This window comes from Fistularia commersonii, chromosome 35 (assembly GCF_037954325.1).
Source record: "Fistularia commersonii isolate RoL2024-O1a breed Wild chromosome 35, RoL_Fcom_v1.0, whole genome shotgun sequence".
NCBI classification, from domain to species: Eukaryota; Metazoa; Chordata; class Actinopteri; order Syngnathiformes; family Fistulariidae; genus Fistularia; species Fistularia commersonii.
The window spans coordinates 4503966-4645961 of record NC_141318.1 but is presented as its reverse complement, the minus strand read 5'-3'; the positions used below and the strand labels follow the sequence as shown (position 1 = coordinate 4645961).

The 141996-nt window shown below is 48.1% G+C and overlaps 6 protein-coding genes across 7 annotated transcripts; 2 read left to right on the top strand and 4 right to left on the bottom strand.

Moving 5' to 3' along the window:
* Nucleotides 1–38294: 38294 nt before the first annotated feature.
* On the bottom strand, nt 38295–50721 carry nomo (nodal modulator). The gene is made up of 31 exons (XM_086142384.1): nt 50529–50721; nt 49970–50059; nt 49836–49881; nt 49493–49593; nt 48907–49013; nt 48725–48797; nt 47744–47896; nt 47451–47588; nt 47265–47354; nt 47080–47185; nt 46856–47006; nt 46590–46767; nt 46330–46471; nt 46090–46221; nt 45312–45448; nt 45131–45218; nt 44882–44945; nt 44693–44788; nt 44361–44582; nt 44008–44090; nt 43589–43748; nt 43381–43507; nt 41698–41811; nt 41419–41546; nt 41194–41335; nt 40772–40855; nt 40055–40165; nt 39885–39986; nt 39681–39800; nt 39473–39565; nt 38295–39387 (listed from the first exon to the last, which is right to left on the bottom strand). The coding sequence occupies exons 1-31, from the start codon at nt 50682–50684 to the stop codon at nt 39256–39258; spliced, it is 3666 nt and encodes a 1221-aa protein (XP_085998510.1). The 5' UTR covers nt 50685–50721; the 3' UTR covers nt 38295–39255.
* Nucleotides 50722–50855: 134 nt separating this feature from the next.
* Nucleotides 50856–58403, bottom strand: tmc7 (transmembrane channel like 7). Its single transcript, XM_086142385.1, has 16 exons — nt 58268–58403; nt 56714–56972; nt 56472–56620; nt 56216–56371; nt 56055–56140; nt 55318–55463; nt 55081–55228; nt 54786–54968; nt 53735–53880; nt 53350–53464; nt 53160–53257; nt 52502–52685; nt 52286–52416; nt 51918–52073; nt 51724–51802; nt 50856–51622 (listed from the first exon to the last, which is right to left on the bottom strand). Exons 1-16 carry the CDS (start codon nt 58281–58283, stop codon nt 51434–51436), a joined length of 2241 nt encoding a protein of 746 aa, XP_085998511.1. The 5' UTR covers nt 58284–58403; the 3' UTR covers nt 50856–51433.
* A 584-nt stretch (nt 58404–58987) lies between these two features.
* tmc5 (transmembrane channel like 5) lies at nt 58988–70731 on the top strand. Of its 2 annotated transcripts, XM_086142785.1 has the most exons (21): nt 58988–59172; nt 59541–59670; nt 60144–60346; nt 61056–61124; nt 61991–62107; nt 62209–62311; nt 62657–62738; nt 62898–63158; nt 63334–63476; nt 63550–63694; nt 64597–64749; nt 65295–65461; nt 65553–65628; nt 65728–65825; nt 65920–66015; nt 68135–68210; nt 68740–68873; nt 69071–69244; nt 69395–69473; nt 69558–69650; nt 69733–70731. In XM_086142785.1, the coding sequence occupies exons 2-21, from the start codon at nt 59600–59602 to the stop codon at nt 70249–70251; spliced, it is 2859 nt and encodes a 952-aa protein (XP_085998911.1). In that variant the 5' UTR covers nt 58988–59172; nt 59541–59599; the 3' UTR covers nt 70252–70731. The 2 variants fall into 2 exon arrangements, with proteins under 2 accessions (XP_085998911.1, XP_085998909.1); XM_086142783.1 differs by lacking the exon at nt 58988–59172 and having other exon boundaries at nt 59183–59670.
* Nucleotides 70732–70938: 207 nt separating this feature from the next.
* LOC147213940 (germ cell-specific gene 1-like protein) lies at nt 70939–78555 on the bottom strand. Its single transcript, XM_086142786.1, has 6 exons — nt 78436–78555; nt 75161–75604; nt 73310–73357; nt 72773–72925; nt 72341–72452; nt 70939–71633 (listed from the first exon to the last, which is right to left on the bottom strand). Exons 2-6 carry the CDS (start codon nt 75573–75575, stop codon nt 71339–71341), a joined length of 1023 nt encoding a protein of 340 aa, XP_085998912.1. The 5' UTR covers nt 75576–75604; nt 78436–78555; the 3' UTR covers nt 70939–71338.
* A 511-nt stretch (nt 78556–79066) lies between these two features.
* sec23b (SEC23 homolog B, coat complex II component) lies at nt 79067–87996 on the bottom strand. Its single transcript, XM_086142338.1, has 19 exons — nt 87849–87996; nt 85777–86004; nt 85462–85519; nt 85028–85114; nt 84469–84705; nt 84146–84228; nt 83892–84036; nt 82722–82880; nt 82514–82629; nt 82304–82427; nt 82110–82190; nt 81941–82030; nt 81738–81844; nt 81458–81611; nt 81303–81380; nt 80959–81120; nt 80772–80858; nt 80314–80535; nt 79067–79815 (listed from the first exon to the last, which is right to left on the bottom strand). Exons 2-19 carry the CDS (start codon nt 85995–85997, stop codon nt 79726–79728), a joined length of 2301 nt encoding a protein of 766 aa, XP_085998464.1. The 5' UTR covers nt 85998–86004; nt 87849–87996; the 3' UTR covers nt 79067–79725.
* Nucleotides 87997–90668: 2672 nt separating this feature from the next.
* On the top strand, nt 90669–109593 carry ccdc85al (coiled-coil domain containing 85A, like). Its single transcript, XM_086142382.1, has 4 exons — nt 90669–91354; nt 92804–93896; nt 108369–108426; nt 108879–109593. The coding sequence occupies exons 1-4, from the start codon at nt 91076–91078 to the stop codon at nt 108895–108897; spliced, it is 1449 nt and encodes a 482-aa protein (XP_085998508.1). The 5' UTR covers nt 90669–91075; the 3' UTR covers nt 108898–109593.
* The last annotated feature ends 32403 nt before the right edge of the window (nt 109594–141996 follow it).

Genomic DNA, 141996 nt, shown 5'->3' with positions numbered 1-141996 from the left:
GCTGACGGACATTCTGCCAAAGCTAACACCAAGGCTTACTTGGTTAGCTTACTCGCTAACGTGCAAACATGTAGAATCAAAATACAGTTTGTTTTTTTTCCTGTCACAATTCAGTTTGATTGCATCCATCCAGTTCAAACCATCATTTCATTTCTATCAGCAGGAAGTACCGGCAAATCACAATGGAGTTCAATGGCAGGAAGCTTGCGTACATGAAATATTAAAGTGTTGTCGGCTAATTTTGGAAAGACTGATAGCTGGATGGAACTCCCGCGCTGCAAGGATCAATGCGAGGAAGAGGAAGACTGGATCGGGATATTGGGAATCTGACACGGCTTCAGCGACTGTGGCATTAAGATGGCAAGATATTAGCCGATGGGCAGCTGGGTCAAGAAGGGGACTGACGATGCGGCCGTGAAAGTTTGTGCTTATATTTATCACATGAGTAGAACACAACACGAACAAGGACGTAGACAATTGCAGAGGACGCTAGGAGGACCAGTGGTCTGCAGCATCGGCAGAGAACCGAGGAAGAACTACGCCCTGCTGCATAAACCACCCGGCATGCAGGGTACGGACAAGCACGGCACGCAAGACGCCCCGACATCCCGGCCCTATTCTTTTCCCCTTCTCCTAACCCGATGTTGACGTGCTCAAGAGGGGAAACCCTGAGAGGGAACTAGGGAGCAGGGACTAGCATGTCAAATGGGTACTATTCTAGACCGCCGTAGGAAATGGAGAGTAGGGTTTGAAATAGGGACTAGAGTGCGAAATGGGAACTTTTCCAGACTACCATGTGGAGCGGGGACCGTTCTAGACTACCCTGTGAAATAGGGACTCATCTTTGAAATAGGGACTATCCTAGACAAGTGTATCAAAGAGTGTGTGAAATGGGGACCAGAGAAATTCAAGACCAGAGAAATGTTTAAAGGCAACTAGCATGTGGAGTTGGGACTATTCCAGACAAGCATGCTAAAAAGGGACCATTCAAGACTAGCATATAAAATAAGGAATAGCATGTGAAATAGGGACGAGTGCAAGACATAGGGACTATCGTAGACTAGCATGTGGAAAAGGAACTAGTTTTGACCATTGCGTAAAATGGGACCTAGAGTGTGAAATAGGGACTCGTGTGTTGAACGAGGACTTGTATGCTGAATGGGGACGAGTGCGTGAATTGGAGACTAGTTTGTGAAATGGTGACTATCGTTTGAAATAGAGATGCGTGTCTGTAATGGGGACTAGTGTGTAAAATGTGAAGCTATTCCACACGTTCTGGAGATTGTGATGTTGCGAGGCCTCGGTCAGCGTGCGCTGCCTGCCGGAGAGCCACTGATCACATGTTACTGAACGCCAGGTGTTGTTTACCTCGGCGGGTGTTCGGCCAGAGGGGCTTCGAAAGGAGGAAGCATCCGGCCCGGGTTTTTGCTAAACAACGAGGCCCGAGCTGAACGCGGAGGCGCGGGTGTGTTTAGCCCCGGCGAGTGTGTCTTAGCAGCAGGGCGCCACCGATTTCCATTTCCTGCCACGGGTACCAGGAGACATTTCCGGCAAACCTCGAGCCTGCGGAGACGGCTTCGGTCGCTGCCTCCAGAGGGGCCGCGGATGAAAGCGAGAGAAATGGCGAACGAGGCGGAAACGTCGGGGGAGGAGGGAGGGGGGAGGAGGGCTGCGAACGATGCACATCTGAGAAAACAGGGAAACGCAAAGAGGAGACGGGGGAAAACATCAGCAGGAGCACCGGGCCGTCTCTGACAACCACCGGGAGCGACGCCACACAGAATGCAGTGTATTGTTGTCTCTTCCCTTTGATTTTCTGCCCTCGGCAATATCCCCACTATACACACACACACACACACACACACACACACTTCCCGGTCGGTCCGAGGCCGGAGGAGAAACGCACGCCCGCTCCCTCTTGCTCCTGTCGCATTTATTTTCCGTGGATGAAATGAACGGCTGTCAGATACATCTGTCATCCGTAACAACTGGACTAATCATGTGATCCAGGCACCCACACCTTTATTTATTCATTTGTGTATTTGTCTTTTAAATCGCTCTCATTCTTTTTCTCTTGGGTTTAAAATTTGGCTCAGCTGTTTTACCCATGATGTAATCTAAAGCTCAAATCTCAAATCTTTTATCATTATAATTATTACTATCACTAATAATATGATAATCAATATTGTTGTCGATCAATAACATCATTATTTTTATGACTATCATTACTATTATTTTCATTATTTTCATCATTATTATTTGTTTTGGGTGTTAAGAGTCCAGTCTTGCTTGCCACTTCCTTTTTTTTAAGATACTGTAAACTTCCTTTACTGTAATCTGAAGCTCAAATTTCAAACCTTTTATCATATTTTTTTAATAATTATTGTCATCATTATCATCATTATTTAATGATATAATGATAATAATACATATCACCAGACTGATTTATCATTATTATTATTTAATCATTATTATTTTTCATTATCATCATAATTTGTTTTAAGTATTTATTTATTTTTCATTTTTTAATTTATTTATTTGTTTGAGTTTTGGGTGTTAAAAATGCTGTCGGTGGTAAAATTGCTTGCCACATCCTGCTTGTTAAGATAATCGAGTTCCTTTCCTCTGTATAATTCAAGAGTCTGAACGGAAGCAGTCCAACTGTAGAATGTTGGCAGATCACAACAATATCCACCTTGAACTTTCACTTTCTGCTCTGATTCTTCTTCTATTAACTTACAACGTGCACACCTGCCACGCCGGGGCCGTGCAAAGCCCCCTAATCTGGAAAATGATTTTCTTACCTTTCACCAACGCTGGCCTCAAATCAACTCTCCCTACCCCTGGACTTGATGTCACCGATCACGACATCCATCTTGAAACCAGAGTGGCGGTGGGGACGAGGGGGGGCGGGGCTACAGCCTGCCCGCGGCGTTCCTCGTTCCTGCCCTCCATCTTAGTGATTATAAAACCGGTTCCAATGGTCTCACAATGGAGATGCGGAGGTTTCTGTTAGCTGTTAGCGGGCTAGCGCTAGCAAGCAAGTTAGCAAGGGGAGTAAGGGGACGGCCCCCACCTCCAGAGTGACCCCGGACCCGATAGAGGGTTAAGGTCATTGCCCATGTTGGTACACACCCTCTGCACGCCACCTAGCCAAAATGAACCACATTGCCTGAGGACTTTGTGCTATGCTAATCAGCCACTGATTAAATGTCTTTGCAAAGAGATGCCACGGATTTTCATTTTAAAGATGCCATGGACGTGTTAGCAGCGGGGGTGCCAGCATGATGTCGACAGGTCTATACTTGCATCCTCCTGTGGTTGGCGTGCGGTTGCATGGCTCCTGTCAACACGTTTTTTTAAAAAAAAACAAACAATGAGAATCCAATGTCAAATTCCAGGGCCTCAAACCGCAAGCGGCGGGGAACCAGACGCTAAAAACCCATCCAAATGAGGAATCAGCGATTCCGAGCGCAGCCCGGAGGGTTTCCTGAGAGCTGCGAGCCGCAAGTCAACCGATAATCGTTTTACGGGATTTAAAGTTAGATCAGGAATGCTGCGGAAAGTGGCGGAAAACCACCTTTAATTATTTGTAAGGGCCCGTGGTCACGACTGCAGAGCCGAAGACTATTTTCATCTGCCACTAAAACTTAATCTGTGGCACTCTTCATTTGTCACCATGATTTAGTGACTTTACTTTAAATAACTTTGACCTCACCCTTGGCTTTGTTTGCCTGGATACAGGTGCATTAGCATGCATTAGCAAGCGTTAGCTCTCAATTTAAATCATCTTCCTTTTTTTTTTTTTTGCACGGCAATAAATAACCTAACATGTTGGTGTTTTAACAACATTTTTTAACAACTGTCTGAACAGTTTGTAGGATGACATCTTGAAATGCATGAAAAATCTAAGCGCTTTTTCACAGCGAATGCAAAAACCAACTTTAATGGCGACGACCAGCTGATTGCAAGAGTGCCCTTAAAGTGAGTGGGAGCCTCTTCACCTCACCTTGCATCCCAAGCAATGTCACTGTGAAGACACAGGAAGAGTATACGGGTCCGCGTGGGAACAATTAAACCGGAGACCGAGGGCCTATTGGGTGGAGCATTGTTTATTTTTCCAATTTTTTTTTTCCATCAGGGGTCCTGGTCCTGTCAGTCACTGTCGGTGATCAAGCCTCGGGGAAGTCAAGCTATGCTAATTAAACAGAAGCAGGTGTCAGATTTAACAACTGAAAAGGCGAAATAAATGGCGGCATCTCACTCGAGCTCTTTCTAAAACTTAACGTGAAAATGCTAAACATCCGGACATAAATTCATCCTGTAGCGACTATTGATTACATCATTTGCGATCTAAAATTTGGTCAAACGTCCAAAAATGGCCGCAGCATCAGACTTCCTGTAAACAACGAACCCTGTAAACAACAAACCCATTTCTAACAACAGAACAACATCTCAAGCATTAACGAGGCTACTAGCGCTTATGCCAACACGAGCATCCTTGCTAATGTTAGCTAATGGACATCAGATTCTTAATAACATCTAGCTATATTCCAAAAATATGTGTTGGTATAGTTGTGTGTGAGAGGGGCAGGCAAATCTTGTGAGGCAAGCTCATGGCACAACGGGTTGAACTCCACAGGTCCGAAGTGCAACACCTGCAAACACACCCAATCGGGAGGCAGGAAACGAGCACTACGCGGTGAAAAACCAACAGGGAGTTGCGTCACGTGATGCTTCAATCGGTCGATCCGACATGGCCCGACGCAGGTGCCGGAGTATTCGATGCCGGGCGTCAAGCGGCGAGCTGTGCTTCTGAATACCAATCGGGATCTCTGAAGACTACCTCACCCCCACCACCACCACATAGGATCTCCTCTTCTGTTCTTGTCAGGCGGAAGCCAAGGCTCAGGGCTACGTGTCTTAAACAGATGTTTGGGAATTGGAGAGAACATCAAGGTTAAGAGGGAAGGTGAGCAGAAAACCCCGGGCAGCTCCGCTACCTGAGTAAGAATTTATGCGGCGGGGACTCGGAGGAGGAGGAGGATTTGCATACAAAAGGTTCCCACGAACGGAAAGACGACGACAGGTATTCCTTCTGGCGCGCCGCTCTTTTCGAAGGCGCAGTTTATCCGGGTGTATACGATCCTTTTATTCCCTGGCGAGTTTTCTTGATTTGGGTTGCTGGCAGCCGATGCCCCCACTGTACCTTCACTGGTTTTTTGTTTGCTAGCTGTGGTCGATTTTTTTTTTCCCATAGATGTCAGCCAGTTGGGGAATAAGTGGCACTTTATGCCCATTATGCCCATGGGCATTGTTTATACCCATTATCTGATTGCAGGTGAAAGGTTAAGCGTGGCGCTTAGCGCTTGCTCTTCACTGAGAGTGAATGGTTTTATGCTAAGTGTGAATGAGCGAGTGCTGTTTTTTAGGGGTCACCTGACTGACCTCTGTGCCCCCCACCTCCCCACCTGAAGGGGATGCCAACTGTTGCCGTGCTACTTCGCTTCTTATCTCCGTTACTGTGCCGCTGCCAGACTGCGGCGCTTACCCGAGCTCCTTCTATAATTACTCACTTTCCAATTTTAGTCGCACATTCACCATCCTCCCCTCTCACACACTCACACACACACATACACGTTTTTCATGTTTCAGCTGTTTTTGTTCCCACCTCGCCGTCTGCAGGTATTTGGATTTTGTTTATCTTCCTAAGCCGGCTCCCATTGATTTCTCCCTGCGCCCGGTTCTGCAACAAAGCCTTTGGCCTTTTTACCCCAAACCGGCGAGTTCCCCGGTCTCTGTTCCGCGGGGGGGGGGGGGGGGATGTTCCCCGCTTCTCTCGGCGTCCGAGCAGCGGCTGGCGGCAAAGCATTAACCGCGGTCGTGATAATCAAATTTTTTTTTTTGTCGTGCGCGCCGGCCCTTTTTAATCCCCGCTTGTGCACTTTGAACACAATCAACCCGAAGAACGAATCCTTTACGTGCATGTGCGCGCTTGTCTCCGACGTTGGGTGTGAAACTCCACGCCGTGTCCCCCCCCCGTGATAACAAACCAGACGCTTTCACGGGGCGGCGTTTCTCCCCGGCGCCATCCGGGCCTCGACCTGTCAGAGGGATCACGAATAAAAAAAGCGCAGTGAGCCCCGCCCGGCGACCGCCGCCTCTTCATCTCCGTTTCATGAGGGTGATGATATGATGATACAACAACCAAGTTTCGGGTCAAATAATTAATACCGGCTTCAACCCCCCCAACCCTCCTGTGGGGAGAAACCTTTTGAAGTGCCGCCATGTGTGTGCGTGGGGTTGGCGCGCCTGCAAGATCCCCTCCCCACCCCGCCGGTGCGCCTTTTGTAGTCGTACTTCAACGCGCGTGCTTTCACACTAATTTCAAATTAGCCTTCGGTCGTTTCCGGGGTTAATCCGTCTGTTTGGGGGTTCCTCGTCAAAAGTAATAGAGTACGTTCAAAAATCAACCGCCACGCGGATGATTCAAGACCCGGCGTCGGAATTCGTGAAATATTTACAAAACTGAAAAAGCAAAAGATGGCAGTTTTCTAATGAAAACATAAATATTGATATAAATCCCATCAGCGGCGGTCCAGGCTGATCATCAGGACCGACCGGGTTCAAGGAGGCTGCACTTAATGAGCTCACAGTATTAGGGGATATGGAAGGTGTGTGTGTGTGTGTGTGTGTGTGTGTGTGTGTGTGTGTGTTGGGTGGGGGGGATTGGATATCCAACACACACACACACAGTTATATAAATGCATGTTATTCTCTCATTGATTGTGCATTTCCTTCCTCACCATGAAATGCAAATGTGGAAACGTCATTCATTCATTATCCAGAGCAAAGATGTCAAACATCAGCATAATGGTTGCCCTCAAAGGGCCACATGTAATGGTAACGGTATAAATGTAACTTCATATAACCAAATGTAATGTGAAATAAATGTAACTACTCCGTCAAGTTAAATAAACGAGAATTTATTGGTCATTCAAATCCAAAATGTTACATATGCATTCCTATCTTTTTTGAAACAGCCTTCCATCTGCATCAACGTTTCTTTTACTGTACATTTATGGATCGTTTGTATTTCTCAATTCCACGTTCTATGTTTTCTTTCGCACTTTTTCTTGCTTCCTCAAGACAAGGGCTCGAATGGTTTCTTGATATTATTATTAGTCGATTGGTTTATTATTGCTCTTTTATTTTTACATTTATTATTAGCCTGTGGAAAAAAGTTACTGTTGAAATTGAATTCAGAAGGCTGCAAATAGAACTATGATTTTTACCGAATTTCTATTCAAGAAATAAATGTCATTAATGTGTTTTTTTTTTTATTTGAATTTTGATTTTGCATGTGTGCAATATTAAGTTATATATTGGAAATATAGCTCGCGCTCATCCTGCACTCGGGGTCGTGGGGAAGCTCATCACCTTCCCCCAAAAATCCACCCCCCTTTTTCAAGCGGCGACACATTGCTTCGGGTTTCCCCCCGAATGATGATCTATTTATTCTTAATATGACAGACGGGAGGGGGTTGAGGAGGTCACAGCGGCTTCAGAGGTGAGGATGCCCGGGGAAGAGCACCACTTCCTCTTTACAGGAAGTCTGAGGGTTCTGGACGGAGAACAGAAGCGGCTTTTTCCGGTACGCTGCGATTCCCCCCCCCCCCCGCTGTGCCTGCATCAGATTTTGACGACTGGCCGCCTCCGATTAGATAAGCAGCTGTTTGCTTCGGCGTGGAAACACAAGCGCTCAAGGTGCGCGTTTCTCCAAATCGGTGGTGAAAACTCAGCCGAAGCACCGGCCACCCGGGTCGACCGATGATCAAATCGAGAGTAAGGGAGGGTCGGCCGCCAAGACCGCGTTTCAAGTGTTAGCGACATCGCTACATCACTACCTGGGCACATGTTCCGATCTCGTCGCGCTTTCCCCATGATAAAGTCAATTTGAATTGCTTATGCGTTAGCGACTTTTAGCGGTTAGCTCGTTGCCACTGACTCGCTCCCTCTACCGTAATTTCCAAGCTATAAGCTGCTACTCTTTTCACCCGCTTTCAACACAGTGGCTTAAACAACAATATGGCTAATGTATTATTTTTTTTTGTGTGTGTGGGGGGGGGCTAAGGGGCTTAATGCCGCCAAAACTTTTAGCCTCGTAACATCGGACTCATGAAATTACTGTGAAATTCTGGGGCCATTCGATTCCGACACTGTAGAAGACAAGTTTAAAGGTTTAAGATAGGGATCAGCTGGAGCAGGACAAAGCAGGGATAGAAAATGGATGGATGGACTTTGTTATTTATTATTAATCTTTCAACAGCCGTGTTACAGCGCTGTTTGGACAAAAAAAAAAAAAATCCATTATGTATTTTTGGATGTTACTGGTATGCATTGAATTAAAAGTTGAAAAATATTTCTGTGTAACATCTTTCCGTATAAAAATACCATGTTATGATGTGGACACCTATGGCCTATATATGTACACTTATATGTATTTAGTTCTTTTTAGCCGGTGTGGCTTATATTCAAGTGCGCTCAATGGTCCGGAAATGATGGTAGTTTAAGTATGCTCGTCCTGCACGATGTACTTCAAAATTTGAAAGATTTACTTTTAAGCAAAAATAATGCGTCCGGGACAAGGCCGGGTCTTTTTGGGGCGGGTCCGCGCTACATCGAGCTAAGATGCCGCGCATTTAGCAAACAAGCTAACCGGTCACGCCAGCTCATCAGCGGAGGACCAAAGTGCCATTAGCCAAACGCGATATCCGGCGTATCCTGAGTCACATGACCCGAGAGGGGGCAAACTTTTAAAGATAGAAGAAGAAGAAGACGGAAACAGGAAGTGACTCCAGCTGTCTTTCCTGCAGAGGTGCTACAACTGCTGCTGTGTTTGTTTGCGTGCCAAAAGGTGAGATCCTGTGTGTGTGTTTGTGTGTGTGTGCATGAATATGTGTATGTGAGTGTGTGTGTGTGTGTGTGTCAGGAGACGGAGGAGAGCGTGCCCCCCCCGCACCCTCCACCCGCAGGCTGTCTCATTACTCCACCCCTTCAGTTCTCTGGAAAAGTTCAATCTTTGCATTTTCATTGTTGTTGCCCGCATACACACATCCCGCCACAGCTCATGAAACTTTCATCTCACACACTGACACACACACACGCGCATCCACACAGGCCTGGAGCTGCTTTCCGGGATGGGTGGGTCGGAAAGGGGGGACCCGCCTGTCGCGCATCGCAGCTCAGGTTCGCACCGAGAAGAAGCTAACGCTGGCGTACGCCGGACCGCGGCTCAGCGAGAACATCTTCATCCAAGACATCCCTCTTTCTTTCTCTCTCTCTCTCTCTCTCTCTCACCCTCCTCCGCTCGCCCGCCGGCAGCCCGTTGCCCCCGGAGACCAGCGGCGAAGCAACACCTCCCCGGGGAAATCTTATTGCGGCCCGTTGTTTATCGGCCGATCCGTCGAGGTTAATTAGCCGCAAATGAGGCGCGGTGTTAAAAAGCAGATCAGGGGTCAGGATTTAGAAATTGGGAGATATGAGGTGCAGTAACACACACACACACACACACACACACACACACACACTTGTAAACAAAACAAGCACATTTGACCCTGCGGCGCAAACTCTCTGCTGTAATGAGCATTAAACCCCCACCCCTGACCAGGCAGACATTTTTTATTGGAATTAAAAGGGAAATTAAAACTCCTACAAAAACAAAACTGCTAATAATACGGCAGATAACAACAACTATTTGAAAAACACGATTTGCTGAGTATGCTAAGCTACGGCTAATCTTCCAGTGACAGTAATAGAAAGGCATTGTTTCAACACGAGCCCAGTGTTTTTGCGTGTGTGTATTTTTTTTTTTCACTCACACCAGCCGAATGCATGAACGTGAAACGGCCGAACACTCACACACACACACACACACAAGTGCCACGTGCACAATCATAACATTTATGCAGGCTCGCTTTATCACAAAGCAAACAGTCTGCGGAACAGATATTCAGAGAAAGTCGCAGAGAAGCCTCAGCGGCAGGAAACGCGGCTGACGGGAAGCTATTACACAGTTATTACAATGTAAGCATAGTAATAACATGGTAATGAAACAATTATTGATTTCTGTCGCAAATGCTGGGCCGAGCTGGTACATCAGAGTGACCGTTTGCTTGTCTGGTGTTCGGACGATCAAAATGCGGATTCCGTTCGCGGCGTTCTCCACTTGCACGCCAAATTCAAGCTCTCGAACCGATCGACGACCGATAACCGATCGCCTTTGTTTGTCGGTTTGTTTGTTTATTTGTTTGTTTGTTCGCTTCCCGACGACCCGGGAGCCGAGACACGGAGATGCCGCTGCCGGAGCGGAGGAAACACGTGTTTTCACGGAGGAGATAAGATTAATCCGTCTCCGCGACGAGCTGCGATCATCTTCGCTGAGAAATATCAGGCTCATATCTCTGCGAGGCGGCGCCGCTCCCGGACGAACAAACACTTCAAACCCCCAAAACTTCCATCTTTAACTTCCTGGGACCGGAAGAGCCTCCGTTAAAGGGAAGATAAGCTCGGCTCTTCCTCACGCCGCGGCCTCTCTGGATTCACCGGGAAAAAAAAAAAAAAAACCCCGTCGGTCAGTTAATGCACCGAATCTCTCTCTGTCTTTTCCGGTTACCGCGGCAACCACCAGCAGCCAATTTATCGCTTGGTATTACTCGGCTGAGCGTGCGCCGTTAAACTGCGCGGTCAGGCTTATTGTGTAATAAGGGTGTTGTAATAATGATATTACATTAGTAAACACGTGGAATAATAGCCTGGTCAGTAAATATCCCCTTGTAATGTCCATCAGCCTGCAGATATTGCTTTTTCCGCGCGTCGTACGGCGAGAGATGCGCAAATACTCTTTTTAAAGACGTTTTCATAACGCGGAGTATCCGGGGTCATCTGCAAGACTCGCTGTGGTGCGTTCCGTGCTCGCGTTTGGGAGCGTTTTTTGCAAATGACGTCAGCAAATCTTTTGGATTTCCAGAGTTGCCGGGGGCAACCGGCCCCAGGGAAGAACATTTCAAAGGAAACCTCGCGAGCCGAGGCCTCGGGATCCGACGTCCGGGCAGACGTTACGATTGGGACGAAATTCTCGGATTAATAAAAAATGAAACCCGAGCCGGACGGGAGCGTTTCTTTTGTCGTCAGAACCGGCAAAAAAAAAAAAAAAAAAAAATGCTTTCTAGCAGGTTTTCCCGTCGCAACATCTCGCTGTTAATCAGCGTAAAGCTGCGTTCAGTGACGCCTACGGATATTAGGCGTCGCCGTCCACCGGCTCCTTAACAACACAAAACCGTTATCGGTCACCGTGGACGTTTTGACGCCTCGGTTCCTACGATATAAAACACATCCATGCATGTGAAGTATTCGTTTTTCCCGATGACCCTGAAGTGCACGCGGCGAAACCCCCGAGAAGGAGAGGCCGCAGAGAAGCCCCATATGTCTTGTTGTTGTGCGCGAGCGCCGCCGCCTTGACGCGTGTTTTAAGGTGCGGGGGTGCAGGGGGGGGGCAGGATGTCTATAATTACATATTGATTTCTCCGGAGCCGGCGGTGTTCGGCCAGCGCTGCAAAAGTGCGGAATAAATCACTCGGCCTCGATGATAGCTAAGTATTTATTCTTTTTAATTCTGTTTATCGCCATCTTGATTCATGGCGCCCTGCCGTCGCGGTCGCGCCCGGCCGCCGCCGACCCCGGGGCCGTGTGCCGGAGCGCCGTCGGCGTTTTTTTCTTTTTTTTTTTTTTTTTTTACCGGATGACGTGGAAAGGTTGAAAAACTAAAATCCCGCTCACCCGGACGCCGCTCACGTCGTGCACACGCCGTGCACGTCCCCCCCCCCCCCCCCTACGGTAACCGGACCGCGCCGCACTTTGACCCCGTCTGTAATCAATTGTTATTAGTTATTACACAGATATTACAGGCCTTGACAGAAAGCGAGCGCTTCTTCGCCATTACTCTTCACTTCCGGCCAACTTTTTAAAGTTTTTCCGGCAATAAGTTGATTTACACACGCCGTCGCGGTTGCCCCGGCAACAGAGCATTCAATAGTCATGGCCAACGCAACCCTGGATGCTAACACGCGGGCCGGAGGCCGATCGACAAGGGCGTGCGGAGGCAGACGGCGGCCGGGGAAGGGAATCACACACACACACACACTCAGGCATCTTCAGGGCCTTTCCTGCAAGAGCCACCGGGGGGGCGAAAGGATGACGGAATGGGGTGTTTTAGCAAACACGCCGTCCCTCCGGCCTCGGCTCTCGGGGTCACCGCCTTCCCACCGCCGTCCAATCCAGACTTTGCGTGCGGCTGATTGGCCCCGCCTCCCTGACACCCCTCACCTGCCTGATGTAATTAACTCCGACCGCGGCTCTTTCTGCTCCGCCGCCGCCGCCGTTCCTCTCCGCGGCGAGCGCGGCGGACGGGCGGAGGGGACGGCGACGGGTAATTACTTCCGTCAGATTTACACGGGCGGTCAGGCTGAACGGCGGGCGAGCGTCTGCGAGCGCGGGATTCAGGAGGGTTAATTGGAGGAGATGCTCGGGGTCGGACCTCCATCGCAAGGGTGACGGGTCAGATGAAGTCACCTGATGGAGGAGAGGAGGAAGGGGAGAGTGGAGGAAAGGAGGAGAGGATGGAGAGGAAATCAGGAGAGCGTTGGTGGAAAGGAAGAGAGAAGGAGAGGAAAAGAAAGGAGAGGAGGAGCAGAGGAGAAGATGGAAAGAGGAGAGGAAGAGATGGTGGAGAAGTGGATGCAATCCTGCTTTCGTTCAAATGAATCCTCCCTCTCCATCCACACGTTCCGCTCCGTCCATCCTACACCTGCACACACACCTGCACTCCACACCCGCCATCTTTGACAGCTGTTTTCCCCTCAACACCCCTTCTAGACTTCAGGACCATCATCTCGTGCGTTATTGTCGCCCTTCTTCCTGCTCTTCCGTCTCCGACGTCCTCGAAGGAGAAACGATGAGGAAGCTCGTATTCGTCACTGGGCCGAGGCATCGATCCCTGGGACGGACGGCCCATCAGGCGTCCTCCACGTGACCCCGCGTGACCCCGCGCGTCCTCGCCGCTTTGCCGATCAGGACTCATTACCGCGGATGATCGGCGGCGGCGGCGGCGGAACCCCCCCCCCGTATCCCGGCTCCAACCACCGCCGCCTCCTCCCGCCCCTGTTTTCTCGGTGGCTAATGACAGCCGGGGATGAAATGTGGAACAAACCGTCGGGGGGGGGGAGCGGGCGGGCGCCCATTGTCTCGCCGCCGCATCCGGCTTATCGGCCGCGGCGGCGGCACAAGAAAGAGCGTCCACGTCAATCCTCATTAATTCTCCCTGTGAATTAGAGGCAAAGTAGATGATGGGAAATTAATGTCTGCAAGGAGATACTTAAATTATTCAACGGTAACAGGATTAGGATGAAAGATCTCTCTCTCGCTCTCCTTCCTTCCTCCGGTGCAGAGGTATCAAACGTGCACTCAGGTCTCGCCCCCATTGTTGGTAACGGCGGGAAAGCGGCGTGGATCTCGCCGCGCGCCGTCCGCCAGAAAAAAAAAAAAAACGACCCTTTCCCGAGAAAAATCCGACAAAAAGGCGGTTTATTGTCGGGCTTCCTTTGCAAAAATAAAAGCGTATTGTTTTTCTTCTGTGACTCGCTACATGCTAACTAGCATCCCCGCCCCATGACGCCCCCCCCCCCCCCTTTGCGTCCTTAAACGCACCGCCGCCGCTTTCACAAGTGTGAGAACTAGCGGTTAGCTTCCTCCCGTCCTGAGACAGCGCTTTGGGATGTCCGGAGGGCGGCGGCAGGAGTTATGGGATGTAGAACGAGCGACCGGCAATCGACGGTCACTTAATTATTCACCTCCCGGCGACGTGGCGTCCATACAGAGCGGGTTTCCTCCTCTCTTCTTGATAATGAGCGGCGCTGACATCGGATTTCTGTCCACCGATGCCGCCAACTGTTGATAAAACACTTCTTTTTTGGAGTAATAACACCTGAGAGAACGGGGAAGGACGGGTATTTTTCTGTGTTTCTCCTGAGAGCCGGGAAATGACACAAATGGGCAGGGGAGAAGCCGGACGCCAGCGGGGAGGATTTTATCCTTTCGACACTTCCATTTTGGTAATGGCGCCGGTCGGGCGTCCCGTCGATGCGGGGATCGTTGGCGACGCTGATGGAATCAGGGTCGGAACGGAATAAATAAATCATAAAGCTGCACATATTTTCCTCCCGTACCTTTGAATGTTTTTAATACACAGGCGTCTATTACACGTTTATAGACATGTAATAACACTAAAATCAGCGAAAACAGTAATAACACAAAAACCTTTCTGTAGTATCTGAAATAACAAACATGAACTCCTCCGGTGGAGCCGCTCGCCCGAAGACAAAACGATGAAATCCATTTTCCAAACGGGGCCAAGTTCTTCGGGGCCGGGCTAAGTCCTGGACTCCGTTCACCCCGAACCTCTCAAAACAAACGCCGCCTTCGACCCGGAAGCCTGGAATATCTCGATGTTGTTGCTCCAGGCTCTCTCAACCGTCACGGGGAGCCAACTGATGAGACACACACACAAACAAACACACACACACACTCCGCTGCTAACAGGCTAACAGCGTTTGAGTAGTTTTTCAATCCCCTGGATTGATGCGGACATGTCCTGCATGTGTTTCCACGCTCCCTCGGCCGCCGAGGCAGGTATCCCCCCCCCCCCCCAACCCCACCCCCGCCCCCCCCGACGGTGCCGAAGGCCGCTCCGAGTATCTTCCTTGTTTTTTTTTTTTTTCCCCCTCGCCGCCGCAGCAGATTGAGCCAGCCAGATGTCAGGTGTGTTTTCATATTAGTCACGCCTCGCTTGCAAAAAGGGGGGCAAAGTCGGGCTGCGTTCGACGGGCGAACAGCCAGGTCGCCCAGGCGTAACCATAGCAACCCCCCCCCCCACCTCCACCCTTACCCCCGCCTCCCATCCACCATCAACAGAAATGACAAATCTATCGTCGGCGGGCGAGATAACGCGATGCAATTCATTGACGTTGCATTTTCTTGGCGAGCCGTTGGAAACGCCATCTACATAAGACGGAGCGAACAGACGCTCCGGGCGGAATATTTAGCCGAGCAGAAACCAGACGCCGGGCAGACTGACGCTCAGCTGCTTGCTTCAGCAACAGCTTTGCATTTATTTATCTGTGTGTGTGTGTGTGTGTGTGTGAAGAGGTCTCCGTGAGCAGGATGCCATCGCTTTGACTTTCCGCCATTACAATCATACGTTCTTCATCTTCATCATCATCCCTGTTATTGCTATTACTATCAACGACAACCATGACAGCTAGCGTATTGCGCTCGCGCATTTGAACCAAATCTGACGTGACGCGGACACTTTTTATATAATTTAGAAATTATATCTATTTCATAAAATATTCATTGCTCCTGAATTTTGAGAACTACCTGTGATACGTTTTAATCTATAATCTGGATCTTTAGTGGGATTATACTGTAATGTTTTCAATAAAAATATAAAACTTTGTGTAATTAGCATTAATTAAGTGATAATATGTCTCTGAGGATGCTTTAAAAATAACCAAACATTATTATCCTGTTAACATGCATGGTTTTTTCTTAGTTACGGTACATCTTTTGAATTGAGTTTATCGATTTTTTTTTTCTTTGTATTTCTATAGATCGTCATGCCGCTTCTGTTAGCATTTGTTAGCACATATAAAACACAGCGGTTTCGGATTAGCATCGGGGCGTAGCATAGCTTTCCCTGAGGCGTTCCTCAAGGCTCGATTCTTGACCCTCAGCCATTGAAAAAATGAAAAAATGACAAATAATATTTTACACACGGGTCTGTTTTAAATTTTCAACTTTAAATCACAGAAGAAACGCAGATAACGAAGCAGGAGATGATGAGAGGAACCTGCCGCCATAGTATTGCTGGATTTCCAAACAAGATGGCGGGACGGTAATAACAGTGGTTTCATGCTGTGATTATTACGTCAGAGCTGTTACTCTGCGTCAGCATTATTTCTTTCACCCGCCGCGCGATTAAGAGCGTCGTCGTGCCTCCCTCACGCCGAAAATAAGGAAAACGAGTGTATGGGCAGCGTTTAGTGGAAAGGAGGAAGAGTAAATCTCACGTGGGCTGATGCTCTCGCCATCAATCTGGTATTTTAGGGTTCAGGGTTTTTCCTGAAGGACCTCCATCCATTCTGGTCCGCGACCTTCCTCGTATTGACTTTTAAAGCACTTCAGATCCGGCAAAGAATTATTAAAAATCCTAAAGACATGCAGGTGAGTAACGTCTTTTTATAAAGATTTAAGAATAATGGTGTATTAATAATAATATAATACTATATAATATTATTAATATTATACAATAATATATAATATTATATAATAGTATAACAATAATATTATATTTCATAAATATAATCATAATAATAGTTATATATAGTCATTTAGTTTATCATTTAATTACATTTTTTTCTGCCGTTAACCTGATTTTTAACCATAATCATTTTTTTTGTTTGTTTTGATAACTTTATATTTTGCAATCATTTGTATATATTGCACACCTTATTTGTATATTCTTTTTATTTTTACCATTTGCACATTTGTCTACCATGTAAATTGAATTTTGACGTTTAGATGGAAGAAAATAAAGGGTTAAAATGTGAATTATGAAATGTTTGACAATTAAATAGAGCTTTTATTTTGCTGCTTTTTTAAAGGGAATAATTCAGAGGTGTCCGGGGTTGAAGGTCGGCCGGGCAGTTGACGATGTCGCCGGAGGGGGCGGGGCTTAAATATGCAGCCCATCCGCCGCTGCCGTCGCAACCTACAACCCCGGTTTCTTAGCTCTTTTTTTCGGCTGCCGGCCCTTCTCATGCCCCTGAATGCTGATGATGCTGGACTGACATGAATAAGTGAAGATGTCAGGCTGTGATGCAAACAGTGAACATCTTGGCATAAGCGTTGAAAACACACACACACACACACACATACACACACCTACAAATTCAATGATTTATTGCCCAGGTGTTGCCTTATCTCCATATCCATGACACCGGTCCAGCCCGCTGTAAATAACCTTCTGTCACCCTCATTAGTAGGACAGCCATGCCCCCCCCACCGCCACCCTACCCTCCACCCCAGGCCTCAGTGGTACAGTCCAACATGCAACCACACACACACACACACACACATACACACACCTGCAAGAGCAGGCGAACGGTCATCATCATAAATCCACCGCTTACGGCGGCTCTCAGCTGTTTATCCAGGCGAGCAGCGCCGGACAATGAGGTGACCCCGAAACCGAGAGGCGGAGCGGTGCATTCTGGGGCGCGGAGGCGGTGGCGGCGCGGCTAATTAATCACAAAATGGTCGCGAAAAGTCGCAAACGGATGTTGACCGTGGCTAAAAGGACAAGAGTGACAGAGAGTGGAGGAACACATTCATTCATTCATTCATCGATGCGGGTTGAACGCCCAATCGGCATTTTGGTCTCCTTCCGGCCGACCAATCACAGCAATTCAGGAAATGATTCAGGAATGATAAGAAAAGCGTAATTTCACGAGTCGGCGAGCCAATCGCCTGGTCGGGGATCCCGCCCTTGAGAGCCAGAGACGCAAAACCAATCAGGAAGTGGCGTGACGCCACCCCTCCTCCATCTTCCCCCCACTCCCACCCGCGGTCACGCTCCAGTGGGTCGCCGGGGGGGCGGGCGGGGGGGCTCAACCACCGCGGCTTTGGCTGTCATCGCCGCCACGCCGCTCAGGAATGATCTGACGGCGTCGTAGACAGGAAAAGACAACCTGCTGTGCTGTGAGGTGCATGGAATTGAGGTAAGCGTGACTGTGTGTGTGTGTGTGTGTGTGTGCATGCACAGCTGATGCAACACGAGTGGGCCGTGTGAAGTCCCAGCATGCACACAGAGGGGGGGAACCGAATTGGTGAGGGGTGAAACGACGGAGCTGCATAAAAAGTGTGGTGTGTGTGTGTGTGTGTGTGTGTGTGTGTGTGCACATGTGATTTGAATCTAAACCCTTTTACATCAAATCAAACAATTTTAACCCCTGCATCTGGAAACGCGTCACACACCCAGAGCTAAACACACATCGGCTAATATCTCGCGCTGCTTTCAGAAACAATTAAAAAAAAAAAAGGAGAGGCGAATTTTCTCAGTCAAGCCAAGATTTGTCACGTAAGGGTTTCATGGAAATGTGTCATTTCTTGCATTATTGAGCCGTAAACATAAAACGTGCATCCATTATGATCACCTATAATTACTGCAAACACACATATACACACACACACACACACACACACACACACACACACACACACACACACACACTGTAGGCAGAATAACGTTGGGTTGGTTTGATCGTTCTAATCCAAGAAACATTGAAACAGCGGGGATGAATCAGCCTGTGTGTGTGTGTGTGTGTGTGTGTGTGTGTGTGTGTGTGTGTGTGTGTGTGTAAACATCGCTCACACAAAAACAATGCTTGACTTCCAGGTGTGAGCAGAGTCAGCGCCCCCTGGTGGTCACCAATGGAATGACAGTTTGGGGATTCCTCTTTCAGGTAGCATGTTGGGAGGTTCATCGTTGGTGTGTGTGTGTGTGTGTGTGTGTGTGTGTGTGTGTGTGTGTGTGAGGGGGACACTCACTGTTTCGAAGATCCCTGGCCGTGCCTCTGGACGTCCAACGGTCAGAAGAATCTGCGGCGACACTCAACCAAGAAGCTGCACGGGAAAACAAGGAAGTACATTTAGGGTTTTTTTATTTCTATGAATTCAGGCCCGATCGATGTTTTTTCTAATTTTTTTGGATTATTTTTAAACCTCCATCAAGCAAACTGACAGATGAATAAAGTTGTCCAGAGAATGTGAAGAAGTTGATCTCAGTGGATGGAAACACCATACGCTCCTTTATCTTTAAAACAACAATTCCCACTCATCCGGAGTCGCGTTTTGGTGACGCCGCGCCCCAAATTCAGCGACACCCCGACCCCCGAACCCCTGCACCAATCAGGAAGCCCGGCTCGTTACCCAAACAATTAGCCAACGGGGCGAGTGTCGCCTGTTGTTATTCACAGCCGGTCAGATGACGGCGCCTTGTCGGCTCAGGGAGCGTGTCACTCAGGAAGGAAGACGCCTCAAACACACACACACACACACACACACAGTGTGTTTGCGTGCACAGTGCATTCACAAGTCAGGCCGACAGCAAACATACGGGAGCCACCAACCAACCAGGGGGGTAAAACAAGTAAAGAAAATAAAAGATGTGTGTGTGTGTGTGCTGTCAGGCTCCGCACGATTCCCGCAGCCGGTGTGTCGAACACCAGGCAGCAGGCTGAACACACACCGGCACAAACACACACGGAGATTAAACTGTGTGCATGACTAATCCACTCTCTGCTGTGACTGCACCGTGAAGTAACCATGTGTGTGTGCGTGTGTGTGAGTGTGTGTGTGTGAGAGTGCACGCAGCCTGCGGCCCGGCCCCTATCATCCCATGCTGGTCCAAATGTAACTGGTTTGAGGGTGCGATGTGGGCAAACAGGAAGTGTGAATTTGCTCCCGTGTGAAATATGAATCATCGGCGGCGTCGAGAAAAAAAAAAACAAACCGGACGATTTCGATTTATTTTTAACTCCCGGCGCCGTTTGGTCTCCCCCCTCCAGTTGCGGGCGGAAGCTGCAGGACTTGCAGGTGATCTGGAAGTTGTTTTCCAACTCAAACGGGCGCTTTTGTTTCTTTTTTTTTTTTAAAAAGTAAGGGCTAAAGATTTGGTGTGTTGGTGCACAGCAGCAGCAGCAGCAGCAGCAGGAGGAGGAGGAGGAGGAACGGGAGTATTTCATAATGGCCGCCCCGGTGGGCGGGAAAGGGGGGGCTGGAGGGTCTGCCAGGATTTATAAGCAAGGTGAATATATTAGACGGCCCCGTTTCCCATTAAGCATGTTGCACCAAATTGTTTATCGACCCGTATCTCTGCCGACGCCGCCCCCCCGTCCCTGATTAATGGCGTTATTAAAGAGGGAGGAGCCGACGGGGGGGCGACCCGGAAGAGCCTAGATAGAGAGGGAGAGTTCAGGGGGAACTGTCCTGCTGAATGAGGTCAAAGGTCAGCGTGATCACTCACCTTTGGTTGGTGCCGCTGCTCCACGGCTGCAGGAGAACTTGGAGGAGAGTGTTTTCCTCCCACCTGTTTGTCTCATGGCCGCCGCCATTTTGGAAGATCCCCCGTCTGGTTCTCCAGACGCTGCCCTCTAGTGGCCGGCTGTCTGCGCCGCACGCTCCGCACCTGTCAATCACAGGGGCCTGTCAATCACTTGCGGACACGACTTGACTCAAATCCACCTGCGTGTGTGCGTTCGTATCCGAGTCAAACGGCGTGTGAGTGTTAGCGCCGGCTAGCTTTAGCGCCTCGGCTAAAACTACCGCGCCTGCAGAAAACTGACAGCATCTGCTATAAATTAAAGAAAAAAAAGTTGCTGCTGAGTTTGGATTTCTCCGTCTCTCCCCCCCCCCACCCTCCTCCCCGCCCTCCACACCAAATGTGAAAGTTCCCGTTATGGGATGGCGATCACCGTCCTGTAACTCACGCTCACGCATAAAGCGTTGACGGCTCAACCCCCTCCACCCCACCGGCCACCGCCCATCGATCCACCGCTCATAATAATGAAAGATTCAATATGGTTTAAATCTCTTCCTTTACACACACACACACACACACACATGCACGCACACACACACAGCAGCGGCTGATAGGCAGACCTATGTGACCCATGAGCTGCGAGTCGCCCTGACACCTGCCTGTGGAAGCACGGGCCGTCGGCTTCACGGGCATGTGTGTGTGTGTGTGTGTGTGTGTGTGTGTGTGTGTGTGTGTGTGAGAGATTGAAGGGGGGGGGCGTCCGTGCCTCGCTACACATGTGACGGATCAGTCGTGAGGAGAAAAATGAACTAATCAGCTTCTCCAGTGGTGGAATCTCACCCAATTTATTTCCAGGCTAACAGGCGTTGGTTAATGAGCTGAAGCAAAGCATCCTCTCCTCCTCTTCCTCCTCCTCTTCCTCCTCCTCTTCCTCCTCCTCTCATTTTTTTCAGCTGGTGATTTCCGTCAACTGAACCAATTACTTCTGGGCGCATCCATTCGCAGCACCGCGTCCGGTTACGCTCATCCACTGTCCGGCTAAAAAAGAAAGAAGTACATTTTTTTTTTTTTAACCCGCTATAAATAGCTAATGTCATCACACACACACACACACACACACGGACACACACTCTTTCACAGCAAATCCCCAGAGTGTGGGTGTGGGCTGAAGGCCCGGCTTGTAAGACCGCTCTGGAGGTCATGTGACCAGCCTCCGGGAGAAATGATGGCTTATAGACACTGTGAGAAGAAGGAGAAGAAGAAGAAGAAGAAGAAGAAGAAGAAGAAGAAGATAGAGTGGCGTTGGATGTTCTCGGAGAATCTGGCGTGTGTGTGCTTTGCAGAAAGGCAGAAAGCGCGAGGAGGGAGGAGCGCAGAGCACCGCCACGGCCAATTTGGATTTTTTTTTTTTCTTTTTGGCGACGCTAAATGTCACATGGATTCTGGGTCTTATCTCGCACTCGGCCTGCTGGTGTTTTGTGAATCCTGCCGGATGGAAGGGGAACGCGGAGGAAACATCCCAGCAGTTATCAGCTTAGTAGAAGTTCTACCGCTGCTTTTATTAATTTTTTTTTTTTTTTTTGAAATGGTGGCAGTTTAACTCTGTAGATACGCAGGCGCCGCTTTCGGGACATATCGGGAACGCCGTAGCTTTGAGGAGGACGCCGAGAGAAGGACGCTATTTGTGCCGTGACCTGGTGATCACCTTGCATGGCAGCCATCAGAGTGTGTGCATGTGTGTGTGTGTGTGAATATGCAATCCAGTGCACAGCCTACACAAATTGAAACCATTAACAATCCTATCCGTCTTCCGCACAGCTAGCGGCTAATCCTGTTAGCCTGTTGGTGGTTTGATCGCTTGGCTCCTGCTGGCTATGTGCTAAAGTGCCCTTGAGCAAGACATTGTCACCGCCCTCCACCGGTGTGTGTGTGTGTGTGTGTGTGTGTGTGTGTGTGTGTGTGTGTGTGTGTGATTCAATGTAAGACACAGTGTAATGGATTAGACACAAGTCGAGAACAGCTGCTAGCTTGTTAGCAATCAAATCACCTGGTTCCTCCCTTCTTCCTAGTTAGCATGCAGCTGTGTGTGTGTGAGTATGTGTGTGTGTGTGTGTGTGTGTGTGTGCTATCCAGTGAAATGCTTTGAAACTGCCAGGTGTAAAAGTGCGATATAATCTAGCATTTAACAGGGGTTGTTGCCATGGCGAGGAGCGGCGTCCCCTTCACGTATTTACCCGGCGATGGAGGCTCATTGACTACAATCCTATCAGCGGCTCGCCGCAGCCCCAAGGGGGCGGTAAACCGCCGGCGGAAACTCTGGAAGTCGTACGGCGGAACGCTCGACGGTGCCGATGACCTTTTCGAGGAAAATGCCGGCGGGAGATTCCGGCAGGAAACATTTCCCCGGAACGGCGGCGTTGACATTATGGAGGGGATTTGGAAAATCTGAGACGGCGGTCTGGTTTCCCGGGTCGGGAATCACGGGGGGATTAGAACCCCCTGCACCCGGAGGGGGTGGCAAAGCGGCGGGGAAGGTTGAAAACACCCCAAAGTTGGATTTTCTCCTCCGAAGCACGATTCCGTCGACCCGCGTCCGTCCGTCATCAAACGGGAATAATTGAATTAGCGTCAGTCTGCACTTTAAAAAAAGAAGACAGAGAAATGGTGGCAGGCGATAAATCCTGGATATTAAAGAAGAAAAAAATGTACTGCATTTCAATTAAATGTTGAGCTGCGGACTGATAAATGGGCGAGTTTAATTAAAGCAGACGGAGTTTGAAAGCGAGAGAAGAGGAAGTTGTCCAAATTCACATCTGACAGGCGGCGGCGGCGGCGGCGGCGGCGTGGACGGAGGCTGCGTCAACTCCCATAAACCATGTCCGGCCCAATCAGGTTTCAGCCATTTGACCCGATGGGCTACCCATGGCGGCCCCGCGTGATGTAACGATGACATCATTCATTCATTCATCCATCAAAGGATATAGCGCGGGGGGCGGAGCCAAGCCCAGCTGACATCTGGAGGAGGCGGGGTTTAACATGTCAATCATCGACGTTCACCTTCTCATTCACGGCTACCGAAGGGTAAGTTGTTACCGGACGTTCTGAGGGCAAAGGTGACAACGCTGCAACAACTGCTGAGATGCTTTCATTCACACACACACAAACACACACACACCTGCGACCGGGAAAGAGTCCGGCTCCTTCCATTCGTCCCCTGCTCCTCCACGCCTCCGCCGGCGCAGAATCTCTTTCATTATCCCGCCGTCTGCGGCGGTGGGAGGAGGGATCAATAGAGGTGCCGCATCCATCTGTATTCTGCCGTGTGAATCAAATGCTTTCCTATACGGGGGAGGAAGCCGGTGCCGGCGAGGTCAAGGAGCGCTAAAGTTTCCCTCGCGCTCAAAAAGGGGTCGTCGACACATCAGGTTGGATCCGCTCAGGCGGGGATTTGGACGCCCGTGACGTTCAGGAACAGGGAAAGGAATAAAGATCCCCCACCTGGATTCAAAACAAAGACAGAGAAAGGATGAAAGGGTCGGCGGCGAGGCCGGGTGATTAGCACTTAGCTTCAAGTGAAAAAGCATTTGCTAATGACGCGCACGCTCCACCTCCGGGGATATCCGTGCACGTACGACCGCGCGCTACGTAACATTGACATCACCTGTCACTGGGAGCCTCATTAAGCTGACAGGCCCTGGACTCCCGGGGCAAAGCGCCCAATCCTCCCTGTCACGCCGTGACGGATCTCTCTCCGGCCCCGGGGTCGGCCTCTCCCCGGGCTGGCGGGCGGGGAGGCGTCCGACCGGCGTGCGGAAACATTCCGGCCGTCGCCGTGCACGTTTCAGATCCGACAGCAATTACTCGCCGTTGTGTTTGGACGTCACGGCGGCGTGGAGAGATCCGCTGCCCGTCGACCTCTGCAGACAGAAAGGGCAAAAATACAATTAAATGTACAGACGCCTGGTGGACAAAGACTTTTATACATATAAACATACAATATATATATATATATATATATATATATACACAGTTTTATCTGCTCCCTAATGAGGGCAGTCGCAATAATAATTCCAATACTACTAAGAATGATTATAATAATAATGAAAATAATCATCATGCTGATATTAAAAATAGCAATAATAGAAATAATAATCATATGATCAAGAACAATAGTGATAATAAATGATAATTATAATAATAATAATCTAAGAAAAATCTAAAAGTTTGTAAGACGAACATTTGAAAGAGCAGAGCGCTTAAATCAGCTTTAGAAATCTAAAAACAATGGAATTTACGTGTGATTATTATTCATTGTCTTTCCTAATTAGACTGCACACAGGGTTGCAGGGGCCTCCAGCCAGCTGTCAATCACAGGGTCATCCGTCAATCACAGGGTGGCCTGTCAATCAAAAGGTCAAATTCAAAGACATCCGGCCATGGAGGACGACTAGAGCGGGAACACGCCGTTAGACTATCATTCGGAGACGGGGATCCGAGTCTCTGGTGTGAAAATAAAAGCTCACGAATGTTTACTTTTCTTAAAACCGAAGAAAATGGCCCAGATTGTTTTTTTCCCCCTTACGGTCGGAGAAACATCAAGTGTGCGGTTAAACGCCGCCCAGGTGCTCCCCTTCCGCTCCGGCAGGTGTTTGAACGTCTACGCCTGGAGGCTGAATCTGACTTTATGTCGGCATTAAACGCCGCTAATCTGAGACCGCCATGAAGGCTGAAGTGAAAACGGCGGCCGTTCCCGCTGTGAGTGCCACCCGCGCACGTCCTTAGAAGTGGGATTTAATATACCGGCTGCAGGCCTCGGCACAGCCCGGCCCCGCTTTTCTCCATCGAAACGAGGTGCTTTCCCCAAAACGGCCACAAATGTATGACTTTGAAACACACACACACACACACATAGAAAAGTGTTGCGCTGACCTGCATTGATGATGAACAACAGAAGCCAAAGCCAAACGCCAACCTTGAAGGAGAGGTTTTTCCACATTAGGGACGTGAAAGGCAAAAAGACGTCACCAAAGGTCTAGCAGTGTTTATCTATAAATATAAAATACATAAATAAATGTATACGAACAGCCCAGACACACACACACACAATTAGTCACGGCTTTACTTGCAACACGCAGTGGTTTCATATCAGAGACAAAATTATTGATGAAATCCAGATGATTGACAGGACTGGTGTCGGAAAATTAGGCTAGCAGCTAATGGCTAAGCTAATAAAGCTCCACCCATGATTTTTCTCGCAGATACAGCGTCAGCTTCTTTTTCTCTCTTTTTATACGCCATACGCCGTCTCCTCTGCTCTGTTCGTGACGGATTCCGACAGGAAACATGCAGCGAGTTAGCGGCGAGTTAGCATGCTAGCATGTTAGCATGTGTGGTTTGGTTCGTTTTTTTTCAGTTGTGGTTGAAAACTGAAGCAAAAAGGTATTTCATTTTTTATTGAAATATATGCTAAATACAACAGAACCTCAACTTACCAGTTACATTTCTAAATTTTGCAACTAATTCAATTTCCCCATTGAAATGCATTTAAAATGCTATAAATCCATTCCGGCCCGTGTTTCTTTTTCTTCGTTTCTAAATAAGAAATATTTACTTTGTAATAACAAATGATGTGAAAGAAATAATACATAAAAAAGAGAATGTAAAGAATGATTTATTTAAAGTATTGACCTTGAAGATTGTACGAGGATATTGGCGGCGGCGGCGGAGTTTTTCATTTGGTGCTCTGTCTCACACACACAACTCACACAATGAGTTGCTAAATGTAACTTGCACTTTTTGCTGGGTTTTATGGCTAATCTTCATTTATCGACGGAGTGAACGCCGCTCCTCTATTTAAAACAATCAAACCGTCCCCCGACCGGCGTCGACTGACTCTTCCGAGGCTCCGTCCGTTGACGTTCCCGTCGTCCGCCGCACCAAATCCCCGCAAACGTCTCCTGCCGTCTCACAGACGATGCTCCCCGTCACGGTATCTCACCCACAACAACTTCACCATCTCTTCAATCCACAACGCGCACACACCTCGTCTTTTTCCATGATTCGCGCTGAGCTGCCTCGTGGTGGACGGCACGTCCGACTGTTTTTAACAGCACGTCACGGACAGCAGCGCCCGCGTCGGTGTCAAATCCCATCCCGCTCGCTCCTAACGCAGATTTCGGCTTGTGAAATAAAACATAAAAAAAGAGTAAAAAAAATGAATCGACTGAGAGATACTAGTAAGTCAAGGTTCTTTTGAATATGCGAAATTTAAGAAAATTGCAAATTGCATTGAAATACTCAAGGAAAAGGCAGAATGCAAAAAATGCCAATGGCTAACTTTGCTAAATTGCTAAATCTTAAAATGGACAAATTAAATGCAGACGCTTGCTTACATCGCGGAGGACAAACATCATGCATTCGAGATCGGACGCGTCCGACGTTCTTCTGCGTGCATTTCTGCCCAAAGCCAGCAGGGGGAGGGCGGCCGAGGACCACGGCGACCAAGACTTCTGTCAAGTCCTGAAATGTTAACTTCCTGTTCCCCCGACACACACACACACACACGCTTCTCGGAAGAGTTTAGGCGCTCGGTGCGAAAAAACCCACACCATCACTCTGCGGTAATTGCAGTGTGGGTAGTGGGCTGTAATCTGAAGTGCCATTGGAAATTAATTTTCAGCAACTCCACCGTCACATAAAAGATATAAACATGGCTCTCCGGGGATCCCTCTCTATCTGCCTGCAGTTTCAAGTGCCAGACCTTAACTGGGCACACGGGGACCGGTGCTTCCTCTGTAAAATTCAGATTTACGACGGTCCCGTGGTTCCCCCCGTTATCGTTTTATTTTTGTAATTTTTAGAGCGGCTGCCGAGCTTCGTTTCTTCAGCGCCCCCCGACCCCAACCCCCCAACACCGCCGCCTCTCCGGAAAAAGATCCCTTTTTTTTTTTTTATTGGTTTTATGAGGCTTTATCTATATTTCACTCTTGGTTCGATTAGACGGCGGCGCTGGGAAGGAAGGAAGGAAGCTGAACTCTGAAAGAAATAAAAGAAAAATAATCTCCACGGACTCATCCATTCATTATCTTTACCTGTGAAAAGGTTTGTGGGGCTGCCGGGGTCGAGAGGCGGGCCTTAAACAAGACCTGTCAATCATGTGCATCCCGCGCTCGGGCCGCAGCCAATCACAGCTGTCAATCACAAGGTCGGCATAAAGACCAAAAGGATCTCTGTCATCATCGCCATGGCAACAGTGCACGAGTCTCATGAAAACACAATTCATTCATTTATTTTCTATTATGCATGACATCAGCACAAGAGGCGGAGTTTAATTTGAGTCAGCCAATCAAAAGGTGGAATAGGTGGAATATAACATTTATGAATATAACATCTTCTAGAATGTAATTCCACCTACATGAGGAGTTCCTGGTTCTGAGGTCATGTGACCATGTGACCGTGTGCAACCTCAGGAGAGGATTGTAAACGGTGAACCGGGAAGTTGTTAAAACTTTCTTTTCCGAATGTTCCCCACCGACGGATCGCCGCGGGCAGATTCGCCGCTAACAATCCCGCACGCCAGAATCCCTCTTTCCGAGCCATCAAAGAGCAGCTGCCGGTTTTCGTGTCATTTTTCGACGCCGACCCGAGAACCCCCCGGCCCACTTCGGCCAATTTAAGTCCCGGCGGCGCCCCTGTTGCTGGAGTGCTAAAGAGCAGGGGGGGCGGCGGCCGCTAATAGCCCGCCTGACGCGGGTAATGAGGTTAGCAATCGGTAGAGCTGCTCTCATTTGTCGGCCTCCGGAGGTCAGGCGTCTGAAGGAGGAGAGGCGAGGTGTGAAAAGCGACCCGGGAACACCGTGTTCCTCGGCACGGCTGCGTCGTAAAATTTGCCGTGGAGGAAAAAAAAAAAAAAAAAAAGTGTCTCCGCTCACGGACCGCTGTGACCCGCCATTCTCGGCGGCGGCGGCGGCGCGTAGGCTCGCTCAGTATTCCCGTCAGCCGCGCGCCAGACGGAGCGAGCGTGAGGGTTCCCGTAGGTGAGCAGACAAGAGAGCAGAGATCTCATCCCCCCCCTCCATCAGCGGGGAGCCTCCGGGGCCACGTTAGTCACTTACTCCGGCAGGAGGCCACGCTGCATGGAGGACGAGCGGGGAGGAAGAGCGAGGGACGGGTGGCTCCGGCGGCGGCGGTGTGTGAACCCGACCACCTGGAGGAAGCTGCAGAAAAAAAAAAATCAAGATCTGCGCCATTAGCATCTAGCCGCTAGCCTTATAATTATAATTTATATAATTTGATGACTAACGCAATTTTTCTGAATTATTACTAAAAGGAATATAGCAATATAAAGTAGAACATTGGCTTACAAATTGAATTCATTCTTTGATTCTGTTCTGTCAGAATATTCCGTTATAATACCTTGTGTTTGCACGCATTTGTTGTATTTACTTATTTTTTGTAGTCCTTGTGTGACGTGGGGACGCTCACGTCAAGAGAGGGACTTGCAAAATCTCCTACGTCAAATTATAGAATCTCCAACCTCACATCATTATTTCGCTATCAATTGCAAAGACTGTAAAATGTAACTGTGAGACCCCATCATGTAAGGTGAAGGAATGCGCTACCCTGCTGTTCCAATGACACCCCCCGGGGATAATCGACTAGAGCCAGGGGTCGGAGGAAGTCATTATCAGGACTTCTTCCGAACCGCGACTTCGATCAAAGCACGGTTTTACACAACCCAGGTGCTCACAGTCCAAGAGAGCGTAAACCAGGGGTCGGAGGAAGTTTATCAAAACTTCCTCCGACCAACAGCTCTGATCGAAGCGCAGTTTACGATGCCCGCACCCCAGATGGCCGCACTCCTAGAGAGCGTAAAACCGGGGGGGGTCGGGGAAGCCATTGTCAGGACTCCCTCCGACCCTTTTGGCCAAAAGGTATAAAATGAGCCTGATCCTTTGGATCGGGGCCAGAACTTCTTCATCTACACATTCGACTGGACGCGTCTCAGCGGGTGTCTAGAGGAGCCGAACGATCCTCGCGGGGTGACATTCATTCTGGCCCGGGATATCTCGTAAGTGTATTTTCCTGACTTTGAATAAACCATTCTTGCTTGATTAGTTCCTGGCCGTTGTGACGTTTTTCCCTGAATGATAATCTGAACACACCGGGACAACAAAGTCCGGTCCCGTGGCAGGAGCCACAAAAACGGACAAATTGGTGACCCCGACGTGATTATCAAATGTGATTGTCAACTGGTGTGGTCTTCCCGACGTGATTTCTCAGCGGGAAAAAAGCAGGCTCGAAGGTATTCGAGGATGGAAACTGTCGATTCCAAACAGCGCGCGCAACTAAAGGTAAGCAGTTTCCTTTTCCAAAAACTGTGATTGGATATTATAAATTACTGGAATCAACGGATGACCGTAATCTGATACAGAGTAGAGCCTGGAATTGGGAAAAAACTAAAAACCGAAATTTGAAAATAAATCGGGAAAACAAGAGACGGAGAGGAACTAATCGATCAAAGTGGGGAGTCAGAGGGTTATTGTGTGGGATCCGAAGTAAAGTGAAGTTGAGGTTGAGAGAGAACCTCCGGAGGAGTCGAGGACTCCTGGAGAACGGTGATCAATCCATAACCAGTCGAGGTTAGGAAAACCTCTGAGACACTGTGAAAGAAGACAGTGGGAGCCGGAAACTCCACCTAGTGGATCAGCGGAACTGATCGCGCCGTGTGGATCGCTAGTGTTCAAAATACCGTTCCCATTATGTATTTTATTTTTTTTTTGTTTTGGTAACCAAAAAGAATTAAATAATATAGAAAATTTATGGTGGCTGAGTCTGAGACCAGTCGAGATTAAGGAAATCTCTGAGACACTGGCAATAAAGCGCAGTGGGGGTTTTACGACCCCACCTAACAGGGCAATCGGGAGTTATCACTCCGTGCTGACTGTTAGTGTTCAAAAAGCCAAAGAAAGACAAAAAACAATGGAATATTAGGAAGACAAAAAACAATAGAACATCAGGAAGACAAAAAACAATAGAACATCAGGAAAAAAAAAAGGGGGGGGGGGATAAGGATAAGGGTTATAATATACGTATATTGAATTCTGTGTGTGAATGCTGTGCCGGATCGCTGAAGCAGCAGTGTCAGTGGAAACCTAACGGTGCAAACGTAAACTGGCAGCCTGTTGAAGTAGGCGTGAAAGTGCAGATTGCTGTGTGAATGACAAAGAAAACTGATCGTAAGATGGTGCTGGCGGAGGAGGGTAAAGGTGGTTCCCCCACCTTCGCCGATAGATGGAATATGATTGTAGAAACGCTCACGTCTGGGGTGTACACCACCACCCCCCAGATGATGACCGTAAAACTTAAACAATTTGAAAAACAAGAGAAAAAGCGAACTTATTGGCCAAAACCAGATTACACCGGACCTTTAACAAGAATGTTTAAGACACAGTTATTAAGCGGAAAAATGGAAATATCTTATTGTAAAGCCAGGTGGGAGGAAGAATGTAGCGTGCCTAAATGGAGGCGCAACACTGGGAAGTGGGCCAAGAAAGGTGATATTGTCTCAGAACGAGTAAGTATGTTATCACATATTGCAAACCTTGTGGCAAAAATGGAGGGACAAACAGAGGGCTGCACTAAAGCCGCAGCTGTCACCACCACCCCGACCGCATGTTCAGGAAAGGCAAAACATCAAACTCAGATGAGACGGCAACTCCACCCCAGCCTGCCTCCTCCTTACTCCACCCCCAGCGACTCCCCCGCAGCTCCCTCAACTAGTCTCCTCCCCATGTTTGAAATTACCGGGACAGTAAAGGGGAGGGGACAACTCCTCCCAACAGACGATGAAGACACTGATAATGAGGGGCCGGACGTGAAGAACAGAGCAAGAGAGATAGTCATGCCGTCTGCCCCTCCTTCAGAACCAAGTAGCACTACCCAAAAGGAGCAAGACGAAGTGAATGCAGGCCTGGACCAGACAACGAAAAACCGGACCGAAACGACGAGGCTCTCGACTGGGTGTATGTGAAGAGGTTCAAGAGCAGCTGGTGGACGCCAAGGTGGTACGGCCCCCTCAGAGTGCAACAGCGGACATCGCACAGCCTACAGGTAGAGGGCCATAAGACGTGGTTCCACCTCAACCACTGCGCCAAGGCAGTTCCCCCTCCTCGGAACATCGCGTTACCAGCAGAAGACTGGACCTCCAAGCAAAAGCAAAGACGAAGAATAAAGAGTCGAAAGGGGCGGTCGTAGACACACCTCCGGCTGTCTGAAGAAAAACACTTTTAGAAAAAAGTCGGTGAGGCACGTGTGCACCTCTGCACTCACTGCAACACGATCCTGACGCACAACACGAAGAAGGCACCTGACAGAGGACCAAACATACAGAAAGATCGCAAAGCTAAAACAATCACACAATTAAGAACACTAGAATGATGAAGTCTACACCCTGGCATACTGTACTAGGCCATTCTCAGGAGTTGTGGTGTGACAAAGTCACACCAAGAGAGGGATTGTCAGAATATTCCGTTATAATACCTTGTGTTTGCACGCATTTGTTGTATTTACTTATTTTTTGTAGTCCTTGTGTGACGTGGGGACGCTCACGTCAAGAGAGGGACTTGCAAAATCTCCTACGTCAAATTATAGAATCTCCAACCTCACATCATTATTTCGCTATCAATTGCAAAGACTGTAAAATGTAACTGTGAGACCCCATCATGTAAGGTGAAGGAATGCGCTACCCTGCTGTTCCAATGACACCCCCCGGGGATAATCGACTAGAGCCAGGGGTCGGAGGAAGTCATTATCAGGACTTCTTCCGAACCGCGACTTCGATCAAAGCACGGTTTTACACAACCCAGGTGCTCACAGTCCAAGAGAGCGTAAACCAGGGGTCGGAGGAAGTTTATCAAAACTTCCTCCGACCAACAGCTCTGATCGAAGCGCAGTTTACGATGCCCGCACCCCAGATGGCCGCACTCCTAGAGAGCGTAAAACCGGGGGGGGTCGGGGAAGCCATTGTCAGGACTCCCTCCGACCCTTTTGGCCAAAAGGTATAAAATGAGCCTGATCCTTTGGATCGGGGCCAGAACTTCTTCATCTACACATTCGACTGGACGCGTCTCAGCGGGTGTCTAGAGGAGCCGAACGATCCTCGCGGGGTGACATTCATTCTGGCCCGGGATATCTCGTAAGTGTATTTTCCTGACTTTGAATAAACCATTCTTGCTTGATTAGTTCCTGGCCGTTGTGACGTTTTTCCCTGAATGATAATCTGAACACACCGGGACAACAAAGTCCGGTCCCGTGGCAGGAGCCACAAAAACGGACAGTTCACGAACAAAATGTATTTTTCCTGTTGAAAACAGTGTAAATCCCTCTGATCCGTTTGCCAGCTCCTGAAAACAAACTGTACTCTTTGGAAACTTTTTTTTACGGGTTGTTTTGTGGCAAAAATAAAGAAAGGAATTAAAGATAAACCTAATTATGGATGTGTTTCAGGTGTTTTTTCTCCTCTTGCCAGCACTTGCACTCCGCGTTTCCTTCACTAAAATCAGCAAAAGTAAAGCCTTCTCGCAGACGCTATCTCTGGCAAGCTGTCTTTCTTTCATCCAAGCTAACAATCACTTTTCTTCTTCTTCTTTAAAGACTGGAGACCTTTGCTTGGTTAATGTAGTCACCCCTTTAGCCACATTGCCCATCTTTAGCACATCTGCAGTACAGATTGTGCTTGGCAAGATGTGTAACACCAACACCACTCCAACGTTTAGCTTTTATTTCCTTCTGACGGACTGTAATTCCTAATTTCCTCTTAAAACCGCTATCATTTGTACTTTTAACATTTTTGGGAACCATCATGAGGGCTGACTTGTTGGGGAAAAAAAAAGGCACAAAAAAGTGTTACAGCAGGAGAAAATAACGATGAATGATGTAAACAACGCGGAGTAGCACGCACGGCTACCGCTACGCTACAATGCTACAACCCAACAACGCAGGAAGCCTGTGAGTTTGTTTGTGTGTTTGTGGACCGTTATCACACGTCCTTTTTGGGAACCATCATGAGAGGTGACTTGTTGAAAAAAAGCACAAAAAAGCGTTATAGCAGGAGAAAATAACAATGAACCATCGAAACAATGCGGAGTAGCACACACAACAACCGCTACGCTACAATGCTACAACGCAACAACGCGACAATGCAGAAAGCCCGTGAGTTTGTTTGTGTGTTCGTGGACCGAGGCTTGTTTGCAGGTCAAAATTTGATCGAAAACCGATTGTGATTAGGGTTTACTGATTTTTATCCAGACTAACATCTGGGTTTCCGGTTTTTCAGACGCTTCTGTTGGGATTAAACGCCAATCCGCTTCAATTTACCTGGAAACTCGTTCGGCTGCTAGCTCGGCCATCAAAACCTCCTGTTTCCCGCGTCGGCTGAAAGCCCTGGCAGCAGTGACGCTCCGGAAACAAAAAGAAGAAACTTCCCTCTTCCCCCATTATCCTCAATCACTGCCGGCTCCCATTCCAGACTGCCTGGTTTTTTTTTTCGTTTTGTTTTTAATCCAGCGTTGACGGCTGCTTTCATTTTTATTTTTGGGTTAATGTGTGTCGTCGCTGCGCAGCCAAGATAACTAATGAAAGAAGAAAAAAAAAAAAAAAGGAAACCTCATTAGCGTTTTTTTTTTTTTGGATACTGACGGATTTGGTGAACATCCTGCAGAAGAAGAGCGCGGGATGAGACGAACGCCATAACGGCGTCCATCTTTTATCTTCTTTTTTTTTTTTGTTATTGACAGACAGGGTTGGAATACAAACAACAATATATTGCTCTCCGCGAAAACGCAGAGAGGTCACTCTTCATCTGGGCGGCGGCCGCGATCGATCCGGAGACTTCCATCGATTAAAAGTGAGGGAGAGGAATAACACTAATACTTTGGCTTTATTGCACTGCAACAGTGCAACTGTCATGAATTAAATATATATAAAAAAATAAGTTTAATTTCTGTCTTTTCTGCATTCATTCATTTTCTATTACATGTAATAGAAAGAGGCGGGGCTTAATTTGAGCGTGTCATCTGTCAATCACAGTGTCCCCACGTGGAGACATCCAAACGTTCACATTTAAAAGTCTTCCATGAACTTCCTGACGGGTTCTGGATGGTGGGATGAAGACCGGAGAACGCGGAGAACGGTGTTGGAATCGAACCGGCAACCTTGTTGCCGTGGCGATGCCCCCGAACTTCATATCGTTTCAATCATTGAGAAGAAGAAAAGGACTCAAATTAAAAAAATGATGATTCAAACCTCCCTGGGTTTGAGCGAAGTCGAGCTCACACCGTGTGTGTGTGTGTGTGTGTGTGTGTGGTGAGGGAGGGGCTGGGGGGGGGGGGGGGGGTGTTAATGACTGGCCGGGCACGAATCGATGGTGGCAGCGCCGCAAGCTGATGTTAAAATATTAACATTCAACGTTCATCCGGCTGATGTTCCAAAAGAAAAGGTCTCCGCGAGCGGAAGCCTTTTAGGGGGAGTGGCGGGGGAATCTGCCCTCCTCCACCACCTCCTCCCTCGACTTTGCTCAAGGACTTCTGCAACTCTAAAGTGATCGACTGCTCGGCTCTCTTCACTCACCAGACACGGCCTCCGCCTCCTCTTCCTCCCATTTTGTCAGGCTCCGTTGACCATACAGATGACAGTATAGACTCCGGCACCGGTGTATCGGAACCAGGGGCTCGGAGAGGAGACGAGCGGCATGATGGATGGATGGATGGATGGATAGAGTGAGAGGGAGGAGGGGAGGGGAGGGGAACCTGTCAGATTTTTTCTTTTTTTAATTTTCATGGGTGCGATGGAGGGAGGAGGTCATCACGGGGATGGGACGATGAGGGCACCAACGTGTAGCTCCCTCCCTTCTCCGACCAGGAGACCGAACGAAGCATAAATTCCACGCGCGCTGCATTTCACAGGAAGCAAAGATTTTCAAAATAAAACTAAATATGTTTTTGTTTAATCCGAGATCAAACTGGAATTGGGGTTCATCTTTAAACACAAAGGGGATTTTGGTGCATTTCTCATTTCGGCCACAAGGGGCGCTAGTGAGGCACAGAGCGGAGTGACGACGGCTTTTTTTGTGGGTGCAGGGGATTTTTCCAGCAATCCAAGGCGACCACATCAGCTTGCGCTTCAGTTTTTATAAGACACCCATCCTGCAGTCATTTTCCAGGGCTGGTATCTGCCACCGCTGCCCCGAGGAACGGGAGGGGGAGGGAAGGATCTCCCGGACCATCGCCATGGCTGGCGGGAAGTAACAGGACTCAGGTGTATTCATGCTGAAAACTCATAACAAACGGCGTCTGAGTAGAAGCTCCGGTCGCCGGGGCTTTGGAGGGAAATTCATTGTTTCGGGCGGAGGTTTTTTTTTTTTCCCTGATCACATCACTCAAGCAGAAATTGGGTTTTTCGGGAAGGACAAGACCTTCTCGCCCGAGGCATTCTGACTGGAAGGGGCGACGAGAGATGACTTCACCGCTCTTCCTCCTCACGCATTCACACTCAGGGGGAACAGAAGGATTTGAGGGGAAAGCTCTGATGAGACTCCTAATTCTACACATTATCTTGTTTTAAAAGCTTACGCTAATCCTTTATTTGCCGGGGACCTCTTATAAACCCTCAGCGATCCCCAAAGCCCCCCAGTGGAAGAAAATAAAAACAATTTGGGAACCGCTAACAGATGCGCAGGTAGGGAGAGAGAACAGCTGCTAACTTTAAAACAATGCTGGTATAATGAGCCGAGCGGAAAGAAGCCGCGCGTCGACGAGCAGCTGCACGGCGGCGCGTCACGGAGACGAGACGATCACGCCGATCGGCTGAAGGTAAAAATAGCGGCAAATGAGCCCCACCTGTGGAAAAGGCGTCGACCTTGAGCGATGCGACAGAGACAATAGCATCCATTGTTCCTTCCAAAGGAAGACGAAGAGACGAGAGCCAACGGTGGCTCCACGAGAAGAAAAACTATTTCCGATCCCCAAAATAGTATATACTATTATACAAATTACGTCATGATAAACAGTATTCCTGTTTGCAGCATCTACGTAACCTATCGAAGAAAGTATATCTTGGCTAACATGAAGTAAAATACTGCAGTAATATCTTAAATCACCCTCAGCCTCCCCGGTAAGGTCTGTGGTTTTCGTCCTGGTCGTGGAACAGTGGACCAGCTCTACATCCTCTGCAGGCTCCTGGAGGAGGCACTGGAGTTTGTCCGACCAGTCTACGTGTTTTGTGGACCTGGAGAAAGCATTCGACCGTGTATAGAGGGAAATCCTGTGGGGGGGGGGGGTCCGGGAGTACGGGGTATCGAAACCCGCCGTACTTTTATGGACAGAATTTCTAGGCGCAGCCAGGGTGTCGTGGGGATCCGGTTTGGTGGCTGCGGGATCGAATCTCTGCTTTTGGCAGATGATGCGGTTCTGTTGGCTTCCAGCTCTCACTGGAACGGTTCGCAGCAGAATGTGAAGCGGCCGGGATGAGGATCAGCGCTTCCAAAATCCGAGACCATGGTGCTCAACCGGAAACAGTTGGAACGCCCACTCCGGGTTGGGGAAGAGGTCCTACCCCAAAGAGGTCCTACCCCAAGTGAAGGAGTTCAAGTATCTCTGGGTCTCGTTCAAGAGTGAAGGAAGGATGGAGCGGGACATTGACGGGCGGATCGGAGCGGCGTCTGCAGCGATGCGATCTCTGTACCGGTCTGTCGTGGTGAAGAGGTCAATTTACCGGTCGATCTACATCCCCACCCTCACCTATGGTCACGAGCTCCGGGTGGTGACCAAAAGAATGGGAATGCGGATACAAGCGGCTAAAATGAGTCGCCTCGGCAGGGTGGCCGGACTCTCCCTTCGAGATGGGGTGAGAAGTTCGGTCATCCGGGAGGAGCTTGGCAAAGAGCCGCTGCTCCTCCACAGAGAGAGGAGCCAGATGAGGGGGCTCGGGGATCTGGTCAGGATGCTTCCTGGACGCCTCCTGGGAGGAGACCGCGGGGAAGACCCGCTGGAGAGACTATGTCTCCAGGCTGGCCTGGGAATGTCTTGGGGTCCCCCCAGAGGACCTGGACCATGTGGCGGGGAAGAGGGAGATCTGGGCCTCACTGCTCCCGCTGCTGCCGCCGCAACCCAACTCCAGATAAGCCGAGGAAGATGGATGGATGGATGGATGGATGGATGGATGGATGGATGGACGGACGGACGGACGGACGGATGGATGGATGCTCAACTGAGTGACAGTTATCAATAACTGGATCTTGGATGTTAAGATGTAGCACAAGTGAGCTACTGCATGTTGCTATGGGCGGTTCTGTAATCCATCAAATTAGTCACATGAGAGTTAGCAGTTCAAGGTGTTTCGGCACCCGGGCTGCAGTAATAAATGTACTTTCGGACCTTTTATGCAGTGTTCATAGCCTTGTGATTGCAGTTTGCTTTCGTTTTGGGAGGCAGCGAAACCGACGGCTGGATATATCACCACGGCTACCATCTCTCCCTTTCCGCCTCCCATCGACGGTTGTAGCTCCCCGTGACGCTAGCTGTGACTCTTGAACCGGCCCTGGAACACCTAAGACGAGGGGTCGCGCTCAGGTTGGTTTGCCCAGGAAACAAAGATGGAGGCTGGTTCAACAGTCACGTCACTTCCCTCCACCTGAATTTCGCCGGACTGAGATGTAATTTGCCCGGTAACCGCGGAGCCTGGTCTGATTAGCCGACATGCTCAAGTTCCAGGAAGTGAAAATACTTTGGTTTCTGTAAAGCCCTGACACTGGCCTGGATTGCGAAGCGCCTGAGTGCTTTCTGTGGTCTTCCTGCCCATGTCTACCAATACGCCGTGTTGTTGAGCTGACCGAACAGCGTCGGAGGAGTACGTGGTTGGTTTTCTGGGAAGAGCCCATTTTCATTAAATGCCAACGGAGCGGCGTGAGCTTCGTCCCTGGGAGGACGAGGAGGAGCCCGTTTGTGTCGTTTCCGTGGAGACGTTCACGTCTGATATCACACTGTCCCCTAGAGGAGACGCAACAAAACACACGGAAATTGAGTTTCCTTCCAGTCACAACTTTTATGATCGGAACACAGTTCAGACCAAACGGTCTGGAAAGCCAACCAATCAGCTCTCCCGAAAGAGAAATAACGGGAGTCCATGTCAGCGGGTAGATAACCAGCGCGGGCCGATCACACCAAGTTCAGGGCGGAGACGCGGAAATATCCCCCTATTTATTTTTTCACCTTGGCTGATGTCAGATCGCGGATAACAGGAAGTCAAACACAAACACATTTCCCATAAACACTCTCACCGGATTAGGTAATAAATTAATCTTCTTGGCTCCCCAACCTCACCCAGCCCCTCAAAAACAAACACAAATAAAAACAAAAAACTAATAATATCTCATCCAGAAAGTATTCCAAGTCCAAACCTTCTTAAACACCACCGGCGACGGGATCGGAGGGGAGTCATGGCCACGGCTCGTCGCGGCCACGTGTTTTCCGTCGCTCGAGGAATCATGGCCGTCAACGCGGTTAGGAGTTTGATTAGCTTCGATCTCAAGTCTAAATAGCCTACAATTGAAAAAAAAAAAAAAACAATAAATTAAAAAAAACAAAGAAACAAAAAACAAACAGCTGCTCGATTAATACTAATTTGGAGTGTTTCGGCGTGTAGGGCCTCCAGCAGGGCTCCTCAGAGTAAAAGGCCGCCTGTCGGCTGCTACTCGAGGGGTTAGAACCCGAGAGTCCGTTCCGGGATCCAGGAACGCGGAGGCCGAGGTGACTGTCCGGTCAGTGCCTTCAAAACACCATCAAAAACAGCTGACTTATTCAAATCACAAAGGTTGATGTATATTAAAAAAAAAAAAAAAAAAAAAATTGGCTCATCAATCACAAACATTGACAGTCTTTTGGAAAATGACTGACAAACAAAAAAACAAAATGGCCGATCAGGGCGCGGTCATGAAAGTCAAGTGGTTGGTGCCCAAAGACTTTGGCGGGCCCCCCGGTCGGAGCTCATGTGCGCCTGGCCTTCTGCCTCTTGGCCTGGCGTTTGGCCTCGTCCAGGGAGGCGCCGTCCCCGCCGGCCTGCGCCATGCTCCGCACGCCCTGGATGCGGTTGACCACCTGGAGGAGGACGGGGATGACCTGGAGGCAAAGCAAACGCCGGACGGGTTAAACGCGTCCGTAAAAAACAAAGCTCTGCGTTTCCTGGATTAAAGCGGACGCTTACTTTCTCGTGGTTGTACGCTGCCAGCAGGAGCAGCAGGGTGAGGGGCAGGGCGATGTAGGAGCCCTGGGCCACGTCCTGGTCAGGCACTTTACGCTGTGGGATGAAACGACAAGGCACCGAGAGCGACCATCATGTCAACACTTGTGCGCGCTGTAAAGAATCAAACGGGGTGGGGGTAATAGCCACGGGATGGACGGCTTCTCCTTACGGTGGGGTCAAAGGTGAGGGTCACATGCTTGTGGTAGCCCGTGGAGGAGAAGGACACCTGCGGGAGGGTGAAGTCGAACTGCGAGCGGGACAGCGTGGAGTAGAGCGACAGCACGTAGGTCTGGGAGAGAAATTGAACAAAAATGTTTGAGATGTTCAGCGCACGGGTCGAACCCGTTGGCGAAGGCTTGGGAAGGGTGAATACCTCTCCGTCCCTGTCCAGTGGAGGGAAGTGGAAGAAGAGGGACTGTCCCAAAGAGACGCTGTTGATGGGGTTGTCCAGATTGTCGCTCTTGTAGAGCTTCACCTGCAGAGGCGAACCGGTTATTACAGGTTTGAGCGCGTAGATGAGGGCCAGGAAGTTGACAAACCTACCGACAGCGTTGCCAGGTGCTCGGGGGACGTGATGACGTTTCCGCTCAGGTCGAACTGATTTATCTGTCTGAAGGCGATGATGTTGACCCCCTCAATGTCGCTGCCGCCGACCTGAGCGGAGGGGGGAGAGAGAGAGAAGCGTCGCGGCGCTCAGCGTGAAGATATGACCGGAGAAAAATGAGGTGAACGGGAGATAAAAAAAAAAAAAGCCTTGCGCACGTCACATGGTGTGATAATAACAGAGAATTAAGTGGAATTAAGGCGTTTCCTGCGCTTGCCGGAGAGATTAGGGGGCCTGAACTTTCCAGATGGGGCGGTGGGAGGAAGGGGGGGGGGGTGAACCGAGAGTTTGGAGGGGAACGGGAGGGGAAAAAAAAAAGGAAGGAAAGAAAGTTGCTCTGGGATTATCTGTGCTTTTGTTGAGAGCAAAGAACGGACCCCCTCCCCAACCCCCCGTGATTAGGACTTATCGGCAGATAAGTCCTAATCACGGGGTTCCCACACTTATTACAACATTTCAATTACGAAAGCATCCCGTTATGGGGGAGGGGAGGGGCTGCGTGGTGGGACGCGCCGAGGCTTCAGTGCTGTGACATTCAAAAGTTCCTCGGTGTTGGCGGCGGGGTTTGGGAACCATTTTTCACCTTCACGATGAAGGACACTTCATTTTATTATATTTCTCATCGACATTTCGGGATGCGGGATGGGCGGGCTCACCTGGATGGCTCTGTGTTGGGGTAGAGCCCGCTCGATGTGGTCGTTGCCTTCGGCTCTCAGCTGGATCAGGTACTTGCAGCCCGGCTGTGGGGAAGGGATTAGAGGAGGGGGTTTTAAACACCGCAACTCCAAAAAGAATTCACAACAGTGGGCTAGCTTCTAGCTGCTATCAAATATCCTATCTGAGTTGATATTGCACGTCTTGAGATCCTTCACATATTGTGAAATTTAACATTTTAAAATGTTCAGAGGACCAAATTGGGTAAATGTAAAAATGCCGTCCGGACCGCGGTATTCACCGGCCGCTACTTGTCGGGATGGCCAGTGACCGGAGGCGCGGTTTGTCCCCGTTCTTCCGACCTGCGTCCGCCTTGCAGCGGTGTCCATCCCTCGGCCTGACTAACTCCGTTTGGCGCGCTCACCAGCAAACCCCGGAGGCGGAATCGTCCCTCCTCGTCGGTGACCGTGTCCTCGCTGTAGAGGCTGCACTCCCCCTGGCCCACCGCTTCCACGGAGACGTCCCGTTCAGCGTCGCCGCTCAGAGACTGCACCGCCCCGTAGCAGCTGAGGACCAAAGGAGCGGAGGGGAGAAACCGAATAAAAACCCGGGTGACACTTCTGACAGTGGGGCCGGTGCGTTGCGGTACCTGTATGCGGTTTTGATGCCGGTAATATCGATACTGAGGTTCTGACCCTCCTCCACCGTGATCATCTGAGACGCCGGCTCGAAGCGGAACTCCTTCATCATGGGCTTGAAGTAGTACTGGCCGGGACTCTGGAGAGAGACACGGAATAAAATTGTGCTTACGTAGAACAGAAAAACATGTTTCATCTCAGGGCAGATTAACATAATCACCATCCAATGTCCGGGACTGAAGGACGCGCGGCGCGGTGGAATACAAGATAAGAGCAGATCGGCTTCCTACCAGGTTGCTGAAGGTCAGGAGACCGGTGTCCTGAGTCAACAGGTTGGAGCGAAACTGTCCTCCACTCAGAGACAGAAGGACGCCGGACAGGGGAAGGCCATCCTCGGACCTGATCTGCAGGCCACACACACACACACACACACACACACACACAATACTTTTCAGAGAGAGAGCATGGTAAAGAAATCAGGTGCAAAGATGCATCTTTGCATCGGCCAACATTTGGATGAGCAATACGGTAAGTTACGACAACACACACAAGCACCTGAGGTGGAATATGGATTGGAAAGGCAGCGCTAAACTCGTGTGTAGCTGAGGTCAAGACACACACACACACACGCACACTATCTTTATTATTATTTTCCCCACTTTAATAACGTTCAGCGACAATGTGAGGTTTCCACATCCCCCTGAACGCAGAAGCTTTTTTTTTTTCCCCCATAATAGTTTTCAATAACTCAGTTTGGGCATTTAGTGTAAATGCGCGCAACATTGCTTGGCGCTGACCTACTTACTGCAACAATAAACTCCATCCATTACACAGGGGTGTACTGCAGCCGCTGCGCTCCCCTTCCTACCCGCATATTTCTTTACTTTCTCTGGTGTCGCGGGGGTCTCCCGGCTGTGACATTTACTGTTTGCAGCGTTGTGGGTTTAATATCTCTTAACATTTCGAGTGTGTGAGTGATTATATTTAAGAAGTTAGCATTAGAAACAGGATACCGGTATATAAGTAGAAACCGTGGCGAGCGCTGACGGGCGGCGCCCTTGCAGATCTACGCCGTGGGGTCTTCTGGCGAGCCCGCCGAAGATATTTAAAGAGAACGTGTGGCGAATAAAGCATCCTCTCTCACACTTGGGATCAATTTTTCCGGCAGCGTCGCGGCGTCGGCGTATTTCACCGCTCTCTCTCGCTCTCTGGCAGGGCGAGCGGGAAAATCATGCCCGACGACAAGAGATGCATCAGACGGCCTGCTTGTCTCTCGCACACGCACACACATACACACATACGAGTGTTTCATTTGGCCTTTAAAACAACCTCTCTGTCATTTGTGACTGGGGTGCAGTGGAGGAGGGGGGGTTCATTATGGATGTGAAGCCATCAACGCGGCGCGGAGCGCTTGAATTTAACGCACACGGGGGGACAGAGCTCAGACACTGCTGGGACTATTTTGTCTGCGGCGTATTAATAACTCTTGTTATAAGGTGTATTAGCCGGGGGGGATTGATTCTGTCCTGTTGAAGCTAAATTCACTTTTCTATCTGATTTTAAATGGCAATAAATACCGCTGTGCTGCGGGGAGGGGTTGAGGGGTTCAAACAGGCCCGCGGCTTGAGTTTGCCTGGTGGCCACAGCTCTGCTGTGGTTTCTTTTCAGGCGGAAGAAAAAACATTAGTTCAAATATTCCGTCTTTATTTTTTTCCTCCTCTGTGTGAGTGACTTTTTTCCCCCGAGGAACGCCGATTACAGGCGGTAATGAGGCAAAATATTACATCAAGAGAAGAAGTCTTGATGTAAAACAAAGAAATATCTCGTTCCTTGAACCGGGGTTCGGTTTTTGCTCCGATTTCTTTGACGGGGGAACGTTCTGCCAGAAGCTTCTTGCGGTTAACGGCGTGTGTAGAACACACACACGGGGGGAAAATATCTACTGAGTGGCCCGATCTGACGGTCACGTGTACCTTGAAGGTGACACTGGCCAGGGCAAAGGCCTTGAAGTCCCCGCGGCTTCCCTCCACGGGACTCAGGACGAAGCCCTCTTTGCTGGCGCTGATGTCGTACTGCCGGTCGCTGTGGAGCGGGCCCACGCTGCGGGAGGGGGGTGGAAGGTTAAGCGGGGCTCTAAAACGACCGTCGACGTTGTCTTTCCAGAGAATCGTGCCCTCGCACCTGTAGGCGCCCATCTCGTTGGTGGCCACGGTGAGGAGTGGCACGGCCGCTCCCCTCTCAGTGATGGAGATCTCCGCCCCCTGGAGCTCCGGGGACACCTTGCCCTCCAGGAAGAGGCCGGCGCGACCGGCGATGTCGACCAGGCGGCCCGGGCAGGACTCTGTCCGGGGAGGAAGGGAGGCGGGATTCCTCAGTAATGTTGAACTAAAGGTTCAAGGCGTTTATTATCACAGGTACAGTGTAGAAACGAGTTTCCCTGTACAGTGAAATTCCTACTTTGCTGTCCGCAGTGCATTTGGATATGTTCTAGATATATCCAATAGAACAGTGGCAGTGCAACAAGATGTTTGAGTGCAGCTTGGTGTGCAACTCACAAAGTGCAGGTGCAAGGATCGGTGCGATTGCATGTGTGCGTGTACCTCCGGTGATAGTCGCCTCCACTTCAGGCGGGTAGAACAGCAGCTCCTTCGACGAGGGAGTTACCGTTATCTTCTCTCCTGCCCTGTGGAACCATAAAAAAAAATTATGAAACTGTGGTGTTGTTATGAAGTTCTAAGTTAACTGGGCCATCGTTTTGAAGAGAAGTTAATAAGGCGGTCATGATATGGTTGAAAATGTATTTCAAGCCCCCGAGGATTCGCTATGAAAAAAAAAAAAAATTAAGGAGGGTTTCATCCAAAGAGAAGTTGGGTATCTAATCTACCATGAAAATATAAATAACTTGCAAATGCTCAAGTGCGGAACCCGGTGCGGTGTGTGTTCTGTCACTCACCGGGCCCAGTAGGAGAATTCGTAATGGAAGGGGCCCGTCAGATCGTCGGCCTTCTCCTGAATGGGCGGGCTGTCGTCCCTGGCGGCGCCGTCGTCTTCCGCGGCGCGGCGCTCCCGCTCCTGCCGCCGCAGCTGGATCTCCTGCAGCTGCTGCTCCTGCCTCTGCTCCTCCTGGCTGCGCAGGGGGCCGAGCACCAGCGCCGGCTCGCTCTCGATGGACGACCTGCGCCAGCAGTGGGAGGGCTTTAATACCGGGTTTCGGCCTTTAATACAAACGCCGGAGAGGGAGGGAAGGGTTAAAAGGCCGCGCGGAAGCTCTGCGGCGGGCCGTACTTGATGGTGACGGTGACGTCGAGGATCTTGTCGGTGGTGATGAGGCCGGTCATGTGATGCCGCACCGCGGTCAGGGTCAGGATGCTTGGGGCCGAGCTGGCGGACAGTTTGAGAACCGTAACCTGACAGAACTAGGCGAGCAGAACGGCGGCGTCGCACCCACGGCCGGTGTAATGAGTTCACACTTACGTATCGTAGGTGTAGAAGTCCTGCTCGAACTGGTGGCAGGAGCGGGGGGTGACTTTGTAAACACCTGCACAGGCCCATTTTTTCGTTGATTAATTACCCTGCTCCACTTCTACATGTAGCTAAGTCTGACACGAGCCCTTTGGCTACCGTTCCGCAGGGGAGCAGTTGGTGCTCCGGTGTTACTCGCGGAGCAGATATGCTAATTCACGCTATGTTTAGCTAATGAGAGGTCGGGGACGGAAACCTCACCGGGCTTGGAGAGGCAGAAGCGGTTAACTCCCTTGGAGAGGTTGTAGACGCCCACGTTCTCGGGTTTGCTGCCATCTTGGAAGAATTCCTGCACGAACGTAGGAATCAAAGTGTAAAATGAGCGTTCTTTTAAGTGCAATGCGTCGTGCTTGTGAGGGAGGGGGGCTCACGAGGTACCGACCAGGGTGATGGCGTGGGACAGCGAGCAGCGCAGGATGTAGCCGATCTGCCGGAACTCGACTCCCAGGACGTCAGAGTCCAGAACCTCCACTTCGGTGGATTTGTGCTTCCAGCACCACTCCTCGTGGGATATACTCACTGACAGTTGTCACAGGAACGAGAGCATTACGTTATTACAAGATGAGCGCATCAGAATCAATGTCCCAATTCAGTGCTCAATAATTCACTTTGATGGATGCAAATGCAAAATATAGATGTATATAGCGTCATGACATCCTCAACCTATGCCGTTTCTTGGTAACATGGCCATCTCCCATTCTTTTCTTACAAAAGCCTTATTCCGTCAATCGCGACATTGAAACTAATTCTGCGTGGTGTTATACAAGGAAGACGACTTTGTTTACATTCACCGGTTGTACACCATACTGGAGTGTGCCTCATTTCTTTTATTTGGTTTAGGTAATTTTTTTGAAAACTTTTGCCCTAATGTGAATTCCGACATACAGTAAAATTCACATCACATTGTGCTGTAGGATAAAATTCTGAAATAAATTTGTTATTTTGAAATACCTATTGTGAGTCCTTGTCACTATTTGATAAGCAAAGGGGATATTTTATTTTTATCAGTACAAACAAACCAGTCCAACTCTCTGTTTTAGGATTTGGAGAGTTGAAATAAAAGTGTCTGATGCTGTGAGATGAGTACTTATCGTCTTAGAACAGAAAACGACTTAATCGGCTGAATCACACACGCATACACACACACACGCGCTGCTGACCTTTGTATCTCCCGGGAAGAACATTGTCGAAGGAAAAGCTGAGGATGTCGCTGCTGCCGGACAGCGCCACGTTCCTCCTCTCTCCTTGGCGACTGACTGGCTGGAGCATCACCGACAGGTCATCGCAGGACGCTAAAGGTCAAACAACGCCTTTGGGTCAAAAATGCATTAAAAAAAACAAAACAAAAAAAAAAAACACAACAATCCCGCACACTGATTTTTTTAAATGTGTAACGTTACCGAGGCAGTAGACCTTTCCGGACACAGAGGCCATGAACTGGGTGAAGAGCAGGTCTGTGAGGGGACGGTCCACCAGGGAGACCTCCAGGACCTGAGGCTGGAGGGCCAGGCCTGCTTTGACGTACGCCTCGGGCAGAGACACCTGGGCACGGGACGTGACGCGACATGACACGCTCACATTTCAACATTTCTGAAGCGCAATGAAGCCAAATAAATCGAAAAAAAAAAAAAATGACAGCTTTTTGAAGGACGGTTCTCACCTGGACATTGTAGTCCCCGGGCTTGGCCTGGAAGCAGAAGCCTCCGAGGCTGTCCGAGTCGATGCTCCGGCCCAAGGCCTTGTCTTGGCCTTGGTGCGTGAGCGTGACCTTGTAACGACCTTGCTGCTTCATGCCCTCGGGTAGGCGGCTGACGGCGATCTGGCCACAAACGCTGAACCTGCGCGGGGGCCGACACACCGACACGCCGTCAACGTTAATCTCGCCGCGGCGGCGATCTACGCTCCCTTGCACCTCGGGCCACGTACCCGGCCGTGACGATGTCTGGGAGCTGGGGCGTGTTGGGGGCGATCTTCACGGTCACCGCCTCGAAGAACATCAGCTCCTTGCTGACGCGGATGGTGTAGGTACCGGTCGTCATGTTCTCCAGGCGGAAAGAGCCGTCTTCCCTGCTGACGACTGGGGGGGGAGACGACAATCAGAAACACTGCATTCAGCGGCTCCTCCGCTCCTGGACGATCACGCGGCTTACCTTTGATTTGGTTATTGAGGGAAACCGCCGCGTCCGGCACGCCCTCCCCGCCGGCGCTGTTGAGGACTCGGCCCGTCACGGAGAAGCCCATGACGCGGAAAATGGGCTGCGGGTGGAGCAACGGGCACGCGTAAGAAGCGAGGGGTCTTGCGTGGCACGAGTAAAGGCGGACAACGTGACTTTACCTCCAGCGTCAAGCTGTTGTGCTCCACCTTGAAATTCATCCTGGAGGGGGCCACGTCGAAAGTGATCCTCTCGCCTCGGTAGGAAGGCACCTGGGGTCGGGAGCAACGAGCTGCGTCTGACCGCTACTTAGGAAGCGGGGAAACTGACTTGCAAGCGACATCGCGGCTGCTCTGCTGGAGGCTTACCACTGTGTACTCGCCGCTAGCGAGGGCGGGAAAAAGGAAGGTGCCGTCTTCCCTGGACAAGGCGCTGCACAGGTAGGCCAGGGCGCTGTCCCCGGAGTCTGCGCCCTCCACGGGGGACGGGTTGCAACCACTGACATCCTGGGAAAGAAGAAAGAAACATTCTCGGTGTCACCGCCGCCACTTGCGGTTGTGATCTCTCTGGAAATAACAGCGCCTCAGGTAACGTGACCGCTGGGACTTAATAATCACAGCGCTTGAGTGGAGGCCCCAGCGTCCGCACAGACGGGGCTCACCTCTCTCTTGACACTGGCTGAGTACAGCAGGAAGGTGACCTCCTTCATGGGCTCCCCGTCGCTGCGGACCTCCCCGGAGACGTCGTAGCCCCCGACCACCAGATGGTCAGCGGCCGGGGCGTTGGCATTGGACACGTGCACCGATGTAGCGCTCTGCAGGGGGGGATGGGGAGGAAAAAGGTCGCCAACGAGGAGTCAGAACCATTAGTTATACATTTGCCGACCGAGATGCTTATTAGCGAAGCGGATCTGTGATTTATGGCGTTTGTTTATGCTGGAGTGGGAACGAATAACAGTCTTTACGACAGGAGGTGACTTTATCCACATTAGGGGCAAAAAAAAAAGAGGTAAGACCAGCACGAGTCCTGATTAAGTCATACTTTAAACCATCAGACAAATGTTTCCAGACTTTTTTGAAAGAAGTCTATTAGTCATTTTGACCTGAGGATAAATAAGGATTACATCAGAGTCTTGCAAAGCCATTAGCTCTTCAAATAGAGTGGGTTATATTGGCCAAAAAAAAAAAAAAAGAATAATAATAATAATCCGAATGTGTCTCCTGCGTCCTTAGACATGACATTTAATTTACTGAAAAGTCTGTAAAAGCAGCAATAGATTCCTTTCCAGCCTGCAGATATGCCGTTTGCAATGTATTTAAAAAAAAACAAAATAAGAACTAATTCCAAGGCAATTATTTTGTTCCTAACTGCTTACACATTCCTAGTACTTTCTAGTTATTTGTTGCAAATTGCTATCTCTAAATCTTAATCGTGAAAACGAATGGTATTTTTAATTTCCAACAGAGGATTCTTTGAAAGTAACCAGTGCAAAGTGTTGATTAACTGTAATATATCACCAGAGGACTGAACCTTAGATCTTTACATAGTACAATGTAAACATATAAATATAAATTAGCCGGAGAAATGACCGAAGCGTGTGATATTATTGGGCTACCGATGAAGAGGGAACGGTGCTACCCACCTGCTCCAGGGTCCAGGAGGGGTGAGAGGCTGCGATATCATAATGTCCAGGCAGCACTTTGAGGAAAGTGTACCTGCAGTTTCAAGGGGAAGAGAAAGGGGGCGTTTACATCACCAGTGATCCCGAAAAACATGCAACAGTATCGATCGCATCAGTATCTGTGCAACGCCTGGGCCACTGACTTTCCACCGGGCTGCGTGACAACAGTCTGGGTTTTCTCCTCTGCCCCCACGCGACTCAGTTTGACCTCCACTCCTGCGGGGCCGAGAAGGTGGCCTTTACTCAGCACCTGTGCAGCACAAACAACAGCATCACCTTAGACCAGGGGTGTCAAACTCAAACACACAGTGCGCCAAGTTGAGGGCTGGGCTGGTTCAATGTTTAGTGAAAACTCATCTTGAAATGACCTTAAACTTGGAACTAACAACAACTTAAAGTTATTGCCTATAAAACAATTTAATCATTCATAAACGAATGGAATAGAAAATTAGAAGGTGCTGCTGATGAACGACTGAGGCGTGCACTCGCACTGGCTAGCTGTGTTTGATGCGCCAACGCACTGGAAGTGCAATGTGTGTAGTGTCATGGCAGGCCAGCTCTAATAGTAATTAGATAATATCATGCATGCCGAAGATAATTCATTCACAGGCCGATGTGGCTCTCAGGTCTTGAGTTTGGCACACATGCCTCAGGCGGAGGGATGTTGGGAAATTGACTTTTCTTGGATCAGACAAGGTTTTTAGAAATGACTTCTTGAGGAAACATTACCGTTCCAAACACCGAGAAGCCGGTAAAGACAAAGTTGATGTCTTCTTCCTTTGTGCAGATGTCACTGACTCCGTCCACATGGAGGTCAACGCTGGTGGGCTCTGGTGGGGATTGTTGCACAAGAGGGGAAGGAGGGGGAAAAAAAAGGAGTTTGTTAACTCAGTGTCTGAAATTGCAGGAAAAACATCTGATTAAGACTGCTACGACTTCACCAGCATGCACAGTTTACAGGGATTTGCATGTGGAAACAGCACAACATTACAAATGCAGTTCCTTTCTACTATATCAAAGTGTTTGACTTAAAATTTGAATAACTGCAGCTATGCGTCAGAGAAAACCTTACCGAAGCTCCAGCCCAGGGGAGGCTCAATCTTCAAAACAAAGTCCCCCTGTTCAAATTAATACAAAAAAGAAAAAGGAAATGTATCAAATCATCATCAAGGAATAAAAGAAGGGAGTATTCTCTGTTGCATGTACCTTGTCATAGAGAGGTATCATGAAGTATCCATTGATGGGAGCACAGTCAGTCTGGTACTTCAAGGAGCCTTGTTTCGTGTACAGTTTAATCTGAACATAAGAGGAGAAAACAAGTGGCAAAGAGGCGAAAGCTGGGTGGATAACGCCTGTCACCGGCGAACAAGAGCACTCCACCAGGGATTTAGTTAATGTCACTAATTGAACCAAAGGGCTAATCCCGGGGAGCCCGTCAATGAACGGGGATTAAGGAATAGTGTCTAGCACCTCACATCTTGAATGCTAAAGCTAGAGGGGGAGAAACTACTTTAGCTAGCATCCGAACGTTCCAACGGGAATTAGCCTCTCACAAGCTAGCCAACACAACGAGTTAGCATAAAGTTAAATTGAGAAGCGGGTAGAGTCAGACATTGCAAAACTCAACGAGAGTACAAATAAAAAGCTGTTCGGGTTATAATTTCATTCAAATAAATCACCCCTTTCCTTCTTAGCTTGCTGAGATTAACGCGCTAACTGTTAGCTAGCGGCTAACAAGCTACGGGGGTCGAGCTCCCGCACTCACCTCGATCAGAGAGTAGTTGATTTCTACGTCGGATTTCACGAATCCTCCACATGCGACGACGATGTCGTCGGAAGACGCGGTCAGGAAGTGGGAATAAATAATCCAAAAGAAGATCAAGACAGTCCCCGTGTCCGCCCGTATGGTAACTTTCAACATTTTGACAGCCTCGTCGGATCCCCCCCCTCTGAGCCGAGCCACCGCACGCTGCCTCCGGTTCCGCACCAGCTGAAGCGTCCGTCAATGACAGCCGAGAGCAGCGCCCCCTGGCGGCCGGGAGGTGCTTCTGCCCGGGGAATCACACAACCAACTATTTTTCCACAAGCAGTTTTATTTTTCTTTAAATGGTACTCACGACAGTCGTGTAGAAAAAGGCAACAAGAGAAGAACAAAGAGCATATGCTTTAAAGTCTAATCTACTCTGTATAATTTACCAAAACCCAAATGTTACAAGTGGTACAAAAACTAGTGGTTAAAGTTCAAAGATGTGTACAGTAATGTGTTAACTAAGTTCTAACTCCCTTGGAGTTATTCCTTAGGGTATTGAAAAGGCAGACAAATAACATGATGGCTAATAACACTGCTAATATTAAAGTCAGAACACTTTTGTGTTAGCACGTTTAAAGTGCATAAATACTCAGAAAAGTTGTGGAAAATTCCTTCTCAGAAGGAAAAGATAACAGGCCAAAAAAAAGACATTTTTAATCACGAAGCACTGTTTTGGTCCTACTACACCTGGACATTGGGGCTTGTTAAAAATTGACAATATCTAAATCGCCACTGGGAAAAAGCAAATACACTGGAAAGGCAAGACATAACCATGACACGTTCAAAATTACAGATTGCTAGTGAGTTTGGTTCTGTTCGGCGGCGGTCCTTTAGCGCGGCCCGTCCACGGCCCTGTATTTTCACACGTGCGTGGAGGATACTGGTGGTGGGTGTGCCAGGAACACCGCCTCGTTGAAATTGTTGGAGAAACTGGTGTGATAGCTGGGGCTGCTCCTGCGGGGCTGAGGTTTGGACACAGGGGACTGGACTTGTGGCAGTTTTTGGGCCTGGCACAACTTCTGGATAAGAAAGTGCTTGTCTCTTCCCTCCTGAGCGCACACAATCACACACCAAAGCCACAGATTAGCCAAATGAACAGGTCAATAGTCTTGGGAAATAATTGCTGTGGTCACATTACGCAGTAACCCACCATAGCAAGCTGCTCCCGTAATTGGTTAATGACCCTCTTATGCGCTCCGGCTAATGCAATCACATAAAACATTGCCAGACTGCAGGGGGAAACAGAAATAAGAATCAAATCGCTGCTGTGATGGAGACAAAAGCTGGAGTCAGACCAACAAATCAATCACGGCTGCGTGCGCGGTCGTTTCAAGACTCCCTTACCATGTGATGACAAAGAAGGATACGGCAAAGGCCTCTGACGACAGACCGTACAGGAGGGTTTGGACGCCATTGGGTAATTGTGAGACGGCGGTCGGCACGGCTTCCCAGGAGGTGGTGTAATTGACAAAAGGTCCGCATGCCTGAGAACAATTGATTCTGCACAGAGATTAATTAATGAGAAGGTGAGCGACAAGGGAGCGTCTCGGCTCCTGCTGTGTTTTGCGCATAATCGCTCAGTCACACAGACATGTTCAGTGTTTCGGTGGTGAATTTGCCGTCCCGCCGGGGGGGCCTCTTCCTCCGCTCGCCGACCAGGGGGAGCTGGCGTTGACGTTTAAAGCCACTTCTATCCACAATAAAGCACTTACTGTGCGACGCTTATGATGACGGGCACGCAGGCCAGAGCCAGGCCGATTAGCAGCACGCCCAGGAAGAAGAAGTTGGAGCTCGAGGCTCTGAATGGACGCGTGGCGGGGCGGCAGTTGTTTATCAGTGACATCTTGGAAACAATGAAAACAAAAGACAGGAATCATCCAACTTCAATGAAACTTCCATATTGTGATTAACAAAACAAGAGAAATCACCTTTTTGATGTAGAAGATGAAGAAATATTTGATGGTGCAGATGGCGGGCAGTATCGGGGAATAGAAGGTGCCGATCCAGCAGATGGTCTGACCGTAGATGATAACCAGAACATTCTGAGGAATAGCAAACTCCTGCTGGCCCCACCATTTGGCAAGGCCACAGTCACAGTGCATCACGATCAGCCTGACACACACACACACACAAACACAGGTGTTAGTGTCAACGTTAGCATAGTGTTAGCATAGATGGCAAGTCCTCCACAGTTCAGCCACAACATGGAATGACATCTGAAGTAAACGCGTCTTTGAACGGTAATGGGTAATGTCTTACAGAACTTTTAAAATGAAGCTTGGCGCATTGGTCCTGAACTCTACTCAGAAAACCTGTCTTGTTTCATAAAGATGAGAAAAGAGAAGGCTACCGATACCATAGACAACCATCCATTTAGCTAAGCTAACTAAAGGCGGGAAGTTCAGAGAAATCCACTGATCTTCTTGTAGAAATGTAGGTACCATGGCACATTTCCCCAAAGATTTGGATGTTCCTTTCAGGGAACACAGGAATAATAGCCTAAGGGTTTTGTCAAAGGACTGCAATCAAAGGATGAATTTTCTAAATTGCTTCTTTGTATTTTATTTGAGTTTACAGAGGTCTTACTTTCTGGGAAACTCCACAAAGATGGTGACTGCCACAATGATGATGAAGTCAAAGATGGTGAGTTTGTACATTTCCTGGCCGACACGGGTCTCCCAGCACTGCAGGGGCAGAGGACTAGTGCTCAGGCAGGGGTTCGAACGGCATGAATCTCTACAGCGCTGCCGCCGTGCGCGACATCGAGAGCACTTACCGAGTATAGCAAATGATTGGCACCACATAAGCAGGGCTCCTTTTTGCATTTTGTGATCTGTGACCACAGAGAGAAGAGCAAAACCCCAATACTGGTCAATCGCATGAAAACACACCTGTGGGGAGACAGAGAGAGAGAGGAGAGAGGAAAAGGACAGGGAGGAGGATGAGGAATAAATAAACGGAACAGACAGACAAAGTGCCCGCAGACTCAAGCAAATCATTCTCTATTCCAAAGTAAGTGGTTGCATTGAGATTGAACGGGGATAAAATATAGAGCGAAATAAATTTGTTCTTGACGTTGCTCTGCTGTAGAAACTCCCGAAAATGTCTTTTTATCATTGCAGAGAAAAAAGCGGTGAGCCGGCCTGAAGGGAGCCAAGTACCTCATGAGGGTGAAGCGGATCTCAAAGGCGGGCGAGTAATCCTCGTAGTTGATGATGACGGAGAAGAGGAGCGGCGTGATAAAGTTGGCCAGGGTGATCACGATGGAGGGCAGGTACTCGTAGATGAGATCCACAATGGAGTTCTCCTGCCAAGAAGTAATACAGAAATACCTTGACTTCCGTGAGGCAAGCTTGAAACTCAATTAGCTCCTATATCAAATTAAATTTCCCCACTAATCTGTTCCAGCACCCCCTGGTTTTGTTACGTGTTTTTAGATAAGACAAAAATGTAAGGAAAAAAAAAAGACATAATTAAAGATAATGTAAAGAAGTAAACTTGTTTTTTCAGTGTATTTACTGTGAAGAGCAGAAAGAAAAAAAAAAAGATGCTGGCAGCAGCGGAGGAGGTTGAGGGAATTTTTCATTTGGTGCTCTATCGCTTAAGTTAACTTACTCACTACACACTTAATGCTACAATGGATTGCTAAATTCAATTTGCACACTTCATTTACAGACGGAGTGAATTACGGTCCTCTTTTTGAAAATTCTTAAGAGTCTGAATGACTCTTCCGATGACTCGTCAGTTGACGTTCCCACCGTCTGCTGCACCAAATGCCCTCAAATGTGTTGCTCCTTCTCACAGACGATGCTTTCCGTCACAGTATCTCACCAACAACAACTTCTCCATCTCTTCACGGACAAGTCAGCAACACACACACACCCCGCTCAAGTTCTTCCATGATATTCACCGGGTTGTACATCTGACTGTTTTTAAATGCCACTTCACAGAGAGCGGTGGCCATGTCGGTGTCAAACACTCATCCTGCTCGCTCCTAACTCAGATCTGGTCTTGTATCACAAAGCAAAGAATCGACTAAGCGATGGCTCGTATGTCGGAAAAAGTAAACCGGTGAACTCATAACTTAAGGTTACTTGTATCGATTCTACACATCCCCTTGAGATGAACAGTCCCTCCGAACCTCAACGAGAAAACTAACAGTACGCCATCAAAATAAAAAAGGTGTAATGAAACATTAAACATATGAATTACTTGAATCTTATCCAGCTGAACATTCTGGGAGAAGACGGTGGCAACGTAAATACTGTAGAAGCAGCCAGCCAGGACAGCGATGACGAAAAGGTTGAGAATGAGGCGGAGAAGGTAAATGCGACATTTCTCCTTGCGGGTGCGGTCTTTGATTTTTTGCTTGATCCGCTCTTCCTCCAAATCCGTCTGGGAAAGCAGAACATATGTAATAAAAATACTGGCTTTATGGAGATCATTGTATTCAAACATGGTATTTGGACGTGTGACCCGCCCGGGGGGGGAACCCGGTACAGCGCACCTTGAGCTCATAGAGCAGGCTGCTTCGCTTCAGCCTGGCTGCGTTCTCGTTTGTGATGCAGAAGTCCCAGCCGGCAAAGATCTTGTTGCAGAAGCTCTGGAAGGGGTCCTCGTCTTGGACCAGGTTACGCTTGAATCCCGTTGCAGACCTCAAAATAAATAATAAAAAATAGATAATTATGAAAAGGTGCGATTTACAGAGGAAGAAAGTCTGGAAAGGGTTTAAGCCTCGTGGCACCTTTTCACAATCCAGATGAGGCTGAGGAAGAGGTACGCTATAGTGACCAGGAGGTAGGCCAGCGGCAGATTGTAGGTCACCCATGGGAAGTGGATCTTGTCCACCCTGTAATAACCATAGAACAGGTAGGTCTGCTCCAGAAAGCCCTGCATATTGAGAAGGAGACGTTAGACGAAGCTGACAGCCTCAAATTTCCATCATCTCTCAGGTTATTTTCTCAAATATTGTGTTTTAAAGAACTGCAAAGTTCACATCACAACAAATGAATAATGTATTGATCGTATGCCTGCCACTTTCACAATTGATACAATGTTGGTTTGACTTAAAACCTGAGGTGCGATTCCAATGCGATTATACATGAATTTTGATATCGTTAGGTAATTTATAGAAAAAAATAAAATTAAAATTTTAAGACTACACAACAGACTGAAAACTGTAAAGAAAGAGAGAGAGGACAATCACACAAAGAACGTCGTCTTGTTCCACATTGGAACCCAAATATGAAAATAAAACCAGATAATGGGTGTCTCAGGAAAGAGCGCCTCACAGTTAATTATTGATCATATCTTTGTATCATTGAAGCACGATTCTCTATTTGCCTCAAACATCCGCTACAAGCCTCGATTCATTCACAAAAATAAAACGACTGATAGTTCCCAGAAATAGAAAAGCAAAACATGTCATGGACCGGCAATGCGTTTCACCAGAGGGCACATTAATGCTTAACGCTGACTTACCCCTCCGGAGAGCAGATCTGTGATGTGCTCGTGGAAGAGGACGAGACCTCGGCGGGTGCTGCTTGGATACACGCCGCACATATTTCCTGCAACCAAACACCGGTATTATAAACTATGGACTCTCCCCAGGCCCGGACAAGCTTGGTGGGCTTTCCTCTTACCAACATTCTGGTTGTAGGTGATGTTCCCCGAGGCCTTCGGAGCGATGATGATGGGTAGCAGCACAAAGCCGAACATGAACATGAAGATGACGAGGTTTAGCATGACCAGGAAGCGCAGGAAGGAAAAGTACGACAGGATTCCGGTGCCGAACATCCCTGGGGAGAGTGGGGGGAGGAGAGGGTTTGTTTTGAAACAAAAACAAATAAACAACCTGTTAAGGATCCTAAATGGAACCCAGCAACTGTTTCCTCTCACCCTGTATGAGATGGATATCTCCCCTCCAGAGCTGCATGGATCTCAGCCATTCACGGGCGTCATCTCTCAGCCTCCGCAGATACCGCCGTGTGCTTTGCCGCCACTGTCTCCAGCTGCTGAGCTTGCCAACCTCCTCAAGACGTTGTGTTCTGATGAGTCGCACAGTTAATGATAAGGAAAATAATTAGATACTGCATCGCTCAGCTAAAAACACCCGGTCTAGGGCCGGTCGCCGGTCCTACTTGTCTCTGCGTTTCTCTGCCATGGTTTTGGGGAGTTCTTTGATGGACCTCTGGGCCTTCTGTTTGTCATCATGCTTGTCCACCGTGCTCACGGCCACTTTGGAGCTGCCAGAGGAGCTGAGCCGCGTCCTGGAGCTGCCCCTTCGCTTGGCGCCGCTGGCCCCCGATGACTTCCTGCGGTACAGCAGGGACTGGTAGCTGGGAAGCTGGTCGAGCAAGGGGTTGCTGGCCACTTTGCCACTCCGGTCGGTGTAGAACACTGAAAGAAAACAAATGGGGGAATGAAGTGAGCGGAGACATAGTTGACGAAAAAGACAATGCCATGAATTTGGATCTAACTATTCTTTATGAGTCATTCTCTGGCTATTGGACTTTCATAAAAAATAAATCAAACAGAAAAAGCAAAACACAAGTTATTGAGTATTCTGTGGCTGATTTATTATTAAAATACAGTAGGATAAGAGTCAAAACAACAGGAAAATAAACAAGAAGGTATTCCCAGACGTACCTATGAAGCTAGCAATGCGTAAACCTGGCTCTCAGTGCATAAAAAAACCCAAAGCCCCTTCAGACCTGGAACATGGACCAAAGCAAAACAATAACAAAGCCAGAGCTTTGCCTCGCGCATTTTTCATTCTTTATCTCACACGTTTCCCCCAAAATGTTCCAAAATAATTGTTGAGTCGGCTGCAAAAACACACCTGGGCTCCATAACTTCACCAGCAATTCTACGTGATGATATTGTAAAAAACACACAATAAATCTGTAATGACAAGATAAAGTGTTTCGGATTTTTTTCTGGGACCATTGTAAAGCTGCATAAAGGCCGTACTGTTGTGAACAAAATACAATTTTTATTCATAAGACTGGTGTTTTAATGAGACAATTGACAGTTTACATAAAAAGAATAACTAGATTATTGGTATTAATTGAGGGAATGCTTATTCCTGGCTTCCTTCGGCAGATAACTCGGTCTAACTTTGTTTACTACAGTGGTAGTGTGGACTTCACATAATATGTAGTTTTATGAAAAAACTAATAAAGTGAGTAACAACCCAGAAAGCCATCCACGGATGTAATACAGTATATGTGATTAACGGAGGGTGTAGCGCTAGATTGGGCGAATATATTGATTCATCTTTGATTATTATCGATGTTATCGGTAAAATAAAGCAGGGTCTCCGCGGCAGGGAGCCCTGGATCCCTGGAACCGCGATACCTTCACCCAGACCCCGCTGTCGTCTGCCAGCAGCGCCGGGCTCAACAAGTTCCGAGACTCGAACACACAGCTGCAGATACGGTTTTCTTTCGTGAGTCGAGACGCGACATCTCCGAGCACCGGTGAGGGAAGTTCCGCGGAATCGACCCGGGGCATGTCGGAAGTCGTCCCGTCGTCGCCGCTCGCTCAGCCCGCGGCTCTTGCCCGGCCCCGGGGACAGAACCACCGGAGCTTTAGCCACTAAGCTAACATCGGGAGAAGTTTGGGAACGTTCATGCGAAACTTGCGTTTCGCCCGATTCGCGCTCCAAACGAGCTAGAGTCAACTTAACTCACCCGGGTCCACCTCCATGGTCCACTTCCCCCGGTATTTCAAACGATTCGAAGCCGAATAGTAAGTCCGTCTGGTGTGTATCGGTGTGGGTCAGCTGTCAGGATGGCCAAACACTTCCGGACACTTCCTGGGTGTGGCGTCCCGCTCGCCCGCGCCTGCGCATTCCAGGCTGCACCTGGACTGACGCTCACCTGGGCAGGCAGGGTTAGGTTCAGATGTTCCATGCGCTTCGAAGGCCGCACAAAAATACCAATCATAAATATATTTTCCAAAATGGGGATAACTATAAGTATATAGACTCACAGACATATATTTTTTGGATATCTGCTGTGTATGTCATGTTTTAATGAATCAATAAAGTTGCAATGAAATGCACAGATATAGGATGGCTGTGGATGTCGAACGGCACATTCTCTGTTTCACATTTGATTCTTGTAATAAGACGTGTGATTTTTGGGAATTGTGGGGCAGAATTTTCTGTCTTTTGGAGAGAAAACAAACAAGTATTTGTTATACGCTGTGTGAGAGCTGGATCCTCCTGTGGTCTGGCGGCTGAGGAATCATAGCTATTCATTAATGACTCCCCGTCTCTTGGCGGTCATTTGTTTTTCGCAAAACATTGTGTCCTGACAAAGCCAGCCCACAGGACTGCAGATATAAACTAGGCTCTCTGTCCACTTGTGAGTCTTTATGCCAGTTGACCCCCTCACATTTCCCAATACCATATACTCATGCCCAACTTTTTTTTCTTCCTTAAGTGCTGGACTTTAACCGCCGTGTGCTTGACACACACTTCCGTGTAGCCTCCCAGTGACGATCTTCACAATGACTCGCTCTTTTGCTCTGTTTTGAGATTTCCTCAGCGACCGCGTCTGCATCGCTGTTTCCAATCCCGCACATCGAGCAGGTAAGAGAGAGACAGGGGTGAGGTGATTACTCTTGATCTGGTGTTTTTTGACACAGGTTATCTTCGCTCGCGCACTCCCCCGGTCTCCCGGCTGATGAATGAGCCAGCGGGTTAAAACGCTGCTCAGCGTTTCTTCTGTCCTGCTGCCGGAGCCTCTGCGTGGGAATTCGCTCCTTGCTCAGCCACGTGAATTAATGATGAAGGCCTCAGGATGGAAGCGGCTGGTCAAATTACTCCAGCTCAGCCCCGACAATGCAGCCGTCACTTGTACCTCTAACATGCGATCCTGCTCATGTTTTTTCAAAGCTGCCTCTTCTGACAACTGCGGATGCCCTATCGTAACTGCAATTTTTTAAATAAATTCCAAGGTGTGGACCGGACGGGAAAAGGGAGCAGAGGGACCACCGTGTCACGTCCAAAGAATCTCATGTCCAGTTCCATGAACGGTTATCTCAACCCTGCCTACCATGACAGCGAGACCCTGGAGATCGACAGACGGTCTGTTGGAATTTATAGCACAAACCGTGCTCCGTTCCTTCCTTTTTAGCTTGTTTTGCATTTGTTGTGAGTGAGCGGTTTTTCGTAGTGTGCTTTGATAAGGAGGGGGACGCGTACCAGGAACGGACTACCGCCAAACTGCGGTATCTATCGCAGAGCAACAGGGTATACATTTTCTTCTTTGTGGGGGATGTTCCTCAGATGACACAGATGATCAACCAGACGGGACTCATAAGAGCATGATCTACTCCGGGAGACCTGTTAACCATCTCTTATAAGATTAAATATATTGAAGATAATCAAAAAACCGGGGTCAAACAACACAAAAATTGGAAGTTACAATGTCACTTTCTTTTTGAATCTTATAAATGAATCAATAAATGCCAATGTTTTATACAGACCTACTCATTAACTATGTGCTTATCGACTCCACCCTGGATGTTTTTAAAGTGTGTGTTCTCCGTGTCTTCCAGGCCTCCTGGCAGAACTTGCCACACTAACCCTTATGCCCGGGAAGATCTGGTCCGCGGGGGCGAGAGGCCCAAAGCGGGCATCTGGAGCGGCGGCGATGACAACGCGGTGAGAGGGAGAGACGGTGGCTGGCCAGAGGAGACCTGGATCCCTCTGGACGACATGTTCACAGGGGCAGGTGGCTCTGTGGGGCAGCAAGACCACTGTGAGTCAACATTTTACTGTAAACTCCTCCGCTCCGTCCATCCGCACACCTACAACAACAACAAAACTGGTTAAATGAATTCTCACCATAATGACAACCTCCTGTTATCTGTCTGTTCCTGTGCATATCGTAATACACAATATTACATATCTCTACATATCATAACGCACTGTTTATATATTTCAAATTATCGTAATTATAAAGCAGTCACTAGATAGAGGTTAATGTGATTTGATGTATGAGTGATTAGCGTTAGGCTGTCACATACCAGCAAGTCACTAATGTACATTATTCAGACTGACATTTAGGTATGAACTTGTAGTTTGGGAGCGTATGAAATAGTTTAAAACCACCTCCTCCAAAAACTTAAAACACAAAATGTAAATATAGCTGTTTATGAGTAAAGAATAGATAGTCTGTAACCGTGTTAATAATTCACATGCTATTGTTTGAGAGTGTGGTAATGACTGTTATGTGGGTAAGTCCCCGATTATCTAACTCTAAGGTAGTTAGATAGTCTGTTTACAACGAAACGTTATCAACTGTTTCTGACTGTACGTCACTTCCACTATGACGTGAGAGCCTTCAACCTTTTGAGAGGACAGAAATGCGGGAATTAATATGGGAATGTATAGTTTGGCAGGTCGTCAACGACACTCGCATTATGTTTGGTTGCTAGGTTACCTCGCTGTTGATGCTTTCCTTTCAGATTGGACAATGGGCCCCGACTCGCAGTTTGATGGACGGCCTTCCCTCAGACTCCCCTCTGCATCTTCAGGTAGTGATTAACACGTGACCCCGGTGTTTGTCCCCTCACTGCTACAAGTCTTCTCAAAGTTATCGTCGGCTCTCCCGACGCCTGCGAACACACCTGCAGGTTGAGTGATCGTCGCGTCAAAACACACTGGCGCTCTCTTTCCCCTTTTGACTTTGGCCATTAATGGACCTGAGGCGATGAGGCCCTGTGTGGCACAGGGAAGTGTTTGGAGGAAAAAATAAATAAAAGGAGGAAAGGATCCTGCCGGGAAATGTTTATCTTAATCTCAAGGATCTAACAGTGTTCCGCAAACAATAAAGAAGTATTTGCATATTCATTTTTCTGACAAAATTCTGCTATTATTTATAGAAAAAGACATGTAGAGAGGCTTTTAAAGGACCATTTAGGGAGCTATTTTTAGAGCGGCCGCAGAAGGATACGTCAGCTGATGGTTGTGACAGCGGCCACTCTGGTGACTCCAGTGCTTCATAAAGATCAATATCGCTGGATGAAGTTGTAATCCGTCGCCGCAAACCGACTTAAGTCAACGAACTCAGCACCTGCTGCTGCTCAGCATGATAGCGTCGCAGACGTGAGCGCCCAGGGATATCACTAAGCAAAAACGGCGATGATTAATTCATAATGCTTAAATACACGAGTGCTGAGGTACATTTATTGGAAAAAGTGTAATACCGGCTTGTTCGATGGCAGGTTTTAACCTGCACAACAGTCAGAAGGATGGTGTTTCCTCCACCTATTGTACTTTTTTTGTGAGAAATTAAGTAGAGTACACAAATGAACTTCTATGAAGCAGTGACGGTGACTGGAACATCTACGATTCAGACGCCGAATTGTTATTCTCAGATGCCTCCTGGGTTTTTACGCAGGGAGCATGACAATGAGGTGGAGGGGGATGACAATGAGAAGGATGAGCATGTTCCCCGACTCGGATCCCGGCCGCCTTGCCTCCACGGAGGAGGCCATCAGGAGCGAGATTGAAAACGGTGAGGGCCAAGTACACTGTGACGTTGGTCGCGTATATGCGGCACCAAATTAGGGTTCTCTTGGAGGGTGACGCTTTTTCTTGTGGTCTCCTGCCTGGCAGAGGAGCAGGACCTGGTCAAGGAACTTGTGGCCCTGTCGAAACGAGAGCAAGTCCAGGCCATACGGGACCTCCCGATGAGCTTCGAAGAAAAGAAACATATCAGGTTGACAACAGTTTGAAATAATGACCTTCCCTTTAAGAGCCCTTAGTTAACCATTATAGCTAGTAAATAACCAGAGATAGGCCTCTGGACACATGAAGGTATTTAGTGTTGCAAGTGACGCAACGCTGAGCCCTGAAGATGCAGATGCATGTATGCAAATACAGGCTCGGAAACTAAAACTTTCACAAAAGGCAAGACTTTTCTCCGCGCTATTGCTAAAGGTACTTAAATTCACGTCAGATACAAAACACAGATAAAATAATTCAATTACTGACAGTCACTATGAAAATTAAAATAAACAACATTACATCTGATTCATCACAAATCTGTTTTCAACCTTCACAGGAGCAAAGTCCTAGCATTCCAGTCCTCCAAGGAGGCTCACCTGTTCACGTGCTTCACAGATTGCACAGACAATGTCTCACTGGTGAGTTGGATGGTGTCCCTGGTGCGAAATGTCAGGACGGCATCTAGAGACTAGTTACCTCAGCACGCTCAACGCTAGCCTCTAAAATGTCTGTCGTCACCGTGGAAACAAAGGGTAATCCGGCAACTATGCGCACCGTGTAACCATCGGAATTGTCAGTCTCTCCGAAGGTGCGGCTACAGCGTGAGGTCGGCGAGACAGAGCGCGAAACTGTGGCATGGCGCCATGAAGGAGATCGGCGGGACGTTCGGCAGCGGCGTCCTCTCCTACTTCGTGTTTCTCAAGTGGCTGCTCATGTTCAACCTTTTCTCCTTTGTTGTCAACTTCTTCCTGATCACCATCCCGCTGCTTGTGTACAACCACTTGCCCAACTTGCCTCCGGGTGTGAGCTTCAGAGGGCTGGAGATACTAACGGGTGCTGTGAGTGGACGCCGCCTGTGTCTCGTGCGACCTCTCACCATTCAGATATCAACTTTTTATCTGAAGTATTTTACAGGCCATTGAAAAGTAATCTGTGGGTAGTATTAACGTTAGTGACATCTAACATGGATCTGAACTACCGACTAGGTGTACAAATGTGTCTCCACGTCACCAGGGATACTTCAGCTACAGCGTCCTGTACTACGGGAGCTATAGCAACGAAATCCTCAATGGCGCCTTGGAGTACAACATGCAGCTGGCCTACTTCTTCACCATCGCCATATACATGGTGCTGTGCGGCCTCGCGCTCATCTTCAGGTCCGTCCAGTTCTCCGAACACTTTGGGTTGATTTGAGCCCCCCAATTCACCCCCGCGCTGTTCCTCATGCAGCATGGCGAGCTCCTTCAAGAGGAACTTTGTGCTAGCAGACTCGGCTTTGAGCGGCGCCTGGCACCTCCTGTGCAGCTGGGATTTCAGCGTGACCAACGAGAGAGCCGTGAGGTGGTGCAAGAACAACCTGCGTGTCCAACTGAAGGTAATCACAGCGCTCCCAAAGAATCGATAACATCCACCGTGGGTTTATAGATCATCAGCACACCGTATTTGTGGAGATGCTGCTACAAATTTATGTGATCACACAGCCCCGTGGTTTTTAATTGCAATTTGAAGTAATTGGAGTAGAGATAATGATCATTAACAAGAAGGCAGGAGGTGACAAACCATCAATCAAAAACTCAGGATGAGATGAAATAACTACCTTCTTCAGTACACCCACCTTTCTCATACGCACTAAAATTACATTGAGGGTTCTCATTAGACAATCCTTCATACGCCCGGCAGAGCCAATACTTAAGCGTTTATCAGAAGTTAATGATTCATTGCAAACCTGCCAAGGAAGAGTGAATTAAACACCCAGACTATCAGGTTTCCATCCCGAGACCTTTCTTTTCCTCACAAACCAACAAGCAGACTGAGATTTCTTACTCGAACCTCCCTCCGACTTGCTCCCTGTATTTTGCGCAAATGCAACGAGTTAATGACAACAAACCAAAAACAACATAACGCCAAGGACCCCTGAAGTTCCTGGAGATGAAGTACTCCGCGGTTATTCCAGAGTTATTTACCCTCTGCACACGCCGCTATTATCTTGCTTGAATCATTTTTTGTCGTTAAGTGCAGGAGATATTAAGGTGTAGACAGAGATTAAAATAATAATAATAAAAAATATATTAAAAAAACGCTCAAGGGCATCACACTGCGCCGCACTTCATATAAAAAAGAAAAAGGTCTTGTACAAACATTACCGTGGGCGCATTTTGTTTGAAATGTCTTTCCCTGGGAATGGGAGAAAAAAGTGAATATTTAGCAAAATCGCAAACGCCGTATGGACGCCGTTCCAGCGGCACTGACACCGTCGTACCTGTTCTGTCCTCCCAGGAGTCTCTGTCTGAGAAGGCCCAGGGGGATCTGCTCACTCTGCCTGAGAAGCTCAGGCACTTTGGGCTTCATTTTGGCTGCTGGCTTCTGTCCACGGGGCTGGCCGTCGGCTGCGCCGCCAGCGTCTACTATGTCTGCAAATTTGAAGAGCAGGTAAAGTCAAATCAAGATTTTTTTTTTTTCCTTTCTCCAAAAGGTCATAAATGGGTTGTTTGCTGTAATACCAGGTAGACTTTTAACTTCCTCGCCAAAATAAAACCAATTTGCCATGACTCAGAAATCAGTCTAGACACTCGACTGTGACTAAGTGCAGTTTTTTCTGCTGGAACTGTTGGAAATAATTACAGCGCTGCAAGGAAACACAGACTCTACCAGGTACACAGTGGTGTTTTTAAACAAACAGACCAAACAAGAGTGTTTCAAACAAGTGCAAATGGTTGATTTTTAAACCCGGCCTTGATGAGGGTGATTTGCTGCACCTCAGGTTTTGAAAAAAGAGCTTTTCAAATGAAAACAGCGGTTGATTGGGAAAATGAGACTGGTTTAATGGAACGGTCAAAAATCCCCTCACACGCATGACCCCGGTTGCAGGTTTGGGTCTGAAGTGGGAAGCCCGCAGGGATCAATTGCATTGTGTGCCATTGCGCGAGTTGTGAGTGATCTGTCTTCGGGTGACCTTCATCTGTTCTCCTTCCCAGCGGACAACGGATGCCCCTGTTCAGACCGCCCTCCAGGAGGCGGAGACCCTCCTGACTCCCTTTGTGGTGTCACTGATGAATCTGGTGGTCCCGCTCTTTTACTCCCTGTTCAATAAATTTGAGCACTACTCCAGCCAGCGCCGACAGATCTATGCCCTGGTGTTCAGGTCAGGAGGCGGCGGCCCGGCGTTTTCATCAAGAGTGAGAAATTGACCTGACACACGAGGCCTTTATCAATCTTCTACTCTGCACTTACAGAAATGTTTTACTCAGGATGTTCATCCTGGGCGTCCTGTGTTACTACTGGATGAATGTAGTGGCAAAGAAGTTTTCGGTAGGGTTTTGGCATGAATGACACATTTCACAGCCTTAATCAGAAACACCCAAGTGTCAGCTTCGGTGCGTCAGGTGTTAATATATTCTTCGCCTGCAGTGCTGGGAGTCCATGGTTGGTCAGGCTTTGTACCGCCTGGTCATTGTTGACTTCTTCTTCCTGATGTTGGGGTCTTTGTTTGGAGAGTTTCTCAGCAAGTGAGTCATATGTTACAAGCTATGTGGAAAACTAGCCCCGGCTGTAAAGTATTTTCAATTCTTTTTTTTCGCTTTTTAATCACTTTCCTTACAGAGTGGTTGGAACCAGGTTTCTACCACAGCTTGGGGTTCCGGAGTTTGACATCGCCAGGAATGTCCTTGAACTCATCTACGCGCAGACTCTGGCCTGGTAAGAAACAAAATGACACAAGACAAAGGGCAACCAAGTGAGGGAAACATTTGGCCGGACGTGGCAATTTTAGGGGGAAATGTACTGTTTGCCAGGATTCCTGAAGCAAGATGGGAAAATATGAGTTAAAATATTATATCCGCCTGTGCATTGCAGTAATAAGGAGCACTCTTGGCGGTTTTGACTCAAACACGTCAGATAGGTCTAACTAGGCTTAAAAAAATCAAAGCTTTTTTTTCTGGTCATCTCGCTTCCAGACTTGCAGGAATTCATATAATTATTCTTAGGATTAGTATCACAATGTGATTTAATTCAACATCATTTGGAGAGATTTATTATTACTGATTGTGGCTAATGAGCCAATCCTTTTCGAGCGGGCAGGCCCTGAAATGACCGAGGCCAGCGCGTGATACTGCCGCGCCCACGGGCTGCGTCAGCGGGGCTGTTCGACAATGCAGACGCTTTTAAAATATCAACGTTGCCATGGAAATTTGATGAATACAATAATGAGACAAAGACACTTGAAGAATAGAGATGTTGCCTTCTTGCCTTCACTCTGCAGCCGGAGATACAGAATGATCACGTTTCAGCTGAAAACGTGCTCAGGAAATGCGACAACAGGCTGTGACTTCAGAAATATCTACACATTGCGGCATTTCAGCTTCTCTTTAAGATTTTCACTCACACGTGCTTTCGAGGACAGAAGGCTCTTTCCATATCAGTTTGCAGTTCACCCTCATGGTTTTGGACAGGACAACCGGCACCGTCGGGGTCCCTTGAAGCAACAAACGTGTACCAGCACGAAAAAAAAAAACCTGTTTGCACGGTAGGGGTTCACCGGAGGGTCACAACTGTCATGGTTCTGTGCTGGGTCAGGTTGAGGTTGCGGAGCAGGAGGATTCCTGGGCCGGCAGCAATTTTCGTTGCTACCCTGAAAATTTCTGAAGCAGAAAAGACATGACAAGGATTAATTTAGCGTGTATCCAGCTCGAGCACCATATGTACCATTATGTTGACTGTCCTGCATGTTAAACTGTCATGCAACAAGATCCAAGGCAAGGATCACCATACATCCTAAAGAGGTATTACATTCTTCATTTTCATCCTCATCTTATATCATAGCCTAGCGCAGAATAATATTCGAGTGACAAAAAAAAATACATATCCTAAAATTGGAGGTGGGTGAAACCTATTCAAGCATTGATAGCATCTAGCATTCTGAAACTAAAAACTAAAGAAATGCAACTTGGCTATTGCCATTGCTGAGACTATGGCTGAATAACGACAAAACATACTGGTTACATTTTCAAAGAGCAAATAAAAAGAAAAATACTTTGTTACGTGTAGAAAATAGAACTTAAGTTCTTGTAAATACATTATTATAAGTGGGACTACATGCTAGGTTTATTAGCATTGACGACGGGGCACTTGCTAGCAGCTAGCATGTGCCCCGTCGTCAATGCTAATGAAGCTAGCAGCTAGCCTGATTCATGGATTCAAAACAGCTTTAAAACAACTCATTTTCGACCACCTTTTTCACACATTGATGAACAGGACGGTCTTTTCACATCTGAAAAATACGCGGAAACTATATTTACAATTTCACGTTGTATTTCGACGCGTGAGACAGCAAAGGAACACACGGTTTTCAGCTTGAGCTCAAGCGCAGCGTTCATTCGGACGCTATTTGGCCGGGACGCGCTTCTACTCGGCTCGACAGCGACATCTAGTGTTGGAAAATAATATTGCAAGACTTCTGCCCAAATAATTCACCCGCCTTTAATAGACTATATATCATGAAAAATATAATAATAATCTAATAGAATATATATATATATATATATAATGTTTATATTTATTTTACAAAAAAGGATATAACTTGGTTTGAGGGGTTACTTAGTTACTTGAGCAAATTCCACATTCTGTGAATTATTGTTCTCAGCGAACCACTGAGTTTAGCTTTGTAATGCACACAAAAAGGAGTATATATAAAAAAAGGAAGTCATCTTTTCATTTCACCATCAAGTTCCCTCCAAAAATTGGTGCAATCCTCTTAATTTCCACCAGTTATCTCTTTTGTCAATGGCAGTGAAATCAACTCTGTGTTTTCTCTCCACAGGATTGGGATCTACTTTTCCCCACTGCTGCCTTGCATCCAGATCCTCAAGTTTTTAATCCTCTTCTACCTGAAGAAGGTACTCGGTTTCAAACATCTGGGCGACTTTTTAAGCCAGAGCTGCAGCTCCAGCGCACAGGGTCAGGACACTGTTTCTGCCTGAGTCGCTCTATAAACTCCGAAATGCTCGGGTTGCCGCATTTGTGTAGCCGAATAATTACTTCAAAACACTCCATCACACTGACTGATTGCTTTGTTTTGTGTTCTGGAGTTGACGGGCCCTGTTGCTGGATTTATGGACTAAACCACTCACGTTTCATTGTTCCAGCCAAGGTTGATCAATGCCGGGGAAGTAAATGAGTTTGGTACGGGTGGTAATTGGACCCGGGCTGATCCTGGCACCGGTGAATGTTTTATGAAGGCCCTGAATGAGCGGCGGAGCATCTCTGAATGGAAAGGCGTTCCCCCACGGAGGGGAAAAACCAAGTGACACGCCGGCTGGAATTACCCGCGCTTTTTTTTTTTTTTTTTTCTGAAATGTGATATTTTTTTACATAACAAGGAGGATGATATGAGATCGTTTGCGTGCCATGTGTGTTTGTCACCAGGTCAGCCTGATGCGGAACTGCCAGCCCCCACGGCGGACAGGCAGGGCGGCGCAGATGCAAACCATCTTCATCGCCCTCCTCTTTTTCCCTTTCTTCGTGGGAGCCCTGTCGATGGTCGGGTACACCGCCTGGAGGTATGGGGACAAAACCCTGGGGTTTTTGAGTGCCTTGCTCAAGGGCCACCTTAGCTGCCAATGCTAATAAGGGAGGGTAAAGCGCTGCGCGCTCGATTAAAATATAGAAAAACGCAGAACGAGAAAATCAAAGTGTCCCGCCGCATGAATGAAGTATTGCTTTCTCATCTAGCGTGGTGTGTTTTACCGCTCCGTAGTTTGACCCCCTCCCGCCACTGCGGTCCTTTCCGAGGCCTCAACAGCACCTTCGGCGTGGTGGAAGTCTGGATCGGCGGTCTGGAGGATGTACCGGGCTCCGACTGGGTGATCTGGATCTACCGCCACGTCGTCAGAAGTGAAATCTTCTACTTCCTGTGCACGGTCATCGCCCTGTGAGTGGAACTAAACACTTCAGCGATTTGATTGACGTTCACCAGGCAATTAAAATGGATTTAAAAACGCGAGTCAAAAGCTTCATACGTCTGCTTTTGTGCAAATGAACGCACCGCTTTGTTGACCTTCACCTTTTTTTTTCTGCTCAGAGTCATTATTTACATCTTCTGGCAAGTCACTCAAGGCCGCAAGCTGCTTATCAGCCTACTGAGACAACAGATTGTCAACGTGAGTGTGTATGCTCGTGCGTGTTTCAGTAAGAGTGCGTTTTTTGTTTTTTTTTTATATCTGGTTTCTTTTTTTCCTCACTAGGAGGGGAAAGACAAGACCTTCCTGCTGGAGAAGCTCCAGAACATGCAGAAACTACAACCGAAAAAAGTACCCAAGCAAAAGAATCAGAATAAGGTGTGTTTTGTGTTTATACAGGGATTTGATTCTTGTATTTTTGTATCAATCCCATGTGTGTGTGTGTGTGTGTGTGTTGCAGCAAACTAGGCGGCATTCAGATGACCCTCCCTCAGGCGGTCAGTCCAACTCAAATGCCATGGTTCAGGCGCTGCTCGCCCGCCAGTTGTTTGAAGAAAAGGAGGGGGGACGGAGCTCGGGCGGAGTGCCCGTCCCTTTGGACATCTCCAGCTCTGACGCCGTGATGCGGGCCCTGATGGCCCGTCAGAGGGCCGAGCGACAGGACGCCGATTCGCACCAGATGGCCGCGGATCACGAGTGGGACGGGCACCGCGCCGTAGCGCAGCCCCCTCGGTACCCCGCCGAAGGCGACGCTTTCACGCAGGCGATGGAAGCGAGACGGAGGGCGGAGGACGTCGCGGCGCAGGGCCCGGACGACCCGCCGTCTTCGGCGTCCAGCGTCATGATGCAAGTCATGCAAGCCCGACGGAGGGCGGAGGAAGAGGAGCGGCAGCGGGCGGCTCCTCCGAGCTCCAGCGCGCTCATCCAGGCCATGCTGGCCCGACAGCAGGCCCAGAACGAGTACGACGACGGCTACTGAACAAAAAAGGGCTTTCGCTCAGACCTCGGCATCACTCAGTGAGTCTGCGAGTCCTTTTTCTATGAAAAAGGGAGAAAAAAAACAACCCGAGTGTGCAGGTTCACCTCTCTACACCAGGAACTTCAATATCACATATGATTTGATTATGGAGGATTTCACGTGCCATCAAAAGCCATGTTGTAAATAGAGAAAATGAATTTCAGGAAAATTCCCCCCTGCCTGGTGTTTCGTCGGTTTAGAAATCACTTTTTATAGCAGAATTTCGTAGCCGAAAACAGGCAAGTGTTAAAAAGGCTACCGAAATATCACACGGCTGCTCCGCTCAGGAGGGAAGGAGTGGTCTGGTAGCCAGTTCAACACTGCCCCCCTCTGGTGGTGTGTGGAATTACAATTCCAGTCACAGGATTCAGTATTTATTGTCTTTGAATCGAAGCAAAAAAAATTAATTAAAAACACACCAGAAAACATCGAATAGACATGATCACTCCCTCCGATTCCCGCTTTTTTTTCCTTTTTTTTTTTTGAGGCAGTTCATGAAAACGGGAACAGAACAGTGAACATCCAGGAGGAAGATGAGAACATCTTCACGCACAGACACCGATCACACCCAAGATGTATTTACAGCAATATAAGCGATCTCCGTAGGCACAGGTTTGGCGGACTGAACCATTTCGACGGTCGCTCTCTCATCACGTGATCCTTCAATCTGATTGGTTATTAAAAAGGATTTCTTTCCCCTTTGTGAATGTGAGAAAGTCTTCCCCTGTCCTTTTTCCTCAAACACAGCGTCAGGTTGGAACCACTTCCGATCTTCTTCTTCTTCTTCAAAAAAAAAATTGATTCCGAGTGCCAACGCAAAGTTCTGAAGTCCTTAGATAGCGTGACACCTATTTAACAGGGGTTTTATTCCACGCGAGTGTGTTTTTAAATCTACAATGTGTACAATGGAAGTTGAGTGAGACCACTCGGGTGGGGTTGGGGTGGTGGGGACTGTGTGTGTGTGTGTGTGTGTGTGTGAGAGCGGGTGGCGGGGGGGATTTTTAAGGCAGAGTTTGACAGGGACGGGTAAAGCGACCCGGATCCCCCCTCAGCACTGCTCCTCCTCCAGAGACCCCTGAACGTCGCTCAGGTCCAAGGGGGTTGCTGGCAGGGGGGTTTTCCTGCCGCCTGTCACGCTCTGGCTGGAGTAAACCTCCAGCGCCTTGGAGACGGCGTGCACGGAGCGTTCCCGGAAGTACCCGAAGGCCTCGCGCGCCTCCTCCTCCCGGATGCTCTGCTCGAAGGTCTTGCGCTTGTGGCGAAACTCGATGACGGTCTTGGTGTAGGAGTTGAGGGTGGTGACGGACGCCCCCATGCAGCAGGTGAAGGACGCCCACGCCATGCTGCGCAGGGGGGGAACCAACATGGCGTTAGATCCGGGGGGGGGGAAAGTGGCGAGCGCCCCCCCGTCCCTCTGTTTTCCCAGATTAATGTCAATCCCTTTAGGCCGCTCTGCTTCCATGTGGGAGGAGGAGGATGAGGTCAGAGAATCAAATTATCATGTCACGTACGCAGGTCGTCCCCCAAAAGGACGATAACGGTTTAACCCGTGAAACCGTGTCTTTTTTTAAATTCTGCACACCGCGCATATTGTAAAAGAGCGAAAATATTATCCCCCTTATGCAATCCCAATCACGCCTGAAACACCAAAGCCTAATCCCGCGTAACACGAGAGATTTGGGCTCTTTTTTTTTTTTTTTTTCCCCATCACACACACACATGCGCGCATGCTAAAGCTGCACGGAGGTGAGAAGTAATACGACCAGCTGTTCTGCCCTGACAAATTGAATCCCGTTTGTTCGTTTTTGTTTGTTTTGGGTGGCGCGGCGGTTAGCGCTTCTGCTAACCTCGCTGCAAGAAGGTCCCCGGTTTGATTCCCACGAGGGGGAGGGGGGCTTTCCCCGAACGCCAGCTTCTCAACGCACACCCAAAAACGTGCAGGAGGTTAATCAGAAACTCGAATTTGGAACCGATGTGTGAAAGAGCGAGCGAATGCTTGTGTGTCTATATGAAGGGGTGAATGTTTCTGCATGGAGGTGGAGGGACGTACCAGAAGGACCAGCCGTAGTCCCAGTTGTAGGGCCTCCAGTCGGGCGGGCCCAGGCTGACGGTGACCTGGAAGACCTGCGTGTACATCACATGGGCCACCATGCCGAGGAGACCTGACACCCGAAGACAAGAAGATGATCCGCAGGGCCGACCAGCATATCACCTTATTACTTTGGAAATAATCTGTTGAGGTTGTTTGTTTTTTTTTTTTTTTTTATTTGAAAGAAATAGTCTGGTTTATCCACATTTTTTTGGCTAATTTGGGTCAATTATTTTTGAAAATTTTTGGGTGAATTCTTGCTCATTTATTTTGGCAGCGGTTTGAATTTTTAGCCTAATTTTTTTGGCTAATCAGTCAGCAATCTGCTCGTTTCTAGACGTAATATCTCGTATGAGAATGTCCCCGACGGGGCTTGAAGGGAGGATCTCGCACCTGAGAGCACGGTGAAGACGGCGGCGAAGGCGTTGAGCTTGAGGCCGTCGATGACGTTGCTGGAGTGCACCAGCTCCAAACACATGAGACTGAAGCCCACAACCAGCAGGACGATGTAGAGCATCTCGGACACCAGCGACAACCAGAGCATCCCTGCAAGACAGCGTCCCGATCCGTCTCTTAGCAACAGAAAGGAAGTGACGGCATATGGAGCGACGTCCTTGGCCGAGCAACTCTCACCGACAGCGAAGGAACCGTCATCCTCATCTTCCGTTTTTGCCTTTCCAAAATGATATTCCCCACACTGCCGTTTTTTTCAATTATCACTTTGGTTTTGTTTGTAGAGACACTGAACCGACCGCGTAACCACGACAACCACTCTGTTCTAAGCCCGGAAGACCTCGGGACACCGCCGATTCACGGGCGCGGCGCCGGGTATTTACAAATGCGCGTCGACGCGGCGCACGCTGCATTTTTACAAACAGGAAGTAGCAGGGGAGACGCAGGAAGTGCCATCTCACACACACACACACTCACCTTTCTCCGACGGCGGAGCCAAGTCGATGAAGCTGCGGCACCTCTCACCTAGCGTGGGCAAAAGAAGCCTTTTGTTATTACCACGGCGACGAACACAAACATGACTTTCATCGTTTTCTCCGTCGCACGACGACTGAGGTGAATGGAGGGTCTGACATTACAAACGGCGGCGTAGAAGTTCGTGATTTCCACGCCGCCCACAAACACGCCGCTCGTGAAACGACACCACGTGCCAGTTTAGGTGGGTGACCCTTGACCTTTGACCCCACGCCTTCTTGCAGATGATTCCCCCACCCTTGTCATCTGCCGGCCGCCGTGCAGGATTTGTTGTAAGCGGTGCGGTTTAATCAGGTGGGAGGCGGGTGGCAACAGCTGTTTTGAGGAAAAACTCATCAAGACCCCCTCCCCCACCGCCGCCGCCACCGCTCCCGCCCCCCCACAACCCTCCACCCCCTTCACACCCCATTACATAATCCTTATTAACTCAAGCTGGCTCTTGCCCATCCCACTCCCAGTCCCACCCCCACCCCATCAACACCATCCCCTCCATCGCACAGCCACTTGATGAGACGGACATGCTAGCTGGCACGCCAATAATTTATGTGTGTGTGTGTGTGTGTGTGTGTGTGATGGATGAGGTTGGGGTGGGGGGACATTTCTATAACTGCTATGTGCTATAGCTGCTATGTGCTACACCTATATATATACGTAGCACAGTTAGCATATGAGTAGCAGAGTTAGCATGTGGACGTCAGCTGATGGACGGATGTTTAATTCCTGGAATTAGGACTAATCTGGCCGTCTATAACACGTCGGGTCTGGGTCTAAACTTCACATGACCTCCTAACACCACCCAAACACACACACACACCTGCCACCACCCTCCTGATGCCGCCAACAGGTTACTAATAACGGCTTATCAAAAAGATTGGGAAACTGTACTGTAGGTTATTGCTGGATAATGATTTTTTTTTTTTTAATTTTTATCGATTTTTGAGCCTCAATAAATAACCCATGACAGGATTTTGAAATTATCTTTAAATCATTAAAAAATAAATAAATGTGTTACAGAGTGCAGGTAGAGATGAATGAATTAATTAATGGATATATATGAATATATAAATAAAATCCACCAATGGCTTTTGTGGGATAGGAATGTCAAAAAATTAAATACATTAATGACAAATTCATAAAGTCTGATGGAAGTTAATAAAATGAATGTAAATAAAATTATAAAAAACTCTGCAACCCTGAATATGTATACATTTTAAAATCCACAAATGGCTTTTGTGGGATGAGAATTAAGAAAATAAATTACTTTATATTCAGAAAGTCCATTGAAAGCTAATAAAAATAAATGGATTATTAAAAAGGAACATCAGAATTAAAAAAAAAATCTACAGCCCTGAGTGGAGGTAAAGATGATGAGAGAATTAAGAAAATGAATGACTTCGGATTCAAAAGTTCATTGAAAGTGAATAAAAGCAAATGGATTTAAAAAAGAATAAAACAAAAAATGAAAGAATTGTTGAAAAATTAGATCAGATTCAGACAGTCAATCAAATTGAAAGTTAATCAGAGTAAATGGATTTAAATAATAAAAAAACAATCTACAACCCTGGATGTGCAAAAAATAAATAAATGAATGAATGAATGAATGAAAAAACTATATATAAAAATGAAAAAAAAAAAACACAAATGGCTCTTGAGGAATGGGAATTGTGAAAATAAATAAAAATAAATGACCTCAGATTGAGACGGATCATTAAAAGTTGATAAAAAAAATGGATTGCACACACACACACACACACACACACACACACACACACACACACACCTGGGCGCGCTTACTTTCGTCGTGGATGTTCTCCTCGCAGGAGAACCAGATGCCGGTGTGGAACTGTCGGAAGAGGAAGCGGTCGTCCCCGGTCTCCCAGCTGTAGACCACCTTGTTGGGGTCGGTCTCGTTCACGCCGTAGTCGATGCACTGGTGGGTCCGCAACTTGCTGCACTTGGGCTTGGCCACGCGTTGCGTACCCACGCACCAGTACGTGGTGATGAAGGCGGTGATGGAGAAGAGCAGGGCCAGAAAGTTCAGGCCGACCGACAGGAGGCTCCGGCATCTGCCCGACGTCTTCATGGGGGAGTGGGTCGCCAACTTCCACGGACGCGACCCTCGGACTGCGTGGATCCGCGCCGCGGGCGAGCGCGCGGCGTTGCGGGAGGCGGGACGGGTCACGTGGACCGAGGATTTGTCCCCGCACATCCCACTGGCGGATCTTCTCGTTGCTCCTCCTCCCGTCCAACAAAAAGTGATCGATTCAAAATCATTGATTGATTGATTTTTTTTTTTTCCCCACATGGTGCATCTGCGTGGGGGGGGCAAATACTTGCCCAAAATACGAAGAAATAAGAGAAAGGGAAATATTTACAATATTTAAAACTCAGATGAAAGACAAAATGAACACCGTTATTTTATTTTTATACAAATCTATCACTTTTAATAAGTTAATTTCTCGCCAAAATTATCAACCTAATCACAATTGATAATTAATTAATCACCAAATGGCCATTCGTGGCTTGATATTGACCCTTCTTTTTGGATATTTATGTTTTTGGGCTTAACCTTTACATACTCACCACCACCCATCCGGCTGTTGACAATTGATAATCAATAATTCTCCAATGGAGAGTCATGGCATGATTTTGAAATTCGTGTTAAAGAAATAAAAAAAAACATCAAACAACTCTGCAGGTGTAGATAATGGGCAAATGAAAAAAATGTAAATGAAAATTTAACCTCCCAAAATGGCTTTTTCAGGGTGAGGTTTATCAAAACATGCATAAAAGACTTTAAATTAAAAAGTGTCTATTTTTATCAAAAAGGAATCTCAGAATTAGAAAAAAAAAAAAAAAAAAAATTATTGCAACCCTGAGTGCAGATATAGATAATGGGTGAATGAACAAAAAAAAATGATAAATGAAAATTTAAAGTCCTCAAATGGCTTTTTCAGGATAAGAATAAGAAAACATACATTAATTTAAACTTTAAATGAATAAAGTCTATTAACGTTGTTAAAAAAAAGGAATCTCAGAATGTAAAAAAAGAAACTGCAAACCCAAGTGCAGGTATGAAATTAAATTAAAAAAGGTTTTATTAAAAGCCTGTTATTATTTCCATGATGCACTCGGGTGGGGCGCCGCTTAACAAACCCTTCATCCTGTTGGACCTATTTATTAATTTTTCATTATTGTTGTTATTATTGTTATTATTACTATTACCACCACTGTCATTACGATCATTATTATTGTTTGGTAGGGTCATGACCCGGATGACCCTGAACTTCCGCTGATGCTTAATTACAGCCCATAAGGTTTTTGTTGTGTAATAAAGCATTTATAACACCCTTATTACACATTCCGAACAACATTGATTAAAAAAAAATTCTTAAAGTTATTCATGACGGGAGTTACATCATCGTCAGGCCTCGTCGACAGCAGGGCCTTTGGGGGAGCGGTGGCCATGACGTCCCCGGGGGATTGGGATTACGATGCAAAACACACAGGGGGATAAATTAATGAAGAGGTGTGTGAAGGGATTTACATCTGGGTGCGTGCAATTTGATCCTTTTTTTTTGTTAAATGGACAAATAAATAAATAGTTTTGGCTCCGAATGCAGAAAAAAAAACCCTCCATATCAAGAAATCCCGCGCCCTTTTCGCCACTCACTGCTTTTCAAAAATAAAACACCCTTTTAATCACTTGTTTTCCCTTTTCGGCCCCGCGGGAGCTTACGGGATCTTAAAAAAAATAAAATAAAATGACAGGATTTACAGAAATATACCGCTAACGGCTTCCTCGGACCACATTAATGTCAGTTATATAAAGTGACATATAATATAGATTTATATACATATATGGAATTCTTACATAAGACTTCCGGGACGGGAGCCAGAATGGATTTCTTTCGCTGATGGAACTCGGGACTGATCCGTTTGGATTTGATAGCAGATAATAAGACGACACGTTTCCTCACAGCTTTGCCTTTAAGCCCGCCGGCGTCACATGGACGCGGGCGTCACCGCCGACGGCCCCGAGCAAAGACGACCAAGACGGGAAGAAGAGGAGAAAAAGAAAATTGTTTTTTTTTTTTTTTTTTTTAATGCTCTTTTGTTCAGACGTCAGAGCGGCTGCGGCGGCCGGGCTGGCATGTGTCAAGATGTCTATCTGAGCGTGTGGATTAAGATGAAGACGGGATTACGCCCGGTGTGGGATCTCCGCGCAGGCCTCCCGCCACAGGAAGATGAACGGGCCGATATTCCTCTTTTTTTTTTTTTTTTTTTTTTCTAAATAAGAGCTTTTGGGTATTTTGCCCTGGTATCCATGTCAAAAGGGATTTGGGCCTTTTGTTTTCGAGCAGCCACCTTTGGAGCATATGCGGGCCCTAAGCCCCCCACCCCAGACACAGACTTCATTTGTATCTCAGCTGCAACTTCCGCTCAAAAGCTGCTAAGGGCGGAATATTCCCGATAAACAGATCGCCCCCCCGAGGATTAGTCCTCATAATCTGCGCTTCACTGATCCTCGAAATCACACTGTCTGGGTGCGGCGAAATCAGCTTACAGTGACAGTAGATGCTGTGTGAGCGGGTTTATGATTGGGATGGGGGGGTGAGGATGTGTGTGTGTGTGTGGGGGGGGGGGGGGGTTACACTCAGGGGCAAGGAATGAGAAAAAGGCAATTGTGGAAAGGAGAAAGAGGCGGAGGGGGGTGTTTCCAATCTGCGAGGAAGGATGTGGCTCGCGCACGCCACCAATCTGACACAGTAGCCGGCGAGGTCAAGGGTCGGACCCGACAGAAGGGGTGAATCAGTTTCTTTCATGTGCACGCGTGCGCGCGTGCAAACATCTTCGTTTTTAAATCCAAGCCGCCGCTTCTAAAACTTTTCCAGGTCACAATCCCTTGAAATAAATGCGCCATTAACCCGTGACCCCGCTGTGACCGGGGCAGGCGTGTGCACGTGCACACACACACACACACACACAGGGAGGTTTGAACACAGTGAACTTTTTTTCACCCCCCTTTATAAAATAAATCAGGCGGTGTTGTGGATGGGAACTCTCACCTCACAAGGAGGTTCCTGGTTGGAATCTCGGAGTCGACCGGGTTCTCCATGTTCTCCTGCCTGGGTTCTCTCTGGGTTCTCCAAGCCGAGGTTCTCCACCAGCTTCCCTTAAACGTCTGCAGGTGTGAGTTTGAAATTCCTACATGTGGCCTGTTGATTGACAGGTACCGGTTAGGCCCCGCCCCCTGTCCAATGGCAGCCAGGACTGGACAACCAAGCCCCGCCCCTCCCAGAGGGCAGGTAGCGCTAAAGAATTCCCTGCAAAGTTTAAACAAAATAGTATTTCTACCAAAAAAAAGGTTCACTCGCCCATTTGAATCAATCTGTTTTCATTTGATTTAACATGAATTAAATGTAGAAAAAAATACGAATAAAAAATTAAAAATAAGTCATCTTTATTTGTGATCGATAACATTAAAACACAAGTCATTTCAGTGTAATTTCAGTTACTAGGATCTTCTCATTATCTTATTTACACAGTACGTACTGCAGAAGTACCTGTGTGTAAACACACTGTGTGTGTGACAATGCAGTGCGAGGAGCAGTGAATAAAACCAGTGGTAGGTTGGAGTTGGTAATGATAATCCAAACTCAGAACTTTAAAAAAGAAAACCATGAAGACACACACCAATAGATATATATATATATATATATTTTGTTTTGTTTTGATGAGCCATCAATGTCAAGGCCACATCAGCCCTGTCAACATTTCACCGGCAACAGTCATACAATCACAGTTTATTAGAGAGAATGTTCCAGAACGCTACCTTCTTGGCTAAAGACAGAGCAAACAGGTGCCATCCCACAGCGCCTTCGGAGGGGGGTGAGGTGCACGCTTCAGGACGAACACACGTGCATGCACGCACACGCATACACATACACACAGAGAAAAAGGGAAGATTATTGCTGTAACTGATCAGCACGTGCGGTCATATCAAATACATGTGACGGAGGTTTGGTCGAGGGCAGTCTGGTTCTGGAACGCTGGAAGTTCGTTTTATTATAAATATGAAGAAAAATGTGTAGAAATGTCACTGGCTTTCTTTCATAAACAGAGGAAAGTGAGTGTGTGTCACCCTACCGCTCCTTTAGCGTCACTGAAATGGCAGCTAAGGCTGGAGGTGGAGACACACACACACACACACAGACACACACACACACACACACACATGCGCGCGCACACACTCTTCAACATAGTGAGAAAGTGGGGTGGGGAGGTGGTGGGTTATTGATCCCAATATCAGAACTGGAATGTCTGGTGGTCTCTGGTCCGGGGCGGGTTTGGGCCGTTCACGCCGAGCTGGACACGGCCAGTTTCTTCAAGTGGTCCATGAAGACCTGCAGGCTGACGTCATCCGTGAGGATGGGCGCCCCCGTCTCCTGCGGGAGGGGAGCACAGCGAGTGACGGGGGATGGGAGTTAGCTCTTTCACCCACAATAAAAAAAAACATAAATGTACGCACACACACGCACACATATACATATATATACGTAACCTGGGATCCGATTAATTTGAACGCTCAAACAGACCATGTTTTTTCCTGATGCAGAGTTTTGTTCTTCCTCAGCTTATATAATAAAGATGATAATATATCATATAATCTTATTAATATTATAGTAAATATTAATTACATTGCGCCCCCTCGGTCCAGAGGGTTATCTAAACTAGAGCCTGTGTTTGCTGGCAGCGGCCCCTGCGAGCCCCCGAGGGGGCTACCGGTTTAAAAGAGCAGCCTCTGGCCGGAAACAAGACCTCTAACTTCCGAAACTTCCGAAATTTCCCATTCCACGCGAGGGCTAGGCTAGGATTTTCAGGATAATCCTGGAGACCGCATGCAATCCCGATTTTCTGGGTTTGTCCCTCTTTCCGAGCCTTACTTGTCCCCAGGCGTAGAGGTTGTTGTGGGTCTGCGAAGGGTTGACTTTTGACAGCAGGAAGCGAGCCTGAGAGCCGCCGTGCTCCGTGTCGACGTAGCGCGGCATGGGGAAGCGCGTCTGCATGATCTCCTGGGCGTCGTCCAGGGGCGCCTGCAGCAGCTGTTTGAAGTTCTCGTACTCGGCCATGTCCTGGTAGCCCGCCTTCCTCCACTGGGCGATGGTCTGGAGGGACAAGTGGCACGGAGGCCCGTTAGACCTGCACTCTTGTTGACTTGAATTTATGATAAACAAACAAAAACGTCTCTGTGCTGACAGTGAATTAGCATATGAGGCACACGCTAATTTTGGCTAATTTTCCTTTTACAAACGCAGCGACCCTTCAGCGGCCTTGACGGCACTGATCAGACTTCTGAGCGGGTCCAGACCGGCGCGTGAACCGGGTCGAGTCTGCACCTCACCTCGCCGTGGTAGATGACCAGCTGGAAGAAAGTGTCCATAAGCAGGATGCGATCTGGCAGGATGCTGCTGCTGTCCAGGAGCACAGGCTGCCAAACAAAACCAAACTCTCAGTGAATGTGTAGAAGAAGGATATGCACATGCAAATATAAGGGCCGTGGAAGGGTGTGTGCAAGGGGCGATGCTGACCTCTGGTGGCCCGTAGAAAGAGTAGGAGTAGAGGATGGGCTGGATCATGATCAGGGACTGAGTCAGGTCCTGCCTGACGAAGTGGTGGCGATAGAAGGAGGACTCGTCGGGGCTGTTGTTGAACACCTGCAGGAACGGTGACCGTCGCAGGTGGAACATGAACTAAAATTGTAAAAAAAAAAAGGGGGGGAGGGGTTTCGGTGAGATAGCAGAATAGCGGAATGACCTTTTGATCTGTTTTTTGCAGAGACGTGTCTGAAATGTAGGACAATTAATATTTCCCTGGAAGAGAGAACCATCAATCCCTGGAACGGTGTTGGTAGAGCATTCATCGGGGGGTTTACCTGGGGGTAGAGCGACAGGGCCTCCGACAGCTTGAACGACGTGGGGTCATCTTTATTGAACTGGCCGAACTTCTGGCACTGCGTGCGATAGGAGAAAAGGCATCAGGGAACTCTCGAGGCTCCACGTCAACCGTGCCTGCAGCCTCGCCACTTACCAGGCGGATGAGTTGCCTGTCGAGCCACCGCAGCACGTCGGGCCCCTCCTCCGACTCCGCCCGGAACACACCGAGGCGAGCCATGAGCACGGCGGCCGCCTCCTGGTCGAACGATGACTCGATGTGCTGAATCTGGGACTGCGCGTCGGCCCAGCTGGGGTCGGCAAAGGGACACAGGTATGAACGTCGCTCGTCAACTAGCCCGTAAGCTAACAGCAAAGCTAATTCAGGGTAGATTATACGTAAAAAGTGATTTTTCGCTGAGCCGCGGAGGACCTACTTCCGGGCGATGGTGGTGACCCGTATCCTCTTCTGTGTGCTGGAGTGTTGGTACTGGGTTACGAACTGGATGGCCCCGCGGCCCCCCTGCGGGATGGGTGCGTTGTGCTGCAGACGGAACAAAGGGAGCATTCAGGCAACGGGCTCGGGACGCATTTTCATTTTTCAAACTGGCTGAGCCGGCCCGGAGGAGGCGTGCCGTACCTGGTTAACCACTTCAAAATACAGTCCCAGGGTAGTGGAGGGGTTGAGGCCGCACACTTTCCACTGGTTCGTGCCGCCGACACCCATTTCCTGTGCCGGGTGGAGAACACACACGGTGAAGGCCGTGCCGCGAGGAGCACCTACACGCGCACGGCGGACAATGACTCACATTCTCTGACACGCAGGAGCCCTTGGAGTTGAGCGAGATGCAGGGTCCGATGGCGCCACCGACCTTCAGCTCCCTGGACGTCTGTGCGCACACACACCTCGTCAATATGCGAATAATCGTCCAGAATACTGGTTGGATAAAAACTCAGGGGTGACAATTCACGTTGACAGAGCAAACCGACCCTCCTGCCTCACCTTGACCTCCAGGACGCCCCCGAAGGCCATGCGAAAGTCACCGTTGAAGTCCTTGCTGAAGACCCGCTGGAAGGTCTGCTTGAAGAGGGAGGTGTTGAAAGAGTCGCCCATGACGATGTGGCCACTGTGATAACAACAGGGTGGGAGCTATTCAGCAAGGAGTTCCAGCGTGTGGAGCGGTGAGTGTTTGGGCGGCGGCTGCGGACGTACCCGGTGAGGTTGGACAAGCACTTCATCTCAAGTAGCCCGGTCTGGTCCAGAGCGCAAGCGTAGATGTCTATGCAGTGGCCGTTGACTGCCGAGCGGTTGGCTAGAGCCTCGTGATACTGTGCGCACACATGCACACACATCATGAAACGACACGCGACTACACACACACACACATACTCATGATTAAACCTCTCACACCAATCTTCACCTTGGTGGCTTTCTTCAGATGGCGGGCGTTGTCCTTCTGGATGTCATGCCAGGAGCGGATGGGTGTTTTCAGCTCATCGCCCACCACCATGCCGGGCCCCTGGGTGGGCGGCCCGCCGATGAAAAGCATCACCCGGGCGCCCGTGTTGGGGAAGGTGCCCTGCGGGGAGGAGTGGAGGCTGTTGGACGGACACGCCCCTTTTCTGCTGGGCAATCAGCGGCGACAAGCTTTTCAAACATCAGCTTTCAACAGGGGAAGTCAGGAAAAGTCTGTGATACCCCACCCGGGACTTTGGAGAACAAAAAAAGAAGTTTTAATACTGTTATGGCATTCAACAGCAAGCTTACTTAAGCAGGGGTTGATTATGTTGATTATGTAATTTGAGAATGAGTGGAGTGAAACAGCTGACAGCGTGGCATCACATGCTCACGGCTCATTCGCCGAGTCAGATGCCAAATTTGTTCTAATCAGGCCTCGTCTCTTCTCCGCTGACGGAAGAGGAGGGAGTCGAATTGATTTGTTGCACTCAGGCTTTATGTAACCGCCCAGATTAGAGGATAACGACGGCATGAGTAGAGAAGGAGAGAGGGCCTTTGACCGGGTGCCGGCCACGTAGCTCTTGCGGAAAACAAATATCAGGTCGTGTCATGAAAAACCGCTGTCTTGACAAGGCTGAAGTCCAAGCTAGGACGCGGAGTGTCGGTGAATGGTCTTTTTTTTTCTCTTCATCCAAACAGTGTGGCTGGTTTACACACAACTCCCAGACGGGGAGAGGGGTGGGAGCCCCGTGCCTGGAAGCGATGCAGTCAGCGGGTGGCTGCATGCGTGTGAACTCCAAAGCGGGGTTGTGTGATACCCGCTGAAGTTCAAATTCATCACGTTTATTAAGAGCGAAATGAAATACGTGTATGTCGGCTAAGAAACCCCATGTGCCAAACCCCGACCCTTGACTGTGGATCCTCTTTGAAAATAAAAGATGGCAAATATTTACTTTTCAATCACGGCTTTGGGTCTAGAGAGGGGGTTACGAGCTTCGTCAACTTGTTACAGGAATAAACAATTCAAGTCCATGCCCCCTTCCCTGAGCACAATTACATTAAATGTTGTGCATACTGGCACAGGAAGCAGAAAAACAGAAGAGTTAGAATATCATTTGAGGGGGTACCGTACCTCCAGCAGACCCACGGCGACGGACAGCGCGACACCGGTGGAGCGCAGTGGCCGTTTCCCCTGCGGGACCGGCCAGGGGTCTCGCTGCAGCTCGCCCAGCAGGTCGGTCAGATTCATATCCACTCTGTGCACGGGCTGAAGAAACCTGAACACGGGAGCGTGCGGGTCAGACAGAACCCTGGGGGGGGTTCTCCAAAACCACTGCACATGGTCGCGGTCAGAGAGGGATGGGGCCCATTAGGGCCTCTCCTTACCTGCAGGAGGCGGCTGCATCCGGAGGAGCCTGCGGACGTCCCTGCTGAGCGGCTGCTCCTGGCTTCGATAGACCCAGCATCTCCTAGAAACAAAGAATTCATGGTGAACGTGCGAGGCATGTTAAGTTAAGGTAAACGTCGGACTTTGGGGTCGGAGACAGCAGACACCAATGTCCCGATGATGCCGCATAAAATATAAAAAGAGTAATATGCAATTTTGTGCAGCTGCTTTGACTTCACTGGATTATTTTTTTTATGTTTCATGTCATTATTTAATACTACAATTATGGTTGTAGTGTGAGGGAGCGCTTTTGTGCACCGACCTGGATCTGTTTGGAAGAGAGGTCCTTGGTGCCCCTGAAGACGTAGCTCTTGGCGATGCCCTCGCAGCTGAGCTCATGGACCTGGACCATGCGTCCGAAAGTGATGAGGCCCACGAGGGCCTTGGGCGGCAGAAGGCTCAGGGACATCTGGAGGGACTCCTTCAGAGCCTGGAGGTCCTCCTCCTCCAGACACGTGTCCACCACATAGAGGAAAATGAGGGGGGCCGGAGGTCCACGCTGTGGGAGGGGACAAGGTTTTAGCCGGCGGGTTCTGGGTCAATGCTCTGCCTGCAGAACGCGTGTAAGCATTCAGTCAGATTGAGATTATTAGAATGCATTCGATCCCGGGGGTTGATCTCAGTGAGGAGCCATTTATGACTTCTTTTTCTTCTATCTGGACACATCCAACTCACATGGCGACACGTCTAATCTCTGTCTGCGAGATTAAAACTGAAACCAGGCATTTTACCCCAAGGTCATCCCGCGAAATCGGTACGCGCGCACCTTTGCACCGTACATTTCTAGTACAAAGAGTCTCCCGCACGCAGGCGATATTTACCTGAACTATGTACTCGATGGTGGAAAACTGTGGCATGAGCTCGGCCGGCTGATTCACCTCTGATATGCCAGCATAGGAGGGAGGGAACTGTGGAGGCAGAGAGAGATACACGTTTGAAAATTAAAAATGACAAATGGATAAAATAGAGCCGGTCGCAATGAAGCTCGGCTTGTTTGGTGACTGGCTCGCAGCTGCAATTGAACAACCATATCTGATAATCTGGAGATACCGATAAGTGATTGGTGTCAAGCTATTTAAACACTGAATAAAAGTTGGCCATCTGCAAACTGAAGTTGCTCCTTGTTACTACATGAGCATGGAAACTTGTTACATAAACTATGAGCAACTACCACAGAGAATTAAGTCTAAAAAGAACATCTTCAACCGTTGGCGGGTGAGTAATCAAAAATCCCACCGTGAATGTCAGGACTTACCGGGTTTCTCTGGAAGCAGAAGTTGCAGGCCCATATTTTTGCCCTGAAGTCGACCTGACTGTGAAAGAGGAGAAAACGGTAAAGTGATGAAGGAACGGCCGGAGTGCAAATACACACAGCTACTGATGCAATCACCGCAGGTCACATTCCGCCACTGTGGAGATGTAAAAAATGCAGGCAAAGCAGATATTACAAAATAAAAACAAAGGCAGGTCAAAGACGGTTGGATTTATGGTCTAAATGAGATGCCAATGGTGACCTCCTGTTTGACGGTCACGCAGGTCACAACGAAAAAAAAAAAAAAAAGCATCTCACCAGAGAGGGTTGAGCACTGCCTTGCAGCTGGCCCGGCTGCACATGACCGGCTCATACTGGACGGGCGGCAGGTCGGGCCTTTCCTTGAGGGGGGTGAAGAGACAGGACACCGGGACCACTAGCCTGGTGGCTTCCAGGCGGCTGGAGGGCCACAGATTCCAGCTGAATCTCACCCCGTCCCTGTCCTCATTCTGTTGGATGAACTCCTGGTAGGTGGCCATCGCCGAGCTGCAGCAAAGAAATGGGGGGGGTGGGGTCAGGTGTGTCAGAAGGTGAGTTTAAGACTGCTCCTTGTCTGTGGCCCCCTTCTGAAATCTCAAAAGTTGGTCTTAAGTAAAATGTAGATTATAAAATGTAGATTATAGAAAGCGTCATGCAAAAGAGAAACAAGACTGACGAGTTTTGCTTTGAGTAAGTATCACATTTGGGAATCCTGCTGCTTCTAAGCTCCACCTAAACTGGAAGGTATCTGTGAGTAATCGATGACACTTTTAGAGAGGCCCCGGGATTCATGCTCTGAGAACGGAATTGCACACACTCTTCATCAGGACACAATAGACTACCTCAATCCGCCTTCACAGAAATGGCAGTCTACACTCTACAAACACGTTTGTCACTCCTGAGGGAAAAAAATGAATTCTCTCCACCTGAAAGTGTGAGTTTGCTTTATTTTCTGTTGAAATGGTTCAATTTCTGTATGAATCATCTTATCCAAAGGCCAAGCTGGGGGCATCCCTCTAAAGCCAAGCTGGAGGCATCCCTCAAAGCAAACTCTTGATATGAACATGTCGCTGTTTGAGGTGTGCGACGCTGAATTATGACAATAACCCACTTACTGCATGGGTAGGCAAAAGATACTAGTTCTTACGCTGTCATTAGCTACCACCATTCATCTGAACCCGTGGCAAAGACAAACGATGGAGCTGCTAGTCGGGAATCAGGCCAATGCAACATTTAAGAGTCCGGATCAAGAAAGAAAGGAGGAGGGAGAGGTGGATTCAAGGTTAATCGCTAAGCAAACCAAATGGATGCTAACTACCTGTTTGTTTAGGTTAAGTGCCAATGCCACTTTGTACAGTGAGTCATTTATTTCATCGGCTCTCAAAAGTGGGTGGTTGTAAGGTGTTCACCATGATGTCCTGTAGATAGCAAACATAGTTCTCTTACACTTATGATGAGACTCAGTCATAGTTTTTTAAGCATTACACTGGGGAAAATATATTTGTACATAGATTTTGCATTACATATGACCCAGATGATCATATGACTTGTGTATACCCACTCGGTTAGTTGACAATCCTGTTTGTAAACAGGAATATTGGACATTGTTGGTGTCAAGAGAACCCTGAGACAGAGGGGGTGGGGGGGGGTGGGGGGTATTCGTCAATAGATAAACACAAGTCTGACAATACTGCTACCAGACAGTTAGATCAAAAACTTTATTCGATCTTCCTCTGTTTGTGGGAAATAAATGATGTTTATTGACCAACGGTCGGTTTACGTGAATCCAAAGCCGCTACATCTCATTTACGGGATGACCTTTGCCAAGACAAGTGAAAGAACTCATTCACTATTCTGGTAAGGGTTCAATTTACGCATGTAAAGCTACTAATCTGAATTTAATCAAGAGATACCATAGCATCCCGATGTTGCGACAGGTGCAAAGTAGTTGCGATGCTCCCTGCTGTGACTTCCAGATCGACGACTACAAGCTAAATTCCGACACTAGCATTTCTGCGACCGGTGTCGCTATCCTTCTTAACCCTCGTGTCAACCCGTTAAAAGCAAAAATAAAGACATTTTCGCATGCCCCTATGATAAAAACGCGACTATCACATTTTTAGTGATATTATGTCCGACAGTCGGTCCTACACGGACGCTAGACGGGAAAAGCAACGCTCCTCCCGGTGCCAGCCGCCGTAAGCTAGCGCTTCGCTGACACCCGACCGGGGCTAGCTACCCGCAATGTAGCGCTAACCTACTTCCTCTCAATTCATAAAGGAGAGCCGGGTGGTGGTGGGGGGGGGGAAACTAAACCTCACTTTAAGAGTAAAACAAATAAAACGACTTACCTTCGATATCAGATTCTTATTATACGGCTAAAAAGCAGAAGAAGCTACAACATTTGGAGTTGAAATCCGCCGAATGGATAGAAGAAGGGCCGGTTATCTGTAAAGGGATCGCTCCCTGCCAGGCGGCCGGCTTCTCCCACTATACTAGGATGACGTGTTACTCCAACTATACTCGTCTCCTATTGGCTCTTTTTCTTTTTTTTTAAATGACGTATCAGTGTGGGTAGAGTGGTGCTCATGGGAAATGTAGTTCAATGGCGGATCAATGCTTCTCAGTGAATCACCTGGGAGTTTGTTGTCACTTTTTAATCTCTGAAATGTGTAAGAACACGGGGACTCTCATATCATCATGAATACATCGAAAAACTGTTCCATGTATATGTAGATTTGCTGCAGCGTTCCCTTAATTGCTTCACAACTTGGTATAAAGAAAGTCTTATCAGGACTGAGCTGCAGTGTTTTGACGCATGCCGACTGTGTTTACCCTCGAGCTCAAGGCTATTGTGCTATTCCAAAATGATAAAACATAACAGTGCTTGCTCCTGACACCAATTTATATTGTTCTATAATGATAAGCAAATGTGCATAAAGTGCACTTAACTCTTAATAACCTCTCTGTCTGCATCCCATTGAGGTGCGGAATGTCATTGTCAGGCAATGTTTATGCTATGCTACAGTAACGGTCTATCATATAAGACTCATATAAAACTATCCACTTATTACTTAGCATCAACTTATATTTTGCAGTTATGGCTGCGTTGTGGTTAATCGGAGGCCTCGCTCTTATGAGTTTTCAGGAAATTAATCTCCAAAACCCATCTTGACGCAACCCGGCTCCTGATGCTCTGCCTCATAAGAGGTTTGATAGGGCCTCTACGCTGCATGCTTGCAGAACAGGAAACATAGAAAAATGAATAAATAAATAAAATAAAACCCACACATTTTGGGTGGGCGTGGATCGAAGCGTTGTACTAGAGCAAACACCAATAAGGTAACACCAGATGAGGTTTATTTACTCTGCAAAGTCGCAGCAGAATTTTCTCTGCTCCTGCACGCAGCCTCTTTCAGTTGCCTCTGCTTCTTTCCCGCACTTGCTAGCATTTCATTTTTCTTTTCTTTCTCTGTCATCTCTAATTTATTCATCTAAACCCAGACAGTAGTTGTATCTTATTATCTTTATTTACCAATTTCATATTATCTCATTTGATTTATTTCTAATTTCTTTCTGCATGGACCATCTGAGATCATGCAATTTCCCAAGAGTCCCCACAGTCTGTTTGTAATGAGGGAAGGTCTTCTAAATTCATTCAAATCCACCGCTCTGTCTTTTATATGCGTCTTGTTTGAGAAGCTCGGCTTTTGGAGAGAAGGTTAGAGAAGCCGGACCAAGATGGTTGAGCCTATCCAAGCTGTCACCCTGGAATGGTCGCCAGTCAGTCGCAGGGCCACACACACTGACAGACAACAAGTCACCTACCCACTCAGTTGGCTATTTTGCCATTTTTTTTCCCAATTTGCCTGCTGCATGTTTTTGGAATGTGGGAACACAGAGGAAACCCATGCAGACACGGGGGGGTTCACACTCCACGCAGAGAGGTGTAGGTGCCGCCGATCAGTATTATTAGCATTATTGTCATCATAAGTTTTATTAATAATATAACTATTATCATTGCTGTTATTATTATTATTGTTATTAATATTGTTACTCAGAATCAGAATAAACTTTACTTTTCCCAGAGGGACAATTCAGGGGCACATGGGGTAGCGGCATCATATACAAACATCAATAAGGCATAATAAAGTAATAATAAATTACTGTGCTGGATTGTGCAAGTTATACCATCGGTAAGGGAATGCGCTCTGCATTCATTTAATAATGTTTTAAGACAAAGACTTTAAGACAAAGAGCGGTTCGCAGGGTTGCTGAGAAATGAGGAGTTTGGGGCTCTGGGGACAGAGATTTCCCTTTCTCCTCTAGGTTTTGCAGGTGGGGCAGCGGACTCTGTGACCAGAGGGGAGCCACTCGAAGGCCAGTTATAAGATACCTGTCATGGCAAATTTTCCTATTTGCTATAACTCTTACTACCACAAATATTATTCTATTATTGTCATAATTATAATTATTACTATCACCATCAGTACTATAATTCTATTATATAATAATAATAATAACAATAATAATGATAATAAGATAAGATAAGATAAGATAAGATAAGATAAGATAAGATAAGATAAGATAAGATAAGATAAGATAAGATAAGAACAACTTTATTTATCCCGAAGGAAATTGTTGTGCCAGAGTTTCAATTAAAACATAACAATCATAGATAATAGTAGGAAGGAGGGAGAATAAGAAATACAATAAAATATAAAGTGTCAAAGTTAAGGCTGTCAAGTGTTTTAAGGTCTTAAAAAGCACAAAGATTTGAATATTACCTTCGGCTGAAGGAAGAGGAATTAAAAAGTATAATAATGATAATAATAATAATAATAATAGTAATATAATAATAATAATTATTATTATTATTATTGTTATTATTATAAGATAATAATAGGTCATTATAATAAGGTAATTGTAATAGGTATGATAGGTAAATATAAGATGTAATTATAATAAGATAATAATAATAATAATAATAATTGTTATTATTTTTATTATTACTATTAATGTTATTATTTCTGATTAGAGGGCACACAACCTATGCAATGACACAACTCGCCACTAGATGGCGCTGCTGCTTCGCCGTTTGCAGAAATCCCTGGAGAGAGAGGGAGAGAGAGAGAGAGAGGTAGAGCGAGAGAGGGAGAGAGAGAAAGACAACTCCTCGTCGTGCCTGCCGCCGTGCAGAGAGGACCCTCCTGCTTCACGTCTCTCCGTGCGTTCGGATCCGAGCCGGTACGGAGGACCCGCGGCTCCCCCCCTTCTCTCCGCTCCCAACCCCCCCGGCAAGGATGCTGCAGTGACGGACGGCCGGGCATCCCGTCCCCCCGTCCTCCCGTCACTCAGCCGGGCGTCGTCAGCTGTTGCTCCGAGATCAAGTGTTGGGAGGGAAGGATAGAACAAGAGAGGGGAAAAAGGGGGAAGAAAAAGGCCAAAGTATGCAAGTGATCTCCGACCGGTAACCGGAAACCGTGAGAGCGGATGCGAGCAGGGGTCGCGGACGAACCCCCCGCCCCCCCCCCGGAGTCCTTTTTCGCCCTTCGTCGGCGCCGGTGCAGCCGTGCCCATGGAGAAAGCTCCAGCCCCGCCGCCCCAGCCCCAGCCCCAGCCCCAGCCCCAACCCCAGGTCCAGGTCCAGCTGTCGATAGCCAAAACCGAAAGTCCTGCGGAGGACATTTCCGGTCTGAGCGACGAGGACCTGCTGAGGTGGACCAAGGAGGAGCTGGTGCGGCGGCTGCGGCGCTCGGAGGCCGACAAGATGAGCGTGATCCTGGACCACGGCAACCTCATCCGGGAGGTCAACCGCAGCCTCCAGCTGCATCTCAACGAGATCCGTGGGCTGAAGGTGAGGCGGCGGTGAAGGGATGGAGGATGGAGGATGGAGGGTGGAGGGTGGAGGTGGGTGGGGATTGGTGGGGGATGAGGTCATAGGTTTGGAGCACACCTGATGGGGGGGTGCTGTCACTGAAGTTGAAGCTGAGATTTGTAGATCCAGGCTTTTGAAAACCTAGAAAAAGCTTCATAATGATTATTTATGATAACAAGTTATTATTGCCGCAGGGAGTGTGGGGGGGGGGGGGGGGGGGGGGAACACACCACAAACTGCCTGCACCGCTGAATTTGTGAGCGTGCCGCGTTCGAATCCCGCCGGTAATCCCGGCATTCCTGGAAAAGTCCTGCTTGTAAAATATACAGGGGCAGGGGGGGGATGGTAGAGTGGTGGCGGAGAATGTCAATTTGAGTGAGTCTTAAGCTCCGCCCACTTTTGGGCTCACCTGCATCGTTTTCCGCGTACCGCTAACATCAGAGTTAGGTCGTCGTTGTGGCGTCGTGGGGGGAGGGGGGGGGGATCTGGAGTCACATGGGATGGATTGGCCTTTCTTGGAAACCTTGCCCCCACCACCATCCCCCTCCACCACCACTCCAGGCCGCCTAATTACATCGAAGGGCAGCAGAAAAGATGCCGCGTTTGAGGAATTACTGCCAGGGGTCGGAGTGCGCGTGATGTAACCGCTCTGAAGCTGGTCATCCCTTCACCCCCCACATTGGGCTTTCCAATCGGCATGAGACGCTAAAATTAATGGTACGCGGTTTGTGCTTTTCTGAGAGAGGCCGGGAGGATTAGGGCCTCATCTCATTACGACGAGACGCTCCGGGCTTTTGGGCTGATGTCTAAGGCCGCGGTCAAATGGATTGGAATCGGACAATAGACGCGGCCGTTCGCTGTGAAATGCAATTAAAGAACACAAACCCGAATTTTTGTTTTGGTGTGATTTTACAAATGCGCCCCGCCCCCCCGCAGGGATTTACACATGCTTCGTAAAGAAATGGAATAGCATTGTTTTTACTGTTGTCTAATGTAGGAGATAACATGTCACCCAATTTAAATGCTCAGTTAATACCCCCCAAAAAAGTTAAAAACATAAAATTATAAGTACCCTTACAACAAAATAAAACGCCTGCAAAAAATGAACAAATAATTATAAGATAAGATAAGATAAGATGAGATGAGATGAAATGAGATGAGATAAGATAAGATAAGATAAGATAAGACTTTATTGATTCCCATCGCGGAAATTCCATTTCCATTGGAAATTGAATTCCATTTGAGCTTTTCCATTTGAAGAGTTTGCAGTGATAATTAGCTGAAAAATAATTTTATGGGAGGTTCATTTTTTTTCCTGTTTTTGGCGCCCTCCGGAGGCCGCGACGCCATTTGGCATCGGCCTGCATTGCCGAAAAAGGCCGTCCGACTCCGCTTTGCTCACCGCCCGTCCGTTTTCCTCTCCGTCAGGACATCAATCAGAAGCTGCAGGAGGATAACCGCGAGCTGCGGGACCTGTGCTGCTTCCTCGACGACGATCGGCAGAAGGGAAAGCGCGTGTCCAGGGAGTGGCAGCGCCTGGGCCGCTACAGCGCCAGTATCATGCGCAAGGAGGTGACGCTCTATCTGCAGAAGCTCAAGGAGCTGGAGGTGCGGCAGGACGAGGTGATCCGCGAGAACATGGAGCTGAAGGAGCTGTGCCTCCTCCTGGATGAGGAGAAAGGGGTGGCGGGCGGAGGCGGTGGCGGCGGGGGCGGCGGCGGCGGCGGCGGCGGACACGCGGGGATCGGCGGGTGCCGCAACTCCATCGACAGCCAGAACAGTCTGCTGCTGGTGCCGGGGCAGGGCCTCCTCATGAGGGACGTGGGGGACGGGAGCAGCACCTCCAGCGCCGGGAGCGCAGACAGCTCGGATCACCCGCAGCACAAGCAGCCCCACTTGGTCGCGGGGCCGGGCGGCGCCGGAGAGAAGGGAAGCCCCGAACCGGGACACAAACCCAGGTGCGGCAGCGTAGGGGGCGGCGGCGGCGCCGACCGGGAGGTGTCCAGCCCCGAACACCCGGCCGGGCGCCTCCGCAGCACCAGCCTGGAGTACCCCTACACGCTGCCCCAGCTCTGCAGGCCCCGCTGCGGCTCCATATCCGTGCCCGACCACAGCCGGGTCATGCGCGGCCTGAGCCCGGAGAAGTACGCCAGGAACGTGGGCCACCGCAGCCCCGAGCAGCACCCCAAGCACCACGGCTCCGATCTGCTCCTGGGCCAGAGGCAGCACTTCCACGGCCACGGGGGCAGCAGCGGCGAGCTCTACCAGCGCCACCACAGGAGCAGCGTCAGCAGCACCGGGAGCCCGGAGCCACGGCACGCCCACCTTGGCGGCGGCGGCGGCGGCGAGCACCAGGAGAAAGGCTGCCTGGTGCAAGGGGGGAGCCCGGAGACACACAGGCACCAGTACAGCGTCAGCCCCGACCACGTGAAGTTCGGCAGCCCGGGGAGGGACGGCCACAGGAGGTCGGCCGGGGAGGAGCTGTCCCCGCACCACCGCAGCATCTACAACGGCATGAACGGTGAGCCGGCGAGTCTTTGCCGTGGCCTCCGGGCGGCGCCGCAAAGACGGGCAAAAAAATTAACCTGAAATATAATTATGTTAAAATAAGATATCACTTTAAACTCTGGAAATGGAAAGGCTTTATTGACGTAACCCTTAATTTATTGCCACTATTATCATTATTATTAGCATTGCTTAATTTTTTTCAGGTAGTTTATTATATGCTAAGGGTATTTAAATATATATACATTTTTCATATTTATTTATTATCTCCTTTGTATTTTTTAATTTTTTTTTTACTGATCGGTACTTCAGGGTATGTTAATTGAATTTCTCATTTTTGGGGGGTTATTTATTTTAAATCAATTTGGCTTGCAATTCGCTGATGGAGTGGGAGGCAGTGTTTACAATTTATTGGCCGGGGAGTCCGGAAAAATCCGATCGCCGTTCCTCAGGATGCCGGCTTGGGCCGTATCCCATCTTGAATTTGTAAAACGGATAACCGCGCGCCTTTTCGTCGGGAGACTGGGAATTCTTGGCGAGGAGCGCCGCCATCGGTCGCGGGGCTGATTGGCGAGACACGTGTTCCACAGTGGAGATTGGCTTACCCAGAATCCTCCGCCGGCGGGGTCGGGGGCCTCGGCTGAGTTTTTAATGACCGAGCTGATTTCCGAGCCTGCCAGTGAGCCGGCGGGCGCTCTGAACTCCTCCGCCTTTGGTTTGTTACAACGTTATAACGCTTTGTAACAACGTTATTACTAGCTCTCCATCTCGGGGACACTTAGCGCCGACCTCCCCGCCACGCTCGCATGCTTTGGACTCAGGGATATTTGTTTGTCGTTCGTCCCTGAGTCATAACGCAGCCCGAGAGTCTGGTTATGTCATTGTTTTTCATTATTGCCTTTTATTTTTCCGCTCGGTCCCCGGCGAGCTCCCCCTCCCCGCCCCAAATCACAGGTTTGTCACTTCAGGAACAACGGCAAACGCCGCTCTTTTTGCTATTTTCACAATTTCCGTGGACGCAGCGCGTTGGGGGGGGATTATGATAAAGACACACACACACACACACACACACACACACACACGAGCGATGGATCATCGGCCTCTTTTTCTATTTCGGCCGGTGGCCACGACAGATTTCAATCTTGCTTCAAACCCGAATGGACAAAACAGGTCTGGCGACGGGAGCGTCCCGCAAATCCACCCCCGACCCAAACGCAGAGGGGTAAAACCCACATGTATGGTGGTTTACCAGTGGTGGCATTATGGTTGAAACCGTGTGTGTGTGTGTGTGTGTGTGTGTGTTTGGAGTAGCCTTCCTGACGCCACAATTGGGCCATTCTGCGATGGACCCACCAAGAACCCCAGGATTGGGAGAGTCCAAATGTATTTATTTATGAATTTATATATGTGTTTGTATGAGTATATCTATATATCTATATATATACACACACACATATACATACATAAATATAAGTATACATGCAAGTATATATCAGCATATATATATATATGTTATATTTTTATGGATGCTTGAGAGCAATTGCTTTGAATTTTACTGGCGCCAAAAAAAAAAATGAATTAAAATTAAAAATAAAAAAATGCCCATGCAACTCACCAAAACCAGCCATTTTTAAACCCCCAGAATGTGTGACTGGGTGATGAATTTCCATGATTTGTGTTTGTGTGTGTGTGTGTTGTTTGGAGTAACCTTTGTCCTGGTGCAATTCTGGGCCATTCTGCTGATAGGGAGGGTCCAAATTTTATATATGTGTGCATTTTTTAGTCACTGATTTTTGTGTGTATATATATATATATATATATATATATATATATATATATATGTGTGTGTGTGTGTGTGTATACATACGGATGCTCGAGACCAACTGCTTCGAATTTTACTTGGTTTTATGCGCAAAATAAATAGATAAATAAATACATAAATAAATAAATCAATGAACGGATAAATAAATACCCATGGACCTCAGCAAAACGAAGCCATTTGTAAAACCTCCATGAGAATTTGCGATTGGGGGATGCCTATTCTGTGATTCAGGCAAATAAAGAGAGCAGCTTTGTGTGTGTGTGTGTGTGTGTGTGTGTGTGTTGTCATCCATCGACCCATCCCATCCTCACTGCCGTGCCCTTTTTTGGATGGAGAGGGAATTTAATTCCTGTGACGATGTTGTACTCTCCACTCGCTCGGATTATCCTCTAAGCCCTTTGGACAGTATTATTTCAGTTTTTATGTACTTGTGTGTATGTGTGTGTGTGTGTGTGTGTGTGTGTGTGTGTGTGTGTGTGTGTGTGTGTGTGTGTGTCTGTGTGTGTGATTTGGGTGGATGTGCTGCTGCCCTGTTCCATCCGGAGTCTCTGTAGCTGTTTTTTTTTTCTGTTGTTTATTTTGTGCAGACAAATGAAAAGTCTCATATTCCAAAATCCAAAAGGAAAGCAAAACACGGCGGTGACCTCTGCATCCTGTTAACACGACGGCGCCGCGGCGTCACTCGCCGGCGCTGATCTCCTCCCGACTTTTCGGAAAATAAAAAAAAAAAACCCTCGTTGGCTAGAACTAATCTTTGCCTTGGCGGCCGGTGATCGCGGAGCCTGCAGGCTGAAACACCCGTTTAAAGAAATACATAGCAGGGAAAATGGTGACGTTGAGGTGCTAATGAGGCGTTTGGAGAAAGAAGAAACATTCAGCAAGTGCATGAATTAGACATCAGACTGGTGCATTTAAGGTTGTATTAAAAACAGGGGAAAGTTGTGCAAAAGTGTTTTTTTTTGTATCTGTTATTACACAGTTTTAATAGCAGAACACATCAAAAATATGTTTTCCTCACGCCAAATCAGCTGTGCAGACTTTTGACCCAGACTGGGGGGGGGGGGGGGGCACTCGGGTAGAAAATCGGTACCACAGAGGGTCTTTTCCAGGAGACGGGAGACTTAATCACGTTTTCTGCTTTAGCAGTCGCGAGTTCTGCATATTAGCTTAAGCTGCTCAGATGATCGGGAGGAGGAGGAGGAGGAGGAGGAAAGAAAAAAAACGGCGACGAAAAGGAAGACGGCGTGTTCGGCGGGGAAATCTCCGCCGCTACGATGCCGGTGAATGCCACACAGACATCGTCCGACCCCGCGTGCTGTTAGCTTTGCGGCTATTGGATTAGCGCTGTCGCTATGCTATGAGTCCAAAGGACTTTTCCGACTCCGATGTCCCGACATCGGAGTTGTCGGGGTCGCTGCAGACCCGGGCGTCAGCGTGAGCACGGGAAGTCACGACTGACGCTTTGGCCTCGGCGAGCGCTCTTTCCTTTCCCGAGAACCCTCTCGTCGTTTTCCGACAATCCCTCCATCCTAATTGGCTCCCGGCTCCCGGGGAGGGAACTCTTGATTACAAAGCGCCCTCGTCTCCGGAGGATGCTCTTGTTTGCCGGGTCGAGTTCGGGGGGGTTTGAGTGGATTATTCTTCCTCCCTTCCCTCGGCTGTTTTTTTTTCTCGTCCTTCGGCGAGACGCGGAAGCCCCGGCGTTGGCGAGCGGTGCCGCCCTCGTGGCCTAAGTGCTTCAGTCGCAGCTGTGCGGCGTGAAAGGATTTCGGGGAAGCGTTAGCATCCGCCGAAACTCGAATGGATTAGCGTTATTACCAGATGTCGCTGCCGCTATTATGTCAGCTTTACCTCTCGTTGCTGCGAACCTGGCTGTGAACGCCGTCCCGCCCCGTTTTTTTTTTTTTTTTTTTTTTATCACCTCAGCCTCTATTTAAAGCTCGGCTTCCCGCGGGCGATTTCACCTTTTTTTTTTTTTTTTGTAACTTAACGGCGCTCAAGGTGGAGGACTCCGACGTTTGAATTCGTAATCACACCGGAGGCCAATTATCCCAGACAACCTTGCTGACGGTCCATCAAAGCGGCGGAGGAGTGCATGATTAGGCGTTTTGTTTATCTACCTCCGGCGCATATCATTGTCATTTCCAATCAAGCACCCCCCAGCTTTATCTGCATACATTTTTTTTTTTTAAGTGGGCTTGAATTAGGAGAGGTAATACGCGAGTGCCATGACTTAGGAGTTTGATTCGTCCTGTAAACGCAACTCAACGTAATTTGTAGAGTCAAATTAAAATTAATAGAAATGTTATTAATTTCTTAAGGCCTTGCCACTTGAAAAAAAAAACTTTATAAACAAACAAAAATGGCTATAACGAATGATCCGTAATAAAAGGGAATTTAAGAAATTTTAGTGTATTTACTGTGAAGATCGGACAACAATGGCGGCAGCTGAGGAGGTTGGGGGAGTTTTTCATTTGGTGCGCTATTGCTTAGCTTTGCTAACTGGCTACACACTTACTGCTACAATGGGTTGCTAAATGAAACTTGCACACTTTACCGTGCTAAATGGCTTAAATTAGCGACTAAACTTGACTGCGACGGAGAGAACGGCGCTCCTATTTGGAGCAGACGTTCCCGCCGTCTGCTGCACCAAACCCTCGTACACGTCTCCCGCCTTCTCTCAGATGATGCTCTCGGTCACGGCATGTCACCGACAACAACTTCCCCATCTTTTCACGGACGACTCTACACCAGGCACGCCTCACTTGTGTTTTTCCATGATTTTCTTAGCCTACCTAGCGATACGCTAGCATCGTCGGCGTCAAACGCCCATCCCGCTCGCTCCCAACTCAGAACTCGGCTCGCATCACAAAGCAGAAATACGACTGAGCTACAGCTCGTAAAATGATGCACTTGTAAGTCAAGGTTCCGCTGTCACGACTGGATAGCTATTGTAAAACAATGCTAATTGGCCTCTGCAAGTCAGAACCCCACTTTGTTTTTTTTTCGGCCCTTTTACGCTGTGCCATAGGGGAGCGGCCCGGCAAACTAAGAGGACATTAGCTTGCTAGGCCACGTAATTAACTGGAAGTTGCGTCCGGGGCTGCAGGGAGCCTCCCTCGGGTCCCAGAGACGCCGACAGTAGCTGTCCTGCACAGAGAGCCGGCAGTCTGCAGGCGTCAGATGGTGCCGTGCAGCTGCAGTGAGAAGGCATCACGTGCAGAGCAACGCTCTCCCTTTTCTACTCGGCCGGGCGTCTTTGAGGGGATTCTTTGTCGACCGGAAAAAGTTCACAGCGACATTGAAGCGGGCGCTCGGCGCTATTTTAGCCACTCCCCCCCGCTTCGCCCTCCCCGCCGCCAGCCAAACAGCTGGCAATCGCCAGCGCTAATAATCGGGGGTCACACGTGCATTCGAGCGCGTCTGTCCCTTTGCTTTGTCTCCGGGGCGTAGCTTCGCTAAGCTAACCAGAAGAAGTACAGGAAACCCTTTTTTTTTTCTTTCTCCATCCTCCATCTCGCAAAGTAAATCCGCGTCCCGGGTCGTTTAATCAACGCCGGCGAGGCCGCTCCCGAGACGACCCTAAACCCGAGGAAAGTGTTTGCGCAATTGATGGGAATAAATTGGGAGGGAGGCCTGGGACTCCGTATCTCCGTCCGCAGCAGCCGGCTAAGCTAACCTGGTTAAACCAGCCGCAATATCGAATCGTGGAGGAGGAAGATATAAATATCGGTTAAGCAGATTCTACTCGTACTTATATTTAGAAATACTAGCAATGTCAACCCGCGAGCGAAAGTGAGCCTCTACTTCGTTCTTATTATTTCAGACGGTTACTGCGGCTGATGATAAATAATCAATATAAATATAGCTGCAGTTTTGCTCCCTGGAATCATCATTTTGGTTCCTATCAATAAATAGGGAATAAAACGTAAAGAGCCCTGTCACTCTGTTTCCAATAAAAAAAAAAGAAAATGAACTAAAAATGATAAAGGGAACGTTCTGCAGGGAATTATATTTGTCTCCGGGACAGTGAACACAAACCATCGGGGAAGCTAACGCTAGCTGCCTGACAGCTAGTCTGCAGTGTAGCGATGTATTTTGGGATAAAAATTATTAACGTCTGAAACAAACACAATTTACCGCAGAGGCTTTTATGGCGATTCATTGGAGAGAGGAAGGGAGAGAGAGAGAGAGGAGAGATAACATATCAGGAAACATAAAATGTCAAAACCATTGCGTGATCACATTATTATCTCGACCACTCAAAACACTCAGGATGTATTTATCCGTTTCCCGGGGCATGAATTAATCCCCCGGCCGTATTGTGCATTATGTTTTATTGGATGTAAGGCGGCGTCGCGCTAATGACGGTGAGGTACGTGCGGCGCCCTGCCCACGCCAGATGATCGGCGCCGCCGTCACCCGCTGTCTTCGGCCATGTCCTCGCCCAGATCCTGAAATCAATCCCCCTCCCTCCCCCACGCACCCGCTGCTCCAGACTGACTGGCTCATTTCCTTTGCGGCAACGGGCACATTTAATTACCTTTCGTCCGGGGGGCCCCGGCCGGCGCCCCAGCAGCAGGTACATCCGAACGGCTCAGCTCGCTTTGCAGGAATAAAAAAAAATAAATAAAGGTAAACGGCTTCTTGAAGGGCGGCAAAACCTGCGGATGCTTCTCACCTTGGAGCCGGCAGACGGCTATTTTCCCCTCCAGAGTGGGAAATCATATTATCGCCTTGCTTTTTCCTTCTTAACACTCGAGCTTTCGGCTTTGGTGCGCTAACTCGCACGTTGGCTTTCAAGGTGCGCGTCGTGTTTGCTTGTCTTATCACACACACATATTTCCTCATTTCCCGATCACCTGACCGGCTAGCTGCTCAGCCGGCGCACAAATCAAACCCCTGATGTATTATGTAGTGTTTATATGCATGTTATATGTATTATTGATAGCTTAGCTGCAGCTTCCAGAGGTCAGTTTGCCTGGAAGTTAGCGGTAAAACATATTAGCGCCTCGCTTTTTCATTCTCATCACTCTAGCCACTGGTTTTGGCGTGCTAACTCACACGTTGACTTTCAAACGGATGTGAGGGCAAGGGGGGTAAAATCAACCAACAAGAGGTCAGGACTGCCTTCTCCTTTTTCCAAAGAGGCCCTGGATCTCCTTCGCATGAACCTCACCAGGAGACTTTACCTTGAGTGGTGGCGGTGGGTAAAGCGGCGTGCTGCATCAACACACCGGCCTTCATTCATTGCCAATAGCAAAAAGCAAAACACAAACGCAAAATCAATCAGCAAATAACAAATAGCAAGTAGCAAGCAGCAAGTAGCAAGTAGCAGTAGCAAGTAGCAAGTCGCAGGTAGCAAGTAGCAAGTTGCAAGTAGCAAGTTCTAAGTAGCGAGTAGCAAGTAGTAAGTTACAAGTAGAAAGTAGCAAGTTGCAATTTGTAAGTTCCAAGTAGCAAGTTGCAAGTAGCAAGTTGCAAGTAGCAGTTAGCAAGTAGCAAGTTCTAAGTAGCAAGTAGCAAGTGGTAAGTTGCAAGTAGAAAGTAGCAAGTTGCAAGTTGAAAGTTCTAAGTAGCAAGTGGCAAGTTGCAAGTAGCAATTAGCAAGTAGCAAGATGCAAGTTCTAAGTAGCAAGTAGCAAGTAGTAAGTTGCAAGTAGAAAGCAGCAAGTTGCAAGTTGCAAGTAGCAAATGGCAGAAACAAATGAATTGCATCGTCATAAAGTTCACGATTCACAGAGCAGCTCTGTCACAAACAGTCGTAGAAGAAAACGCGTTGCTATAGCAACATGAAACGAAGTGCGTGAAAATGAGTGTATCCTCTCTCCTGGTAGATTTTACCATCTGGCACTTTTAGGTATAAATAGCTAGCTTTAAAATCTGGCTTCAAGTTGACAGGTATAACAGTACAAGGGGAGCTCCAAGAACAGGGGGCGGGGGTGATATATCATGGAAAAAAAAAAGTAAGGTATATTTAAAATACAACATTTTACGGGTGCAGCTAACATCCCAGGCACGACGCATCCCTTTGTTCATGCAGCCCTTTCTTTGTTTTGACCGGGAAGGGGGGAGGATAACGCAGCGGGGGGGGGGGCGGGACGCCGAAATCTACGTGAACCGCACCGGACTTCTTTGCCGAAGTTTCCGACAAACACGTGCATTATTCACGAGAGCCGCGAAGACGGCGGGCGGCGGCAACAAACGGGACAACAGTAGTTTATCCGGCAAAACGCCCGGTTAAATATTTCATTCGCCTCCGAGGGTCAGTGCGGAATAGCAGCCACATCAATACGGCTGTCAGCAGACACTCTCACGGGGGGAGGGGGGGGGGGAGGGTTATGTCGAGCTCAGAAAAGCAACGGCAGAAGAATAAAGGGGTTGCCGTGACTGCGCTCGGCTCGAAAAGTATATATTCATATGGAGGGATTTAGTAAGAAGCTTACGCTGGACGGGGGAAGAAAAAAAAAAAATCACAATGGTGTCACATGTCGCCGGTTTCCCATGACGGGAGGTCACAGCGGGAAAACCACCTCGGCGCTGATACCATCCAAAGTTAATACACCGCTAATTTAATGGGTAATTTAGCAGGTCGTTTGTGTTCGGCGGTCACGCGCCGACGCCTCGCAAATTGACGGGGATCGACGCGCCGATGAGCCGCGAAGCCACGAATGCGTGAAAAACCCGCTCGTCGCCACAACGCCTCGGACCTTTACCTCAGGATGCGACCTGAGAAATGGAGGAGGAAGTGGAAATGCGACGCGCTACATTGCGTGCCGTCGACTCCCTCGCCGTGCAGTCCTGTCCCCGGGATCGTACACGCTATAGAAGCGCTCACACACACACACACACATACAGAGACTGTGTGTTGCAGCCTTATCAGCCTACAGGGCTCCAATTATCCGGCTCTACTTCAGTGGGTTTAGTGCTCGTCTCCCGGCGGTCGACTCCGGCCTCACTGAGGAAACACGCCGCAACACATCAGAGCGCCGGAGCTATCCTCCACTCCTACCTGCTGTCACTGCTGCGCTCACGCAGTTATAACACCTTAATTATAGCTTCGTAAGGTTTGTTTCTTTTGGCGGGGGGGTCGGGTATTTCATCACACGCCGCATGATGTGAAAGCCAAGGATTACTTTGTCTGAAACACAAATTATTTCTGAAAATACAATCACATCATCAGCCAAGGTGGCAACTTCCTGTTTAGCTGTGAGTTATTGTAATCGTGACAAAATATCACATGAGGGTTTTTAAAGCTGATAATTCTCTGATATTACAGAATTAAACGTCTCCTTGTTGTTCATCTCAGCTCCGGATGGAGACGTGAGTCAGCTATTTTGATTCGAACGCCGTCCTGAGTAATGACGTGGCAGAGTTGAAGTCACCGGGCGTCCGTTCGAGGAGATGAGCGGCCTTGAAGGGGGGGGGGGGGGGTTGGCGGGTTTACCGGCATGATTCAGACGTCAATAACAACTCGATTACCCATTTCGACGATTTATACGGAAAACGCGGATCGGACCTGCTTCCCCCGCAGCCTCGAGTCGACTCTTCCAGGAGAAAGTCAGTCTTCGACGGTGGAGTTTAAGGGGAAGCCCGGGAGGCGCATTATTCCGGGGTAATCGCATTATCTCGACACGCTGGCGCTGACCCGCGACCGAGCCCCTCCGCTCCCGACATCTCTCACTTCCCGATAAATCCAATTCCGTCTCGACACCCGGCACGTAACCGGATCCGCCGGAGCGCCGTGTCGCTATGTGACCCCCCCCCAGGAGAGGTCACGGTCGCCGCTAAAGAGTTGGCGCGCGTTAACTGATTGCTCCTGCGCTTAGCGCTCGGGGCGCTACTCCCAAGAACGGGAGAAGGCTCGACTTCCTGGATTGAGCTTGGGATTGTCAGATTCCATCTGTCGCTTTATTTATTTACTCATATGCATATGCATTTGCATACATATATATATATATATATATATGTATATATATTTTAGCATTTCGTCTTTTCTTTTATTTTTAAATCTGTATTTTGTATATGTTTCTGGTGTTCTTGAGTGTCGAGCAATGAAATATATTATGATTATTATCTAAATTATTGTATTTTTCATTATGATTATTATCATTATTATTACTATTATTTTTACTGTGGACTGGTCGCCAGTCGACCGCAGACAGACAAACATTCACTCGTTCCGGGCAATTTTCCCAATTTCTTTTTCTTTTCTTTTCCAATTGCGGGTTTTTGGGCTGTGGGAGGAGAGAACTTGGAGGAAACCCACGCAGACGTGGGGAGAACATGCAAACTCCACACAGAAAGGTCAAAATCGAACCAGGGTCCTTCATGCTGTGAGGCCACGACCACTGCGCCGGCGTGCCACACTACTCTGATTGTTAAAATTATTATTGTTATTATTATTATTAGTACGACAGGCTGCAAAAAGAAGAGCAGCATCCCCTAACATGCTGTTGATGGCGAGGGTGTGGGTGTGTGTGTGTGTGTGTGGGGGTCGCAGCCCGACGGGTGTTTATTGTGAACATCTGGCCCACATCTGGAACTGATGGTAAAAAGCGGGGGGCACAATATTATTCGACACCTCAATCCCCCTCACCTTTTGAAAACAAAAGGAGGTAAAAAGGAGGAATGTGCGTCCACATCTGGGTCGGAGTAGGATCGGTAGTACCGGCGCCAGCGCAGTACTTTGTTTACGATGGCGGATACTGCGGTACCGGCGTCCGGCCTTCGCTGTGTGTGTTTGGCTCCTACGACGGTTGGAAGAGGATGCGTTCACTGACCTCCCTCCCATCTGAATGTGGGACACTTGCTTTGGAAAAAGGAAAAAAAAACTGTTACGGATCCTGCTGTTTGCTGTGGCGACCTTCCATCTCTGGCGAGCTCAGAATAGCTTCTGCCATCCCATATTCCTCACGCCGGTTCTCACCTGCCTATTTAGAAGTTAAAACTGAGAATGACAGTGCAATATTTTAAATTAAGAGAATGTAAATATGGTCCCTGGGAGAAAACTGTGGGGCTGATTTCTCGCCAACGACCACTTCAAATATCTGACCAATGATAATGACAGTTCCTGCGAAGCACTGCAGCTTTTAGCAGGAGACGGCAAGATGAATGAATAGGATTTACAATTTATAGTAGTTACAATATGTATTTGTATTTATATGTATATGTGCATGCATGTCATATATGTGTATGTATATGTATATGTAATGTATATGTATGCATATACACATACATTTACATATACACACATATATACGTATGCATATACACATACATATACACATATATACATATACATGGACATGTATACATATACAGACATAGTCATATACACATATATGCCTATGCATACAATATACACATGCATATACATATTCATTTACATATACACACATCAGTATAATCCGAGACATCGTACACAAACAGATGATAATAAAGGACGGTATTTCACTAAACAATGACATTATATGAATCATATAACAAATAAATCCTTCACGGACAGCATGCGGTCTGCTGATTAACTAGATACAACAATATGACTAGTATCAGCCCATGCGGGGATAATTAACACAAGTTAGCATAATGTTAGCATTCAACTTTGACATTAAACATAATTAAACTCACGTTTTGTCATCCGCACACTGACATCAACCAAGGAAACCAGGTAAACATGAAGAAAGGTGAAAAACCCAGCTAGTCTCTGCTGCACTAAAAAGGAAAAGAACAGCTTCTACCGCATTGTACACACTGTTGGAGGAACTGCGGTGCATTCAGGAGTGGAGGATCTATGAGAACTCACCGACAAACAATGACAGCTGTTAAATACACAGAAACAAAGTGGGCTTTCTAATATACAGTATGCGGCTGTATGACATATGAATGAAAGGGTGAATGTATCATGTCTCCTTATGCTGTGTGAATGAGTCAATTATTTTACGTCTTTATATGACGTATAAACGATAGACATGAAACCATTCACTCTATATGACGTGTGAATATATATGTATATATATATGTATATATATATATAGTACAAATACATAAAGATCATTTCACAACTTTTTCTCAGCATTGGCTAATCCAAGCTTATTTTAGGAGAATCCACTGCTTATTCTCCTTTATCGGCGTTGTTGCTCGCTTCTAGGAGGTATCTTCACCACTCTCTGCTCCGTGTCAAGCCCAATACTCATTTTGATTTTATTTTTTTGGTTCATTACTCGCCCATTAACAGGATCAATGGGATTAACAGGGATTACGGCCAGCGGAGTTTGAAACTACCCTGTTTAATTTACCGGTAAAGAAGGAAATAGCTAGAGCACGATAATTAGCGCATTAGCTGCAGTTAGCAACGAGGGGGCTAATGATGTTTACAATATGGCTGACAATAATATTAATAACAACAACAACAACAATAATAATAATAATAACAATATTAATAATAAAATTATAATAATAATAACAATGATCAAATAATGAATAAACAATGGAATTCATTATTTTCATTCTTGACTAAAAATATAACATTGGTTCGTTAAAGTGAAAAAAATGAGGAACCAATCAGAGGTGACGCCCAGTCGCTTCCAGACCAATCAGAACTAATCAGAAATTATACTTTTTTGTGTGACTCTGCTACAAGACAACAAACTGCACATGCACGCTCTCCGTGCACGTCCACCCCCCCCCCACTTTACTTTTTGCTCTAGCTGTAAAATCAATCCCTTTTGCCAAACACACACACACGCACAAACACACACACACACACGCTGACCTCCAAATGAAAATACCCTGAAAGCCCACCGCTGCAGCTTCTCCGCCCAACCTTTTTGAGGAGTTTTCATATCTTTCGGTGCAGTCTCTCCTCATCCCCTCACCCCCGCAAAGATAAACAGGGGGTGGTGAGTAAAGGGGTGGGGTTGGTGGGGGACGGAGGTGGCTTCTGGAATCTTTAGCAGAACTACGCGGCGTTATGAATCTTTAATGCGGGACGTCAGAGCGCCGGGGAGAGGAAATGTGCTGAAAACGTGATTACGGACTCGCGGAGGAGGTGAGGGAGAGACAAAGGGAGAAATTAGAATACAAGAGTGAGGAGGCAGACCCCGTCTGGACCAGCACGAACCATGTTTTGAAACATTTTGTCCCCCCCGCCTAAAAACGAATTGGAGGGTAAACTAAAGGAGTAGGCCGCGCCTCTGCACAATTTCCACATTTGCCACATTTTTGCACACACAAAAAAAAACAAAAAACGTTTTCGGCTTGATTTGCAGCTTAAGCTTAGCTTAGCTTAGCTTGGCACGCGCCATGTATGAAGCAGAGCCGTTTAACTAGCTGTAAAGAAGTTAGCATGATGCACAGCCAGCTCCTGGAGATGATAACATCCAACATTCATGACAGCTTTATTTATTTACTCATTCTGTATCGACATATTCTTTTTTAATTTATTTTGGAGTGCACGTAAAGCCGTCTAACACACACACACACACACACACACACGTACACTCATACACCCTTCGGCATAAGGTGATTGGGACCCCCCTGATAGGTTTATGTATGTTTTGTCCAAAGTGCATTTTAGATTTCCCTGATTTTTTGGCTTTTTTCTTTTTAATTAAAATGCACCGCGGCTTGCTCTTTACACTTTATCAAAAAAAAGAAAAAAAGTCTGATGGTTAATAGCTCCACCGAGGCGCTCTGGTTCCTAGAGGCTCAGACGGCATTGATTTACAACGCCGGGTGTTTGTTTAGAAGTTTAGCAAAAAAATAAAAAAATAAAAATTTGAGGCATTTGAGGACTGAGCTTAAATTGTTGTTTCTCCTTGCCTAGAGAATTTACGGTAAACGAAACAAAGCTAAGCTAATCACCTAATTGCAAGCACCTTAATGGATAAACAGAGGGCTATCTATCTACCTACTTACCTACCTACCGACCGACCGACCGACCGACCGACCGACCGACCGACCGACCGACCGACCGACCGACCGACCGACCGACCTACCTACCTACCTACCTATCTATCTATCTATCTATCTATCTATCTATCTATCTATCTATCTATCTATCTATCTATCTATCTATCTATCTATCTATCTATCATAGACTTGACAACTTAATTTAACTTAATAACTTCACAACCTCTTTTAGTCTTTCTCTATATAGATATATAATAACTTATATATAATATTATATATAACTATGATATATATAAATATATAATAACTTAATAAATATATATAATAACTTAATGACTTCTGCATGTATCCATATATCTATTAATGTATATATAGAGAGATTGATAGATAGAAGTTGTGAAGTTATTATCTATCTATCTATCTATCTATCTATCTATCTATCTATCTATCTATCTATCTATCTATCTATCTATCTATCTATCTATCTATCTATCTATCTATCTATCTATCCCTCTGTCAGTCCACCTCAGTCCTTCCCAAAAGAAGCATGTCAGTAGTGCTGTTCCCCCCAGCTGTGTTAGGTGTGGTACTTCACCGTCATGTAGTATTAATGAGCCGTGTTCACTGGTTGCGACCGTAAAGACGGACAGATGTCAGCCCCGAGTCATTCGTTTAACGAGCCGCTCCCCCGTCGTAACCAGGCAACCCATTTAAAAACCTCTTTCTCTCTCTCCTCCTCCCCCTCCTTCGCAGCTCTGATATCGGCCGGCTGCTGCACCAACAACTGCAGGAACGTGAAGCTATGGGACAGGTACGCCCGCCGCCGCCGCCATTTTTGTTTGCTTTTTACATTCTCAGCTTTATTTTGAATAAATGACAAAACCAACATCTTGCTAAAGTCCTGCAAATTAGCAAGACGACGAGATTTTTTTTTTTTTTAACTGCAGATTTAGAGGTGACCCCGCGCGTTGGCGTTGCCGCATCTTCAATCAGTCCCCCCCTCCCTCCGGCGGGACGGCGAGATGGCGGCGTTAATATTTAATGACGGGGGGGATCGAGGAGGGGGAAGTCGCACATCGACCCCTCGTAATTTCAAACCGTCTCCCATTCGTTCTAATATGTTACACCCGGGCCGGAAAGGCCATCACGTGACGAACGCGGGCCGCAAAAACAAACAAACAAAAAAAAAAAACGCCATTCCCCGGACTCCGTATCTCATCGGTCGTTCAACTCTAACCTGCTATCCGTCTGCCTCTTGTGAAGCTTCGACGCCTCCTCTTGACCCCCCGGCTTTGGCGGCCCGGATCCTCCGAGGCGGCGAGGCGGGGGAAGGCGGCGCCCCCCTTCCCGGCGACTGTGACAGGGCTACCGCTACCTCCCGCTAACGCTCGGTGAGAGGACGCACAGAGAACCCCATCCCTCCTCATCGCCATCCCCCCCTCCATCTTTGTATCACCTTCTGTTTACAAACGTAGATGATCGACGGAGAAGCACATCGGTTTAACCCCCCCCCCCCCCCCCCCCGCCCCCACGCAATTATCTCCGCCCAATTTTTTTTTTTTTTTCGGGGGGGGGGTTTAGAACTACTGAATATCATCTAGCGAGGGGGGAAAAAAAAAAAAAGAAAAAAGAAAAAAAAAAACTTCTTCCTGTGTCTTAAACCAACATGGCCGACGCCGCTAGCCGATGACAGACGTCGCGGTTCCGCCGGAGCCGACGTTCTGTCAGGTGTATTTTCTTTTTTTGTATCGTCACCTTTAGCTCTGGAAGCGCCTGTACCGCGGCTGGGGGGGGCGTACGATTCTCCGTGTTGTTTTTTTTACGACGAAGTAAAGTCCGAGTACAAAGTAGTTTATTGGATTAGTTTTCTATATATCGATATATAGAGATATATTATGATTATTATTTTTGACTTACTGGTATTAGAACTATTATATGAAGATGCATATGATATATATATATGTATATATATATATATATATCGTATAATAAACACACTTGTTTATGTAAAAGTGGAGATCTTTTGGTCAATTATTTATCCGTGAGTGGGCGGGCATTGGCGGGAGGCGTTTCACCGTGACCTTTGACCCCCAAGGTCAAAGGTCATGTTCAGCATCGCTCGGGAAACCATAAACGCGGGTTTATAACCGTGTAACAACAACCTGGTTAACGGATCAAGGTGATAATCCAGATTACACAGTCCTTTCGCACAGCGTCGGATTATTTTCACATCATGTTAAACGGCGTGAAGAATTAAAGGAGGAATTAAAAAAAGAAAAGAAAACAGCTCGATGTGTGTGAAGATTTCACACACACACACACACACACACACACGCACTTACTTCCTGCAGCTGCGAGAAGAAGCTTTTCTGAAAGGAGATGAGTGTGAGACGGGAATAAACCTCCGTCCCTAGCCGATGTTCAGAAAATTCAAGATTGGAACACAGCGTGCATTTCTTCCAAGATGGAACTACTTTCAGCGGTGGAAGAATACACAAGGGTGTGGAATCATCTCCACGGACTCGGGTTGAGGGGAACCGTACCGGGTCACATGACCCAACTCCGCGCTCCGTAATTCAAGCTGATCCGTGCATGTTTGGATCCGACTTCCTTGATTTCAATCAAGATTCAAGATACTTATTGTCGTGTTAGCTAAGAGACAATAACCGACAAATAAGACTCCGAGAGATGAACCAAGAAAAATGAAACAGCACAGGCAGCTGTAAATAATTGCACAGAAATGATTTAATAATCTAATTAAAATAATAAATGAATATTATAGATTATAAAAAAAAAATAATTGTCTGATGAGTCTGAACGCCCCTTCCTTCAAGGAAAGAACACAAAATAGGCAAAATAGGCTTCTCCTTGTCCGTGTCCTGCACATTTCATGTTAATTATTACTGAGTCGGTGCAGGTTTTATTCTGGCCGACGTCGTATCGTACCTCCTCCGCCCCCTCCACGGCCGCCATTGCTCTGCAGCGTTGTTCCTGCGTTTGCAACTTCCAGCCAAAACCCTTAAGAATATAATTTAGAGGGGCGTTTCGCCCACCTTCTGTCTCTTCTAACTGCCGCTTTTATGTTGGTGAAAGACGACCGCTTACTCAGCCCGCAGATGCTCGCCGCAGCTTAGAAGTTTTGTTTTATGGCAAAAAACTCAACGCCGCACACGTTACTCGAGCCGGCAGCTTTCCAAATGTCAGCGGAAACTTGTACCAACTCACCTGACCTGGTTTTAATAATCTGCCGGTCTTGATCTGCAATCTTGTGCCTGTCAGTCAAAAATCTGGGCAAAGTGCTCCAAATGATCCTGTGATTAGCTGTGGTGTTGCTAATGCTAAAACATGGGTCTAGAATATAGGTCTATTTTTTGACGCTAACTCGCTAACGGGCTGCGCTAGACGGGAAGAGCTCGGGTTCTATTTCCTGTTTATAATCAATCCCTGTCAACCTGCAGCTGCTGCTGGAATGCAGCAGCTCGGCGAGGACACGCCCGTGCCTGCGCACCTCCCCGCCGCAAAGAGAGCGCACGTGCGCTTGTATCGATACGCGGGCTCCCATGCACGGATTGATGGCAACGGAAGCGTGTCCGTTTGTGTGAAATGCATGCCGGCAGCGGCGGTCTATACATTTGTGTGTGTGTGTGTGTGTGTGGCTGGGAGCACGCAGCGCCGCTGATCTGCTCTGCTGCATTGCAGCACATCCCGCCCATCCCGAGGTCGCCGTCGTCCTCCCGACAGGGCACTCTTCCAAGGTCGCGACGGGTCAATCCCCCCCACCCACCCATCTGCATACCGTGCCGCCGGGAGGTCAAATCCATAAACGCCACGGCAAATCTGTCGGCGGCGGGCGCAATCGGACGCCGGCGACAAACACGGGGGGCGAGATGTACCGCCAGACGTGTAATCCAACCCGGATGAGTGGTCGGTCAACAGAAGACGGACCTTCGGGCGAGCGGATGGGATAGTGACACCGGCAAAAAAGCATGGGCGCCGCTGAAGGTCAAACGCCAAGTTCAAGGGCGGGGGGGACATAGCAACTCACATTTGCTCGCCTGCTGTCTAAACTGCTGAGAAAAAGTCAAATAAAACTCAAAGTAAGTAAGACTTAGCATGTGTTAGCTTTGGTTTTAGCTCACGCCACTTCCTGATCGCCATCAATTCCGCACCCCCATTTTCAACATGGTTATCCGCGCTCCTGTCCGATTTAGCACCTTAGCGGAGTTAGCCTGTCCGAGGCTCTGTTGAAGCAGTAAGAACACCAGATACCTCACATTGCACATGATATGAAACTATGAATATGGTTTTACTTCCATTCCCATGTAGGTCGTCACTGCCAGAATCACGTCAAGGCGCGGCGCCTCTCATCGCCGCCACAATGGCGGTTAATTACATCCTTTAATGACTTCACATGCTGCGGCTAATGGGAGAGATAAAGGATCTTTCATTAGTACGTCTCATATCTGCTGCCGCTCGGAAAAAAAGGATGAAACGCCAACGGGGATCTCGCCGAAGGAGAAAAGAGATGGTTGGTAACCAGTTGGTTATCTTGGCAGCTAATCCCGCCGGAGCCAATCCCGGCAGTCGCTGGGCGAGAGGCGGGGCTTAACCTGGAACTGTCAATCAAAGGGCCGCGGAGTGCACAAGGAACTTCACAAACTCTAGGAAACAGTCCCCTTTCAAAAAAGTTGGCGTTCTCCGCTTCCTCGCGCTTCAGCTACTTCCTGTTTGTTTCACACACACACACACACACACACACACACTCTCACCCCGTGGCATGAGTGGGCGAGCCGAGTCGGGGGATGTTGAAACGCGACGTGAGCGCGGCGCTGATGCGCGGTGACAGCGGGCGGCGGCAGGCGGAGGTGCGCGGCGAGACGGACGCGGCGGCGGCGCTGATTCGCGGCGACAGGCCCGGGGGGGAGGAGGAGGAAGAGGAAGAAGAGGAAGAGGAGGAGGAGGAGGAGGAGATCCACGCCCTGGCGTGGAGCCACAGGTTCATCCCGATCCCCCGTGGGGTCCTCGGTGAAGAAAGTGAAAGCGAAACTGAGAAGAAATTTCCAACGTTTACTTTGGGCCAATCCCAGCTGAGACTGGGCGAGAGGCGTGGCCCTTCTGACCAATCACAGCTCACACACGCATGTGACCATCAACCAGTTTCCCCTGGAGAATCTAGAGACCGGAGAATCGAACCGGTAACCTTGACGGGATGGCGGGAGCGCTGACCGCCAGAATCGGCGAGATTATCCTGAAGGTTAGTAAACCGCAGTGCACGTGCTGAGCGCACCCATTTGCATTTTTTTCCCCTCCCAGCGATTGACACAGCAGGGGGAGTGTGTGTGAGTGTGTGTGTGTGTGGCGGGGGCGCGCCCTGTGTTCTACACGCCATTCGAGCAAACCTGACAAAGGGACAAGAGGGATTAGTCCGCCCTGCTGACAGACACGCGGAGGAGGGAGGAAAACTTCACAAGCACGTACTTCGTGCACAAATACCCCGTGCAGTCGCACGCTAGGCTAACGGTTCATGTACATTTTCTCTTCATGCCATCTGCACTATGTATATAACAGCGCACTATGTAAATAACCTGTCTATTTATTTTTATTTTTATAAATAAATGAGAGCTCGTTTTTTACAAAGTTCCCCCGTGCCTGCACAGTGACAATTAAAAATCTTGATTCTTGACCCAGACTCGACCCAGCCTGGGTTTGAGGGAATTAAATCACCTGATTCAGAGGAGTTTTGGCATGCAGACGGCGCGCAGAAACCCAGACAACTCACAAAACACCACTTAGAGCTGGCGCTTAAAATAAAAACGACAGATTAACACTTGACAGGGCTCAGCGTTCAGTTCCTCCTTTGCCACCTTTAAGGGTTTTTTTCTCCCTTAAGCTTTTTGTCCATTAAGGGCTTTCCACCCTTAAGCATCACCTTTTTTTCTGCCTAAGGGGAAGGTTTTCTGCTCCTCTTTAAGGGAATTATTTCCATTAAGTTTACCCTTTCTTTGGCCTGAAGGCCCCCCCCCCCTCACATCGAGGGAACGCTCTCTCTTGAGTTTCCCCTTTTTTTGTCTCTTCTTAAAGGTTTTCATCCCTTAAGTCGTTCCCCACCACCACACACATACATTAAGGCTATTTTCACCATTAATCCGCGCCCATTAAGGAACTTTTCTCCTTACTCTGCCATTAAGGAAATATTTTTTCTCCAAGTTTCTCCTTTTTCCAACCTCATTAAGAGATGTTTTCTCCCTTAAGCTTTTTCTTTCTTCATCATTAAGGGTTTTTTTTTTCTCCCTCCCTTAGGTTTTCCATTTCTATCCCCCTCCCTCATTAAGGGAATTTTGGTCCCTTAAGTTTTTTTTTTTCCTTTACTCACTGTTAAGTGTTTTTTGTTTCAATCTTCTTCACTTAAGGGTTTTTTCTCCCTTAAATTTTCTTTTTTTTCCCCCTCTCCTCATTAAAGGTTTTGTCCTCCATTAGATCCCCCCCCCCCTCCTCATTAAGGGACTTTTTCTCCCTTAAGTATCGTCTTTCTATTCCAATTAATTATTTCTCCCTTAAGTTTTGTCCTTTCTTTCAACAGCAAGGGTATTTTCAAGGTCAAGGCTGAAAGGACTTTTTAAATCTATTTTACATTGAAAAAAATGATATTTTTTAAAAGACATTTTTGTGTACACGTGTGTGCCTTTATATGAATATTAAATATATGCATAGTTGTAGCTGAAACAAAAAGCGTGATTTCTAATATCCAGCGTTATGACTTTCCATCCATCTCTGTCAAAAATTCAAAATTAGGAGTCGGCGAGGAGCAACGGCGCCGGCAGTGAGACATCCAGACCAGCCAACCCCTTCCCACACACACACACACACACACACACACAGCAAATTTGAGAGGAACGCAGGCGTGAGCAGCTGCAGCCTCTTTCTCTTGAAAAGAGAAGCCCGGAGCTCCGGTCAGCTGATGACGACAATGTACATTTTTTTTTTTCCATCTGCCTCTTCCTCCTCTCACTCGGGGTCTTCACACCCGTGACGCCGTCTAATGAGTGACACACACACACACACACACACATACACATACACACACATACACACATCCTTGAAAATGAGGAGGGCGGCTTCAGGTCTTCTCACTTCTCACTATGTTAGTTTAGCTAAAGGGGCTTGAAATGAATGCGGAGACGGATTTTGGGGGACCCCCCCCCCCTGCCCTGCCCCCCACCCAAGATGATGATGTTTGGGGGGGGGGGGGGGTCCAATGTCGGACAACATGCGGGGAGCTTCCGGAACGGGAAGAGACGGACCGCTGCACAAAAGCAGGCCTCGGCCTCATTAGAATCAGCAGCTACTCCTACTCTGGCCTAAAGTGTGTGTGTGTGTGTGTATCTATCAGTGTGTGTGTGTGTGTGTGTGTGTGTGTGTGTGTGTGCGAGGCCCAGTGGGCAGGAGCAGATGCTTCATCCTCACTCACTCTTTCTCCCTCTCTTTCATTTTTTTTTTTGCCTACCTCCTCTCCTTTTTCTTCTCTGGCTTTTGCCCTTTCAACCTCTGGGAAATACAGCTGATACACACACACACACACACACACACATATTTCTTGAACCAATCAGGCGGCTCGGCTCGCGCGACATCAGATCACTGATCTAGAGCCGACTCTTCGTTGATTACAAGAAGAGGGTGGATAAAAACGGTGACTGAAAACCAGGCCAGCAGCTGGGACCCTACTATGAGAATAGCGCCCCCTAGTGGTAGTTCTTTCTTTCTTTTTCTTTTTTTTTTTTTTTGCTTTAACTTCGCAAACAAAACCCCAAACTCAGCTGGAAGCTGCCGGAAAATAGCGATGCTAGTTTTCTGCAGGCCCCGGGGAGGATGAGGAGACGGTTCCAAGGGGGGGTTTTCTAGGATGCACCGGACAGCGGCGCCCGAAAAGCGCTGAGTCAGCTCCCCGGTCGCGCCCCGGTAAGTCGTTAAAGAGCCGGCGCGCCACGCAGACCGCCCTTTCCCTTCTGCTACGTTTGGCGTCATGGCGCCGGCGTGCATCTGCCTTCATCCTCACGGCAAAGGGTGACGCGGTGAACCGTGAACGCTCCTGCGATGATCTCCGGCTTTATGTAAGCGCCGATGACATCACAACGACACGGTTGGCGAGGGGGAAGGGATAGCTGGCGTCATTCTCTGATAAATACTTGACTTGAAAAATAAAAAAAACCAATGATACCGAACAGGAAGTGGTCCTGCACGACAGGAAGTGGTCAGAGGTGCTCAGCCCCGCACATCAACCGCTTTGTTACCCTTCTCTTGGAGCGGCGGCGGCGGCGACCCGGATGGAACGACCTTTTCCGAGATCGGATCCCGCCGCCATCACACTCATGGAGGGGTGACCTTGACCTTCAAGGTCATCCGGGATGTTTTTTCCCGGCAGCCTCAGATTTCTGCTTTGCAATCGGGGCAGGAAAACAGGCCAATCCGCTCTTAGCGACGGCGGCGGCGAATCACGCCACCTGCACTCCAGGAGGGGAAGGAAGAGGGTTACTGAAACGCCGCCTCCGTGTTGACGGACAGAAACTCCCCCGCCGTGGCTTTTTACGCCTCGCCGCCGATTTGTCATCAACCCTCGCAGGAAGCGTCGTAACACGTGACTTCTGCACGAGCAGGTCGGGTCGAGTCGGGAGGCGGGAAACCGCGACACGGATCCGGTGGACTGGAAACACGGATATGGCGTGTTCGTTTTGAAAACAGCCGCCATTACTTGCGGTGATTGTCAATTCAATCAGCTGACTCTCGGGGCTCACCACACACCATCTTGATTGGCAGGACAATCATGCTTGTGTGTGTGTGTGTGTGTGTGTGTGTGTGTGTGTCTATCACCCAGTGACACGGGGATTCCCTGCCTGAGAGGCGGTTTTTGATTTGCCATGTTAATAAACATGTAATAAACACTGTGTCTGTGTTATTACAATGTAATAAGCAAGATTTACGGTGTGGGTTTAGTCTGATGTGTATTTCCCGCAAAATCTTAGCCCTCTCCGCCCTGTCTGATGGGCGGAGGCGGACCCGCGGCGTCGGTGGCCAGAATCTCTAATGAGAAGTCCAGATTAGATAATTGCTGGCAGGTTAAAAAAAAAAAAAAAGTCATTACAGAGGCCGGAAACGCCAGCGCTTAATGAGAATTAAAGATTCAGAGGAGATGCATTTTATATCAGAGGAGCCAGGAGCCCGCAGGGGAGGAAGATGAGAGGCAGATGGGAAACAAAAAAAAAAAAAAAGGAGCCATAGAGGAGGCGGTAATGGGTCAGAAACCAGCAGGCAGGATGGAATAAATGTGTAATAACACGATAATATGACGCTTATGGACGTGTTGATCTGATGTATTTAAAATTTCTCTTTAATAACACATCGATGTGCATCCGCGGTCGACCCCTGGGGGTGTTTTTTTTTTTTTTTTTTCTTAAAGATAAATCATGATATTTTTTTTCCCACTTTCATCATCCCATCTCTGACGGAGGGCCGTGATTTGTTTTTCCCGCGTGGGGAGCGAACGCAGACCTTCGGCTGTCACCGCGGAGGGTCAGAGACGGCGGAGAGGCTTGAAAGGAGGTTGAGCCGGGAGAGGAAAAAAGAAAAGACAGAACAATCAGCGCCCGGCAGACAGAGGCTCGCAGCCCGGCGGCGTGATGACATCCGAGTGACAGCGGGAGGCGCGGGGGCGCCGGTGACATGTGACACCAAACTCACGTTTAAATTCAAAATAAAAGCTTAAAAAAACACAGATTCTTGCAAATATTTGCCGGTTCAATTCTGGGGTTCTCCTGCATGGGCTCCCGGAAAAACAAAATTCACTGAGAGTGAAAGGTTCGGATGATTGACAGCTGAGCTTGCCGGGTTAAGCCCCGCCTCCCAGCCCAGACTGCGTTATAAAAGGTCGCTTTAAACGTCATCGGACGAACGGCGTCCATAAACAGCGGCCTCGTGATGGCGTGACACACTTACATAAGGCGACAAATACAAAGATGAGCGTAATAGTACAACATGAGGCTACTGTGTAATTACACGGTAACTAACTAAGAACGACACTGTAATAACACCGACAACCACTACAAAGTAAGATGTTTCTGTGTGCAAAATGTGACTGGGGTTTATGAGCTGCACACACACACACACACACACACACACACCAGCAGGGTTGACAGGCTAAAAGGATCCTAACTCACTCCCCTGACCCAACGGAGACCCCCTCTGATAGATAATTCCCATTTACGCGATCGTCTTAATGTGATTAACGGGCTGTGAGATCCGTCTGTGAGGTGCCTTTTCCTCGACCTTTCGTGGGGATGTTCCCCGCCAGACGCCGCCGCCCACCGTCCGATTTCGCCGCCGCCAAGAGTCGATATACTCAGGTCACATTAGGTCTCTTTCTTTGGGAAAGGAAAATGAAGAACCCGAAAACCTATTTCCCAGCCAGCTCATGAAAGCAGGTGGCTTTACGGTTCTCGGGAGGCGCAGGCCAGTCGATGGGAGGGTTCATGTTAAAGGCATAAAACGCGCCAGGAGGCCGCCATCGCCGCCGCCGCCGCCGCCTAGCATAAAACATCCGGTTGTTTTGTTTACACCAAACGCCAAACATAGAGCGTATCAATATGAACATAAGCTGGGGAAACAAGCCGTTACCCTGTGCAGTACACACACACACACACACACACACACATTCACACGCAAGCACACACTCGTGCTTGCACACACTGCGGTGCGACAGGCGCAGGTATCCAGTGACAGGGCCGGGCGGCAGGGACTGCAGAGGCCATCCGACACCTCCCCTCGCTCGCCGCTGACAGGCTCCGCCCACCTGGAGTCGCTCTCGGACGTCCTGTCGGGGTGAAGAGCGGCGGCCCGTCGCCACCGCCGACTTCCCTTTTCTCAGCCGTTTGTCACAGAAATGAGAAATCCCGTCCCCTCGAGACGCCTCGGACGAAGGCGCGGCTTTCCCCGCTCGGGCTCGGCCATCTTTGAGGAAGTGGGCAAAAGTCCAGACATATCGCCTTCCCAACACAAAAAACACGAATAAAATCTCCTTCTTTGAGTTGTTTATTGATTAATGTTTGATTTTTGCAGTTTTTCGTCCCTCAGTTTGTTGACGACTGTGTTATTACCATTAAATTACAGCTAAAATGCTTTTATTACATAAACGTAAAGTCAAAAACACACTGCCTTCATCATACAAAACACATTAAACTGCAAGTAAAAACTTCAATAATGTCTAGTGATAATCTAGTGATTAACCTCTATCAATTTTTTTTTTAAATATTAATTTATTTAAATTCAATTTATTTTATTTTTATTTTTTTTCATCCCGCAGTCAATTACAACCATGTTATTACAGTGTAATTACAGATAATAACGCCTTAATTATACTGCGCGACAGCAAATACAAGAAAAGACGTCACCAGCGAGGGGAAGGTCACCACTGACACACAATTTTTTTTTTTTTAATTTTTGTATTGACTTTGTCACAGGATCAGTAGGGAAACGCCCAGAGCGTGCAAGAAGCTGGAGAAAGAAGCGACGGCGAGCTCGCCGGCGTAATCCGGTGGACGTGTCGCTGCCAATGCACAGGTGTGTGTGATCGCCTGTGAGCCCGGCTTTCACTGTCAATATGTTGACATGTTGATATTCATATCCCCCTCCAGTAAATACACACACACACACACACACACACACATGACAGAACATCCATCAACGTTCCAGCACATGCACTGCAGAGTGGAACGCCGCCCGCGCAGCCCTGCTAATCTGAGTGGTCATCCTGCGGGGTGTGTGTGTGTGTGTGTGTATGTGTGTGTGTGACACACATCTCCCTCTCCGTGACAATGATTTCCCTGGTGTGCCGTTATGCAGCTGCCACCTCAAAGCATGCACGCACACACACACACACACACCTGCAGGGGTTGAAGCTGCAGCTATCAAAATAAGAGACCTATATATTAAATAAAATCCTTATATAAATGTTCTGCTCCAATTAACACAGACAGTATTGCGCATGTGTGTGTGTGTGTGTGTGTCCTGCCAGTGCTCTGATCTTTGGATCCACTTGAATGGCCAGTTGACGTAAACAGTTGTGCACAGTCGGCACCGGTCAACGCTAGTCGCCGTGCCAGTTGGCGATAGTGGGCGTGGCTTGTCGGCATGGAAACCTGTTGACGTGTGAGGGGAACATACATGACCCTGACCTCCGGTCGCTGTCAATCAAATAAATCTTTGTGAAGACTCGATCGGGTGGTGTTTGCTGAACATCGACCCGGCTGCAAAGGCACATTGTCAACAGCCAATAAGAAGGAAGAGGAGGCGGGACACAGGAAGTAGTCCCTACAAAGAAGATGGGATTTAGTAGGAATATCCGCATGTGAAAAAGTACAGGGCTTTTGGGCGAAAACTCAAAAATGGGTTAAAGACAAATGTCCATTGTCACCAGTTTCCTTCTCAAGAGATGATATAATTTGGTTTACTTTTAAGCAACAAAAGAGATGAACTCTATGTCAATGTTATTTTAGGCCTGGCCAAGTTCTTCATTCAAAAAAACAGAATGCAAAAGTGTTCTCCCAATTTTACGCTCTTTTTAAACGATTTTGAATTATACAAAAAATCCTCAAAACTTATGGAAAAATCCAAAAACCAAAAAATATACAGTTTGATGTCTGAGATTCCTCGCGAACCACCAAGTTAAATACATATTATATTCCCCTTGTAATTTATTTATATTTTTTTATTCTTATTTATTTATTTACCTATTTATTTATTTATCTGTTTTCCTTTATTTTCTTTTTCTTCGAGCATTAAACATTTCTCATAAACCTTTAAAAAAAAAAGTATATGTGTGTGTTGTGTAAATATATGTTAATTAAAAAAAAACCCGTGTATCTGTGTGTTGTACCACACGCCTGTTGAGGAACTTGAGGAAAAAAAAAAAACAAATAGAATAAATATACAATAAAAAAAAAAATGAGTAGGAATACCCCAATAGCCAATGAGAGGGAAGAGGAGGCGGGACACAGGAAGGAGTCCCTACAAACAAGTTAGTAATGAGCAAATGAGAGAAAGGGCCAATATGCCAAACTGGACTACAAAAATTGTAGCTGTGCAGCTAATCCTAGCTAGTCGGCCATGTTTGTTTACTGTCACTCTCCTAGCCGGGGTCGCTCTTGTGATACGTTCAGTTGCCTCCTGGTTGTGGGCCCAATCACGTCTTCTGCAACGCTATATCGTTTATTAAATATCTGATAGCGTGAATGCAATGTCGGTAACCACGGCGACGGTCATCTGGCAAGTCCCCGCCTGGTTACAAGTCTACTTATGTCCCGTCAGCAGCAAAGGAAACTTCCAGAAACAATAGTTTGTTCTTGTTAACTAAAAAGTAGTTACACAACTGGGCGCAGTGTCGGAGTGTGAGTGTGTGTGTGTATAGGTGCCTGTGTGTAGGTGTGTGTGTGTGTGAGTGTGTAGGCGGGCACCTCATTCGCTGTCTGCGATTAGCATAACAGTGTTTAAATATTACCAGTTTGATGAAATAGCCGAGCACTGGCGCTGCGCCGCTGTCTCTCTCCAGGCTGACTGGAGGAATGACTTGGGATTTAGTTTAACTCACCGGTGTGTGTGTGTGTGTGTGTGCGTGTGTGTGCGTGGGTGCACGCAGACACATCCTTTACCAAACTCCAATAAACAAACATTCGCAAAGCAGGGGAGGGGGGAGATATTTTCCGGTCAGTATCTTCCGTACTCAAGAAATAATCATCCTGCCAGGCGCCGTAAATTTCACGCCGCTCAGTTCGGAGAGCGATTTTATTGCAAACTTTACGCCCGCGCTCGGCGGTAACATCCGTCACTGGGTTGTTAGTCACTGCCCCCGCGAGGGGAAATCAATGGCCCACCGCCGTCTGGCTTCGCTCGCCGTTGAGCGCCGAGGCTAACCGAGCAGCGGGCTAATTTAGCCATGGCGTGTTTGGACGAAGACGGCGGCTAGGATATCGTTTCTGAGGCGGCCATATTGGAATAGGATAAATGTGAATATTTGATCGTCCTGTGGTTGTCGTCGGAGATCATGGAATGCGTTCATTTGCCACATCTGTGTGCGTTTTGCGACTTAGCAGGCAACATCAGGGCGTTTCAACAACGGCGTGCCGTTTTTCCCAGATGCTTTCCAGATATAACTGGCTCATCAGACACCGATCGCTACGGTGGTGATGTCATGATGACATATTTCGCTTTTTGTGATTTCGCCACGTTGCTTGGCTGCTCCCCCTTGCGGACCATATAACTGGCACACACACACACACACAGGCGCAAACAAATATTGTTTCTCACCGCGGGGGAATTCCGTTTAGCTTTATGAAAGTGAAATGAAACCACACACACAGGTGTTGAGCCAATATTGTCGTGACTGGGGGGCGGGGGCGTGTGTGTGTGTGTGTGTGTGTGTGTGTGTGAGTGTGTTTAATAACTTACAGAGCCGGGAAAGTGTTACCGCAGGTGGGCGGAAGCGAATGTGTCGCAGGCAGGGGGTGGAGGTGTTGGGCGGGCCAATGACGTCCCATCATCAGCCGCGTCTTCGCTAACTGTATTGGTGTATTGTATTGTATCGGATAAAAATCATCCCCGCCGCCCCAGAGGTGAGCTGTCACTCAAGCTCCGTCCAAATGATGCGGCTTCGGCATCGATTTCTGGTGGTTTACCCCCCCCCCCCACAATTTCCTCCTCCGGCGCCGTCATTTGCCACTCATTGAGTATCACAGCCGGTGAAGTGAACTGTCATGGCCGCCACATAAAATATCAAACGGTCGCGCACAAGAAAACGTGTTGACCTCCACCCCCGCCCGACGCCAGATGGGCCGGCCCGTCCGCTCTTATGCAGAGCCATCCTACAATCTGGACGTGCTCCTCAACCTTAAACCTTCTTTTGGAGAAAGCTAATAGTTAGCGCTAGGCTAGCCCCCTCGTCATGCTTCCGTAGGCTCGATATCCCACAACGCACCGCTCTCATTCCTCCCAACTGCACTCACATCCCTCCATCAGCGCATGATAGCAATCGCACGTCTTCTCCCGTTGTCGCTTTTATAAATACAAAGCTCAGATTGTATCACGTCAGCTATTAGCGTGTAGCTGTTAGCGCTTCTGGTCTTAGAAGTAAGAGATCATGTTCGCCCGTCCTTCCCAACCCTCATCCCGGCGTCTGTCTATCGAGCGGCAGAGGCAGAAGGCCGCCCACGCAGACCTGGGATCAGTGTTTCCTCGCCGTTTCAGGAGACGCGCGGCCGCAGTGCAGGCGCAACGCAAACAGTTCCTTAATGCAATATTTGCGATCGATGGCGGATGACGGCGGCCAGGGATAATATACCGCCCGCCTTCACCACCACCTCTGCCCAGATGACAGGATGAAGAACGGACCACGGACCACTTCTTCATCTTGTCATCCGGCGGGTTTTTAATCCCCCCTCCTTCCGACGCAGACGCTTCCACAAGGAATTTGTGCACAAAGTTTACGCGGCGGCTTCACACCTGTCTGAGCCGCGCTCCAAATCTGACGTGTTTGATGTGTCCCACTGCAGCATCAGCGAATCGGTTCCAAAAAAAAAAAAAAAAAAAAAAAAAAAACGGAGAGAAATGCTGGTAGAAAGTGCACTTGGCAAATACAGGGTGTAATAAATGTGTTATTAAGTGTGCCTACAAAGAATGCAGTGTAATTACACTCCATAGTACACCTTCGGGTGTTTAAATCCACATTTAAAACCTCCCTCGCGACAGCGCTGTGTTTAATGTGCAGTCGCTGACAAATCACCGGCAAGCTTTACGGCCGCAGCCGCTGTCGCCACGGCCGCCGCCGCCGTGACAGAGGTGTCTGCGGCGCCAAGGACGGCCTCCCGGCGTTGAGGCGGCGGGAGACGCTCCCCTGCATCGCATCCCTATGCGCGCTTACCTCGCCAGACCATAATAGCCTCCGGGGGAAAAAAAAAAAAGTGACAAAGTGGCTCTCGGACGGGCGAGAGAGGGAGCGGGCGAGAACGACGGGGGATCATCAGTCACGTTTCCTCCGGGGCCTCTTTCACTTCCTGTCTCTGTTCGGGACACTTCCTGTTTCCTGTTCATGAAGCAGTCTGGCGAGGAGAAGGCGTGCAGTTCACCCGCGTGCCAGAAGCTGCAGATGAACTCTATATGAATAATACATTCTGCTTTATATTTTTTTATATATATATATATAAATATAATGCTGCTTTTCCATATATGGTGTTGCGTGCGTTTCATTACAGACTCTCCCTGAGAGAGGATCCTGCAGCGGCCGGTCGGTCGGGTGGAATCGTCACGACCCTGAACATTCGGGCGGCTCGGATTCTCGATCATCTGCCAGAGGGGCTCGCCGGGGGGCCGGGAGACCGAGGGGGGGGGGGGGGGGGGCTCCTTGAACTCGCGTCCAATGTGAGACGTGATGCGGCTGGAAGGGCAAGAAAGAAAAACAAGCTGGTGGGATTGGAGAGGGGAGAGGGGGGAGAGGGATTCCTCATTCCTGCAGATCTAGGATGCTAAGGAAGTGAGCGTGCTAGCGAAAGTACTTTGGAGGTGTTTGTCACTGCCGGACGCGTCGCGCCGATGTCACGATCCCAAACCTTCCCTCTGGATTATTGTGACTTTTTCATTTTAAACCAGTGTAATAACATAGTCGTACCATGATAACATTGTTATAATGCGATTATTACTCAGCAGAGGGCGACTGGACCGCCAAGCCAAGCCGGTCGGCATCAGCATCCCTTCTTCCATCCGTGACCGGAGGAGAGTTTTTTTTGGCATCGCACATGGAGGCCAACCAGAAGAGAGGGTGCCGGGATGCGGCTAAACGCTGGAGTTCGATTGGTTTAAACCTGATTGTTCCAGATTTAACGGTGAACTCATGTCAGCTGTGCGAGGACATGCTTGAAAGCTTTTTTTTTTTTTTGCATGGCATTGATTTTTACATTTTCTTTTCGCCCCGGCGAGAAAAAACCAAACAAGACGGCGTTCCGAGGTGGCGCCGTGATTAAAGGGTGGAGAGATTGGCTCCGGCGCTGCAGGGTGAAGGGGGGGGGGCTTGATGAAAGAATGACGTCCCCTCCCATTAGGAAATAATCCACAACGCTCCGGCCACGCTGGCCTCCGGACGGGCTGCGGCGGGGCCGAGGTTGCAGGTGGGGGGACGTCGAGCCCCCGCAATCCCAGATAACTCGCCATGGCCAAACTCACACTTCTAATACTTACGAATGCTAAGCTAGCTAGCAGGCTAGCTAGCTAAACACCACTTATAACCCATTTACCGTAATTTCCAGACTATTGAGCGCACCTGAATATAAGCTACGCCGGCTAAAAATAACGAAATAAATATATGCGTACATATACAGGCCACACTATAAGCCGCCAGTGTCTACGTTGTAACATGAGATATTTACACATTTTTTTGAACTCATAAATAAAATGAATAAATTTAGATAAATTCTTTAAAAATCAGATCTTTTTTCTCAATTTTTTTTGTCTGTACATATGATGAAAATTACAGGCCTCTCTCATCTTTTTGAGTGGGAGAACTTGCACAATTGGTGGCTGACTAAATACTTTTTTGCCCCACTGTAAGGACCGGAAATGCTTTCTTCCGGTCAGTGTCTGTAACACAGCTAATGAAAAAGATTAATAATTAATAACACAATGAAAAGTCCATCCATCCATTTTCTATCCCCGCTTTGTCCTAAACCAGCCGATCACTATCCGAAACCATTAAACTCGTCTTTTTCGGTGTCGTATTTGAACGGCATCAGAATTTCACTGTAATTTCATCGATCCGATGTGACGAGGCTAAATGTTTTGGCGACGTGAAACTTGTTAACTCCCCCAAAAAAGACATAAATTAGCCACATAGCAGCACGGAGAAGCAAACTGTACCCCCCGCAGCCCCGTCAAAGACTGACGGTGTCAAACAGAGCAGGTCGCCGGGGTAGATGACAACTACTGAAAAGCATTGGGGGGGCGGGGGGGTAATTCTAATTTAGTCGGCGTGGCGGTCGGTGGCGGAGTAGCCTCTTATGTAAAAATGTTTGAGGATGATGAGACGCGGCGGCGAGAGGCTTTGGAAATATTCAGCCTCGCGGCCAAATGTGTGGATATAGTTGGACTAATCGGAGTAGCGGACGATGAGGACTTGACAGTCATCGATGGCGAGCATCAAATTTGATTAGCTTTATAACACACTACGTGTGTGTGTGTGTGTGTGTGTGTGTGTGTGGCTGCAGGCCTGCACTGTAGAGATTATTGCTTATAAATCTCCATTGTTTTTCTCAGGCTGATGTTTAATTCCCCCGTTAGGAGTTGTTTTTTCGCCAACGTGATGCGGCGCGAGTGAACGAGTGAGTCCTCGCACCTTCTCTGCACGGCGGTCGGACACAGAGGTCATGCTCGTGGTGTAGTTCACACCCCTACTAGTTAACTGTCTAGTTGATATGTGTCAAACTCAAGGCCCGCGGGCCGAACGTGGCCCGCCACGTCATTTTATGTAGCCTGCAAGAACTTCTTAAAAGGTCTGGTTGTCTTAAAATGAATAAGTCAAATTTGCATTGACCATAAACTACATTTCCCACAATTCCAATCCTGTTACCCACAAAGGGATGGCGTCCTGCCATTGGATCGCAGTGAATCCACATCAATGCCTTTTTCAACAAGTGGAATTGAGAAATACAAACGATCCCTAAATGTCCAGGAAGAGAAAAGTCGCTGGGATGAAAAGCTGCTTCAAGAAAGATGGGAAGGCGAATATATGTTGGTCAAAGAGTATAATCTACGTCCAGCATTTTGACACCAAACTCGGAGCTAAGTATGCCAAAGATAGCCTTCCAGAAAAACAACAAAATGATAAGCTAAGCTAAGCTAAGCTAAGATAGTGCTGCTAAAACCCGGAGAAAACTAGCCATTGCTGAAGGAATCTGGTTGTAGTTTGTAAGTGGTGACCCTGGAAGATTCTCAGTCTGTAAGATCTCTATCTGAGACCAGGCCAGATCCGGTCTTTAGATGTCAGCAGGCGTGAGATTATCGTTTTCCGCAAATCTTTTCAAAGTTTTCAGATGTTTGGGTGCCTTTAGTTGAGTTAAGCGATTGAGCACCGAATGAAAAATGAATAAGTCCCCCAACCTCCGCCACTGCTGCCGGCATCTTCATCCGATCTTCACCGCAAATACACTTAATAAATCCACTTTATTTCTTTTCTAGACGCTATTTGTCATGTATAGCTACCGTAAATTCTGGCTTTTATAACAACGCGGCTAATTTATGGATTTTTCTAAGGTAATTACGGCAGCTTCCTTCCGCCAGCGTCGTCACAGTGGACAAATGAAACTGTTTCGGCAAACCCAGCGGGATTAATACTGGGATAATTCTTCAGATCAGCCATTTTGTGCTTTTTGCACACACACAGACACACACCTCCGTCATGAAAAAGACGTGCAGAAATGCATTTGATGCAGCTTTCAAGTTGAAAGCGATCAGTCTGGCTGTCGAAGAAGGAAACAGAGCTGCTGCACGGAAGGTCGGCATCCGTTCTGGAAAAAATGATTTGCGTTATGTACCGGTAGTTCTAAGTGTTACCGTCATTTGTTTAATTCATCAAAAAATTTTTTGTACAAGTTCTTTTTTCTCTTAAAAATTAGTAGGTTTGCTCTACAGTCTGGAAGTGATTGTACATTTTTCTTATTTAAAAAACACAGGGGGGCTGGAATGGATTCACAACGTTTCATTTCATTTCAGTGGGGAAATGGAATTCGATATTCGCGCAAAGTCAACTTTATTGTCAATACTGTGGTGCAAAAGTGCAAAAAATTCTAAATCATTTGTTGCAACGACGAGTTACGCTGAGGTAGATACGGTTGGGGTGCAATTTTCTTATGATTTGTTTTAAAGTGACAGAAGTGCGGTGCAGTTGCTGGGAAAAAAAAAAAAAAAAGTGACAGCACCGTGGAGGAAGAGGTGACGCCATGAAGGATTTTCTCCCCTCGTCCGTGCATCTCTTATCCGTGTCGGAATATTCCGGTTTCTTTTTTTGAACCGTCTTCTGCAACGCTCTGCACACCTGCAGGATGTGCTGATCAGTCACAGCGCGTTTGAGTCGCCCACCCTCCTCCTCCTCCTCCTCGCCGACGTCCTCGTCTTCCTCCTCCTTTCAACTCCCATTTGATCTCTGCCCTCCTCCTCCTCTTCCTCTTCCTCCCCCATCCAACGTCCGTCCACTTTCCCTCGACACTTAAGCGAAGGAAACACTGTTCCTCAGCGCCTCGCCGCAGTGATTGGTCTTGACACACACACACACACACACACACACATGCACGGGCGAGCAGTGGCGGCGGAGGAGTCGGCGTATCCTGGACTCCACCAGCCAACGCCGCTCTGATGCAAATTCAAATGTCAGCGTCGGCTTTCCTCAGAGGCGGTGTCAGCGCGGCGAGCGAGCGCGATCTTCGACTCAGGTAATTGTTTTTGTCTGACGCTTGTACTTTCGGACCGTACCAAGTCGTCCGCGGGGTGGGGGTGGGTGGGTGGGGGGAACACATCTGCTGATTTGACATGTACGCTTTTTGATATTTTTTTTTTCTCCCCCCAATTCAGCTTATTTTTAAATTCCTCTCCGGTGAAATTGGATTAAAGGAAATAAAAATCCCCAGCGTTAGCCGTCTGATTCCAAACCCGTCGCCGGCGAGCTAATGAAGACGTTTAGAGCAAATCTTCAACCCCCCCCCTCCTCACCGCCACCACTGAGTGGATTTAAACGTCTCGTCTGAGATAAGCCGTCTGGAGCTGAAGCCGTCTGGAAAAAAAAAATGGCGGAAAACCAGCGGCACAGTTTGGGGCGCCATCGAACTTCCTCTACGCCGCCGCCGCGCCGTGCTCTCCCTCCAGGAAGCACCGCGCTGTCATCCAAAACATCACCTTCCACGCAACTGTAACCTCTAAAGACGGAAAGAAGTCTGGTGTCTGTTCACACACACACACACACACACACACACACACACACACATCGTATTATTTTCTCCGTTGGTGAAGTTTGGACTCACTCGCATCGGTGTTGTCGCTGCACCTCCCCACGCTGAACCAAGGCCGACGCAAATATCAGACCAATAAAAATGGAAGCAAAAAGTGTGTGTGTGTGTGTGTGTGTTTGTGTGTGTGTGTGTTCATCCTTGACATTTAGTTTCAACCCCTACCGGGAGTAACGTGAATGTCGCGGAATCTGCTGTTTGGAACAAAATAAATGGTCGGGATGAATTGACCTTTGACCCTCATACATCCGTATACATGCTATCGCGTGCAGCATGCAGCACGTAGCATATCAGCTACATGCTACATCTGTAGAAACAAGTCAACCGGTGTGTTTTGGGGGGAGCGGAGATGATGGAGAAGCGCGGGGCGAGACGACTCTTTCTAAATTTACGGTGTGTGTGTGTGTGTGTGTGTGTGTGTGTGTGTGCGTCAGCCGGGTTGATCACAGCTCAATCAGCCCCGGCTCCCACGTGTCACTTCCAGGGACCCGCCATTTGTTAAGGCGCCGCAAATGGATACCAGGGGTGCGCCCGGCGGCCATAAATTACATCTCCTCCTCCTCCTCCTCTATTTTATTCCTCCCCCTTTTCTTCTCCCTCCTCACGTTTTCACATCCGTCTTCAAGAGAATTTTCTTGACGGCAAGGCATTCAAGTGAGGGGGGGGAAGAGACGGAATCGTCAGAACGTGTTTTTTCGTATGTCGGTGGATTTCCCTATGCGCTGTTTCGCATGTATGTGTGTATATGTGTGTGTGTGTGTGTGTGTGTGTGCGATGGAGGGACCCTTCCTAGGCCGAGACAGGGAAGGGAGAAAAGAGCATCCCGTCCGCACACTTTAATGTAACGAATGTGACACATGCAAATGTTTTATAAACACACACACACACACACACAGTGCAGCCCCCCACCCACCCGAGGACAGTTCTGCTCTGCTTCACGCGGGTCCTTAACCCAGCCGAGTGTGAATCAGCGTCCGGCAGTCAGGTCAGTTAACCCTGCGTGCGTCTCCAAGCGCATCCGTTCAGACAGACGGACACCCCCACGCCCCCACCCCCCCACCCCCAACCCCCGTCTCACGATAAAACCCTTTCCCGTCCGCCGCCGCTCCGAGGCTTCCTCCAGCCAGCTCTACGTTGACGCCGCGCAGATGGCGTCCGGATCGCCTGTCTGCAAAACAGGAAGTGGAAGGAATCGACTGCGCGGCCCTGAATGCATCGCTGGGTTCCAAATAGAGAGAGGGTATTCGCATTCACATGCCGCCGAGCCTGCGTCCGCACACACACACACACACACACAGCGCTGAGTCACAACCACACACCCCTGAAGAGCTATTGTTCATACTGTCTAGTTGGGAAACATCTCTCCAGGCGCGTGACCTTAGCCGCTGACAAAGACGCCGACCTTTGCATAATATCGCCTGTTAACACTTCATGTACCGCCGCCGCCGCCGCCGCCGCCGCCACCTCAGCTTCTGTGGCACCCAAGAGTAGCACCCGCTCAGTGGTCAATACTGGTAGTTTTTGTTATATTTATACATTTTACCCACAACCTCCTTTTGATTATTTGCGGCAGGTCAGATGTTGCCCTCCTCGCCCCCAAACTGCCCTGAGATACGTTAGAGGTCACGGCGTGCCCCCCCTCTGGCTCTGTTAGGGGGCGCTAACCCCCCCCTTCCGCAAGCCCGGAAGTGTTTGGGTTCAAAGATTGTGGCACTCGAGTTTTTACGAGTCACTCTGCAAAGACAATCAGGGTGTTTGATTCGATTGAGTCATTTAAGTTATTTGAATCATTTGAGTCATTTGAGTCGTTTGAGTCGTTTGAGTCATTTGAGTCACTGACTCACTGAGTCACCCAGGGGATTGTTTTTAGCTCCCAAATAAATAAACAAATATGAACGCAACCTTGCAAAAAAACGGTACACTTAGAGCTAACGCTGCAACGTTTGAATAAATTAACTATGTTCACGATTTGGTTATAAACATTTCAATAAGCGATGGTAAAAAGTGAAACCAGCCTCTCAGCTCGGGTCGGTGACGGCGTACAAAGAGCGACAGAGCACCGCCGGGCTGGGGGTGAATCACCGGGTGAGTCGTTTTGAGAGTGATTCACTCTTTTTGCCAAGATGAAGGGTTACTATCGGAGTCATTCTTTATGTGAGTCGCTCCTTTTGTGAGTCATTCTCTTAGTGAGTCGTTCTCTTAGCGAATCCTTTTTGGTGTACGCGGGGAAGGCTACTCTGAGTCGTTTTTTTGTGAGTCGTTCATTTTGTGACTTGTTCTTTTAATGAGTCATTCTTTTTGTGAATCGTTCCTTTAGCAAGTCATTCTCTTCAGGACTCGTTCCTGTTGCGCCCGAGTTAGTATCTTGAGTCACTACTTTATGTGATCCGTTGTTTTTTTCTCAGTTGTTCTTTTGGCAAAGAGGGAGGAGTTCCTTCTGAGTCGTCCTTTCGTGAGTCATTCGTTTTGCAAGTTTTTCTTTTCACAAACGGGGAAGGCTACTCGAGTCATTCTTTACATGACTCGTTCTTTTCGTGAATCGTTCAAATCCTTCTTTTCGCTAGTCATTCTTTACACAATTTCTTCTTGTTTGTGATGGAAGGGAGGGCTAATCTTTGACGTATGAGTCATTATTTTTGTCAGTTCTTTTGGCAAATCACTGAGTTGTTCTCATGAGTCACTATTGTGAGTCGTTCTTTTGTGAGAGGGTAGGGCTACTCTGAGTCGTTCTTCACTTGAGTCCTTCTTTAAGTGAATCGTTTGAATCATTCGTTTCACTAGTCACTCTTTACACACCTTTTTTTTTGTGAGGGAGGGGAGGGCTGCCCTGAGTTGTTCTTCTTGTGAATGGCAGTTTTGTCAGTTGTTCTTTTGGCAAAGAGAGAGGACCACCCTCTTGAGTCGTTACTTTCCGTAAGTCGTTCTTTTACTGAGTCGTTCTTTCTCTCTGAATCGTTCTTTTCTCGAGCCGTTCATTTCTATCGATGGGAAGGCCACTCTGAGTCATTCTTTTCATGACGTTCATCTTGTGAATCGTTCTTTTTGCTAGTCGTTCTTCACACAGGTCATCCTTTTTGGCGAGAGGGGAGGGCTACCCACGCGTTGGCCAACAAGTTAATAGACGAGGAGTCGTAACTCATGAGTCAAAAAATCGACTCGCTAGTTTAGAGTGACTCACACGTCACTGCTGTGAAGCAGAAATGGAATCCGTCCAATGACGCCGTTTGCTTATCGAGTTTCTCGCTAAAAGTTTCCAAATTCCTTTTCCTTTCAAGCCAGAAATCCCATCTCTTCGTCGCCTGCGTCTCCGAGTTGACCAACGCGACTAATTACCTTCCTGACCCCTGATCCGCCGTCAGTAACGACAAAGATAATCGCCGCCCGGCGCTTTTTCTCTCCTCGGCGTGGAACGTGAAAGCAGTAGATGGGAGCGCGCCCGCCGTTAAAGAGGAACTTTAATATCGTCTGCCGCGAAACCCCGGCTGAACCCCAGCCTTCTGCTCCGTCATCGAAAACAGGAGCTCATTGTGATTCACGGCGCGCCGAGATCCGGATCCGCCGGTCGTTGTGCTTCCATATGCTTCCTCTCGACACTAAAAACACACGCGGGCCCGGCTTTACGAGCGCCAAGCGGCCCATGCTCCGCATGCTCCGCATGCCACCTTTGCTGTAGAAGAGGAACTCAAAAAGGGATACTTTTCACCTCGACGTGTCCAACCTCGGCCAAAAAACATGGATAAATCAATTATTACTCCTGAATAAATCAATGATCAATTAAAAAAAAAAAAATTTTAAAGGATGAGAAATGTCATTTACATGATGATTCACTCATTTGTTTATTATCTACACCGGCCAACTTGTAGGGTCGCAGGAGCCAATCACAGCTGTGCCTGGGCCGAGAGGCGGGGCTTAACCCGGAAGGGTCGGTTGTCGATCACATGGGACCCTATTTTGTTCTTGACGGAGAACGACGGCTCGGGGAACCCGGGTGGAATCTGACCGTCGACCTTCTCGCTATATAGGCGCGGGTGCTAGCAAATGTAAACAAAACAACAGGTCACATGACGGGGTTGAGGCATGAAAACACGCCTCCGTCCGCAGGGTGGGGGTCTGAATGTTATCCCCCCACCCTGCGCCGCAGGGTGACCTTGGAGGACCACCGTCTACTAGCAGATCTACTTCCTCCCATTGATTTTTTTCTTTTTTTCCCATTTTCGTGGCAGAGCGATACGGATTTCACCACATCTGGGATGCCGCCATGGTTAGCGGTGCGCCGGGGGAGGGGTGGGAGTACACCCCTTCTTACTCACACACCCCCTATTTCATCTCCTGTTACCGTGACAGCCGCGGAAACCTCCCGGCGTTAATCTGAAATCTGAAAAAAAAAAAAAAAAGGTCCACGCCGGTGTGTATTCTCCTGTGTTGACACTATGCTAAGCTAACAGCGCTATCCTTGAAAACACGCCGGTCCGTTCATACCTGCTGTGGTTAACACAAAGGTAGATGGTGTCGGAGCACGCTGTGAGCCCGGAGGTCTCACACACACACACACACACACACACACACGAGTCTCTTGATTTATTGTACACGCTCCTCTGTCAACATCAGACTGAGCTTCGGCGGGAGGAGACCCGCGGTCTAAATTTAGAAGAGTGACTGATGAGGAGGCTGCGGGAGAACATCTGATCCCAGCATCGGGCCGGAGGCTCAGTCTGCCGCTCGCTCTCCGTTCGCCATGGAGATGAAAACGGCGGGGGGGAGAAAAGGGGGGGGGGGCTTGTGCACGGCGTCCGGCGCACGGAGGACGGACGGACGGCCTTTGACCTACTTTGACCATCCGTCAACCATCCTTTCGGATCCGACCTCCGAGTTCCAGGCGGATTAAACAAAGGGCAGATCGGTCGATTGATCGACCGCCGGGAAAAGACGCTTCAGGGACGACTTCCCGGTTGTCGGGGTCGGGGTCATTTTGGACCGCACCGAGCGGGAGCCGGACAGAAATAAAGACAGGCGATTAGATTCAACCCCTCCGATTCAAGCCTTTATCAATCGATCGATCAATTGATCGGTGCGAAACCGAACCGGGCGGCCGCCCCTGAACTCTATATCGGGCCTGGGGTGGTGTCCCGCTATCACTTCCTGGTGTCTGTAATCCATCCACTGCCGCCGCCGTGCTTGGCATTCACAATTGCTTATTGATCCGGCTCCTCTGCTTCGGAATGGCGGCGGCAGGAGGACGCGCTCGCCGTTTCCGACGACATCGACTTCCCCGCTGATTTACGTTTAACCTTTTAAAGCAGGAGCGTCGCTAGCTGTCGCTAGCCGGCTTCAACCGTTCACGACCGGCCTTTTTCACGCACGCTGGAGAACGATACGCTTAGGATGGCGTTGCCGATGTCACATCCTGGCGCCGTTTTTTTGCGGGCTCGTCGTCGACGTCGGGCCGGACGGAGGACGAGGGCTGACCCGTATCAGGCTTCCCGAGCTCCAGAACAGTATCGCTTTATTCCCAGTGGGGAAATGAAATAAAATAAAATATAAATAGCACTGCCGTTCTACGTGAAGGGGATTTGCTACCATCTATCGGTCGAAGAGCTGCAAGCACAAGTGTCACGCCGGAGGACTCGGACTATAAATATCACTTTCCCACTGACTCATGGATGGACGGCCTATTTCTGTCAGGTCGACGTTTGTACAAAAAAACAGATGAAATAAGTAAATATATTTATATTACACTGTTGTTACACAAAACAAGACCCTTTTTTTTTTAAAGAGAATGAGATATCAAGGCTCATGTTTGCCTGTGAGGCCTTTTAACAGAATAACAATTCACAGGCTGACCTTATGAAATATTATTGAATTGTACTGGGTAAAGACCAAACATGGCGGTGCATTACAATGCATTTATTACATTGTTCTATCTCCATAGTGATTTACTGAGCAGGCTAAAGCAGCGGGGATGGTTTTTTTTCATTATAATTGAAAATACTGTGGCGTTTTAGTTAGGGAAAACACCTGGTTGACGGTAAAAACATCCGTTTAATAAGCAATAGCTGTTGTTGACCACAGCCATGCCACACAAGCCTGTCATAAAACTAACTGCTCCCGCTCAATTCCAGGTTAAAAATAAAAAGCAGAATTCCTTGCACCCCAAACCACACCCACAAAATTCCCTGCAACCCCAAAATCACACCGAAAACAAACATCAACATAAACCCAAACATTTGTGACTCGCTACAATACTATATCTTGGGATGTAAATTAGCACAGATGAAGTGCTTGTACTGCAACACTTTACAACATGCAAGGTCTTTCATACCTGTCAGTAACCCACATGCACGCGCGCACACACACACACACACACACACACACACACACACACACACACACACACACACACACACGCTTTCACAACATGAAACCAGGCACTCATAATTTAATGAAAAAAAAGGACCCAGATATTAAAAGCAACACATTTTGTCATTTGTTCTTCTATTATTGATATATTTTGAATCCTTATTATTTCATTTATTTGGCTAATTATTTATGTATTATGTGATAGGTGACCTTTCCTTTCACTTTTAGTGTGCGTGTGTGTGTGTGTGTTTTCCCTCTGTAAAGCAGGGATGGATGTTTGAAATATTGCATGCTCACCATCGTCCCAAACACTTGAGTGCTATGACACTAATTCACCACTAGATGGCGCTGTAGTCAAGGAATTCACCCAAAAGGCCATATCGGTGTTGTTACAGTCCTGAGGGACTGGAAATTATAATGGGTGCTGGTTTTTAAGTTGTTGTTTTTTTCTTGCTTTAAATAGAATAAATACACATTTGTTGCAGTAAAAGTATGGCTGATTTCTTTCTTCTTCTTTCTACAAAGCAATAACAATAAAAATATAATATCCAAAGGGCAAGCACTCAAAAAACATCCCTGCAGGGGAAATGAATGCATACATTGTTCGCCCGGGCAACTGGAGAGAAGAACGAGCAGAAGCCGAGACACTCGCACTTTTGTTCCGGGTCCCCGCGACCGAGTCGGGCCTCTTCAGAAACCTCAAAACTAAATCCTGCGGTTAGAACAGCATTCACTTCATCCTTATTTTAACGGCGGAGAAGCCCTTGGAGGGGACCACGAGATGCTATTCAGACGGATTTATTGTCATTTTCTGGCCCATTTATCAGTGACCTTCGCTGATCCGGTCGTTTTATATTGTTTAATCACTTCATCGACCTTCCCCGTGCGCAACTGCACCACTGAAGTGCATCTTCAGGGGTTAAATAATGGAAGTGGTTTTACAGAGGAATTGAAGCAGAATAAAAACTTCATCGGTTTGAATAAATATTAATAAATACAACACATTTTGAATAAATATCAGGATGAAGAGCAACTGTGTAATCCAGGACTGTAACGTAAATGACACAAATATTGTTGTGTTTGTTGATGTTTTTCAATGTGTGCTCTGTTTGCACCTTTTGTGTCGAAAAAAATAGTAAGTGGTGTTTTTAAATGTTCAAAAATGTAAATAGTAAATTTGTGAAACTGAACCATGTAATGGGGTAGAAATATATTTACAATAAAATATAATATGTTACAATATTATAAAAAAATATTTAATATATATCATATATAATTACATATAAATATATTTTTTCCATTTTGAGCATTAAGAGAATGAATGCGCATATGACAAAAATGAAGAACAAAAAATGAAATAAAATGCTACATTTGTGAAACATGTGAGTCATGTAATGGGGTAGAAATATATATATATATATAAACATATGTATATATATATATATATATATATGTATATATATTGTAATGGGAATATATTCACAAAAAAGAGTTTTTGTGAAATTATGCTTCTGTGTGAAACTCCCCTGCAGATTACTTTATTAGAGTCCTTAGATTACAGGATACAGGATTAGAGTAATCCTGAGACCATCCTGACCATTCTTTATCATTTACCAACTTTCTTAAATAAGCCTCCAAAAGGGAAGAAAAATGTCCATATACATATATATTATCATATACAATATAAATAATATTTGAATATATTATAAAATAAAATAATAATAATTATTATGTATATATATATATATATATATAAAAAACGTCTACTCCATTTTGAGCATTAGGATAATGAAATGAACATACGAAAAAGGGATATAAAATAAAATAAAATTCAATCACAAATATAACTTAAATTAAATCTTATTTAATCATTGAAATGCACGAACTGGATTGACTGATGCGATTCAAAGGTGGTTAATTCTGGTCATTCAGAAATAAAAATAAAGGGGGTTGTCAAAGTGGTTAAATCTACTAAATTTCCAAATTTAAGTTGTATTTTGTTGTAGTTTTGGCAAATAAACAGCAGAGGGGACTAGAGGAACATAAACCAGCATGTGTACGCCAGTCCATAGATATATGCCACCATGTTTGAAAACCCCTGTCATGTTCAACTCAATTTCATCACTGCCTTTAAAAAAAAAAAAAAAAAAAAATTAAAAAAAAAAATTAAATAAAAAGGAATATCTTTGAATATAATCCACAGTCTCGGTTACAGCAGAACAAATAATTTATGCCAGATTGTGTGTGGAGCTCCCGGCCTCCTCCACGTTGGACGCGGCGCTCGCTTTGCAACGTAGTAATAACACCCAGAGTGACAACAGCTGGGAATAAGTGGAAACTACTGTTCGACCTGGATTCATCCTCCGGGACGCCGGCTCCGCCCACGGACAGGGAAAAAATGGTGCCTACTGTTAGCATGTTGCAACTGTCAGAGCCCATCACGTCAGCTTTCCACGACCTGGCCCCCTTTTGCAGATCGTGTTACACGGGGCACGTGCGCGCGTCCACACACACACATGTGCGTGCAGCAGTGCCATCCATGCATGCTGACACTGGCACACACTGAGAGAGAAAATCTTGGCCTGGCAGAAAAGGCAGTGAAGGGGGAACCAGTGCTCCCAGTGATGTCAACAGGCCAACACACACACACACACACACACACACACACACACACACACATACACACACACACACTCTCTCTCTCTCACTGGGGGTTGACTTCCTTTCATCTCATTTCATTTTTCCTTTTCGACTACACGCGGCAGAAGAAAAAAAAAAGATGCGTGTGTGTGCACGTGTGTGTTTGTGTGTGCACGTGCGCGCGCCTCCCCCAAATCTGCTGCGCTCACTGTGTTGCTCCGTCAAACTGGAACGCGGCGCTGTCGACTAAAACAGAAACAGGAAGTGATGTCATCGCCCAACTGATTGTCTACGGTGGTTAAGCGTGGAAAAGGGGGGGGGACAGGCGTGTGTGTGTGTGTGTGTGTGTGTGTGTGTGTGTGTGTGTGTGGAGGTTGGAGAGGGCAGACCGGTCACAGGTGACTGTCATGTTTAATAATGATTATCACCACGCACCTGCGCCCCCACGCTAATTAACTGGACGCATATGCAAATGAGCCCGGGGATTTGGAAAAAAAAAAAAAAAAAAGGAAAAAAAAAAACATCTCGGCGGAGCGGCGGCGGCGGCGGCGGCGACGGCGAGCGGTTGTTCAGCTGCTGGATTCGATTAGGGTAATGAACGGTCAGCGGGTGGCGACGAGCGGAGGGGAGGGGGAGATAAAGGAAAAGAGGTGTATGGGAAGAGAGAGGGATGAGGGAAGGGGTGATATCGCCGTGGCAACAATGCGGCGGGAACAGGTGGAGGGTCGACCCGTCGACGGGTGGAAGCGGCGCAAACCCCTGCCCCGCCTCCTGCATTCCCAACACACACACACACACACACACACCTCCAACAAAGCAAATTGCGGTTCATCCCACTGGATGGCCTCAATCTTAGCGGGCGGAGGCGGCGGCGGAGGCGGCGGCAGGCTCGTCGCTCACGCAGATAAGGGTGAATTAGGGTCCCGCTCCGGGTTTTACATTTCAATTTAGCCTCCGGCTCCGGCGCCATTAGAGGCCTAATCTAAAGCCCGGCCCTCCCGTCCAATCACAATATTGTTTTATTAACTTTTGCCGCCGAAATGCGACGCCGACGGATTCATTACCAGCTATTAGATTTGTATTAGGGTTGTTTTGGGAACGGGAGGACGTCTTATTTAAAGATTTGCACTCGGCGGAAAGCGGCGGCGCCGTTTGGCCAGCTGGTCGGTTAGGGCAGGTGGAAGTGAAAGCGGCGGGCGTAATTACGAGTTGATGATGCGCTTGGACGTGCGGCGGCGGCAGCGGAGGCGTGGTGGGTGGATGGGGGGGGGGGCGAAGGAGGGGGGGTTTGCTGCGCAGGTGTGAGATGGCGACTGTCAACAGCGGCGGCTCACGCGGGAGTGGAGAAAGACGGAGAAAACGTGAGAAACCGTGAGGCTTCGGTTTACAGGACAACCGAAAGGAAAGGTCGTGACGATAGCGGGGGGCTAATCGGGCTAGCGATGGTCACAGCCGGACGACAGAATCAAGAACATTCGTTATCCATACAGCTGCAGGGAGCCGAGCCCTGCTCCCATTGGCCGAGAGGGAGGGGTCACGGCGGGGTCAAGCAGAGGCAAGATCGACCTCCTGCGTGTTTTTGGACAAAACCGCAGGAGAACATGGACGCTCCACAACGGCAGGCGAACCGGGGAACTTCTCCCTGTGAGGTGGAAGTGCTAACCTTGCCGCCAAGAAAATGCATATTGTAAATAAAAATGAGTTTACTAACCAGGAAATAGACACATCCCGTCAAAAAAAAAAACAAGCAAAAACGTATTAGTTGTCTTTTCTCCGCGCCGCTCTGGATTCACAGGTGAGTCTGCCAGACGTCCGCCGGCTTTTCGGGAAACTCGGAAAAAGCGTCCCCTCCTCTCCGGCAGCTCGAAAAGAAACAGAAGTTTAGCGAGTACGGTTTTGAAGCCGAGAGCTGAAAAACATGGGTTACAAAGTAGCTAAACGGGCTATTTCCTGCAATCGGGCTATTAGCCGCGACAACGCGCGTCCTGTTCCAAAGAGCTGGACGGGGAACAAACACACACACGCGCTGGATCTGGGCTGGACCGCGGCCGAGCTGGAACGTCCATCGCCGCTGCGTTTCATGTGGGCACCCCTGAAAGCGCGTGAGGGGGGAGATGGCGGGGAAACAGGAACGCCGGACGGGAACGAGGGGAGCTTTTGAATTCAGAGCTAACATCGCTAAGGCTAGCATCCATGCGCCGCCCACACCTGTCATGATGAGACGTCCTTTTTTTTTTCCGGTTTCACCGCGGCGTGATCACTTACCACCAAGCAATGTGTGCGGCTGTGTGTGCAAGTGTGTGTATGTGTGTGTGTGTGTGTGTGTGTGTGTGTGTGTGTTGGGAGAAAATCAGCACTGTAATATGACAGCCCCCCCTGCAACACATCAGCCTATGAAAAGGCTGAAGTGGCACGTCACTATGCGTTTCCACGGGGGCTTCAAAACTCTCCCAGTACACACACACACACACACACACACACACAGGTCAACCCTCCCACGTTTTTTCCCTGCACAGGTTGGGTCAGTTTACCCCCGCTCCAGGGTTTTTGGCGTGGTTTGTGTTCCTGAGCCGGGCTAAAGCAATGGCGGCGGAGGATGGGGAGGGGTTGCCAACAACTAGAAAGTGTGTGTGTGTGTGTGTGTATGAAAGAGAGGGGGGGAACATGTGGAAGTAATCTGGTTGTTTTACTGTCTGGCTCTGGTGGTGAAAGGGTTGGGCAGGGGCTACGAGCGGTCTGGATCGTGTCAGAAGCCGCCGGAGTCGGGTTACCCTGACGGAGCGCGCTGGAGGAGAGCCAGGCCCGCGGCCAGGGGCCGAGGGGCCGAGGGGCCGCGGGGCCGCGGGGCCGAGGGGCCACGGGGCCGAGAGAAGAGCGGAGGGGTAAACAAGCGAGTGAGGGATGGGATAGAGAAGAAGGAGGAGGAGGAGGAGGAGAGTGATGTGGAGCGCTTACCGGAGCCAACCTTCTGACTTACCCCGGTCCTCCCAAAGGACATTTTTATTAATCTGTGTGTGTGTGAGAGTATATGTGTGTGTGCGTCGGGAGGCCAGAGGGCTCCAAGAGACGACCACTTGAACCCGCCCCAGCTGAGAAAACAAATGGCCTCGACTCCGTCTCCCTCTCCCTCTTCCCTCGTCCAATTTTTTTTTTTTTTTTTAAGTTTCCACGACGATGGGCATTTAATCAAGTAGGGGAGCTAATCAAAGCCAGAGGACGGCTCCCGAACGCCGCCACTATCTCCTCCCCTAATCCCGGAGCTCTGCTTCTCATTTGCCGCTGACCCGAAGCACCAGACCGGTCCTCCGAACCCCGACACGAGGGCGCGCACGCGCGGGATGTTCGGACGGCTCTTTAGCGGTTACTAAAAGGTTATGGACTCTGTATGTGTGTCTGTGTGTGTGTGTAAATCCATATTGCGAGGCGCGTCAAAATGAAATGTCAACAAACCGTGGCGTATAAAACATGCAGAGGAGCGAGATGAATAGGACGGAGGAATGAGGGAGGATGGAGGAGGAGGAGGCACGGAGGGGGTCACGGGGTTGAGGTGATAAGTCGCCTGCTGGGGAATTAATAGGGAGCAGATGGCGCTACCTTTACTTAATGCAGGGGTGTGGATACGGGAGGGGGGGGTTTATCGGTCTGTACGGGGGCCATCCGCCGCCGGTGGGCCCACTCCCCCACCTGGGGTGGGAGGGTTAGTGCATTCCTGCCTCGGCGTGAACCGGGAGGTGCGGGGGGATCTCCGGCGTGAAATTTAAGAAAAAAAAAAAAAGATTACCGTGTCATTATCGCCATGCAGCGGTTTTTATAAGCAGCGTTTTTTAACTTGACATTACAGCGGAACCTTGACCCGCGGGTGCATCGACTTATGAGTTTTTCAAAATGCGAGCCGTTGTTCGGTTGATTTTTTTTTCTTCTTTGTGATTTCGAGCCCGGACGGCGGGAACGTCGACGGACGGGGCCTCGGAAGAGTCGTGCAAAGCCGGTCGGGGGCGGTTTGATCGGCTCCGTCGCTAAATGAAGCTTAGCGATAAAGTGTGCGAGCTACATTTAGCGACACATGCAATGTGTAGCCAGTAAGCTAAGCTAAGCGATAGAGCATCGAATGAAAAACTCCCCCAAACTATGTCTTTAAGGTAAATACACTTAATAAAACCAGTTTATATCTTTACATTCAATTTTATTATCTATTATTATTTTTTACAATCATTTAATATTTATAAACCACATTATTCTTTCTTAAAAACACAAATCCCGGGGCCGGAACAGATTAATAGCATTTCTATTCATTTCAGTGGGGA

What these genes read in the sequence shown, in the direction of transcription:
- tmc5 (XM_086142783.1), top strand. Translation starts at nt 59,501, where the DNA reads ATGCCCTATCGTAACTGCAATTTTTTAAATAAATTCCAAGGTGTGGAC. An exon ending in ATCTATGCCCTGGTGTTCAG is followed by an intron (nt 65,462 to 65,552) that starts GTCAGGAGGCGG and finishes CTGCACTTACAG; the next exon opens with AAATGTTTTACTCAGGATGT. An exon ending in TCCTCTTCTACCTGAAGAAG is followed by an intron (nt 68,211 to 68,739) that starts GTACTCGGTTTC and finishes GTTTGTCACCAG; the next exon opens with GTCAGCCTGATGCGGAACTG.
- ccdc85al (XM_086142382.1), top strand. Translation starts at nt 91,076, where the DNA reads ATGGAGAAAGCTCCAGCCCCGCCGCCCCAGCCCCAGCCCCAGCCCCAG. An exon ending in ACGAGATCCGTGGGCTGAAG is followed by an intron (nt 91,355 to 92,803) that starts GTGAGGCGGCGG and finishes CCTCTCCGTCAG; the next exon opens with GACATCAATCAGAAGCTGCA. An exon ending in CATCTACAACGGCATGAACG is followed by an intron (nt 93,897 to 108,368) that starts GTGAGCCGGCGA and finishes CCTCCTTCGCAG; the next exon opens with CTCTGATATCGGCCGGCTGC.
- tmc7 (XM_086142385.1), bottom strand. An exon ending in GCCTGCTCTATGAGCTCAAG is followed by an intron (nt 54,969 to 55,080) that starts GTGCGCTGTACC and finishes CTGCTTTCCCAG; the next exon opens with ACGGATTTGGAGGAAGAGCG. An exon ending in TTCAGCTGGATAAGATTCAA is followed by an intron (nt 53,881 to 54,785) that starts GTAATTCATATG and finishes ACTTCTTGGCAG; the next exon opens with GAGAACTCCATTGTGGATCT.
- nomo (XM_086142384.1), bottom strand. Translation starts at nt 50,684, where the DNA reads ATGTTGAAAGTTACCATACGGGCGGACACGGGGACTGTCTTGATCTTC. An exon ending in TCCCCTGGGCTGGAGCTTCG is followed by an intron (nt 49,594 to 49,835) that starts GTAAGGTTTTCT and finishes AATCCCCACCAG; the next exon opens with AGCCCACCAGCGTTGACCTC. An exon ending in GGCATCAAAACCGCATACAG is followed by an intron (nt 41,336 to 41,418) that starts GTACCGCAACGC and finishes TTTGGTCCTCAG; the next exon opens with CTGCTACGGGGCGGTGCAGT.
- sec23b (XM_086142338.1), bottom strand. Translation starts at nt 85,997, where the DNA reads ATGGCCACCTACCAGGAGTTCATCCAACAGAATGAGGACAGGGACGGG. An exon ending in GTCACCACCATCGCCCGGAA is followed by an intron (nt 81,612 to 81,737) that starts GTAGGTCCTCCG and finishes TGCCGACCCCAG; the next exon opens with CTGGGCCGACGCGCAGTCCC. An exon ending in CCCTGTCGCTCTACCCCCAG is followed by an intron (nt 81,121 to 81,302) that starts GTAAACCCCCCG and finishes TTACAATTTTAG; the next exon opens with TTCATGTTCCACCTGCGACG.
- LOC147213940 (XM_086142786.1), bottom strand. Translation starts at nt 75,575, where the DNA reads ATGTGCGGGGACAAATCCTCGGTCCACGTGACCCGTCCCGCCTCCCGC. An exon ending in GGAGAACATCCACGACGAAA is followed by an intron (nt 73,358 to 75,160) that starts GTAAGCGCGCCC and finishes TGCCCACGCTAG; the next exon opens with GTGAGAGGTGCCGCAGCTTC. An exon ending in GGCTCCGCCGTCGGAGAAAG is followed by an intron (nt 72,926 to 73,309) that starts GTGAGTGTGTGT and finishes GCTGTCTTGCAG; the next exon opens with GGATGCTCTGGTTGTCGCTG.